This window comes from Pholcus phalangioides, unplaced genomic scaffold (assembly GCF_987345545.1).
Source record: "Pholcus phalangioides strain wild (caught in Gottingen) unplaced genomic scaffold, Ppha-v1.0 ptg000013l_1, whole genome shotgun sequence".
Classification (NCBI taxonomy): Eukaryota; Metazoa; Arthropoda; class Arachnida; order Araneae; family Pholcidae; genus Pholcus; species Pholcus phalangioides.
The window spans coordinates 20,078,795-20,203,636 of NW_028301606.1; the positions used below are offsets into that span (position 1 = coordinate 20,078,795).

Here is a 124,842-nt window from a genome sequence, read left to right on the forward strand (position 1 = left end):
TTCCCGAAGTAGTCTAATGGCTGTTGAGGTTAAAGATTCAACGATATTTCCGATGTTCCAGTGATTCTACGACCTATCCTTGCTGGTGAAAATATGATGATGACTGATGTTGTGATGATTTAGTGCGCGATATTAGTATATGCAGTGCGAGATATCAGTGCGTGTATGATGTATATTATTCTGCGATGTTTCTGATGTGTCGAGGTGTTGTGATGGTGAGAGTGCGCGAGTGTGATGTTTAAAATTTTGCGCAAACTTTGATTGATCCACAGTGAATTTATTTCACACATTATTATATGGTTCCACGTTTGACGATGCGAGGGTTATATTAGCGCGCAAGTGCGATGTACAAGATTTTGCGCGAGTTTCGATTAATTTTCAGTGAATTCATTTTTTTTTATTCATTTCTTTTCGTGTATATGCAGTGAAGTGATTTATTTTTTTATTGTTGCCATGTAGTGGTGAGTTGAACTATTTTCGTTTCATGATCAGAGTCAATTTAATGCTATATTCCGTATCATTATTTAGCGATAATACCATAGCACTGGTCATTTTCTTTTCTTTTATTATTATTATTTTCTTTTAATATTGCAAGATGTCATTCTTAGCGAAAGCGAGAAAAGGTGACTTGAAAATTCTCGCCGAGGAGCTTGGGGAAACAGTTGATCCCGATTTTAAAGTTGCTGATTTAAAACTATTAATTCTAAACTCGAAGAATTATGAGGAAGAATTTGTTAGGGTCCTTGTCGATACCGTTATAGAAACTAGAATACAACGAGAGATTGATGAGCGCGAGGAAAGGAAGCGTCAAAATGACATGGAGATGAGGAAGCGTCAGGATGAAATGGAGATGAGAAAGCGTCAGGATGAAATGGAAATGAAAAGGATGGAATTGGAATTGGAAAAGAAACGGTTAGAACTGTCTCTAAGTTCAATTGGTGGGGGTCTAGCGAGGGAAAATGATAGTTCATTTAAAGTAGATCTTCATAAATTGATCCCAAAATTTGATATGAAGAATGATATTAGCTTATTTATGACCTCTTTTGAGCGTCAGGCTAAGATCATGTCCATCCCGAAAGAACATTGGGTTACGCATCTCATTAGTGTATTACCATCAGAAATTGTTGCTCTCATTGCCAGAGAACCTGAGCAGGAAGCTGCTGAATATGACTATGTTAAGAAACTTCTGTTGAGACGATTCAAATTGTGCCCTGAACAATTCCGTCAGCTTTTCAATAACCACAAGAAAAGTTCGGAAATTACGTGGAAGGACTTTGGTTTCGAATTGAGAAATTATTTCGAGGAATGGATAAGCGGATTGGGAATAAAAGATTTCGAGGGGCTAAAAGAACTTTTCGTGACCGATCAACTAAAACGTAGTGTGAATACAGATGTTCGTAATCATTTCATTGATGAATGGTCAAAAATCACAACCGTGGTAAAGTTGACAGAAATGCTTGATGAATATGAAAGTGTGGTCATGAGCACTTGTAAAAAAGTGTATAATAATGAATATTCAAAAGGCTCTAGACCGCCAACTCAAAACTTGACTCGAGAAAAATTTAACAAAAACAAACCACAGAAAGAAGATTATCATTGGCGAAAGGACATTGATACTGGTAAACCTGCAGACCATAACGCGTGTTATAACTGTTACCAAAAGGGGCATTTTTCCAGAGATTGTCCTAAACCAAAAAGGGTGAAGTTCTGTACATCTTGTAAAAAAGAGGGTCATGGTACCAAAGATTGTTCAACAAAACCAAAAAATCTTCTGGTGAACACAGCTATGTTCATGCCGAAAGTAAACATTCCTTCTCACAACAAAACTGTTCGAATCAATGAGGTAGAAACTGAAGCTGTTGTAGATACAGGTGCTGACATATCTATGATGAAACAAAATTTTGCTCAAAGGGTAAACGCCGACGTTCGTAATGAGGTTATTTCTCCTATTAGAGGTATTGGTGGTCTTAGTAAACCTCTAGGAATTACAGAAGTGAATGTCGCCATAGATAATGTAGTAATGAGAAGTATTACATTCTATATAGTAAAAGACGATACTTTTGAGGGACCAAATGTACTCATTGGTAATAATGTTATCGATTCACCGGAATTAATCTTGATACGGAAAGAAGGAAAGTCACAGTTCCTTAATATCGATGAGTTTGATAGATTGTGTAAAATTCAGGTCGAGGAGGTATGCCAAATACCAATAGAGAAAAATAGAGGTATTTTGCGTGGATTCTGGCATGATGAGAATAGCGAGCCTGATTCCAGTGTTGATGTTTCTGATGTTATGGTTGCAAAAGCAATCACAAGCAATAGGCAACCTATTATTTGTGAAGAAATTAAAGTCGGCGATGTCATAAAGGAACAAGAAAAAAATAGGCTGTGCGAATTACTTAATGATTATCGTTCATGTTTTGCGAAAGAACCTGACGAAATCGGATGCATCAATACAGCTGTGATGCACATAAATGAAATTCCAGGAAGCAAACCGGTAGCACGATCTCCATACCGTGCTTCACATTATGAAAGACAAATACTGCGAAAAATTACAACTGAAATGAAAGATCAAGGAATTATACGAGATAGTATATCGGAGTACAGTAGTCCAGTACTACTTGTTCCCAAAAAGACTGGTGAATACAGAATGGTGATTGATTACAGGCAGTTAAATGCTCAAACCGTGAAAGATAAATTTCCCCTTCCATGTCTTGATGATTTGCTTGACCGTCTTTCAGGATTTAGCATGTTTTGCATTCTCGATGCATGTCAAGGATTCAACCAGATCCCAATGGATGATGAATCATCACGTAAAGCTGCGTTTACAACACCTGATGGGCATTTCGAGCCAACTCGTTTATTTTTTGGATTAGCAAATGGGCCTCCAGTTTTTCAGCGTGCGATGTCTGTTGCTTTGGGTGATCTATTGTGGAACACTGTAACATGTTTTGTTGATGATATATTTTTTGGCGCATATGATTTCGATGACATGATGGTAAAATTGAAAAAGGTTCTGGAAAAACTGCAAACAGCTGGGGTGACATTGAAACTATCCAAATGTGAATTTTGTATGCCTGAAGTGGAATATCTTGGTTTCGTGGTAAGCAGAGAGGGATTGAAGCCTGGGCCAAGGAAATTAATTGCTATAGCTGAGTATCCAGTTCCCAAGACTAAAGAAGAACTACGACGATTTTTGGGTTTGACTGGTTTCTTTCGGCGCTTCATAGAACGTTATGCTATCATAGCATTTCCTCTTAACCGTTTACTTAGGAACAATCAGTTATTTGAATGGAACGATGAACAACAAAATGCTTTTGCGATCTTGCGAGAAAAACTAGTGTCACAACCGGTGTTAAAGTTATTCGATCCTCGTGATAAAACAGAATTGCACACTGATGCAAGTGCGGTCGGATTAGCAGGTATGCTACTTCAACGTGACAAAAGCAACAATCTAAGGCTGGTGTACTGTGTGAGTCGTAGAACTCATCCTAATGAAGAAAAGTACCACTCCAGTCGTCTTGAACTCATTGCTGTTGTATGGTCAATGACGCGACTTCGACCGTTACTACTTGGCTTGAAATTTACGCTTGTTACCGACTGTTCTGCTATCATATACTTGAACACTCAACGAAATATTAAGCCTCAAATTGCGAGATGGGCTGAACAACTTAGCGAATTTGATTATGAGGTGAAACATTGTCCTGGAAAGAATATGACGCACGTCGATGCTCTCAGTCGTTCACCTGTGGAAGAATGCGAAAATACATCGTATGACGGGATTCGTTCTAACGGTCCAAGCGAATTTAATGTAAATCCCAAGGCATTTTACATTTCCAACGAAAGAGATAGAGTTTCTCTTATTCAGTCTCAGGACAAAGAATTGCAGAAAATTATTTCCGTTCTCAAGAAGCCAGTATCTAAACGTACTCATCATGATAAATCTACTATTGATAACTATGAGTTGAATGAAGGTATACTTTATCGCATCGAAGAAATTAATTGCAAGCAACGAAAGTTGTTTGTGATGCCACGAACCATGAGAAAATACCTTGCTGTGAAATATCATGATTTTTCAGGTCATTATGGTGCAGAAAAAGTAGTACAGATGATCAGAGAACATTTTTGGTTTCCAAAAATGGTGAGCTACGTCAAACAACATGTGAGACAGTGTGTGGTCTGTGCATTTACAAAAGCACCGTCAGGAAAGAAACAAGGGAAATTGAACCCTATACTCCCAGGTAAAAGACCGTTTGAAATTATTCACATGGATTTCCTAGGACTATTGATATCCAGTTCTCATCGCAACAAAGAACTTTTGGTCATTATTGATAACTTCACGAAATTTGTTCGTTTACGACCGTGTCCTAATTGCTCCACGAAGAGTGTACTCAAGTACTTTGATGAATTCATCAGTGATTATGGAACTCCCCATCGTGTTATAACTGATCGAGGAACCTGCTTCACGTCAAAAGCATTTGAAGATTACTGTAAATTGCATGGAATCAGACATACACTTATCTGTAGTCAAAGGCCACAAGCAAATGGTCAAGTCGAGCGTATAAACAGAGTTCTTATACCTATGATAACCTCGTCTGTTAAAACTGAGTCGCATAGGGATTGGGATCGAGTATTGCCTGAAGTGCAAAGATCAATAAATTGGGCACCCAGTAAGTCCACAGGCAAGTCCCCTTTTGAACTTCTACATGGATACAAACCCGAAAGACCTGGTTACTTCCCACCGGAATTATTACCAACTTCTTCCGAATATGAGTCACCAAACAAATTGCGTGATCAAGCTCGAGAAAATATTCTGGACTCAAAAGAGAAAATGAAAGAGATGTACGATGCTCATCACAGCGTTGCTTTTAAATATTCTATTGGTGATGTGATAGTGGTACGACGGTTACCAGAGCAGACCGGAGTAAGCACCAAAACACAAGCAAAGTACCGAGGTCCAATGGTGGTTGCTGGAATACTGCCATCAGACACATATAAGATCACTGATTTTCGTCAAAGTGGTCAAGGGCGAGGAAGACGACAAAATTATACAACAACAGCCCATGCATCTCAGATGAAACTATTCCATCTTGTTGACGATGAAGATCAAGTTATTGACTCAGAGCTCAATGACGATGATGGTGAAGTGAAACAAATCAACGATAATCATGTATCAAATGCATGTACACCGAGAGAGGAATATTGCGATCCTGACAATGATTCAAACAGAGTGAACCGTACTAAAAGGGCGAGAAAATTGCCGTCGTATTTGAAAGACTATGAACTATGAGAGAACTGTCATTATTTTCTGACTTCAATTCATATTATGTGTGTTTACTAATTTTTGTACTTTGTTATATTTTGACATTTATATTGTGTATCGTATTTTATAGTTTCCATAATTTATTTTTCCAATTAGTGTATTTGTTGATATACTCCAGAAAAATTGTGCTGTGCAAAATAATGTATCATGTGAACGAGGACGTTCTTGTAGCAGGGTGGCCGAATGTTAGCGAATACCACCTGCTCTTTAGATGTAGGTGCGTAGCAGAAAGACACCTGCCATGTAGCGGTACTATCATTTTAGTATCATTCGATGTTGAAGTGTGAGACCGGACGCATGCAAGAAAATGCGCTCCCGATGGGTCTCTGATGTATCATATAATTTAATCATTTAATTAAATCTCTCATATTAACGATTCTGTCTCTCCATCAAGAAACGTCTCATTCGTTTAGTCTATACTTAGACGTTCTTCTGGTGCGAGTTGCCTGGCTTGCCATGTTATATTCCGCGACATCCGTAAACATCAATGGGAAATTTCATCAAATCAATCAAGGGCAATGCGTAGCACACGGATATAGACGCACCTTAACCTTTGAAAGAAAGCAGGATAGGGAACAGCGATCGGTTATAATACTGACGTTAAGCTTTCGCTCAAAGATTCTGGACGAGTCAGCTTGAGGTTTCAAGGAAGCTTCAATTATATCCAATCTTCAACACAAAATCACCATCAATTATAATATTTTTCCGCGTAAAATCTAGAACTTTTTCACAAATCCCACGTCCGATTCAGAATGGTCAACCTCGTCGCCACCTACAATAAAACGCCTTTCCTTGCAGCCTCATCGCAACGGCATCCATCTTGACGCGAAAGATCCACTCAATCTACAAGAGATATAAAAAATAAGAAAAATAGTTGAGGAAAAAGAGAAAATGAATAAACTAAGCGCGGGCTTTTTGACATATTTACGATGTCACGGACGTCTCAAACGAGGCAAAGAGATCTTACACATACACAATACAAGGCAAAGCGAAATAATGCTTCCCATAATTCCCCATTTTTTTTTCCGTTTTCCCCCTCGAAGTTATTTCGTTCCTTTCCCCCGCGCTCTGGTAAAAATCTTTTGAAAAAGAGTCCAATGGAGGGTATAAGAAAAGCAAATAAAGCTACTGCAGTGTACAAGTACACACTAATGTGGAAGAACAGCGAGAGAGATGATGATAGAGTCTTCTTCTTGTCCAAACTATAAAAATGTGAACCTTTCCCTTCTTCTTACGTGAATTCTTCTTCGAAGGGAGAAGAAAAGTCTTTGTTATGACTGAAGTTTGTTATGGGGGACTTTTTTCGGTTGGGCATCCATTTTTATTTTCGTCTTTGAAAAACGGAACAGCTTGAAACCTGACTGACATTAAACCTAAAAGATTTTCCGAGGATTACAGACAAACAAAATCAGTTATGGCGATCGTGGTTAGCACCTCACGTCGACTGGAACGCCAATACGTACAAGTCCCCCCGCCGATTTCCGTAGAGAACAATTCAAATGATGACTTGGATTGACTACAATCCACTGGCCAATCTGGTCTATTCGAGATCTTTATCCGGCCCGTGAATTAAATTGATTTCGTCAGTGTTTTTCATTTCTGTTTAGGTCCTCGGAGGAGTTATTGATCTTTTGTGTGGTTGGTCGCGTCGAAGAAGTTATCTAGTTTCTGTACATCACCTGAAGATATTATTTTATTCTTCTGTGGGTCCTCGACAAAATTTGACTTCTGAGTTTGCTCGGCCTTAGGCCGGGATTACACTATAAACGCTTGATAAAATAACTTTTATAAAATTTGAAAAATTCCATAAATAAGATCACCGGTTGCATTTGCTCGAATGTAACCGATGCGCTTATTGGTTGGATTTTTCGAGTTTGATAAAAGAACTTTTATCAAAATTTTAGTGTAATGCCAGCCTTAGAGAAGTTACAGTAAAAGTAACACTTCGAAGTTATTTGAATAATTTTCGTTCCCCCGAAGTTATTATTCAGCTTTCGCTGAATCAATTCAATGTTGTTGTCCTGTCCGTTTTGATACCAACCGAAAAAGGTCCACGTTTCTAAGTGCAAAATCCTCTGAGATATTTGAATTCGAAAATTGGGGGGAAACTGGCAAAGAACGGCAAAAAACTGATGGACAAGGCTTCTTTCTCTTATTTAATCCTGTTCTTTCCCCAACTTTCCTCCGATTTTTCATTCAAAAATATCTCTGTATTGCACTTACAAATATGCAATTTTTTAATTGTGTTTTTACGGACGGATTGTAACATAATTGACATATATAGGTGTGTGTGTGTACAATAACACAGATATTACGAATTTTTACATATGGCGAAATTTTTCAGTGTCCCGTAAATTTTGCATTGCTTATCCATATTTCAATTGCTTATAAAGAACACTGATCTGAGCAAAGTACGCCTATAACAAATTTTCGACCAGTTTTCAAACGTGGTATTTCCAGGAATTTCTTTGTAATCTTATCTAAATTTGCTTATCAGTGAATATATTTACCTTTCGGCAACTTCTTTACCTTTCTCCTCTCTTGGAAGACATTCTAGTAGGGCTGTTTTGGGTACTGTAATATCCTATATTTTGTTGTTGTTCTCTACTTTCCTTTGTTAAATCTTATTTTTGTTTGCGGAAAGCCTCATTGGGAAGAAAGTGGGGAGGGGGATCTGAGGTTGTTTATTCCCAAAAACATCTAACCTCCACATCACCCTTAGTGCGCATTTGCCATACTCAAGCTACATTCTGCCGTTGGCTGTAGTGGTGGCTTCATAGTGTCCAAATTAATTTTGAGAATGTCCAAGTGCCAAACGGCAGTCATTGCTTTAATAATTGCAGCTATAGAATTGGTTGGCCTCTACATTTGGCTTATTTGACAGAAAATGATTTGGACGCAAAATGTTCAAGTCCACAAAAATATCAAGTAAAAAAATCATCGATTGACAAAAAACATATTTTTGTTGATTTATTCAATTACCTGAGATTTTAATTAAGTTTTTAATCTCTGTTAAAAATATATTATTTTAATCTATTCATTTTAACAATGCTCAGATTACTGAAAAATGCGTGCAACTAAAATGTTTTACTTTGCTCAAACAAATCATTTTTCAAGTCAGATATAACGGATGTTCGCGTATAACGTATAGTTTTTCTGTTTTTTCCGACTCCGTTATAAGCTGGCCCGACTGTATATCTGAGTTCTACAAATTATTTGATTAATTTTTCTAATTGGAAGTATGTCTCATCGGTTCGTCAGTAAAATGCGGCAAGGGGAATTAAGTAATCACCCCGTACGTATATTTCTTACTTCCAAAGCCCGAAGTGCAACCATTTCGCGAAGTGGCTGGCGTCTTTGCGAAATGGACGAGAGTTTTGGCCAGATCCGATTTTCATAAATGATTCGAGTTTGGCCGGCCAATTCACGAAGTGGCCTGAGATCCCTGGCCAAAGTTCAATGTGCTAATGTAAGACGGCCCGGTATAGGCTTCAAATCCATTTTCTTTCCATCGCCAATGTGTGGCACATGGCTATATATAGTAGCTATGTTGCTTTAGCTCCATGTGACGAGAGAGAGATAAAGAGAAATTTGAGAGAAAAAATATATATAACCGCATCGTAACCGCGATATGATAGGTTACCATAGCTCGTGGCCATAATTATCATTAAAAGTTACGCAACCTTGGCGATAATGAGCAAGTAGTTACATACATGACCTGCCCCGAAACTTGGCGATACAGGGAATCATTCCTTTTGTTATCGTACTTGCCTACCGATCGCCGGCCACTTCTGGCTGGCAGAAGCCTGAAATTCGGAAATTTACAATGAAATCTGTCAATCCGTGATCTGTCCGGCCGTTTCACGAATTGGTCAATTTCTGATTTCGGCAGTAACATGTTCATAATATCGGTCTTAACGCCAAATCTTCATGTCCCTTTGAATGTCGTTATAACCGAGTTTAGTCTCATTCTATAAAAAAAAAAAATATTTCTGATAAAGATCTCTCGATAACTGAATATGAGAATCATTTCTTTACAGCGTGAATCCATTTGTAACAGTGATTACGATGTGATACGGCATGCTTCCTAGTTAATTACGGATTCTGTCTGAGTTTGTTGATAAAAATCCAACCGAGTGAAGAATTTTAAAACTCTCGATGAAGAGACGTCTCTCTCTATATATATATATTACTGGTTTTTATTTATTTATTTTCTTCTTAATTGTGCGTATGAGTGTTTCCTTGTTTTACAAAAACCGGTTAACACAGTGGAGAAAAATATAAATCTCCAGTCAACTCGTTGGCTCCAATTGATAATAATATTTAACTAGAGATAAGACGTTATCATTTATCGTTCTCGACCTTTTTTGCGTTGTCGACACGCTGGATACGCCATTTTGTACATACGTGTGATGACATTATTAGTTTTTATTGTATGTCTAGAAATTTTTATTTAAATTTCTTGAGTGAGGGAACTTCATGTGTTCTAGGATATTTTATTTCGGTTGTTATGATTATTCCGATGTGAAATATGATTTTGTATTTGATTGAGTACATTATTTATGTATATAGAAATGCCCTTTCTCCACTTGTTAATACAAGATTCATTGAAAGACTGGTTATTTTGTGGAGATGAAGATTACAAGGAAGAAAATTCATCTCTGCCCCCATGGGGACTCGAGCCCCGGTCTCTCGCTTGCCGGACGGGGGCTCTACCATCTATGGAAGCAGATAGAATATATCAACCTTAGAGCGTATATATGTTGAAAGACTACACACATGGACGGCGCAGCATTCAACTAATAGCTCGTGAATGACATAGGTCACCAGTTGGCCACGCTATTAGTTGATTGCTGCCGCCGTCCATGTACGGAGCCTTTCAACATATATATATATATATTCTCCTCTAAAAATGAACCCCGACCCCCGGTCTATATATATATATATATATATACACACACACACGCTCGCAAGGTTGAAATATTCTATCTGCTTCCATAGCTTCGATGATAGAGCCCTCGTCCGGCAAGCGAGCGACCGGGGTTCGAATCCCCGTTGTGGGAGAGATGCATTTTCTTCCTTGTAATCTTCATCTCTACAAAATAACCAGTCTTTCGATGAATCTTGTATTATTTATGTGTCCGATGAGAACTTATACGGCCCGATTGTAGGGGCCGTCTTAATGAGTTTCGGAAGCCCGAACATCTTTAGGGTTGCTTTTTTCCGTCTTAGCAGTAAGACCCTGCATTAAATTGGCAAAAAATTGAAAATGAAACATTGAATTGAAAATTATAAGAAATAATTCGAAATAAATAGCAAAAATATTCAACAATATATTACTGCTCGTGGATTTCATTTTAAGAGGAGAAATAAATAAATGATATCTCCTCTAAAAAAAGTTTCATTGGCTCATATTGCAAGACGTCTGAACGTAATGCATTTTTGGATAGGGTATTGTTCAAAACTCATTGTTGATTAATAGGTACTAATAAACACACATTACTGACTAGGACATTTTTTAAAATTATTGTTAACTTGGGGGGGGGGGCATTGTTTAAAATCCACTGTTGACTATGACGGTATTTAAAACCCAATGTTGACAAACACGAAACCAGTTTTTTCCTAGGACATAATTAAAGTTAAAACTAGTAATTGTGTAGCTGAAACTATTCCTTGATGGGCAACGATTTTAAACAAATATCATTTAATAATTTTCGTTGAAAACTGAACATTTGGGTTACCTGAAATTTCACGCACAAACTTTTCATTCATTTTTTAATTTTAATCCTCTTTTTGAAGCATTTCTCACCTTGTGCTTTATCTGAGGCCGCCTCTCAAGTCAATGTAGGGCCCTATATATCTCAGGATCCTACATTGACTTGAGGTCAACATTTTCTTGATTGATTTTTGTAGGTCTCTTGTCCATATTGACTTAAAATTGCATCATTATCCGACAAGAAGCGAATTTTTCAGATTCAAATTCATACACCTCAAAACCAGTTTCAATTATAAAAAAGACTTACAATTACAAAAAGTAGAAATAACGCTTAGAACTGAGATGCGTTATTCATGTTGCAAGGGGTTGTATAGTTATTAAAATAAAGAAATGCACAAACGGACTTTAAAATTTAAAACGGACACAATGTCTTCGAAAACTCAATTGGAAAATTGTTTCCGAGTCTCTCCTGAACCCAACGGAAAAATTCCACGCCTCAAAAAAAATTCACAAAAAAATTCAAATGTCTGAGAAAAGTTTCGAAAGAACAACACAAACGAGGGAAAGAAGCGTTGTCCGTTGGTTTATACTGTCCTTTCCCAACTTTTCTCCGATTTTCGAATTCGAATATCTCAGCGAATGTCGCACTTATAAACTTGGAATTTATTTTTCTGGCGTCAAGAAAAACAGGGCAACAACTTTTTAATTGGGTTTTCGAGCGCAGGATGTCCGTATGAAAGTTAATTTTTTTTATTTTAACAACTATACCACTCCTTGCAACATCAATGATGCATTTAAGTCCCACACGTCATTTAGGCCGGCATTACACTATAAAAGTTTTGTAAACGTACTTTTTTATAAAACTTGAAAAATATAACCAATAAACAGATCGGTTGCATTTACTCGAATGTAATCGATCAGCTTATTGGTTGTATTTTTTAAGTTTTATAAAAGCTCTTTTACAATACTTTTACAGTGTAATCCCGGCCTTAGATAACTTTTACAATTGGAAGTATTCCTCTAGGACAGCGATTCTCAACCGGTGCCCCAAGGGCTGCTTGTGATTCTCCCAGGGGCTCTGCGGTGACTCAAGGGAAATAAAATGAATCAGTAAATTTGACAGATAAATAAATAAGAGAAGCCTACAAGGTTCTGCCATAAAAATTATGTACAAAAAAGGGTTCCTCGAGTAAAACAGGGCTCCGCCATAGAAATTATATACTGAAAAGAGCTCCGCCATAGAAATTATATACTAAAAGGGGCTCCGCCATAGAAATTATATACTAAAAAGGGCTCCGCGAGTCAAAAAGGTTGAGGACCGCTGCTCTAGGATATCAACGGTTCGCCAATAAGATGCGGTGCGTGTTGGTAGCTATGCGCAGAGATAGCACTGTATAATAGAGTAATATATTTCTTCATTTTTAATGAGATTCAAATATTCATCCCTTCAAAATATTACAGAGCCTAATTCCTCACTCGATTAAAGCCGGCATTACACTATAAAAGTTTTAGAAATGTTATTTTATAAAATTGGAAAAATGCAACCAATAAGCGCATCGGTTACTTTCCAGCAAATGCAACCGGTAGGATTATTGGTTGTCTCTCTCTCTCACAAGTTTTGTAAAATATATTTTATTAAACTTTTATAGTGCAATCCCAGCCTTGGATAATTTTTATAATTGGAAGCACTCCTCTAGGATCAACGGTTCTTCAGTAAAATGCGGTGCGTGTTGGTAGCTATACGCAGAGATAGCACCGTATAATACAGTAATATATTTCTTCATTTTTAATGAGATTCAAATATTCATCCCTTCAAAAAATTTCCGAGCCTACACTCGATTAAGCACACACCACACAATATAACCTTAAACTTCCGATGAAGAGAAGGATGAATGAATACACACACACACACAATTTGAAGACATTTCCGAGCGTCTTATAGTAAGTAACACAAGAGTCTTTCGGACATCCTTGATGGGCATACGTAAAGACAAACGGATATTACGGCCGTGCTTCATGCTCAATAAACTCCGCGAGAGAAAGGAGAACGGAGCAAAGAAATGATAATAATAATAATAAAGAATTGAAAATAACGCACGACCCGAAACTTTCTCGTTTCTTTTTTCTTCTGCTGGTTTCGCAAGACTTTATTAAAGAAAAGAAGAGAATCGAAGAAGCTTATGCGTGTCCGATTCTTCTTTGGACTCGAGATCGGAGACAATCCATCCTTTGACATGGAATCCCGTTAAGAGAAAAGGAAGTTGATATTATATTATTGTTATTACATAGCGACGACGACCTACTCTTTTCTTTCCTATTGCCACACACACAGGTTTTTTACACACAAACCACTGGTTTCAAAGACATCTCAACGTGTTTCGTCGCGATGAAGGGCAACTTTAAAACCACTAACCAGTTGCTGGTTTTTTTTTTATGTTTTTACGCCATTCTTGACCGATATATTGCCACGCCTATTTTTGTTTTTCCTCTTATATAACCAGTAAAATACATCATTAATTTAAAATTTTTATTTCATTTCGTTTGTGAACGGTATTTCACTGTTCGGATAATAAAAAAGGGCGTGTTCGGTTTTCACTTTTTTTTGGGGGAAAAAAATTATTATTGCATTTTTGGTTTGGATTTAAAAATCAGGATGATTTTTGTTTGTGTTTGGCAAGGCCGTCTTAACCCTTTACGGCGCACTAATATTTAAAGTTGGAATTTCAACAAAAAAATTATTTGTAGGCTGTCTACTTAGGCCTAAAGGAGTACGCAGGTACAATTTTGTAATCACAAAAAAATATACAAAATTCCTTGTAAATACGAGGATTTTTAAATAACGCGTCACAGCTGAAGATCATGGATTGCTTTGTTTGGCGGTGTCTTCTATGATTGAAAAGGAAAGTTCAAAGTAAATGGTAAACCTATTTTTATCCATTTATAATTGAATTTAATGGCTTGAGAAGCTAGTCAAGTTTGGTGTTATGGAACACTGAGCTACAAAGGGTTAACGAGTTTTGTGTGCCAGTAGCCCGGAATTTTTGCTGCCTATGCCAGTGCCGTAACTAAGCCGGTGCAACAGGTGCACCCGCACAGGGCCCATTTTGAAAGGGGGACCCAGAATAGTCCTAAATGGGGATTATGGGTCCAAGAATGCTCCAGAAGGGAGCCCAGATGCAAATTCTTGCACAGGGCACAGGAATGGCTAGTTACGGCACTGGTCTATGATGCAATCCAAATTTTAAAAAAATGAGGGAAGAAATGGGGAACTCTAAAAACGCGTTTATAACTTTATTTTAATTTGGAATTGATGAGAAAAATAATTTTAAATTTTATTGATTTAATTTTAGTTTTATTGAGAGAAGTGCCTGTGGTTGCCTCATATCAAATTTTTTGCAGTAAATGCTACTGCCATGCAATATGTATATTGATATAATTGTAAAAAGTTTCATGCAAAGTTATCTTATTTTTCCTTTTTTTGTTACTTTTGTGTATTAACTTTCATCTTTTCGTCTTTCTTTTTAATTGGTCGTTCAGTACAGGCTTTGGCCAAATATTGAAATTTGACTGTTTTTGATTATTTTGATCACTAATTTTGAGAAAAAAAAAATTGAATTTAAAAAAATAATAGTAATTTCAGAATTTTTCAAAGAACAAAATTATTGAAAATTTTGAATTATAGAAAAGTCTTGAATAATTTGGACGCAGAGGCCCAGTGACGCGCATTTCGTTGGCTCCACCCGTAGGGACCCCGATGCGTTTAAGAAATTTTTAAATAGCCTGTTACACACACACAAAAACGTCTTCGTTTTCAGTCTTGATAGAATCTGGACAAACATGTTATTGTTGGCTAGCAAAACATGAATGAGGGTATTGTTTGAAACCTGTTATTGGTAACAGAATTGTTGGCTAGGTGTATTTTTTAATACCTTTTTTGCTATGACATTGTCCAAAATAAACTGTTAATCAAAATGCTTTTCGAAATCAGATTAGAAAGGTTATTGTTAAGAAATATTGTTGGCCAGGTTATAATTGAAAATTCATTGTTGTCCGGGTATTGTTGAAATTCATTGTTGTCCGGGTATTGTTGAAATTCATTGCTTTCCAAGGTATTTTTGAAACTCATTGTTTTCTAAAGTATAATTAAAATTCATTATTTTTAAAATATTATTAGAACAGTATCGTTAAAACTGATTGTTTTTCAAATCATTGTTAAATCTGATTGTTCTTTAAAGCATTGTTAAACTGATTGCTTTTCAAATCATTGTTAAATCTGATTGTTCTTCAAAGCATTGTTAAACTGATTGTTTTCAAATCATTGTTAAATCTGATTGTTCTTCAAAGCATTGTTAAACTAATTGTTTTTCAAAGCATTGTCAAAAAGATTGTTTTTTGAAATATTTTTAGAACTGTTTTCAAAATATTACCTTATCATTGAGTATGGTATTTTTCAAAACACTCTGCTGGTTAAAATATTTTCTAAAAACCCTTTGTTAGTTTAATTTTTTTCTCCATCAGCTAATAAACTAATTTCTAATTATTTCTCGAACTTGTTGTTCTTGTCATTTCATAACTGGTAATTGCCAGACAGGGATGTTGTTCAACACAATTTTCAGATTAGGGTATGTAAATACGTAGTATCACAGACCCACTATTGGCAGCCGGGTATCCAGAGAAGGCGATTGTTCGTATCGATTGTTAGCCAGTGCTCAAAACACCTTTTGGACTAGAGCAGGGGGGATTTTAAAAATATCCTATTGTAGCTCCTACTACGACAGAACTACCCGAATCCGGCACCCCGTGAACTATCTCGATAAGGTAACACTGGAAAAGAAAGTCATTTTTACGTTACATTCGTCCCAAAGACGTCAAAGTGCGAATACCAATAGCTGATTTTAAAAGAAAGCTATTTCCCCCCTTTGTAAGAGCATTAGCATTATCTCTACCAGAGATTATTTATCCTCTCTCACCCCATAGTGAAGATGCACAACAAAAGAGACCATACTTAATCTCGAGATTGCTACTAATGAGTGACTCCGGACGTTATCGGAGAAAAAAGGGCCAAGTTTTCAATCAGATCTTCACACGCAGTATATTCGTCAAGATTTTGAAATGTTACCAAATAGTATTTCCACTTTGTCTCGGGGATGTATTTTCCCCCCTCCTTCTTTCTCCTCGATTACACAGTGGAAAAAAAAATAAGAAAAGTGTCTTATCTACGAGAGTGGTCGCCGCGGCCGGCCAGTCTTTTGGCTTCCCTCAGCAAAAATCTGAGCGAAGCAATCAGGGATCACGGCAGCGTGACGCTCAAGAAAAAGCTCAGATAAGAACTGATCCAGTTCTCTCGTGGTCTTTTTTTTATTTTTTTCCATTTTCCATGTGTATTATGTGTTACTTCTTCCTCTTATTTTATTCTTCTTTGCTCCACGACAAATGCCAATGGCCCTGTGTTTGTGATGAATTTCCTTCAGTGAAAATTTATATATATTTTTTTTTTTACATCCAACCCTCAATAGCCTCTTTGCTCTGATTTCTTCTCTACGCCATTTCCTACTTATATATGTATACTCCCTCCTACTTTTTTTTTTTATCTACCTACCTTCCTTCCTCTAGAAGGTACGCTGAGAATAAGATAAACTCCCGTCGTGTGCGGAAACAGGTTCTTTTTTTTAAAGAAACAGTCAATTTCTAATGTGCTTGTTGATCTTCTTATAGTAGACACTAATATACATATGTATGTAATAATAACCGAAGGACGGCCGCGAAGAATTTGCAGTGTTGTTTCTTGAATAGAAAAAAAGCGGGGTTTTTTTTCTGATCCGATTTCTTGTTTCGCGGAAAGACGGGAACATATTAAATGGCCACACCTGTTATTGTTTGAGAGAAAGTGAAAAAACTACTGACGTTCTAGTTGTTATTTCCGATTCCTTTGAAGTTATTGACTGATTGCTGTTGTTATTTACGGTGAGAAAATGTTGATTCGAAATGTTATCTGATAGAATCGCCGTTAACGTTTATTATTACGTAGTAGTAGTAGTAATGTTTATTACTGCATAATCAATGCCTAATAATTGGTGTTTGCTTCTTTTTTTTTTTTGGTTGCTTCCGAAGAGCGTCTGACATATTTAGGTCAAGCCTTTGGCGCAACCTGATGGCATTTTGGTGCTTACTGTTTGGATCACGGGAGATGGCCGTGAGAATGAACGTCGTAGGTAAAATTACAAAAAGGGAACAGTACAAAGAGCATTTTATATGATGTAATTTGTGAATAAATGATGTAATACAGAGTTTTTCAGAAACATTTCGGAGACTGCGTAAACAAACCAATTACATGTAGTGAAACGTCAATATAACGATACTATGCTGACCAAGAAAAAATATCGTTGCAGAGGGATTATCGTTGGATCGAGCGGCAGCAGTTTAACTTATAATATCGACATTTCTAAATACAACGACACGACAGACAAAATTCCCAACTAGGTGGTTGAGAAAAAAGTTGCCCGAACAAGACTTGGAAAAAAAATCGTTGTAGAGGGATTTATCGTTATATAAAATATTGTTGTAGCGGGGTTTCACTGTAAACAAATATTTTTCAATAATCTAAAATACAGGTAAATATTAATGAACTGATACCGATTTGAGAAAAAGAAACCCTGCGACAGGATTTTTTTGGACATCATATTGATTTTGTGATCAATTTATTTCGTGAAAATTCGAAAACCATTATTTCTATCCCGCCAATGAGAAATTGTTGGAAACAATTATTGAAATGATAAATACTGTCATATCTCAACAATCCGAACGGGCAGTGGCCGACAAAAATGTCAAGTTATCGTCAGTTCAACTAATCTGAAATTCCGATTTCAGAGCGGGAAAAATAAATATTTATTGAAATAACAACGCAATAGTCTCAATTGTAACAGGCCTGAGCGAGCTGTTACTAATGTGAACGAATATAAACCAGTTTAGGAATAAATTGAAATATAATTGCAATAGTTGTAAATAACTTATTTTATAGTAATAATTAACAGTTAAAAAATTTGCGTGTCTGCTTCTGTAAGGTCATCACCGGTCTCTAGTGACCAGCAGAAGTCTCGTGGGTGGAAAATGTAGACATATTTTATTGTATAAACTATTGGAGAGTAATTGAATTGAATTGACAAATTAGCGGCTTAATTTATTTGTATTTTTGTCAATTCCGTGAGATTATTGCTAAGTGCTTTGCCACGAAAAGGTGCTAAAATCCTAAAACCCAGTATGGATTGATGTATCATTCCTGTGTCTCTGCACTTGTCAGTACTTTATAAGAAAAATATGATTAGTGCAGAGTAAACGTTTTTCAGGTTGCTATTCCGGGGGGGGGGGGTTCACCTAGTTCTAACAATAACATGAAATACGGTAATAAATGCATGACAGCATGTTGTGACCTGAATTTCTGTCGAAAATCGATCTCAATCTTCGACTAAAACACTAAAAAATATGAAACAAGAGAGAAGGACCCATATGTTTAATACTGTAGGAGATCGTGTATCAGTATTTGCACAAAATGCGTTATCAGTTAAGGCACAACTTCCTCTAAAACGTCAGGCAGGATGTTGGGGTTCGTACGAACGTAAATACTGCATGCATATGCATGCATAATGTTATTGGGTCCAAGTGAATGATGAGTCATGGACGAGAGATTTTTCCACGGAGGGAAGTCTGCCCAGGCCTGGAATCGCGTGTCACGTGGAAATTCCTACAGCCTAAAAATTCCCACAATTAATTTTTTTATAATATATTTCAGTTCCTGTAAAGCAATTGCATTTTTTGGGTTTTTGATTGCTATGCTGCATTTAGTACATTACACAGTAATTTTTGAAGGTGGTTATAATGTCAGTGATGATTTATTTTTTCCCCTCAGCCTTCTCTATTAATATTTCACATTGATATTATACGCGTCAGCTGAGGTATTTAACACAGTAATGACCGTATTCACCGACAGAGTTTAAACTATAATCGCAGGTTAAAGGATTAACAATCGACAAAGGATTGGTTTAAAATCCTCAACTTCACCTATCCGTTTCGATCTTCAATCCTTTCACCTGCGATTGCAGTTTAAACTGTGTTGGTGAATATTGCCCCGTAATTGTGAAAATTAAATAATGACCGACTGCGATAGATGCATTTTCCCAGGTCGTACCGAGAGAGAGAAAAGTCTATAGACTCCCATAAGCTTTGTTTTTTATTGATGCTGCTCCACGGAAAAATGGCCGACCGACCGAATTAAACTTTTCTCGTCGCTGCTTAGCCCAAGGGAACCGCCTGGCGACTTGCAGGTTGCCTTTGATTGCTTTAAGCCACAGAAATAGATAGAAATTTTTTGTTTAAATAATATAATAAAACTAAAGAGTGATTATATATAATATTAGAAAAATATAAAAACTAAATAAATTTCTATCTGGAAATCTGTCCAACATGAAATTCGGTACGCTGATTAAAGGACCACACATGGGGACCCATGAATGAATTTCATGATGATTTTTTTTTTAACAGCTCAATGTGTGTGTGTTTTCCATCGGGCTGTAAAAATATTGGTCATCCGGGGATCCCATGTCCACAGGGGGCCTACATGATGAGGGCTGGTATTATTATTTTTTCGAGTGCAAGTATGTAAATACATAAACTGCTACTTTCAGCGAAGCTGTTACTTCTAGGACCTTAAAAAAATCATTTTTCTCGGGGGGGGCATGATGCTCTTTGACCCTAAAACACGAGTTTTCATGATGTTGAGATGGCTTTGCATACACAAGGACAAGAGGGAAGCACACTGAACTCTAGCACAGGAGATCCGGAGACTGACATTATAAATTTTTTGTTCACTAAATTTACTAAAAGAAAATCGATCCAATAATTAGGAAAGGGTTTCAATTCAAGATGAGGGCCCCAGATAAGACGGGGGGGGGGGCACGAAAACAAAATACATGATCCAAAGGGGCTTAAGAACCCTTGCTTTAGACAGCTGTGAAAGGGTAACTTAAAAAACAACTGTAGTCAAAGTCGGTTGTAACGTCATCGACGATTTCTTAATATTCTGTCATTGTAACCGAGGTTGACATTTTAAGTATGAAAAATGTACTCAGATGCAATTAAATGAGAAAATGAAGTTTTTAAACTATGATTAGGATGATAATATATTTAATCGAGAAAAATACGAAAACAGTTAACATGGGACTTCCCCGATTCTCGCCAAAAATGTTTCCAATTTTAGGCAAAATTAACAATTGTTGCCTTTAATAATTACTCTTGACTTGAAATAAAGTGCTGCAAGGCATTCAAAATTATATTACAGTAAAAAAAAAGTTCAAAATGACAATTATGTGAGAATTTTTGTATTTCTAATCATATTATGATAATCTAATCATATCTAATCTTATAACGTATAAATTATGCAAATTATCTTCATCCCTGATTTTGAATTAAAGCAAGCTCCGTAAAAAAAAAACGGGACACTTCTTCGAGAATTTTCCAATAAATTTCTTGGGAAAGGGAATCAAAGTGACGAAAAATTCGTCTTTATATTCGAGCTCGTTACATTTTCATCGACGTTACGAGTAAGGTTCATTAACATTATCCTGCATACTAATCAGCCGGGGTCACTGAATAAATACGATATAGCCGATGTGTCGGTATAACAGAGTTTGACAGTATACATCTTTATAAATTGCGTTTCAATCATTATTTTTTAAATAAAATCCTAAAAAAAGTAAATTTCTTGAATTAAAAGATCAACTCGAGCGTAAAAATTCAAATGAGCGTATTAGAGAGAGAGAGAGCGTAATTATAAATGGCAACCTACTCGTGGTAGCATTTGAAATTGACTAGACATTGATCTTGGAATCGATTCCCTTGAATTCATAAAGTGCCGCGGGTTCGGTAAAAGAGCGCATCGGTTGCTCGGACGAAAATAATTAGTATCGGAAGATTTCTCCCATCGGGAGCGTCTGCTAAAGACGTATATATCCGGCCATATCTACCTACCTCTCTACGATGAAAGATCAATTACACCGTCGCTGAAAAATGCTTTCTTTCCTCCGTATTCATCAATTTTTAAATGATGATCTCCGCATTGTTAAAAAAAAATATATTATTACTTTTTAGAGCCGTTATTTTATTTATATGCATATATGAAATCTGGAAATGAGATATGATTCAAATTTATGACGTGTACGTAATCACTTTGTAGGTATGTAACGATAATCATGTTTTATCCATTAAGTGGGCTATAGCCGGAAAAATAAGATCGTGCGGTGCGTCATGATCTATTAAAGCGTCTAGACTCATGGGATAATGCAATTTAATTTTTCAACGTTCGTCTATGTATTAGGCGAAACTCCCTTTTTCACTCACACTCTATTACCTCTTTTACGGACGAGATTAGGTGCCGGCAAAAGAGCGGTTTTACTGTGTGTTAGAAGCCGTGTTTTGATTGCAACTGCTTAACGAAGCTCTACCTCAAATTTCTATCAATTATAACCTGTGCCGCATGAAAAAATTTTCGTCTTAAATTTTTAGGGCAGATTTATAGGCATCTTGCGGCATTCTATTATATGACTGTAAGCTTGAACTCCCCTCACCTTCCCCCAAAAAATGACTCAGGAGCTTAGGAGGAAAGCCTTGTGTGTATGTGTTTAATAATGCCTATAAGACATCCTCTGGGCATTTTTTTAACGCATTTATGACCACTTTTACAATTCATGGCCAAATTACACAATTATTTTATATATGATGACTGGCTATTTATATAACATATTTTTGGAAGTTTCAAATAATTAGCATGATTTTCTTTTAAACAATGTAAATTTCCAATTAATTAACTTTCTGAGCAATGTAAAATAAATGTAAATTAATTGTCTTAGTTTGATCAAAATAATTAATAATTATAATTTTGGATAACCTCATGTGACAGAAAAAAAATTTGGGGAAAGTTTTTTTTTGTTTTTGAAAAAATTATTTCTGTTCATGGTCAGGGGAAAAAAAATTCGGATAGAAAATCTGAATAAAATTTCTGAAAATTTAATTTTTGAAAAATCATAAAAAAAATCAAATTTTATTGTACATAAATTAAAAAAAAAATACTATCACACTCTTTAGACTTTTTATGTCGTTCCCAAAAAGAGTTCATTTCATACAAAAATTTGAATGAAAAGTATTTGAAATTTTTTTAAACAAAGCATTGCGCATGTGCAACGTCAGTCAAAAATGAGAAAAAATTAAAAAATAATTCATCCCCGAAAGAATCGCCCGCAATTATTTTCTTTAAAATATAAATAACCACTATGAAACGCATTGCAACGAGAATCAGAAATTTTATTACACGTTATATTATACAAATACAAATACAACACCACAACAGGCAAAATGTGCCACACAGGCCACACAGCGAGGTGGCTGAGAAAAAGATGCCCATAACAATGTCATATATTTCAAAAATAAAGCAACCCAATTAAAAATGTAATTAGAAACATTATAAACAATATATACACATGATAAAATATTATACAATGCCCATAAAGAATACTTATGGTTATCTTATTCTAAGAATGGATAGCTTCTCGATTTACCCCAACATGTTTATCATACTTCTTTTTAAATGTGTCAATTGTGTTACAATTTACTACCTCCGGGGGTAAGCTGTTCCATTTATTGACAACCCTATTAGAGAAAATTCCCTGCCACACCATAACCTCGCATTCTCCCTCACCAATCGATACTGGTGTCCCCTTGTAAAAGCAGTCGATTGGCGGTGTTCATGGTCCATCCTATCCATCCCATTGAAAATTTTGAACACTTCGATCATATCTCCTCGACACCTGCGTTCATCCAATGTAAACATATTCAAAAAATGAAGTCGCTCTTCATAACTCAAGCCTCGTGTTCCAATAAGGACACGCGTAGCTCTTCTCTGCACCCCTTCAACCAAGTCTATGTCCCTCTGTAGGTATGGTCTCCAAAACTTTACAGCATACTCCAGTCCAGGACGAACTAAACCTCATTGGCTCGCGAAGGCAGAAAAGAAACATCGCATTAACCGATATTTCCCCGTGTCCGCGATTATTTTATAAGTGGGCACAACTTATCAGAATAATCCATTATATTAGAAATTTATTTTTAGAAAACACTAAAAATAGAGAGGAAAATGTGACAAATTTATACGTGTAAAATTAGAAAGTAATATTTGAAGCAGAGATAGATGACGCTCATAAACGAAACCAATTTATTTTGACATGCAAAATATAACCGAAACCGAAAATTTTGTTCACCGCAACTAAATACAACAAAAAATTATGTTAACTGGTATTTGACTGCACCAAATTTCTCTATACTCGAACCTAATTGTAATAAATTCCATCAATATATAATAACTTAGTTAATTAATAATTAAGTTATTCCTTTGGTCATTGAAATTCTTGCACAAATTTTTGGTCACTCACTGACCTGGTCCCTTCTGAAAGTTATTAAAGCCTAAAGCCTTTTGATCATACCCATGCTCACTCGTACTATAAGCCATTCTTTTGGTCCCTGACTCATTATGTCACTCTCCTGGTTGGTCACTAACATGGTCCCTTGTTCTCTGGGTCGCTCACATGCTTGCAAACTCTGTAGATCCCTCACCCCTCACTGACTTAGCCATGGGCGGAGATACGGGGGGGGGGGACCGTGGGGAGGCATTGCCCCCCCCCCACCCCCCAGCGTGAAAGGTGGAGTCGACTGATCTAATGTATATATGTATATATGAATTGACATCATCATTATCGTGCTCCCCCCAGCAAAAATGAATGTGCCCTCCCCCAGACTTCCAAGTCTATCTCTGCCTATGGACCTAGCTCTTCACTATCTGTGCAGAGGCGATCATTGGCGTACGCAAAGAGAAACCCCTCCTCCAAGCCGAGATTGTAGTGTTATTTTGCAGGAAAAAACGTAACCCCCCCCCGAGAAGGTAAAAAACATTGAAACCCCCCCCCCCGAAAAAATTCTGCGTACGCCTATGGAGGCGATTTATGAGCTGTACCACCTGTGGGCTATACAAATTTTGTTACCCTTCTCCCATTCTACTAATTGACCACCTAATCCTCATTTATGCCGCCTCCACAAAATTATCACTATGAAAATATAGCCCGCTAAGCCGCTCTGTAAATACGCCACTGTCCCTGGGTCATTCTTGATGGGCACCTCTGCGAGGACTTCCACTGAGTCACCTACATTGATCAATTTCACAATTGAATTAGTATCACAGTGGAAGTTCTGGTGCCCGTCAGCCTTCTTGGCGACGGGAGGACACGTTTTTATAGATATCGCAAAAGGGCCCGCAAAATATTCTTTTCACACCGTACCGCAAAACGCATAATCCTTGACCTGTCTGTGGTCATAAAGACATGTCGATTTCACGACCATCTTTCTCGCGTGACTCGCGGTGTCTATTTATGATGAACATGTTACTTCAGACGCCAGTCAGTCACCTAGTAACTTTTTTTTTAGTAGGAAAAGCGTCGTCCCCACTTCCATTTCCTCTTGCTGATAGTACCAAAAATAGCACAGACACACACACGAGTGAAAGAGATTCCACAAAAACTGTCTGCTAGTACCTACCAGTAGCATAGAGCAAAGCAAGGTTATCAGTACATATAACAAATACTTGCCACCAATCTAAACCAACCTCCTGGTGGGACGACGACGACGATGATGATAGAGGTTTCAGGGTCGACTCACGGGGGTAGAATACATACATATAGTATAATAATAATAGGAAGTTGTGGGGGGCCCCCAATAGGGGCCCTCTCCCCACAAGTAGAACGAATAACACAGAAGCGAGCTTTGAAAGAAAATCCGTGTTTTATTGTATGGACTTCCTTCCCCTTGTACTTGCTACTGAACTTGTTTTTTTAAAACGTTGATTTTTTGAGGACAGCGGGCCCTGGTAAAATTTTTTTTATGGGGGGTCCCCCTGCCCCCACGGATTTCTTCAACCTGATTTCTTGAGGTTTATATCCGAAGAAATAAACGGAATACGCGGTGGTTATATGCTTTTTTTATACGCTTACACGTGTTTCTAGGAATTTTCTTTTTTCTTCTAAAGCTAGCGGTTTTTTGAATGGTTTCCGAGGAATCCCGGGGGTCCTGGAAGAGGTTCTATTGTATTAAGTGGTGGTTGTCAAAATTTTGGCAACCGTGGAATTTCTTGATCTGTGATCATGTATTTGCGGCCACCCTCATAAAAAAAATGTTGCCTAATTATTTTCGTAGTTAATATGAGGGAGTCATTAGGCTCTTATACGGCCCTTAGAATTAACCCTGAGCGAAATATGGCCTAGAAGACAGAAGTGTTGCGTACTTGTTTGCGTTGTTTTCCGGGAAGAATTTTAGAGCTAAGTGAAAATTGGAATAAAAATATAGCGAGCAAAAATATGACATAACGCCGACTTAGCGGTCCTGGGATATTCCGGGTTGGGGAGCGCGGGTCGAAAGTGGAAAAGAAGCCGTGAAAAATGCTCAAGAGGTCACAGACAGCTGTAAAAAAATTCTAATGTGAAGAAATAAAGCGTTGAAGTGAAACGTTATATGGTGAAATTGGACTAATTTCCGATTCCACCATAACTGCCCATAGATCTAAGGCCATCCTAACGCATCGGCTCATCTGTGCAGGGGGGGAGGGGGGGCGGCTGAAACTCACATTCATAAAGAATAGACTTCATGATGAGATTTGGTATTATGATTTCCAAGAGAGAGACGAGAGAGACAGCATGTATGTAAATACACAAGCGCTGTTCCTACCAGCGGAGTACGCGGCCCCGAACCAGGGCCTGTTTTGCACATGCGCAAAAAAGGCACGTCCCCCAGAGTCCCGGAATTTTCCAGGTATAGCATTGTAGGTATAGCTCCCTCCTCTTCCCCTCCTCTGCCTCTGCGAACCCCAAAAATTCATATTCGCCCATGGCCAGAACTTATAAAAAGCCGGCCCTACCCAGAACATCACTTCTTTGGGGCATGTTTTTACCCATAGACATGAGATTAACTTAAAAATTGGTTATATTATATCTATGTTTTTACCCAAGGACGAGCTCAACCTCTTGGCAGAGCTCAACCTCGGTGCCTCGGATCATTGTTGCCATTTTTTGATTTTTCATACTATAATATTCACTATAGAGGGGGGGTCCTTAAAAAATCCGGCCTGGGGTCCAAAGAAGACCCTTGCCTAAGCACCCCACTGCAGGATGTAGAGGGGATCGGCCCATGATGGTGAGACGGCAATCCATCATGAACTAGAAGCCCACTATAGTCTATGGGTCAGAAGATCAAACTGATTTATGTAATAAATGCAACTATTTATGTTTGTGACGATTGGTGAGGTGTATACGAAGCGGCGAACATAGAGCATTCCTTTATTCTGCAGTAACATGCAAAACACACAACCCTTCGCCATGAGGTTAAAATCGAACTCCTCGAGAATGTCTTCGTCTCTCGATACAACTTAAATCTCAGGTATCTCGTGAATAAAAGTATTGCTGTACATCCTTGTTAACAGCTTGCCTGTTACATGCTATGTCTATTGAACTGATATTTATTGAATTTTTCCCGCTAGAAATTTACTTAAAAAATCAATATAATACAGTAAATAGAAAATGCCTTTCTTCTGAATGGGATGGGGGGGGGCTCGATAAGCCCCCCCCCCCCCCCGACTTGGGGGACACAAGAAAAAATGAAAATGTTCCAAAGGGATTGATATGAACTAAAGTGATTATATAACTATGTGTTACTCAACCTTTTTCAGCCCATCCCGGACCATATTTTCTTCGTGTGCCCACCCCCTCCCCCCCCCCGTTTTATCCAGTGGTCGTACCTTCATCTCTCCAAGAGCAAGATACTTTCATACTTATTGAACTACGTTTAATCAAAATTAAATTTATAAAGAACAAAAAAAATTTATAAATAAGATCGATCTCTGGAACCCTGGGCCACCTACGGTTCCAGAAGGCGGGTGAAAATATTTCTGTGTAAAATGCTGCGCAATCCAACGAACCTACATACTTAGATGTAAGTAACAGCTTCCATGCTCTTGCATTTTTTGAAATCATAGTACCAGATCTCATCGTGTCGTCCCCGGGTAACGCAAAAGTGTTAACACGGTCCTTGTTTTATGGACAGCTCTACTTTATCCTGAAAGTAGCCAAAATTTTCCCCACAATATTTCTCTTCAAAGCTTTATTTCTTCGCAGCTCTCTGTGGCTCCCTTCACACCTTCGTGACTCCCCTTTCCCTCTGATTTTCACTCGTGGCTCCCGCCCTAAGAATATTCCAGGACCGTGAAGGGGGGGCATATGTCACCAGGCTAAGAACTTTTGCACTTTAGCTGACAGAAACTTTACATATTAAAATGTGTCAATGGAAATTACAGTAAAAAAAATCCCTCCTAACGGACACCCCCCCCCCAGATACGGTAACCCCTCTTTTACGGACAAACAATAATTTCCCGTTGTATAAATTTTAAACCTCTGACTTACGGTCACTCCCCCCCCCCCACACACACACAGATGCGGTCACCCCTCTTTTACAACAGTCATTTCCCGTTGTATAAATTTTAAACCTCTGACTTACGGTCATTCCTCTTCTGCGGACGAATTTTTTCGTTCCACCGGTGTCCGTAAAAGAGAGTTTCTACTGTATTTATCACATTAATCAAGGACGTTCGATACACTTCTATAAAGATAAGGTGGATGTTGTTTTTTCTCTTATAAGGTAAAAAAACGCATGGAAACGCACGTGCGAACACGGCTCCAAAGAAAAAATCGTAAAATTACGCGATCGGGGGAAAAAGGAAGGAATCGGAAGTTTCAGGTGGTCTTTTCCACAAAATCTGTTCTAACAGCTGTCACTAGAGTACTACTACTACTACTATTCTCTTCGAATGGTGTATGTATGAAGAGACATCCTCTCTTTCTATGTAATACACAGAGAGATTCTGCAGCAGCCAAGGCAATCCATCCACAGGTTCCTTTGGGATTTCACTCCATTGCCTTTTCCACTGACTCCCTTGTCAATGGATGGCTCCTGACTTGGGGGGGGGGGAGGGAGAAAACTCACACACAAACGTGGCATATATTTTATTCATGTATTTTGTGCATAGTAGTTAGGCAATGGAATTCTTCTTGGCCTTTCGTCAGATTCCAGGCATTCCGTTGATTCTATCTTCGACACGCTATTAGTCACATTAGTCAAACTCGGTTTTAAAGGCATCGAAGATTCCAAGAAAGTTTGTCGTTATAACCGAGGTGTCGTTTCGAAAGGTTGACGTTTTTAAGAATTTTTACGTATGAAAAAATATAAGAAGGTGCAATCAAAATAGTGTTTACTTAAAGTTGTTATTTAATTGTAATTAAAGTGGCCATATTTGATCAAGGAAAGTACGGGAAATCGGTCGTAAACAAGGGATATCGTCAATTCTTGCTGAAAATATTGCCAATTGTCGGTGAAATTCCCAATTATTTGATTAATTAATTTCAATTATTCCTTACTCATTATTAAGACAAAAATCTCAAATATGTGAGTTCAATATTTACACAGTCATAATTACCATAATATAGTTTATGAATTATGCAAATAATCTTCATCTTAGTAAGGATTACAAATTAAAAATTAGGATTATAAATGCATTATAAATTAAAGTAAGCTTCTGAAAAAAAAAGGAACATTTTTATGAAAAAATGTCGGAAAATATTACGAAAATTGTGAAATGTTTTATATTTTGGTCATATTATTACTGTAATTGCGATAAATAGCATGGAACGAAGACAAAAAAAATCTGTCGTTACATTCGAGGACATTGCGTCTAATTGACGTTCGTTAACATTATTATTCATGATAATCTGCCGGAGCAACAAATTATTGTCGTTATAACGAAGTATAGTTAAAACCGAGTTCAAATGTATTTGAAATGAATTATAGTGCTTATATCTAGTGGCAAACCATTTTTCAATCTATGAATGTGTAGTTATTAAATGATCTGGAAGCATGGATTCTTCAATAAAAATGCATTCAGTCATTCATCAAATGTCTTCTGTGCCGGCTTATTTCATGAACTGGGTGTAGGTCGATTACCCTCACGATGAATCGTTTAGGTGAAAATTGAATCGATTGTGTGCTCTGTCGCCAATGCCACCGCCCTAGTGGCAAGATGCTCGTCTACTACCCCGTAAAAGTTTCCGTCATGGTACAAGGTTCAAAGCCAAAAAAATTTAACTTTAAAATTCCACATATGCGAGACTCCTTCAAGCGCGTACCCTGTGTGGCCGCATCTGTCGCACACCCCTGAGGGTGACTCTAGTCAATTTAATGGAATACCAAATATACATGGTTTTTGCAGTGCATTTATGGTGTAAAAAAAAAAAATCAAAACAACATGGGCCCCAGAGCCCTGTGTGAGCCATGACGTCAACCGATGACCTCTTGAGACAGTCATCGGTCAGCTATACGTATACAATGCAGTCCAATGCCCGAGTGGGACATGTTATGTGAAGCATGTGAAGAAACAAATTTTAAATTTTCCTCTTCTTTTCTAACATGGGTGCGTTCATCTGAAACAAAATCATTCACGTCTAACATCATCCGGTCAAAGCAAAGTTAATGCATGGCAGCACCAAAAAATTTTCCCATCTCTCAGATCACTTGCTCGCGTATAAATGAGGCTGGAAGGGGGGGGGGGGGGGCTTCACGATAATAATAAAGTGAAAGTCGGAAAATTTTAAAGAGAGCGATTCTTTTGTTTTCAATGCAGAAAATATCCAAGTTTCGCAGGTTATAGCTTCTGAAATTCACTAATAAACTTGAAAATATGTTAGAATATAGGCATTTATGGCAGGAAAAGTTCAAAAAGGTATTTTTAAAATAGACAAAAAAAAAAGTATTTATGGCATTTAGCCTGAACTCTTCCGGGCTCTTCAATTAATATACGATGACGCTGAAAGAAAAGTGGGAGAAAGTCTTTTCAAAAAATTCATGAAAGTGGAAATTAGGACTTCTTGTCATTCCGGAAATTTTCCGGATATAAAAAAATTAAAACAATATAAAAAAAACGTACGCCCGTTCGAAAACTTTACATGCCTCGGGCAATAGATTTGGTCCAGCCCTGATTTGGGTTGCAGATAGCCCTTGATGAAGTCCAGTAAAAAGGGTATACCCAGGTCTTTCCTGATATCAGCTCCACGTATGAACTTTTATTGTTTGCTTGCGATAATGGTTCACAATCAAACTTCAGTACTTAACACTACGCCGAACCAGAAACTGTGCATATCGTTTTAATAGTTAAAGTTCATGAAGGCAGAAGAAACAAGATCGTGTTAACCGATATTTCACTGCATCCAACTTTTTTCTATAAAAGAGCACAACGTATCAAAATAATGAATTATTTTGTAAATTATTACGAAATTGATTTCTCGCATAAAAAGTATAAACAAGATTCGCAATTTTGTAAAATTTTGAAAGTAACATTTAAAATCAAAGATAGATGACGCTAAAATGCGAAACTAATTCATTTCGGGACGCAAAATTATCGAAACCCAAACTACTTCAAAACGGAGCAAAACTTATAAACCACAACAACAAAATAAAATAAAACTATTAACCGATATTATTGAGTGAATTAAATTTCTTCATAATTGAACTTACTTAGAACAAATTTCCTCAAAATAATAACTTACAATAAAAATTTATCCCAAAGAACAGATAAAAATGTTACTAAAATATGCGTCAAGTCAGAAATTAGTTTGTTTAGTCAGCAGCAGATGACGCTAATAAGAATATTTTTTTTGCATGCGCATTAATCGAAATTGAAATGAAGGCAATTGACCTGTTGCGGGAAAACGTTAACAACTCAAACCTTCTATTTTGAGGGCAATTGACTGAGCCCCATGGGTCTACCTAGATACGGTGGGGGACTCAAGTGAGGGGCCTTATGATTATGAAATCTGGTTACGTTTTTCCATAGTAAGTACGTAAATTGGTAAATGGATATTTCTAACCGGGAGGGGTTGGGGCTCAGAAAATCACTTTGCCCGACGGCCTATGATGCTTTTAGGACGACCCTGAGTGTCATCAGAATTAATAAACAGAGAATTACCAGGCACATAGGTTACCAGCTTTTTATATTCGGTTCATAGCGATGCTTTTCAAATTATTTTTGCTCTTGCAAAAGGTGGATTTATAATTTTACCACCCACTCAAGGCTTGGCTATGTCAGGGGCACGGTAAATGGCCGGCGGTGGAGAAACGCTGCTCTAGATCAGTGGTTCTTAAACTGAAATCCGTGGACCCCGGATAGGGCAGTGCCATCTTAACGTGTTCTCGGGGAGGAGGTGGGGCACTCACGTCTTCTGTAACTTTCGCGCGTTACTCAAGCGATAATATGTAGTGTAAATGTGTAAATATATGTCGCGGGCCACTCGAAGTGATCTGGAACTGTGTCGCTGGTCAATCAAAGGTGAATGCGCCGCTGGTTCCTTAAATGACATAGGAAACATGCCGCGGGCCACTTGAGTGGTGTGGAACTGCATCGCAGGTCATCACTTGGTAATCTGTAATTTTACCGCCAGTTCATTTTCACTCAATTAGTTTTGAGGTCACGGGCCACATAAGATGAATCCAAAGGCCACTTTAATCCGCAGGCCATGAGTTGATCGTGTAAGCAATGAATAAATCGAAAACATCTCACACACACACACAAAGAACCATCCACATAATTTACATTTTCCCCCACCACACGATAATCGATATTTCACACGTTCAGAAACACAATCGAAAAACAACGAATTTAATTTTCTACTTTTTTCACGCAACGAGTCAGTAAAATGATTATACATCCGAGTCGCCCATTCTCCCCACATACTTACTTAACAATTTTTTGGAAGCTCCCCACACTCTACCACAATTTTTTTCTCTCTCTCTCCATTACGAGCAATATACAGCTGGGCCGCAAAAAAAAGGGACTCTTCTCTACGATAAAGAGCAAAAAAAAAAAAGGGCCTTGCCTTTCTCTCCCTCACAAAATCTGTATATGTCTCGCCTTTCAAAGGATCTTGAACCCACCTTTTTCTGGTGCGGATGATGCCGGCGACCCAACTCCAAACCAGACCGGTCTCTCTCTCTCTCTCTCTCTGTGTGTTCAAATTGAAAGCATTGCCACCTGCACGCGAACGGGTACTTATTGGATGGGGTGTATGCAGCAGCAGCAGTCATGGAAAAATGGAAGGCAAGCAGCTAGTAGAGAAAAGGACGGACCTATTGCCGATTCCCGTGGTCGCGACGATGGGAGGAAAAGAGTGGTTCAGTCAAGTATCAAATAGAAAAAAAAAATGGAGGGTGTTTTCTACTGTGTGTGTGTGATGGTGAGCAAAGAGCAAGCAAGAGAAGCAGTCCTACTACAACAGAATCCTCTCTCTCCATAACCCAACTTTTTACCTCTCTTTCTATCTCGATATACGTGTGGCTTGGTTATTATTATTATTACTGTAGTTGTTGATGGGCCGGGATGGGGTTTTGGGTCTGGGATTCTGACGTAGTACCCCTGTGAGCTTCGTCATTGGTGTTGTTGGAACAAGGTGGAAAATACACTGTCTTCTTTTACTGGTTTTTTTTTTTCCTTCAAGGACAAACACACACGTATCTGGTATTCTTTTATCTTGATGTATCCAATGTCCGAAGAAAAGGAATTCCCCCTATAATGGAGCTATGTAGTGGTAATCGACGATTTTTGCGTAGTTCAATAAGGCCGGTATTACACTATAAATGTTTTCTAAAAGTCCTTTTATAAAACTCGAAAAATTCAACCAATAAGATTATCGGTTGCATTTGCTCGAATGTAACCTAGGAGCTTCATTGGTTGGATTTTTTAAGTTTTGTAAAAGAGATTTCATCCAACTTTTATTGTGTAATACCGGCCTAGTTTGATGAAAACTTTTGTTTTCCGATTGTCTTTTTCGAAACTTGATTGGATAACCAATGCGTTTATTGGTTGCGCTTTTCAAGTTTTATAAAATAAATTTTCTAAAACTTTTATAGTGTAATCCTGGCTTAACGCTAAATGGGTTTGAGAAAAAAAAAACCCATTGTTATAATTTCTATTGTTGATTTTAAGTGAATGATGATTTTGACAGGGCCGTCTTAAGAGCGTTGTGGGCCCCCTGGCAAATTGATTTTTCTGAGGTCTCTCTAGCTGACTAAAAATGTCTGCTTAACGGTTGCTCAATCTCGAAAATCTTAATCAGATCTCATTTTCATCACACCCCGCTCAAGCATTCGAGGCCACCGGGACAGACCGGGTAGACCCACGCATTAAGATTTAAGATTTCACAGATCTCACGTTTGTGAATCCCCTCTTCTCTTGAGGCCCCCGGGCCGTGCCCGGGTGGACCCATGCGTTGTGGACGGCACTGCCTGTGGGTGACGGAGTGAGCAGATTACTACTGCCACTACTACTACAATACTCCACGGTATGGAGCTAGAGTCTGGCCAGTAGTGAAGAGGTGTTTGTTGTCCTTTTAGGGTAGTTTATTGGATGTGGATTGTGATTGTTGTTGGGGACAGGGGTTCACAAGCTCCTTGTGGTTTGTTCCACCAACGCTTGGAGTTTTTTTTTTTGGAGACGTTTCATGGAGGTCTGCGAGCTTGAACGAGGCTTGAACGAACATTGCAATAAGAGATGGCATTTTTTCGGCCCGAAATCTATTGAGAAATTTAATTTTCTGGATGTTATACCGAAACTAATATTTGGAAAGAAAAGTGATTTGTCTCCTCCGGGAATCCAACCCGCGTCTTTCCAAAAACATTAGTTTCGGCATAACATCCAGAAAATTCAATTTCTCAATAGATTTCGGGCCGGAAAAAAATACCAATACCATCTCTTAATAATAAAACTCCAACTGGGGCGAAAATTGCTGTAGTTAATAAGAATGTATATATATTTATAATTATTATTCATATTGATTGATGCTAAATGTATTTTCTGAATACTGAAAGTGCTGAATGTGTTTTCTTTAACACATTTGGCACTGTTCTTTTATTTACAGTTTGATCATAGAAAATTGTCTACGGTCGACTATACAGGCCACGGCCTCTTGTCGACTGATAATATGTTATATATTGTAATCTGGTGACATATCTTAAACTCAAATAAATAAATAAATAAATATAAGGGAGGCTGTCGTCCCTACTCAGAGTTTCACGCTACTGACGACTGATCGGGGGGGGGGGCGGGGGCTGGCCGTACTGTATTTTCTTATTTTATTAAAGAGTATATACTCATGCAGGGACGTACGTAGGATTGATCCCAGGAGGGGGTACACCGGGTTTGGGAGGGGCACAAGGAATTTCTTCTAGGGTTCTCAGTTATCAAACTTTATAAGGCATTTTGAGTTAACAGAAATTTATTAAGATAGCATATAAATGTGTTTTATTTCGATTCGTTTTTCAACCATTTTACAAAGATATTTAAAAATATTTTCAATTTTTGATCGTCTTGGGCACAGGGCCCGTGCCCCTGTGCCCCTTACTGCACACTCCTCTGAATTTAATTCGGGTAAGAATATTCTCTCCCTGAATTTGATGTAATCGTAAGAGACGACAGCCCACTATATAATTCTATATATCCAATTCGATTTGAAATTCAGGGAAAGAGGGTGAAAGAATTTCGCCTCAGTATAATTATTTATTTACTCTTTCTCGGAGTTATTTCGGTTAAACACGTGCTCATTCGCGCTAAAGAGCCGCTATAATAAGTTTCAAGGGAAAGGGGGGGGGGAAAGGAGAATTCTCAGCCATTACGTATTCCGTGTTTTGGTTATTATACAGAAACATACACACACGTGTGCGCGCATGTTCTTCCCACACCCCGTCTGAATACCTTCATTTTTATTCATAGAACGCGATCTTTCATGCTCTTTAAATAACCTACTGGTTCATTAGAAGTCTATTTTTTCACTATAATTTGCTTCTGGAGTCGAAACAAGAACCACCAACAACAAGATGGAGCTGTAAGTGACAGTTTATTTGCCTCTCTTCGTTGACTTTTACTCCACTGATGAATAATCTTGACTCACACACACCGTGAGTCTCTTCTTACTCCTTTTAACCTATATCGTTTAAGAGTGGGTGCCACAGAAAAAGACCTCTTTATGACTGAGCCAAGAGAATCCTCTTCTTCATTGTATAGGCGGATAATTGGCCATAATTTGATTCGTATTCCCTCTTTTTTCAGAAAGGAATCAGTATTTAGGTGATGTAATACTATTTGGATGAAAAAGCGCGGCATCCAGAGAATTTATACTGTATTTCCTTTGAATGTACGGCCTCTTTTTTTTACTTGACGAGAATGTTCTTCACGTGCGTGCTCTCTTGAACTTGGCCTCCGGGGTCCCTTTTTCCTTCACTATGTCATTAGACAGCATATGTGTGTAATTCCTACAACGGGGAGGATGGAGAAAATCAAGTCAATTGAATTCAGATGAAAATACAGTCACAAAATCACTTACAACGATATCGAAGATTTTGGGAAATTTTGTTGTTATAGCAGAGGATGAAGTTTTCAAGTTCTTTTTTTTTTTTTTTTGACGGAAAATATAATAAGAGGCAATCAAATATTTTGTACATAAGCTATTTTATTCTGATTTGGTTGACCATATCTTTGATCAAGAAAGGCACGGGAATCTGGAATCATAAACGTGAGACATCACGCATTCTTGCCAAAAGCCGTTGCATGGTTACGTGCTCTGTGCGATCAAGGAAAAAAACGTGTTCCGTGCTACCAAGATAAATATCGTCTTTTTCTGAACGACCAATTCCTTTTCTATTCTTTACTACGACAGTAGAAGGCCGGCCCTTGTGAGACGATATCGTAATTGGCAGCGATTATACACTTCAGTTCGTGTGTTAAAGTGTAAATTCATCTATGGCCAAGTATTTTCTTTTCATCTTTATCAACAGCAGACAAAAAAGTAACTCAATGTGATGTGCTCTAATTCGAGAAATTTCTTTCGCCATAAAAACTGAAGGAAAAGCTACGAAAAATATGTCATTATGAGTGAGGTCGTAGCGATTTCATCGACATTATAAGCAAGGCTTCTTAACATTACTTCCCCCGACCTAAAGAGCAATCCACTAATCATTGACGTTATAGCCGGTTTGTAGATCGAAGTCATTTTAACCAAATGAAATATGGTGCAAGTATATCACTTACAGTGCTACTGATAACCCATGCAGAGACTAAGGATTATCTCTTATCCTACAGCAGTAGATGATAATCGTTTCGGTTTACCTATCGATAAAAATATCCGAAGTCATTATCCCCACGCGTACACAAAAAAAGCTGATTTGTTTAGCTAAGCTCAGTAAATTACCGGTATTATGGAAGCTCTTTTTTTCCGGTAAAGGAGCCGATTTATTTGGTTTCATACACATTGGGGGCTTTTAGCTGTTTTCTGTACATATTCAGTATTTGTTCTTTTATTGGGTAGGCTAGGCAGAGGTTTGGCTGGTCTTTGTGATCGCGTTGGGGGTGAATAGATTATACCCGACCCACGCGATCCAGAGACGCCTACGAGGGGAAAAGTCCATTTCTTCACTCACGTCTAATCCATCTAATCACAGACTGGGAGTAGAAATAGGGATTTTTATTGTTGTTTTTCCCTGTTTCCTTTGCTATTGTGTAAGTTGTTTGTGCGGCAGACAATGTTGAATTAACTTTTATCGGCTTTTTCTGTCTGATAAGTCCGTGTTTAGCCTTTAACACATTATGTGAATATTCTCTTTTTAACGATGACAATCGATCGACATGTGAAGTGACTTCATTTCCGTTTCTATTCACGTGGTATTTAGGATGACTCTGTTCATCCTAAAATACAGTCTGCCAAATGTAAGAGGAAGTTGAAAATTTGTCTTTTTAAAAATTCAGAGGAGAACCTCTCTCCTCTGAAAGCCTTATCTGTAAAAGGGTGGGGACAGTGGCGTCGGAGCCGGGAGTGCTGTGGGTGCTCAAGCATCCACGGTAATTTGTGGCATGGATCTGAGCACCTCCAGAATTGATTCAGAAATTAAAATTTCCGATATAAAACTAAAGACGAGCACCCATAGTTTCGAAACATTTCCGACGCCCCTGGGTGGGAAAGGTAGAAAATGTAAGTACTATTTTAACAAATTTTATTTGAAATTAAAATTCACAATTCTTTTTAAAGAATTCCGTGAAAACCCTATTGAAGGAGTCCTCTATAAACTCTTCTCAAGGCTGAAGTGCTGAAGATTTTTATCTTTTCCGGAGAATTTATTATTATTTCACCTCTTTTTTTCAAAGTGGCCTGTTTTCTGAGAAATGGAGGGTAACATTCCAAAAGAAATTCTACTGATATCTATGAATGGGGGGAGTTTTACGCCAAAGAATTTCCAGAATTTTATTTTTTATTTTTCTTACCTCTGATAACTCAGGGCCGTAACTAGAGGGGGCGGGGGCAACTGCCCCGGGCTGCTTAATTTAGGGGGGGCAGCAGTTTTAGGTGGGAGCAAAGAACACCATTACAAAATTATCGATTTTTAAAGTTGTGGGGGTGGCAAGAATCCTAGTTGCGGCCCTGGATAACCTCTTCTGCTTTTAATCTTACTGGTCTTTTTGAGGTATTAATTGATTTCTTTTTCATTTTTGATTGATTTCCAAATCTGATATTTTCGATGAGAATCAAATTTTGCCTAAATTTCACCATATTAGTGGTAACTAAATGTTGTTTCTGTTTGTAGGAACTGTTAAAAGTAATTGATCCAGTAATCAGATTGGATTGATTGGTTATCAGCTGGTTTTTGTACTTATTTTCACATTGGTGATTTGATTGTTGAAATTTATGCTGATCTCAATGTCGATGGTTCTAATGGAATTCTTTCAATCAAAAAATCCAGCTGAGTTGCATTCAACAATCCATTGCACCTCATTGTAGGAGTTCCACCTCCTTATTCAAGGAAAAACTTGGCAATTCAGATGGTACAAGTGGCCATTGAGAATATGCGATTGATATATTTTTCACTGAAATTTGGAAATAAAAAAAAAGCTTACTTTTTTATATAAAATAATTAATTATATTCAATCCTTAGAACCCTTGTGATGGATAAGATATCCTCAGAAAAGTTTTGTTGGAAGAAAATGTTTGATCCAATAACGTCTTCAAGTGTGGGCCGACACATAGCCCAACAAGCAATCAATTCATGTAGGGACGTCGGAAGTGTTTCAGACCTGTGGTTGCTCAACCCGAGCTTTGATTTATGAATTAATTCTGAGAATGCTCTGACGCATGATACAAAATACAGCCTTTCGCTTGCACCGACGCTACTGAACAGATATCTATGGATGCCGTGCTGAACAGGCAATTATAATAACATAATAACCTCCCCCCCTTCCCTTGCGAGCAAAGTTATTTTTCTGGGTCCTTTCAACTGACTAGAAGTAATTGCCTACCAATTTACATGCTTACTCTCAAAAACTAAGGGTTCCATTTTCAAGTTCCAGAAAATTTCATGCAATATACTTTCACCTGGCAAAGTGTAAAACAGATATACCCTACCAGTAATAAAAATACTTAAAAGGAGCTCGTAATAATTCTTTCGTCACGGACTTTTCGTTTCCCCCTTTTCTTTCATCGGCCTCATATAGACCTACACCCCTCCATTTTGGTATTAGAATTTATTAAGTAGATCAAAATATTTAGTATTTTCTCTCAGGCTAAATAATAGATATAGTAATATATAATTAGAATAATACTATATTCTCGGAATAGTCTCCAGAAATACTCCCGTGTACGCTTTGGGAGCTGAACTTGGCCGCCCAACCCTCGGTGTTTCGTTTGAAAAATATATTTCAAAATTCTGGATACGTTTACTTGAAATGAACCAATCAATTTTGACCAATGGCGGATTAAAGTCGGTTGAGGCCCCGGGCGCAAAAGAAAATATTGGGCCCCTTAAATTAGAAAAAAGTGTGAAGTTTGGGTCTTTTGGGGGGCCCTTTAGAAGGCGGGGCCCTGGGCGTTAAATCCGCCTCTGCTTTTGACAGGAATAAATTATGACCAACTATCTCGCACTCGCCCTTGCGATTCGACCACCAATAATCAAAAAATAATTGGGCGTCACAAGTAAAAAATATTCTTGACAACGCTGGCTTTAGCTTTATTTGGATTCAGCAAAATCTCCCTTGTAACAGCTAATCTTCCTCGGATTTTTATCGAGAGTATAAAAAACCTGAGTATTGAAACCGATTTCTCCCTTATTTAAATATTAAACATTTTCCTCACTATAAAGGTATAAAAACAACTTTCCTGTGTGATGGAAGATTACTTCTTCCTCGCTTTCCATATCTCAGTAAAAAGGGTTTTTGCCCAACTCAGATTTCAATTGATGTCTATAATAAAAAAATATTTCTGTAGATCCCATTAGCAATTGTACGTATTGTAACCTTTCGATTTTTGAAGATTGGAATCACTGGTATTGTTTCACTTGGTATTTTTTCACTGCCCTTTTTTCACTCTAATCCCAGATCCAAATATTTAAATTTCTCTTCAGGCTCCCCTCACCGCCCGTTAATTTAGTTCAATTACTTTCGATCACTGACAACGAATATACTCAATATGCCTATCTCGACGTGTATTCACTTACGCTCGCTATGTTTGGACTTGGTTCCATATTTTTATTATTATTAACTTTTTTCTTTTATTATTATTATTAATTTTTTTCCGTTTAACGTGTATGTTACAAATTATTTGTCGGCATATTATGCTAATGTTTATGCTATGTTTTCATTCATTTTTTCCGGGTGGGTCCATGCATTAAGACGTCATTGCGAACACAAGACTCCGAAATCATTAAAGATTTCTATCCATTTTTTTTTTCCTTTTTCGAATTTCCCACTGTATAATTCGTCACTTTAAATTCAATTCAGCGTATTACAGCTAGAAGATTTTCTTCAAAGATTTGCTTTTGCCACCGCTCCTTAAGCTCTCGTCCTTAAGACGGCCTGACCTTCGCAGGCAGTTTTGGAATTCTCCAGCAAATTCTCGGATTCCCAACGCAATCGAATACACAACAATCGGAAATTGAAACACAAACCGTGTAAAATAAAATAAAGCGAGCGTAAACCAACGCACTCAATGGGCATAAAAGCCACTCGAACTGGAAAAAAAAACAAAACTACACAAGGTTCTGACAAGTCCGTGTAAAGTAAGTTAGAGAAAAAAAAAAAAAATAATAAATAGAAAATAAAATAGGTTTACCAACAACACACACTGTGTGGAAGGAGGCAAAAAGAAGAGCGTGCGGAAAAGAATAAGAAACATTCACATACACACACACACACACTCGCTGTGTATTGTGTGTGTGTGTTTCGCTGGTAAAGAAAAGAGAGGGACTTCCCTGTAATCATAAAAGAGAAGAGAAGCAAAAGAAAAAGCTAGAGAGAGAGAGAGAGAGACAGGGCAGGTTTATGGCAGCGACCTGAAGGTGGCGTCGCGATCAGCTTACATCAAGTTCCCTTTTTTACGCACGCGCCCACGCACGTCACTGTGGCCCACAGCTGATGCGTCAGTTGGGAGCCTGACGTTCAGACTCGCAGGACGTACGCGTGCTTCGTTCCCGTTCCGTGTGAGTGTGTGTGAGAGAGAGATCATCATCAGCATCATCGGTGTGCGTGTAGTGAAGTGTGTGTGCGCGTTCTAGGGGGGAAGAGAGAGAGAAAAAAAAAACAAATTAGCGGAAAAAATTATTAATTATATAATTATTATTTTCCGGATTTTTCGAACAAAAAACTCGAATTTCTCCGGATCGTCATCAAGTTTTTCGCGCATTGACAGTGGATTTATTTCGCAAACAAAAAAAAAAGTTTATGTAACTATTGTTTCTCCCTGAATATTGACAATTTTGTTTCGTTGCGGAAAACTTTTTTTTGTTTATAGTGGATTTTTGTTTGTTTTCGGGAACGTTTTTGATTTTTTTTGTTTGTTTGTTTCCTTTGTAGGACGCATTCGGTTGTTTGTTTTCTGTTTTTTTTTTTTTTATTTCAATGATCGTGGTGTCGAAACATGACCCTAGTTCTCCCGTACTGCAATAATCAGGTTAAGAATCTTTCGTTCGAACCACTGGAGTCGAAAATGCCTTGCGTTTTCGACGGTGAGCCGCTGGACTTTGAGTCGGCCTTGATGGGCAGCGAGTGGCCCACGCTCAAGGATATCGCCGCCGAGGACGACTACGGGCCCTCCGCTGCGAACGATGACACTACGTCGCCTAAGACGACCTCTGGTGAGTAATATATAAATTATTATCGATTTTTTTTTTTTTTCGCTTATTGGGATACCTTCCCCTCATTGTTTTTATTGTCTTTTAAACTATATCATGTATTCCAGTGAAAAGTGGTCCGCAAAAAGCATTTAAGGAGAGATAGCACAAAACTTGAAGAAAACCACAATAGAGTCCTAAAGATTTTCCCCATATTAAAACGGGGACATGTTGATGCATACAAGCCCCTTCCCCCACCCTAAACCACAGGGCTATTCCGAAGTCCAGGGGGGCCTTGGATCCCTCTCAAAAAGTTACTCAACTCCAAAAATACCTGGTCTATAGGTTCATCCAAAATTTTTTCCCTCAAACTATTTCATCTTTCATCTAAGAAATAATTTTTTTTCCCCAAAAACAATTCCCTCTTGAATATGGGGAGGAAAAAATCCAAAAACAAAAACCATGAAATTTTTATCAATCGTTTTGGAAATGGATATTTTTCTCTCCAGAACATGCCAAAATTACCAAGGTATCTTGAACGGAGATGATAACAGAGCTCTTATCAGTATTATCGCTGATCACGTGATTCTATGATGCGATTTTTTTTTTCCTGATCGCATAAACTAAAACTAATAATTCTTGATGACTAGGCAATCTTCACGGGCCCCGAAACCAGACCTTTTCAAAGGCCCCCCCCCCTTTTTTTGTAAATTTATAACTTATAGGGAAAAAAATTTGACGAGAATCATTTCTGGCCACTCGACTAAGGCCTCATTCAGATGAATCTTTGGGGAAGGCCCATGATCATCTCAACAGCATCGTGAGCCCCCCCCCGCCACTTCTCCAGCAGAGTGATTTTTCCAGGGTCTCCCCACTACCAAGCTGAAAAACCTGCTCAGTCCACCGACTCTCATAAGCCATTATTCCTATAAAGCTGAAAAATTTGTACCAGTTTGTCACCTTTATACTCTATAATTATTAGAGCTCTATGGAATAAGGGGCACAGAGTCCATACAAGCATAGGAGCCGGAACCTACAGGCTGCCATTCGAACTCCAAAATTTTTTAAAGGGCTGTGCCTTCCCCCCATAATTTCTTTAAAAAAATGCTATGCACCTTCCCTCTCCTGCGAACGCGCTGCAGTCCCGTATATACGGGACGACCGGCGACTTTCAGCGCCCCCCCCCAATCCAATATTTTCTTTATGTTGGCACCTCTGTATACGGGAATCAATGATCATTATGAAAAAATCCCTTATTATTATTATTATATTGGATAATCTCTCATACTGAACGCAAGTAATTGTTTTCGGGTTATTACCCTTTCAAGGATGTCGGAAACTTTACACACGTATTAGTCAGACACGTTCCTCGAACTCGCGTTTTTTGGTTGAAAAGCGTTGAAATTCATCGGTAATAACCGAAAAACGCGTTTAAATAAATAAGTTTTAAAAAAAGCAATGCATTGTTGAAACCTGAACAATTGCGTGGCGCTCGCTCCTCACTCAACTCATCATCATCGCTTTACTTATTATCGTTCCCGTAGTGAATTTCGAAACGCTCCAACTATGGACGGCGAGAGAGAGAGAGGAAAAACACACACAGCACACAAGAGGGGATCGCACATAAATAGCGATCCGCATTCGTTACAAATCCCTATCGATCCGTAGAGATCATGGACAAACCGATACTGTTACTTTACTCCTCCCTGTGTGTTTTCAGTTACTTAACCTTTTTTTCCTCCACGGCTAGACGCTGTTTCAAAACTGTTTTTGTCACGGAACTCTTGGATCGGGTTTCTAGACGTCGGGTTTAGTTTTCGCCTTGAGAAATTATTACGGAATGGTCCCCCCACCCCCCCTCGATTTTACGTAAATTCCATATTTTTTGTTGTTTTCTCGCTCTCACTCGATTTATTTTTAGTTTCTTGGGATTTTCTGGGGGATTTTCTCGTGAAAGAGGAGCTTTGTTTTCTTCGCGTGCCGATGTTGTTATGCGTCTAGGTGAAATTTAAACGGCTTTTTAAACTGAATTGGAGATGATGTAATCATTGTTAAACTAATTTTTCTGAATGGAGAGAGAGAGAGAGAGAGTAATGAGAGTAGGAGGGCTTTTGTGATGGGGTTTTTGGATATAATAGCTAGCTCTGTTTCCGCACCTTTTAAATTTTTGTGCGGGAAGTGTTTAAATGGCGGAGGTTCTCTTGCCTCGATTCTTCACTCATTTTTCATTACTGTTTGAAATGTTATGTCAGGATTGGCATTCATGTGAAGTTTTATGTGGAGCGAATTGGCGGCTGTTCCGTATCGGTGTGTCCGCAAGCTTATTGCAATGGAAAAAAGTCTATGGATGACCATATATACGTCCCGTATTTTACAGGATAGAGCATTTTCGTATTTCTATTGTGTTCCGTCATTTCGGTATTTTTTTTTTTCAAGGAAGCCAATTCCAGTATTAAGTCTCACATTGAGTGTGGGGGTGAATAGAGGCTAAAGCAAGAGGTTCTCAACCCATTTTCCACTGCGACCCAAAATAAGCATCGTGACCTATGGCCAAAGGTTTTTTATTTTGAATTTTACAATATTTATTAAATCAAGAATTGACGAATTCCAGGATCCAGGTCACCATGGTGACTATAAAATCGGTATTGGCGACTAAAATTTTCTGTGTGATAGCTAAATTGGAGTCTTTGAGAATTTTTTTTTTGATTTCAGGACAATGTATCCTCATCCTTTGTTAAAATATACAAAGTCCCTTAGTAGTCCGGAAAACATTATTTGTACGACTGTTTTTCTTGAGATTAAAATCATTCTTGGAGCTCCTAAGAAATTTGGCTGGCACCTGAAAATTCCGAACTAAAGTTTGGTTTTAGAAATTTATGAAATATATCGATACATTTGTGTAAATATAGATATGTACCACTCATCTCAGAAGCCCCTGTGACCCATAGGTTAGGAGTGTTTAGTGTTCACAATACGCAAAATTCAATTTTACTTTTCCATACTTCGTTGAAGAGTGAAATTTGGGTAAACTCTTGAATTTTAGGTTAATGTTTTAAGGGTTACCGTATTTTTTAACATGTATAAAAAACCCTTTTTGCCAAAAATTGGGCCCCAAAAATAGAGGGCGGTGTTTCTTATACTGTACATGTTAATTAAATACGGCATTTCTCTGTTTATTATAAAAAAAATACCCCTTGAAATTTGGGGAGGATTTCAAATACTCTTCGCAATTATATTTTTCGGAAACACTGGTTATGAGACTCTCTGGTTATGTCGGTGCTTCGGTGCTCTTTAACTATCGATATTTTTACTGCAATGATATGATTTCTTTACAGCTCTTAACGCCATGAAACCCCAGAAAAGCTCATTTCTACAACCCAGGTGTTCCTCGGAATACCTGTCAGAAACCAGTGTTTTCTACCCGGTTGATTCAGTGACCTTTCCGTGTCGATCCGATCTTCGGAAAAATTGAATTCGACCAAATACTCCGATTGATATCGAAGTAGGAAAGAAACAATAGAAGTTTAAAGTTCAGCTGACCTTCATCAAGCTCCGAGCCCGTTTGCTCTTTAGGCTGCCCACGCGTACTGAGGAAAATACGAGGGCGTAAGCACGCGCGTTTGAATGGTGGTGGGTGGACGAGTCGGCCTGACGGGCTCTCGTGAATAGGCCACATATACAGCTAGGGCCGCTCGCCAGAGGCGTATTAATAATTTTGGGGCTCTTTTGCCCCGATTTTTTATATATTCTGTGGGAGAAAGGGAAGCGGCATCCGAAAAAATTCATATTTTTATTAAATATACAAGAATATTGAAAAATAATCACTATTATAAGATAAACGAAAATTTCGAACTAAAGAAACATTTCGGTTGATGAAAGAAATATTTCCAAAACCAATACAAAATTACGACCTAATGATAGAAATTATGTGAGGATTAATGAAACTTCAGAATCCATGGATTGAAAATAATTGGCAGATAATTCCGTCATCTTTGAAAAATCGGAAAAAATGAACAAAATAATTCCAGAATTGATGGAAATTCCACAATTTATTCAACAAATAAATCCAGAATCGATTAAAAAATCAGTACAAACGAAAGTCCAGAATTGTAAAAAAAAAAAAATCAATAAATGGAAAATAATTTTAGAATTGATGAAAGAAGCAGAATATAAACGAAAGAAATAATTCAGGAATAGATGAAAATTCAGAATTCATTGAAGAAATTAATTATTATCGTAAATGCGTGGACCAGTACGACCATATCAGTCACACCCCCACCTCCCAAGTGTAATTCTGTACACAACAACAGGGGGGAAAAAACCACACAAAATCAGTGGCGTCAGAGCTGTGGGTGCTCGGACCCGTTCTACAAAATTCCCGTCGGTACTCGAGCACCAATTCAATTGAATTCAGAAATTAAAAAAAAAAATATTCCCACACGAAACTGAACACGACCAACCACAGACTCGAAACACTTCCACCGAATTTGTCCGGATCCAATTCACGAATCGATATCGCATACGAAATTTAACATGGTTTTAAAAATCCACACCCGTCACAACGAGATCCGTAAAAATACATAGATAGCCCTTTATTATTCCCATCTCTCCCCTATTTCTATTCTATACAAGGTCTGTGCCACAGAGAGAGTGAGTGAGTGAGTATTGTCATGAAGTACGTGTGAGCCATCGTATTCGAGAGAGTCACGCTCAGGTTTTTTTTTTTATTATTACGTAGTATTTGGAGTCGCGTTTTTTACCCGTGAGAGAGGGGGGGGGGGCCCCCAGAAAATATATTGTCTGGATGTAGCTCCCGGACATCCCCCTCCATCCACTGCCGTACTTGGAACGGAAGTCGAGGGGGGCAATGGAATAAATTGTCTGTGTATGAAACCCAGAAGGAAGCAGCAGCAGCAGAGCGCGTGGGTCTTGCCGTCTCCTCCTTAGCGCTTGTGGGGAATCCGCGGATCCATCTACGAGGTAAGGGTGGATGGATCGTTGGAAATGGAAGAAGAAAGAGCGATGGCTTTTAATCGAGGGTTTTCTCCAGAAACCGATTCTATATTCTATCAGGTGGCGGCGGTGTGTGTGTGTTGCGCTAATACTGTATCAGCTGCGTGTTTTTTTGCTGTTGCCCTTTTTCTTTTTGCGCAGGAAAAGAGAGGACCTTTACTTTATGGACGGGGAGAACTCGCTTCTGGGCATCAATTTTTCATTTTGTTTTTTATTCGTCTGAGGGTCAACGGAAATGACGTGTTGTATTTTCCATAATGATGCTCGGCGGTGTTCTTCTTGGACTAGTTTCGCAAACTGACCCTTTTTTTTTTTTTTGAACGTGTACGAGAATGTACTGGTTTTTGCACGTTTTTTTCGATGTTTCGTCGACTGAAATGATTTCGAGTTTCATGAGAGATTTTCTATTCTTTTTTTTAACGTTTGCGGCACCCTTTGGAGTTTTGCTCGAATTTTAAATATCTTGTTGCACCCTTGACTGGGTGCAGGGCCGTCATTTCAACTTTTTCCGGGGGGGGAGCACATGTACTCAATGTATGTATGTGGACCAACTCTTCTATATATATATATATATACACCATTTTTAGTGTATTTTCAAAAGCCTGCCCTCCCCCCCTTCCTAAATGACGGGCCTGACTGGGTGGTGACACCTTCGTTTTACCCTAAAAATTGAAAATAGTCTGATGCTTCTGCAGATTTTTATATAGAATGCAGGGTTGGTATGAATCAATTTCAAAGAAATTATTGCATATGAGTATAATATCTTCTATTTAAATGGGCTTAAACATGAGACTTTTAGCTAATTTAAGGCTGGGCAGGTTTAGAAATTTGCTGTGTTTTGTCAATGAAATTTTTTTACTGACTGTCGTCGCCTGCATCTACTGCGCATGCATGCAAAAATTATTTTGGTAGTTCCGGATATGTATTTACAAAATGTTTAGTAGCATCCCCTACTGATCTTACGGCCCCCTACGTGGCAATCAACATCACAAGTGCTGGGATTACACTAAAAAAATGAAAGATCTTTTACAAAACCAGCCAATAAGCCTTTTGGTTATATTCGCTTATTGGTTGAATTTTCAAAGTTTCATAAAAGAACCTCTATTAAACTTTGTAGTGCAATCCTGAAATTAAAAAAAAGGACAAGTATAAGATCAGGTTGAGATTTCGACTTGAGACACCATGAGCAATGCAGACATTTCAGACTTCCAGCGACCAGGATCAAATATGTTTGATTAGTTTAAATATTCAGACACTCATAGTTCCTTTGTAATTCCTGGGTAAGACTCGTGATTGCACCTTCCGACCCAGCCCTAAAGCCATACAGAATAAATTACTGAATGCTGCAATCTTGACAGTACAGATTTGACAGACGAGTGCAAGACTCCCGAGTGGATAGTCAGCAGAGGGCTGATTCGAGATATAAGAAGTCTCTTAGCCTTGGTGTTCTGAGTCTCAGCACCTAGAAACCCCCACATTCCTTCTCCTGAACTTTCCGAGGCCAAGTGTATGGTGGTCCTGGGTAAATGCCTCATGGAAAAAGCGAATCGCAGTTTAAGATATCTGAACGGTGATAGATGCATTGAGAACAACGCAAAAAAAAGTTTCAACATCTGTGTTGGCAGTTATCAATGCAATCCAGGGGAATGAATATCGCAACGTTTGGCTTTTACTAATGTCGCATCCGGTGTTTATCTGAACGGAAATCTCTTCGGGAATATCGCAACACCAGTTCATTCGACTGCTACAGTGGTGTATATAGCTCATCATGGGGAGAATATTGCGAAATAATATCAATATGCTGAAATCGGGTATAAGGTAGGAAGCCCAGAGTAAAATTTCATATGCTATGTAAACTTAGAAAAGAGCATTTTTTTAGCATTTGACGAACCGTTAAGGGGAAAAAAACCAATATCCAGTAAAAACATGAAATTTTAATGGTTAAAAAAAATGGTTATCACACAAAATAGAAAATTTGTTAGTTTTATTGTAGCAGTATTTGGGGCGTACAGATTGAGTAAATAATTGCTTGTGTGGAAACGGTTTCTTGTTAATATACAATAGTATGCTTTCTAACGAGTCATTTCGAGCGACTTTTAAAAAGAAATTCCGGTTATAAATTTGTTTTGCTTGAAAATTCGAAATTCATTAAAGGAAAAAAAAAATATAGAATAAATAAGTAAGAGAAAAAAGAGCAATCGAAAGCACCAATCTGATGTAGAGCGGAAAAAAAGCCACCATAATAAAAATAAGGGAGAAGAAAAACAAAATAAAATCTTAGGCGGAACGAGATTAATGGCGGACACACGTTCCGTCGGAAAAGAAATTCGGTCGTAATAATGCAAAAAAATACATAAAATAAAAATATATTATTAACTGGGTCAGAAAACTCGCGTGTAGTTTTATCTTTAAAAAGAAACGGATTATAATATTATTTCTACTTATTATTATTTTTTCCTTCTACCGAAATTGCGTTGTGAGAGTCGAGTTTTCATCTCCTTTGCTTTGTTATCCGTTGACACGCCAATAACAATGAGATTAGACGCCGTGATAATTAACGGAATTTTTTTGAGTACAAAATTTGCAATTATCTGATACTTGTAAGATAATGTCGAGAGGACTGACGAATTGGGTAATGTACAACTGTGCAAATAAAATTAGTTGTTTCACTGTGGGACTGGGACTGGTAAAGTAGAGGCTGAATATTTTACCCTTCAATACATGACTTTTTGAAAAAAAACAATGTTTCACCATTTGTTTTTTTTCACATAAATTCAAAATTTATCGTAGTTTTTCAAAGTACGTGAATTTTGTTTAATAACTAAATTTAAAATTTGTTTCTAGAATATCTGGGAAAAATGACTGAAAATTTCTCCTGATGATTATTAAATTGTCTAAATTGGTTATCGATTAATTGTAGCTTATATCAGTTGAACGATGCATTGAACGGCTAAATAATGTACGTACAAGAAAAAATACTTAACGTTGTATGAGGTAGATCTTTGTCATCATAGGAATATACAAGGTGCGCATAATTAAAGTCAGCCTATTAATAGCTGGCCATAGCCGTAACAAGTCATCGGAAAATTATGAAATTTTTGAAACGCTTTAACCCTATAAGTGGCAATGACGGGATATCTCGCCTCTATAAAAGCCTCTTATTTCAGCATTGCCAAGCCCAGATATTTTGTAAAAAATGATTTCCCTGTACCTCTTAGTTTACATCTGCTAAAAACCGAAAGGAAGCCTGCTTTAAAATTTAAAAAAAGATATGACATTATGAAGGTGGATTTAGTGATTTCAAACCGCCGCTTAAAGGGTTAATGAGAGGATGAGAGAAAAAAAAATTGGCAGAAAAAATAAATCGATTCCGACATTCATCGCTAGAAGGTGTTTGGATGTTTTTCTTCAGGAGATGGAAATGTTGGATTTTTTTTTTCTATTCAAATTGATCATGATTGCACATGATATAATGTGCATTTCAATATTTCCAAGCAGAACCATTTCCATTCTCATTTCTTCACTGAAGAGCATGACGTTCAGTTTACAAGGACGTGCTTTGCTGACGAAACTCTTTTACAATCAAAACACAATGATTTCACATCAAAAAATACGCAGACATTTTTTCGGTTTTTGGACTGGGAAAATTCTACCCATCCTTTCATTAAGACGTTCATGTGGCTTTATAATTTTCTGCTGGGTAAATCAAGGCTGTAGATAGCTCAGAACACGCTGACTTTAAATACACACACCCTGTATATTACAAACTATGAATTCGGTAACGTATACAGCCGTATTTGGTCGTGCTGATGGAAACTGTCATGTAGGTAAAATTTCTTCGAGCTCGTAAATGACGTCTTTATATTATACTCGTAATCTCAGCAGATTTTACTATCGATATTTATCATTTTTTTCCCCGGCTAATGACGTCTTATCAATCATGACGTTGCTTCGATTTCACGCTCTTGATTTATCTTCGCCGCAGACTTGATGAGAGTCGACGTTCTGGGGTGATATTGATTGAGAACAAACGCGTGAACAATCGCGCGTGTTATTATGATTAGAATCATTTCATTCGAATTTCGCGAAGTTCAAATTTCACGAATGGGTTGGTTGATCAACGACGGCAATAATTCCTCATCACTTTTTTTCTTTCATTGCGTTCATTATTATATAAATGTACGAATATATATAAATAACCATAATCTCCTCCACCTGCTCGTTTGTATGTTACATCTTTGCTCAGCTGAATAACGGAGGCGTCGTTTTGTTGATTCAGTTGCTGCAGGGAAGCGGATAAATCCGGAGGAATCGCTCGTTGCGAGAGTTTGGAATTTAAGGTTTTGAATTGCCTCGTGAATGTTTTTTTATATGTGTAATATTGACAAATATATCAGGTTTTGTTACCAAATTAAAAACATGAATACCGTCGGCCCCACTTGATCGGGTAACGGATAAACTGACATCTCGCTTATTCGGATAGAATCCTTTGGAACAAAAATTTCTTCCATAAAGACGATGTTAAAGTTCTCCGCTTAATCGAATATGACGATTCACCCAACAAATGTAAATACATATTAACCACTATAAACATAGTATTTTTATTAGATCAAAACAATAAAAAACAACATATTAAAAGTTGGAGTTGATTAAAAAAAACTCGCTTCAGTACATTTATTTGTATTTTATTTTTTTTCTGTTTGGCCCATAGAGGGCGCTAACTTTTTTCGATGAAAGTGGAAAATTTTCACAATGCCATAGCTCTATGGGTTTTAGTTATTTCATGCAACGCCTTTAAATGAAATATAAAAAAAATCATTTCATTTTTTGATTTATTCCAGAAGCTTTACTGATACCCTACTGATCTTTCATCACTTTCCAAACAAATGAACTACAATACACTAACGGTGCGAAAAGACAATTTCATTGTTCTCCGCTTAATCGGATATTGTGTGCTGGAACTATTGATATCCCTTTAAGTGAGGCCGACTGTACTATGATTATAATTTTTACTGTGTAATTAAATGAAGGGTTAGGAACTATATAGCCGAAAAATTGATTTGAATTTTAATGAGAATTAAATCCTTACCTCATCGCTATGAATGTGTTGAGGATAAACATGCAACTTTACAACCCCTTCTGTGGGACCCGATGTGGCCCATACCCGACTGGTTCTAGGGCGAAAGGACAAATAAGTAATAGTAAATGTCATATGGCGACCATACGTCACGTATTTTATAATTATTTCCCATATTATTTTCGGTTCTTTTGAGGAGCGATCATCCTTATGTGGATCCGCACATGGCATTATTACATTTCCTCGGATAAACCCTGGTGTCGCACGAAGATGACCAAGTGAAGAAAAGGCCAATCTGTGCAATCCCAGAGCTGTAAATTAATGGTTCAACTGCTGCTCTCCTTAATTGTTTGTGGTAGATATTTTCACACTTATAAAAGAACCACTTCGGAGCATAAATTGGCAGGCATACAAATGAAGATCTCGACCTTGCCACGACGCCCCCTGACAAAGGTTGGCGACGCCCACTTTGAGAAACACTGCCTGAAAGGAATTAATATTCACATTTAATAATGAAGAAAAAAGTGCTTTTTCTTTTCCAAACTCACTGACCCTCTATAATATCTCGAAAGACCCCTGGGTAAATATCCCCCCTGCTTCAGGCACTGGGAAACCCCCAGAAGAGCCGCTATTTGGAAAACCTATGTAACGCCCCCGAATAAAACAACAGCGCCATGTCAAGCCAGAGACGTAATCGAGGGAGTAATTGATGTTTCACGGATGAGGCGCCCAAGAGGCCAAGGGTATCACGAGATTTAATGGCACGGTGTCGACCGCGATGAGCGTTTTTTTTTTTTTTTTTTTTCATTTATTCCTGGATTTCCGTGGTTTTCCACCATGACATTTACGACTTGTTGCTTATTCCAAGAATAATAACGACACGTTCGTAATTCGCGGCGTAGCATTGGGAGATTAGTTTTCACACCTCCCTCGCTTACGATGATGCGATATTATATTATTGCATCTCGACGACAAGAACACGCAGGAAAAAGTCGACTTCAAGAGATTTTCTTTCGCGAAACTAGTTCTGTCTCCACCTCCGATTGACTTTTTCCCATTAAAATGTGGGTCACCCGAAGGTCGGTGCACCCGCGAGCACTTTCTAGTTCAGCACTGCCTCAAGCGAGTTAAAAACGCACGCACCAACTTTTTTTTCGAGTGCGAGAATAAACCGGTAAGTGTGGCGCTCGCTAGCTCGCACCATACACCACCACACAACACAAGCTAAAAGCCAACAAGTACCATACCAGATTTTGAAGAGAAAAAAAAACTAGCGACTAGCTAAAGCTTCCTGGTGTTATTTACCGTCCCTGTTTCTTTTTGTTATATTGTTGTTATATTATTTTGGCCACTCCTACCTTCACCTAGGTATGAAATGGTTGAGCAGTTGCTGTGCTTCCAGCGTGTCTGTCTTTTTTCCTGCTCTCTGTATGCTTCTTTTTCCTACGATTCCATTTTACTTAGTTTTCTGTATCCTTTTTTTCTCATTCCTGTTCGGGTCCATTCGTTTTTTTGGTGAAAAAATTCTTGAGAGAGAGAGAGAGGAAAAATGTTTTATATTATTTATTATTACTATATGAGGAAAAAGAGAAACGCGATCACCGATTTTTGTGTGTGTGTGTCTCGTGGTGGAACACGAGATTCCCGTTCGAATGTGAAGCGTGGTTATGACAACGCTTCTTTTTTTTTATAGGAAGCGATGTGCGATGCCCTTTTCCACGGTGTTTTTCACGTTGGGTAGAACGTGTGCATTTATTAATAATGACTCGCGGATAGATTATACTTTAATGATGCGTTCAATGTTTTATTGTGGTTTTTCCGTTTCTTTTTTTTGAACGTTTTACTTTCTTTTTTTTTTTAATTTTTCCGTGTTGGTGTTATGATTCCCTGCCTTCGCGTTGTTTCTTTACTGGGAAATAGCACGTTTCGCTTGTTAAATGCATTGCCACTGTTGGAGAAATGATTGTCGCTTGGAGAATTGTGTGAGAACACGTTGTTGTGATTGGTGTTGTGGAAAGCTATTGTTGTCTGTAAGCGGTGGAATTTCATCGTCATACTGAGCTAATGTCATTTATCCACCTTATTCGGCAATTTGTCTGTTTGGTAGGACTTTGTGTTAGTTTTGGTTTTTTTTTAATTCTTGTCTGTAGCCTTAGAAATACGTTGAGGGGATTAAAAAAATATTGCGTGCGGAGCTTTAAAACTGATTGGATAACAAAGGCTTTTTCGAGAAACCATTGTTGCCCGACGATTTTTCGACCATTTCGGACATTTGCCCAGCTCTGACGAACTTTTAAAGCAGCCTATGGCTCAATCCCGGTCCAGTTTGGTATACATGCGAAATTTGTGGAGAAGACCGATCTAAAATTGTGTAGATTTGCATAAAGAACAAATGTACATTCATGCTTTCACATTTATATATGATTTATGAATTAAAGAGGCCGATTAAATAATCAGTTTGATTTAGATAATCAGAGTCCGGCAATTAATGGCGTAAAAATAAATTTCAACAAAAAGGTGCAGATGCCTCGGTACCGAAATGCATTCAGTATTTAAGATCATTAACACACAATGTCCATCTATAAAGATGGATATAAAATAATGGAACATATATATAAATATAATTAATAAAAATAAATAAGAGAGAAAAGTATAAATTAAGATAAATAAGGGTACAAATAATTTGTGTCAATATTCTTACCACCAATTGGTATTATATTTCACGTAATAAAATAGAATAAACACACACTTCCTAGGGAGAAAAAAAATTCAAACTACATATAAAATAATTTGTATTAAAAATGCAGATTCCTCGCCACTTTTAAAAGTCACAGAACATTTGAATATTTTTGTAGTTAAATTTTAAAATTCACAAAAAAAGAGGCTTTTCTCTTTTATGCGACCTTGTGTGTGTGTTTAACGCTAAAAATAACGATAAACAAAAAAAAAATTACGTTTTTAAAGCCGAGATCACACTAAAAGTTAAAAAAATTCTTTGATAGAACTTGGAAAAATGAAACCAATAAGCGTATTATCGGTCGAATTCGAGCGAATGTAACCGATAAGCTCATTAGTTTTTCCTTACAAGTTTTGTAAAAGACCCTTTCATCAAACTTTTATAGTGTAATCCCGGCTCTAACACTATTTTACAGCAATTTCAAGATGTTTTCATTACCACTGCATTATTTTTTAATGGTATTTTAAATGCGTGAAATTCTAACACTGTTTTTATTGCTTCAAATGTCATTATTTTTGAAGCGTGTAACGCATTCGGGAGAGAGAGATGGCGTTGTTTCTTATTGCCCTATTAAACGGAAAGCGCATTTATTTATTTGTCTCGTCGTTGGTGTAACAACGAAAACGCACCACTTTTTTTATTTATTTGCTTTTTATTCTCTACCTCTCTTTAGCGTTTTATTTGAGGACGTAGTAGCAGAACACGGCGACCTCCCACTTAGCTCATTATGATAGGAGCGAGATAATCTCGTAAACAGGTACCCCGAAACCGACCGACCTCCAGCACGAACTTGGGGAAGTGAGTATCAGCTGTTATAAGTAGTTGTTAGCTGCTGATCCTCGACGTCGACTGGCTAAACTTTATGCTCAAGGTTCACGCGAAGGCTGACAGATCAATGGATGGTTGGCTTTGGGCCTGGCCTCAATTTGCATGCTATGGTATTATGATGATCCTTTCCGCTGTTATAACGCCGCTCGGTATTTGTTTTGGCGCATTTTGGCGGAATGATCTCTTGCTGGTGCTGGATTTTGGACTCGCTGAAAGGGAGAAATCCTCAGTACATATTGTACATGGTGGGCACGTCAAATCGGGCCCACTCTTGTCAATTTAGGCCCTTTACCCTCTCCGGTTATTGAGATTTCCTGATCCGTGGTATTTCGTCGGGACTTGACTATCTGTGATATTGTAATGCGCCAGGAGGGTTCGGTATTTCTCCTTGTTAATTCTAGCCACTGTCGGGTTCGGTGGAGTTGGATAATAATAATGTTGGGTCACAGAGAATACGTATATATCGGTTTTACACTTGTGTACCCGCGAGAGATATTTCGTCGGATTGATTTTGCGGTGTTCGCAGTGTCTGATGATGGTGTGTAATTTGGATTCGCGTGCGGTAATAATAATGTGTGTTATATTACTTCACTGAAGTGAGTTAGAAAGGCGCAACCGGTAAAACGGGATTGAAATACATACAACTGAAATTTTATTGTCGTTGCAACTGATTTGCAAAGCTTTAACCTAAAATTGAATTATCGATATGCTGCGTTACCTAATAAATGACTTTTACTAAGCTCTTCCGGGACAGGACTTAGCAGTGCTCTCAGCTAGGACGCAATCCCCTATGGTCCTAAAAGTGTGGGGATGGCAGGGCTCTAGCACAAGACGCTTATTTTTTTCCCGCAATATAAATACACTATTAAGAGGGCCCGTGAAAAATCTGGCCTGAGGGCTCGCCAAAGATCCCAGGCAAGGGGCTCAGCTGCACGATTGATTTTCTAGAAAGTTTTTTAGAATATAAAGCCAAATATGCACTTCCGATTTCCTTCTAAGATACAATCATTAATTAATTTCTTTGGATGGGGTCTTTGGTGGGGGCCCCAAGTCAATATTTTGCATGCTCCGCCAATAGTAAATTCATTGTGTAAATAACGGGGGAATGATGGGATTCGTCTCGAGTCTTAGGGTTGATTTGGAGCCGTATAAGTGTCCACTATGGCGTGTGTGTGGGGGGTGTTATTAAAGGATCCAACGTCAGCCTTTTTCTAGGCACATGCATACAGACGTTGTAGAGGTCAAGCACCGTTTTTACATGTTGCTGCCCTCCATAGTAAATGAATGAGTGTGTTTGTTAACAGAGACTGTTTCTCGCATGGGGAAAACGTGGCACGTGCCCAGGGCCGTAAAATTAGCTGCCTTTTTGTAGTTTAGGCGCAGCTCATTTCTCTCTGCATAATGCTTCTGCTTCAACACTATATGCAAAGAGCTCCAAAAAAATTATATTTGCCCAGGACCCGAACTTATGAGGAACCGGTCCTGTTTGTTAATAAGCATTACTGTTATACGACGATATTTTTTGTTGTTTGACATACGGATATGGTTTAGTTTATGGATATAGGATTTAGTTTACGGATATGGATATAGTTTGACATACTATAAACTGATGGAATTTCGAACAGGACCGTACCAGTTGTGACCGTTATTTCAAGCTAGGCAGGTGTTTGCCAAGCAGTTAGTCAAAATGCATTGTGTTCTCGATTTTACAAATACAAATACAAATACAACGCCACAACAGGCAAACCGCCCAACGAGGTGGCTGACTTAAGAACATCATGGATCCCCGAGCCCCTACCTACCTACTACTGCTACACCACCACCACCAACCCCCCGCGGAACCCCCCCCAACGAATCGGTAAATGCGGGAATGTGCGTGTACGTGTAGTGCAACCTGACGTATAGTTTGTTTCTGTGTAATGCTTGTTATGTGTAGTGCTGCCATCTGCCCCCAGTTTTACTAACTATGAGTGAAGTGTTATGGTTGAATGATTTACCGTTGTAGGACTGTTGCTCTCTGTGGCGAGACTTTTTAACGGGGAGATCGGCTCGCATTTGCGCCTTGAAGTTGGGAACCACAGAAAACCAACTTCAGCCGACCACCACTGTGGGGTTCGAACCCGGATCCTCGCATCACGAGTCCGGCACTATAACCACTCGACCACCACAGCGGCCCCGTTGTGGCTTCTTCATCCTCTGTTTCTGCCTCTCTCTCCAGCAATGCGTTGAGGAGCGCGAAATTCCCAAGCCCGGCCTTGGTTACGTTCTGAATTATTTATTGCGGATTGTCATGAATCAGTATCTTAGAATCGGGAATTCCGTATCGTATCCGCCGATCAAATCAAATAAAAAAAAAAGCATAGCAAACGATGTATTTATTACGTTTTATGGGCTAGTAGTTACCTAAGAATTCTATGGAATGGTTCCGGCTGTCGCCATTCTTGAAGAGACGCGCACACAAATTTGATTTGTCAGTCGTATATCACCGCCGCAGATAAAACACATATCAAGTTCATAAATGCCTCTCGCAGCTTCGAGATAATAAATCCTACGTTTTGCTCTTTCTTTTCCTCTCTCTCTCTTTTACGTATCTATTCTTCGAGATGTCATTGCACTTGAATGAGGATTGTCCCTGTTTTCTCGGTGGCCATCTCTTTCCTCATAGCTCGTTATCAAATTAATGACGTTTTAGCGAAGCTTTTCTTTTTTTTTAACCCTTTGAAGTGAGAAAGGCAAAGATTAGATTCTGTCGGCAAGTGTCACATTGTCGAGTGTCATTTTCGTGAAGGGTTTCTCGCATTAAGTTTTTCCACATGAGCGAATTTCTCATGAATAATATATACGTACTTGTATTTCCCCCCCCCCCCTTATGTTTCGATATGACGGTGGAAAAATCTCGTTGCTTATTAATGATGATAATTTGTATACTTCTTTGATTGGATCTAGTGGTGCCTGAAAGAGTGGGGATCACACGGGGTTCCCAGTACTCGAGTCAAACAGCCGCTTCCCCTAATTATTGTAGCTTTTCATTCATTCATTCTCAATTTTCATTGATTTTTCTTTCGTGTATGCATATTTTTGTGTAGATATTTCTCAGCATTTTATGGATTCCGATTTTTACTCTTGAAAATGCTACCGCTAAATCATGGCAAAAAAGGGACCCTCAAAAAGTTTTCAGCCTTAGGCTTACTTGAGATGGTTCTGATTTGATCTTTATAATTCCATGTCTACATCATAATTGATGCCTTTTTCATATACACTCCGATTTTCAATGTCAGTTACTGTACTATAGTCAGGGCTAGACTCGTGCAGTTGAAAAGTGTGCAGCCGTAAAATGCGATTAAAATACTTCAACTCTACGTATGTCAATTTTACCTCAAAAACGGTCGATCGTGTCTTTAGTCCAGGGCTTTGTCTTCCCTCTTTTCTTGCAAACAAAAAAATATACAGGGTGTCAAATAAATTCGTAAATAGTTTGATATTCATAAAAATGGAAGGAATTGGTATATTTGAATGCAGTTAGCGAGAAAGTTGTCACGAAGTTTTATACAGATAGATTTGGTTCAAATTTTTGTCAATAGAGGAGCTGCATGTCAGTCAGTCGGACAGAATTGATTGGACCAGAATTTTTCTTTAATTCTTCCTGTGTCCGAAACGTTCGTTAAGCTTCAGCCGGCTATTCGTTTGTTGAAGTAGAACAACTTCACGAATAGTGCTTTGTCCACCGATCTCAACATCGCGATTGAAACCTCATGCAAGCGCCAGTTGCAGAAAAATTCAGAAATGAGCTGCTAATAGTATTAGGTCTCCGCTATGCATTGTATAGGACTTCGACTTCCTGTGATTTGCTTTGTTAAGGCGTCTTCTAGCGGCGAAATTTTGAACTAACTTTTTCTGTACCCCCAAAAAAGTCCCCCCTTCGTGAGGATAACTTTTTTGCAAACCGCATTCCATCCAGTTTCTTCAATTTTTATGAATTTTCAAACTATTTATGAATTTACGGGACACCCTGTATGAGGCTTTGAAACTAATAAAAATCTGATGATATGTTATTTTAAACACTTGACAAAATTAGCTCATAAGGTATATTCACTTTTTTTCTTAAAAGATTAACGTCGCGTGTCCATTGCGCCCTTGTGTAGACCACAAAATGCGTAAATGCCACCCTACGTAGTGTCCCTGACAGCAACCTTATAGGACTTGAATTTATTGAAAATAATCTAAAAAGTATACAACACTCCCGGAGAGTGTGATAACGTACTACAGTCGAATACAGTTATACCGAAAATCTCGTTTTAATGAACACTTTTTCTAATTCCCCCAAATAAGTTTATATAGGAACAATGCTAGGTAACCTGAAATTCCTTTATAACGAAAATTTCGTTTTAACGAAGTGATTCCTCTGGTCTCTTGGCGTTCGTTATAACGGGATTCGACTGCATAACAATAACAAAAAAGAGAAAATCCCCATTTTTAATCCGAGAGATACTTTGTACGAAGGCATCGAGGCCTGAAAAATATCTCCTCGGAAACCGGGCAGCGAAATTCCTATCCCTGATCGCAAGTCGGAAATATTCAATCACCACCATCCCCCATTATTTTTTGAAGGAGGAAAAACAAAATCCACCTTCTCTCCTATACGCGTTGCCGTGTTATCACAGTAAATCACGTTAATGTTAAGTAAAAGCGAGGCTATTTATAACGGGGCAATAGCTATTTCCGGCTACGAACTCAAAATAAAATTCCGATATTGACTTTCTTAAAACGTGCACGAAATTCCGCGAGAGGAGAGAGAGAAAAGGAGAGAAGAATTCCAGTTAATCTTTGCATGAACTGTGCTCTCGCGAAGCTTTCCTATTACGAAAGCCTCATCATCACGATAACGGGGGCCCTTTTTTGTTGTTATTTTTTTTCGGGGCCCCCCTGTTCTTTTTTTTTTTTCACCCAGTCTCTCGTTTTCTCAACACTTTCGAGTTTCCTCTCTTTCTTCTTATGAGGAGAGGAAAAAAAAAATAAAGAACAAGGCCTTGTTTTCTTATTCTTGTTTCAGGGAAATAACGCTAGTGGTGGTGGTTTGGCATCTTACCAGAATGGGCCTAATGCTTGTGTGTGCGCGAGAGCTGCTTATTATGCCCTTTTTTTTTTATTTCTCTTGAAGCCAGCTAGCTTGCTGTCCTTTTGGGCATTGGAGCGAGCGTTTTAGGGCATGATTGTCGTCGCCATGAGGATAAATAAGCAAAAGATTGGTTTTTTTTATATATATTTGAAAAAAAAAAAATTGTTTATTTGTTGTTTATTTTTCTGGGAAAAAAGCTTGCGGCGCACGGTTTCTCGTGTTTGTTTGTTCGCTTGCTGTGTCAGAAGCGACACTTTCCAATGTTATATTCCCCACACCCGCTCGGATCGTGTTAATTCTATCGCTGCCCCGCCCCGTTATGCGTTCAGTGGCGTATTGGAACGGATTGTGCGTCGGGATTATTTGTCAGATGTAACGTACGGTTTATGTAATGGTTAAAATGTACATATGCCTGTGCCACTCACACGAATCAGTTTTCGCGGATGTGTTTCCGACTTTTGAAACTCTGCCAAGATTTTATTCAAGTGGAAAAAGGACACGCGATGTGTTAGGGAGATGGCACGTATGATAGTTAGGAATTATTTGCTTTGAAATGGATGGAGAAATAGAAGGAATATCGATTTTGGTGCAGTTCTTTAATGGGGGGTGGGGGGATTTCTGAACGGTGCGCCGTGGTGTTCTAGGATTACGTAAGGTCTATGTCTATAAGGTGGAGTGAGATATTTTTAAATAACATTCTTTTCAACATGAGTTCTCGTACCACCCTGATTGTGGGATCAAAGATGGTTTTAAAACCAATTTTTACTTGATCTTGATTTGCTTGTTCGACATTACGTGTACAAATAATGAATTACGATAGATGTTCTCACTGGCTGGCCGAAACATTTTTGTACGTAGTTACTTTTCTGCTCATGCCTTTTCTCTCGAGCCTCTTGATATCAATGTCCGCGACCTCAGTGTCATGTCATTGCCCCACATAATGGAGGCTGACTCCACGGGCCTTATTATTTTATACTTTTTATACCATAAATTTACTAGAAGGAAGCCCATGAAATATGATCTGGAGAATAGATCCCAGCCTAGTTTATGTGGACCATGGTCTCCGAAGCTTCTCAAGTTTGGTCACAAGTGCCACGTGAAATATTTAAAATTATAATTTTCCGAGGGTATTGCGAATGTGATAAAAAAAAAGTGTTGGAATCTCTGATGAAATGTTTTTGAATATTATCCGCATATTTTCTAGTTTATATTGTATACTCGACCTTATTTCCGTACGTGCAAATTGTAGGTGGTGTGCTTAAGGTGGTTTTGAAACTTGCGCCATCCCATCCACAGTTCCCCCGTCCTAGTCATCCTTTATCCGCGACTCCCCAGAATAATCTAGAAGAGAACCAACCACTATATAAATAAACAAATTTCAATATCGACAGTTTACCCACGACACTCCCGAAAGAGATTGGCGGCACCCTCAGGCCCAGTGACGCACACTTTGTGAACCATTGGTCAGAGGCCACATAGTCCAGGAGACAAAATTGAATTAACTGTGACAAATATTCATGACTGATCGAGTATCTTTGACATTATCCTGGGGGGGGGGGGGCACAAATACTTGCTCTTCCAATGGGATCCATTAAATCAGAGTAACCCGATTCATTAAATCAACCATCTTCAACCCGTTGCTCGCGAGCACCCATGGTGCTCCCCGAACCGCCAAGAGTGCTCATGCTCCTGATCAATGCTTCGATTAAACACTCTGTAAAAAAGTTGCATTCCAGAATTAAGATTATTTCAGGCATACGCATGTCAACGTCGCCGAAAGGGGGGGGGGGTACTCTTCATTTGGTAATGAGCATTGGCAGTGCTCATGACTTGAGAGAAGTTGAAGATACCCTGCATTATATGCTCAGTGAAAAAACAAATCGTGAGAAAATTTCTGTTAAAAACTATGCTCAGAACACGGAAATAACTCACGGGTATATTATGTGAATTTTCAAAAGATGTAATAATAATATAAATAAAGGACATTGAACGAACCTATAATAATTCATTGTTGCTTTTTTTCTGTACGGATGAAGAATCGCATCCGCGAAAAGGGAATTTCGGGTAGAATGGGATGGACGGATGAAGTAAAGAGAATATTCGCAAATATAAAAAGAGTAATAAGGCATTTCCGCTTGAAGCTTCCTTTGCGGCGCAAATGACAGCGCCATCTGGCGTCCGATATGTGTAGTTGCACGTGGATTTCTTTCGCCTCCTCCCTTACGTATGTGAAGCAGCAAAGAAAACTTCTTGGGAAAGCACAGCAGCAGCACATTATATACAGTGAAGCCTCTCTCTCTCTCGGCCTCCGTCACCTGAGGGGAAACCGGCCGTTGGGAGATGCGTGGCCACTTAATGGAGATGGATAAAACAAAAGATGAAAAATTCCGGACAAGAAGACATTGGCCATACGAAGTGGTCTGATTTTGCAAAGGCGTTTTCCGTATTTTGATTTTGCGTAGATCCATCTCATAATCATTGTTTCAGTATCTGCTTTGTATGTTTGAAAATTAAAATTTGTTTTTGCGAGGCTGGTCATTGATATGGAGGTCAGTTGCGCTGCTCGCAGAACCTGTCAATCAAATCCGAGGGTCAATTGCACTGGACTCCCCCTCTTATCAGATGGGTTAGTTGCACGGGAGTGTGGATCGATAATTAGATTCACCGAACCTTATCTTACGTCGTTATCTTATCTGTAGTAGATCAAAGCTGGTTAAAGAGCGTTCGAAAATTAGAAACTTTATAAAAAGTATGAAACTCAAGACTAAAGATGGCTGAAAGTAGAGATGCGTTAAACGCAGTCGCAATGCAAAGACGCATTTTGATGATAATTCGACTAATTTTTAAATATCTGACGGTATTCGGTCTCCAGAATACCGTCTGTTCTGACGGTATACCAGAACAGAGAGCCCAAAAGATTCCAATATTTGAAAGCTATTTCATATTGTGGGTGCAATAGCAACCCAAAGAATTGAGGTTTAGCGATAAGAAAATAGAATATCAACTATATAAGACGAGGAATATCATCTCGACGTAAGACAAGGGAGTTTTAACCCGCAAAATTTTTAAACGTGGCAGTGACTATAGACCACTGCCAGTTCTATGCCTGGATAAAGTGTGAAGGAGAAATAATGAAAAGGAAGGGGGGGGGAGAAATTTCTCTCTATATTAACAATCGGTAACAGGTGCAAAGGCGGGGAGGAGGGGCGTCCAGTGCAATTTGGTAGCCAAGCCTCCCTTCCAGTGCAACTGACGCGTCTCCGTTTACACAATTGTGCGATGAAGCGCCGAACTGCATCAGAGGGTGAAACGAGATAATTTTAAATTTATTGACTGAGAAAAATCCCTAATTTCAAACATTATACATAAATAGTTTTTAGATGGGTCATAGGAAAGATAACAATTCCTAATTAACCGATTTTTGACTGAATTGCACACATTTTTTTAATTTTTTTTTTATTGATGACTGATTTCGTCATTTACGATATTGTCCTATTTAAGAAGTTTTAAGAAAAAATTGACATTGATTTAGCATATAATTAAAGTAATTTTTTTTTTAATTAACTGAATTAAAATACTTGGTAATCATATGATTTTGGAAATTTTTGATTTACCACGTGATAAAAAAAAAAATTAAGAAAATTTTTTTTTCTGTTCATTGTTATGAAAATATAGGATTTAAAATTTCTGATAATTTCACTTTTCAAAAGTCATAAATCAAATTTCTCTGTAAAAAAATTTTTTTTAAATATTACGACACTTTTTCCTCTTACTACACTTTTCAATTTCCATAAATGTTCGTTTCATGGAAATTTGTTACGAAAATAACTTGGGGAATACTTTTAAGTGTTTCACAAACGACACAGTTGGATGCCCCTTTTAGGCCAGGGTTTTTTCTATGTCCAATCAGGATATTTCATGAACTCTGAAACACTGATTTTTTCTGATAAAAATTTATATTGTTAAATCAATTGCTTCAATATAAAATTTATATTGTTAATTTAAATTTGTATATAATTTTTTTAATTAGAAATAATTTCGATCGCGGGAGATGGAGCTGTGTCAGCATTTCCGGAAGTCCTTTTTGGCCTGGGCCTGGCTAAAATATTTTCGCCGTCCTCTGCAGTATTTGTGTATATTTCCCAAAATAAGGCGATAGTAAAACAAATTTTTTACTTATTCATAAATTGATAGAATTTTAAGCCAGAGCTTTGTTAGGCCGTTAATCGAATTTAATTCATTAATACGGAGTCAGTGTATAAATTTTTTTTTTTTAATTTTGCGGCCTGACGTGGCTGAACTTTTTGTGTTATTCAAAATGAAATGTCGATGCATTGTTTCACGCCACCCCCTCCCCCTCCTTCTAATGTTTTGTGGCTGTGACTTTTGCGCTAGAAACAGTGCCGTCTTAAGGCATGGGCCCACCCGGGCCTCAAGAGAAAAGGGGGCCTCACAAAATGGGATCTGGTTGAGATTTTTGAAAATTTGTCTGGTAGGGCCTCAGAAAAATCATTTGGCCCGGGAGCCCACGATGATCTTAAGACGGCCCTGCCTAGAAATTCGGTTTCATTGATGCAGACATTTTAAAGGGCAGCAAAATTCTGAAGTTTGTCCCGTGTGCGATCACGTGATTAGAGTTCGTTCAGTCAACGTGGTATTTGTCGATGACGAGGTCGATGTCACGTTATATTCTCGCGAGAAAGACCGGTCGGTACGTCTTTTTTTTTTTCCGTTTTTTATAAAGTAGGTTGGTTGCTTATGCAAGAAGCCACCACACTGTTTCTTTTTAGGTGAAAGGAGGTCTGAGTAATAATGCACGAGCATATTGCTTCGGTGGCCCGTTCGTTCCTCAGTATGTGGGTCAAGTCCGATCTGTGATCCCTTTCTCCACCATTTCGTTATTATTCTCTCCTTTTTTTTTGTTTTGGTGAGCGAGTTTGTTCTCGTTTTTTGCTGCTGTAAATCCTTCATGTAAATTTTTTTTTTTTTTTGTTTCTTTTACTGTCAGCGGAGGGAATTCCGAATTCAAGGCAGCTGGGTAATCCAAATTCTTGTTTGTACGTCTTTTCTGCAGCTGGCGGTGGTCATAGAAGACGAACGCTGCGCTGTGTAAATGCCTGAATAAATTATTTTGAGGGATTAGAAAGAATCAAAAGTTTTAGTAAAGACTCTGTTGGACTTAATACGAAATTTGCATAAAATAACTAGTTTTTTTATAAATTTTATTTAGCGTTATTCTGGTGTTAACCAGCCTAGTTTGAAAGTATAAGTGAATGTTTGAAAAAATTACAAATTTAAACGATCGAGGCCTTAATTTAAAGATTGCACATGGCCATAAAATACCATCAAAATGCATGTAATACGTATTTCATACTCACTTTAACTGTTTCGTAAAACATTTGTTCAATTTTTTTTTTTCAAAAATGCTGTATGAGTTTCATTGAACAAATACGCATACGGACAAGGCCTTTCTGGATTAAAGTTTTTCGCCCGGTCCCCAGCAAGAACGTGAGAAATAGATTTTTACCGATAAGTTTTCAGTGCAAAAAAATTCAAAAATATATGCAAACTCTGATCCTCGAGTCTATACCCGTGTTTTTTTACCCTTTTGCGCACGGCTTCTCAACCACATTTTTTTTAGTTCCAACGTCTTGACTGGGACACCCATATTGGGGAGGAAGCCCCTCTCTACTTATAAATGTACTCGGAAATTAATTCCAGATGTAGCTATATAAAAAAATAGAAAAGGTCAGTCTCTGACCCCCAGGGCTAGATTCCTATTGGCTTCCTTCTTGTGGGAAATCCTACTAGTTATTTTGAATAGTCTAAAGTAGGGTCTTGCATGTTGATTAGTTCCATCGCCTCTCTTATCTGAAGAAAAATATATATTGTCAGTGCTGTCCTTGCTAAGGTAAGCCTTCTACCACCTTCTGGTCCGTTTCAGTGCACCCCGAAGGGTGTGATATCGTCATCTTCATAAAATACCTAAAGGTAGATGCACTTTTCCAAACCATATTTTCACTTATCTGCTTTATTTGTTCGCATATGTCTTGTTTACAGCTTTGCCGCCGTGATTTTCACCCATGTCATCCATCCCCTAGGATTATTGCAGGGCCCTGAGTTTTAGAAACACTGCTCTATGCCACAGCCTTGTCAGTCTTTCACTTGCAAAATCAATCAAGACCAAGGGTCTGTCCAGGCGTTCTTTTAAATTGGGACCTGTTTTGTAAAAAGGGGTCATTAATTTTGTGGAAAGCGAAATTTAGTCCATCGTCTATCAAATTATTGTCCGGGGAAGAGAAGTGTTCCACTGCAAGTGATCAGTAAAAATGTAATTGCCAATCGAATGAAAATTGTTTCTCATTGTATATAACTAATATAAATGGTATTCATAATGGGTTAGAATAATGCATTAATCCCATGTAATGTTAATTAGTGATCCGTTGAACTTGTTTCAGAAGTTTTACTGGCCCTTCGCTTTATCAGGGCCGGCACGGAGTGGTGGGGGAAGAACCCGTTATAAAATTATAGAATTTTAAAGTTGTACGGGTGGCAAAAATCCTAGTTACGGTCCTGGCTTCAGAAGGATTGAGGAAACACTCGTCTGGACCAGTGATGGGCAAACATTTTTAGGAGCGGGTCGCAAAACGAGAGGAAAAACATTGTTGGACCGGACATATTTAGACATTTATTGATTCGTAATTGGAATTTTACGCTCAGAAGCAGTTTAATCCGAAAATTTTTTTTATGACGAGTAATTTCTCTTCACTCCCAAATTTTGAGGGGTATTTTTAGAAAATAAGGGGCAATTTTTTTATGATGAAAAATAATTGTAAATTGGAACTGAAACACCATGAAAACCATATGAAACACCACGACATTTGTAGCCTATATAAAATTCATGAGACATAAATGAAAACATACGTCAAAACTCTCAAACTTTGAAAATATTTAATCAAAACACACATATATTAAATATCGATTTGATACAAATGGCGAACGCTGCTCAGAAGTGAAGCGCCGCTAATTCGTCGGCGGGCCGAATAGAACCTTTATCTGGCCGTAGTTTGCCCATCACTGGTCTAGACAATTTCGCACAATGGAAACAATAAATTTATTGCTCCATAATCATCAAAAAATTATGGGACCTGAAATGTTGTGATGGGGTTTGTTTTTTAGATCCAGAATTTTGTGGAGTCCCAATGATCCTAAATTTCTGCTGGATAGCTTCGATGAGTACGCAAAATTTTTTTCTTACCGGGTCGCATTAGTAACGAACCTTACATTGATACGAGTAGGAGAGAGCTTAAGCGTCCCTTGATTGGTTGTAATGAGTGAAGAAGAAAAATCAAACGTCATTTTTTTGGTTGGAAGAGTTCTTGGCGAAGTTTGAGACGGAGGTAGAATGTCCATATATTTTTTCCCCTGTTATTTTGCCCATCGCCCTCTTTATTTTCACGCAAGGTCACAGGCACTTCCTTTTACTTTTTTTTTATGTTAGTTAAAATTTTGTCATTTCATTTATTAATTAATTAAAAAAAAAAGCTCCTGTTGACCAAATTAAAAGACCGTCTCAAACTTTTGTATTGCTGTATTCATCATTCATTACGACCAATCACGAGAAACTAAATTTCTTCCTTACTCGTACGAATGTAAAGTTTGTCAATATGCTGATGGGTCACAAAAGAGCAGTAAGATGCTGAAGTTCATATCCCCGTGATAAGTCTCATTTGTGGGTTTCAGTTCGCGTTCCCAGATATTCTCGCACAGTGTTGACCGTGTATTTATCACCTCGAGGAGATGGTACATGTGCACTTGAGAAAGAGTATTTCCTCACACAACATTATCTTCATTTCTTTTCCGACTGAGTCGACCTGATTTTCCTTTGCTCAGCTGACACACTTTTTTTTTTCTACTTGTTCCGGACGCTTTGGCCTTTTTGGTTGCAGCGCGGAAGAAAGAAAGATGATTACGACGACGACCATTTTTTCTTTTCTCTGGACGGGACTTGAAGACTTATTCGCAATGTTGTTGGTCGGTATATGATACAATGCTAACTCTCTCCTCACAAGTCGACCCTTTTCAATAATGCGTTGGCTTCCTTTCTCTCCAATTGACATTGTCCTAAATACCTCGACATAGGTCTAATTTTCAATCTTTTTTTTTTTTTCATCCCTCTCTGGCTGCCTTGATGCCCATCTTTTTTCTTTTATAACGTGCTTCCTCTCTTTTATAAGAGAGAGAGAGAGAGAGAGTCGGTTCCTGTTTCTCTTCAAGATCATCGACTTGTCTTTTAATGAAGTAAGGACTTTTCAGAACGTCGTTCTCATGACCAGATCCGGTTCTCATTTTACAGCAGATTTCTCGCCAACACTCCTCCGATCGTATCTGTTGATCTCTGTGTATGTGACTGTTTTGTCAAAAGGATCGTCCGTGTTGCTATTGTACAATTGAATTGAAACCCTGTGGTGACCGATATTTTTTAATTATCCAATTCGACGAAGATTATTTTGTGACAGTTTTTTTTGTTTTTCTTTTCGTATCTGAACAACAAAGGACTTTAAAATAGAATTTTTTGTAATTGTCGATATTTTTTGCAAGGTCTAATGCGGTTATAATGACCGTGAAATTGTGTCGTGGTTGAGGAATAATTAAAAGTATTTTCGGATTTTATGTTGAAGTGTATCTACCTCGCGATAATTCACACAATATCATCTACCAGTAATACCGAAATCAACGCAGATTATACCAGCAGATTATACTGCAGTGGGGGGGGGGGCCTGGTTCGAGCCTCTGGGCAAACATTTCATGGGTTCCTCTATAGGCAATTTATATTATTAAAAAAACAAATAAGAATTGTTTAGGGCACTTGTGGCTGGAGCCCTGGTGGTCCACCCCTTGTTGGGGAGGGGGCACGTTTAGGGCAGAGGTTCCTAAACTTTTGTGTTTCATGGTGCCAATAAAATTAAAGTCACGGTCAAAAATATTCAGTACCTAGCAATGTAAAAAAAATGGTTTAACCATTTTTTCATCCAAAATAACCGAGGTTTGAAGTCTTTCTAAGGGTCGCCAAAGGGTCCGTGAGCCCCTGCTTTAGGAGAATGTACTTCGCATTCGGCAGGCAAAATTGATCGCTCGTGAACACTCCAGTGCTCACTGAAATAAATACCTAAGAGCTCTTGATGATTAGGTCTTATTTCGTTTAAATGATGATTGTCTTATTCTCCTTTGCCAATTGTTGTCAAATATTTATTAACTATATTTAAAGTGCCCAAAATTTTTCCTTCAACAACTCAATATTTATCCAGGACATGTCCTTCAAACCGGGATGTCTGGTCACGGGATCCAGAGCTTTGAAGAATTCTGCCGGTGTTCCTCAGTCAATCCCGTTTCACGGGCAAATAATTGAGTTTTATTTTTAGGGCTTGAATAAAAAACTATCTTTTCTAAGGTCATCCACCCCCTCCCCCCTCCCTTACGGCCGAATTTTGTTTTTTGTCCCGCTGGTGTGCGCTAAAGAGGGGTTTCATTCAACTATGGATGAAATCTGTGCTATGATCCATCGACAGTCTTACGCAAAAGTGTTGAGAATGTGTCGCTATTTAATAGAAGTCAAATTTCGTTGACGTTAAAGGCAAAAATTAGTGGAACCGAAATTCATCGGAGGTGTCGTTATAACCGAGTTTGGCTATGCACTTGGATAATATGTTTTCCTGCGATTATATTTCGTACTTTTCTTTAGTAACGAGGGTAAAAAAAGGGAGAATGCATTTTTTTCCCCCTCAAGAATTCCCCCCCCCCCATAACTTCCGATTCCGGTTAGCTTTATTATTATTATCAACTCCGCATAGTACGTTCGCACGTGTAGCATTATAATAATGCACGCAAAGAACCATTTTTCTCGTTTCGAGAGGGCGGTTTTTACACGAGCTCGTCGACACCGTATAGCAGGAAAAGGTTACGACGATGGGAGAATGTGTACCTTACTTATATTATTATACCTTCTATATACAATCTCTTTCCCCTTTTACTTTTGTTATTCTCATATTTACGTATGTATAGGAAGGTAGGGATTTCTCTCTCCTTTTCTTCCGATGCCAATGACACTGAGTCCCCGGATGAAGAATGCAAGGAAAAGAAGCTAAGGTCGGGATTATTACACTGTAAAAATTTGATAGGAGTTATTTCTGAACAGAACTAGGGGGGGGGGGGGACCATTGCATTTACATTCGCTCGAATGTAATTCATACACTTATTGGTTTCATTGTTCATTTTCGAGTTCTTTTATAAAACTTTTATAGCGTAATCCCGGCCCAAGAAAGATGAAAATATTTTCTACGTTTCAAAATTTTTTTGGTGAAATCGATGGAAATTGAGTATTTATGGAGAAAAGTTTTTAATGCAGTGGAATGTGTGCTAGGTGCGTGTATGTGGATGGAATAGTTTTGGATACAAAACAGTTGTGAATAGTGAGTAAATTGAGCAGTAAGTAGTGAACCAGTGAGTACAGGTCTCCAGAAGTCAACGTTATATATTTTACCATAAATTTACTAGAAAATAAATTTATAAATGCTGCTGCTCAAAGTCCTGGGGCTGTGAAGCCTGGACAGAGGAAAGGGCCCTGTATGAGTGCTTCTCTATAGATTAATAAAAATTGTAACTATTGTGGTTTGTAAAATGCCAAATGGAAGCATAAAATAAAATTTTAGACTAGGTCTATGGCCCTGGTACAGTATTTTGCGACCTGTTGCAGTTGCGACCCCGCACCTGTTCTAGTCTGTCTCAATGTATAGTTATTACCTCGTTTGTAGTAAATTGTGGATTTTCTTTTTTCTCCGGCACTGATAACTCAATCATTTCGGGGCCTGTAAATTCACATTTTATGCCGAGAAACATTTCACTGCAGGCGTGTAACTAGGCTGGGGCAACTGCGGCCCCTACCAAATGGGAGACCCACGAAAAATGTACTTATTTTTGCATGATAACGCTTTCAAGTAGTGCCCCCCCCCCCCCCCCCCCCACTACTTGAAAAGTACCTTGTACCAGGGCAAGAAAGTCTGCCCTGGTACTTCGAGTAGGCGCGCCACGGCCCTGTTTCGCTGGTCACTTTTCCAGCTTTCAGTGCTGAATACTACAGCTATCACATGCAGCATTGAATGATGGAGATAATTAATTTCAGTTTAAGGCACTTTTTGCGGTGTATTAAAAGGGTCGGTTTCCAGATGAATGGGAGGTGTGGGGGGTTGGCGGTTTTGGTGAGGTTTCACTGAATTTTGTTTTTCACTCCCCACATGTTTGAAGGGAAAACGTGCTCTCGTCTCTCACGAGTACGTGTAAATAGATTCGAACGAAGACGGGGAGAGGAAATTCAAAGGCGCATCTAAAAATAATGTGGACATTGAGAATTCTTCTCCTTTATGTCTTGTTCACGTGCCACGATTTCAACAATAGGGTTTTAGAACCACCGGTCGGTCGAGGAACGATGATGATGACAACGGCGACAAAGGAATGCTTTTCTTCGATGGCGAATTGCCAATCTCGAGCTGTGAAAATGAAGAGGGGGGGAAAAAGGCTTAACTCATTTTAAAAGCCGTGATTTCCATCTAATTGCTGTTACAGCGATTATGATGAATTACACACGATGGTTTTTCCCCCCCCCCCCTTATTTTTGTAAAAGGAATACCGATGACGATTATTATTATTGTTGTTGTTACGAGCAAAATCCACTTAAAATGCTGCTCCAGTCGAAAATCAGCAGAGATATGTCATCATTCATCTGGGCATGGTTTTGTTTGTGGCCTTCCAAAGTATTCTCATGGTTGATGTATTAGCTATTTCTGTTCTCAAAAAAAAAAAAAAGCCCAATGTCAACATTTGATGACTGAAAATTTCACTTTCGACCGTAGATGGACGTCCTTCAGTGTTTTGCTGGGAATGCGCTGTAAGTTTGCGTATCTCCCATCCTAGACCGGGATCTTCGGCGGGTTTCCAGATTTTTTTTCTTCGTGGGCCTACTATAGTGAATTTACAGAGGGAGAAAAATTTAGATGAATCGCTTCGGCCCTAGGGCTAAAGCCCTGTCAGCTCACTTTTTTTGAGAGAGGCCATGATGTATCCTCCTAAAACGTGAAATTTCACCCTAGAAATAACTAAATGGTTTGAGTTCCACTGACAAAATGCTCAAGACGCTTGCTATCGCTAGAGGAATGTCCAGGCAGCTTTCTTACCGCTTAGCAAGTATAAGTTTGCCTACCTCTATAAATATACAAGAGCCTACTCTAGAAATTAACAAGAGGCTTGCATACGCCTAGAACTACTTAGGAGGCTTGCGTTTTGCTGTATATTGTCATAATTTGGTTGACCACATGACATGATCCGTATTTGACGGGGCATTCGAGTTTTTTCCAGTTAAGCTTACTTGAATTTGTTATCTTCACAAAGTTATAGATAAGGATCATATTTGCCATGTTTTTCATGAAATCGGATTTGCTGTGGGTCTTTCTCCGCCAAGGCCAATTTTTTTTTTAGCAATTATGGGCGATTTTGCTAACAGTCAGTTTTTCTTGGCTGTATTTTTCCAGTATTTTTGAATCACAATTTCTACCTTTTTTCATGAAGTATGGCCTACCCCTACCATAATCGTAACTAATATTTCATACCACTTAAATCTTTTAATAATATTTTGCCCACCCCTGCATAACCACGTACACCGTTTCGGATGCGCGTAACACAGGTTGGGTACCACTTGGTTTTAACACATTCTCCCTAATTTGGAAAAACAACTCGACTCTATATTTCGGATGCAAAAGGCGAAAAGCATCGCATGTTATCATTCAAAGTTCAAGGGAGTGATTAGGTTGTTTGTGGTCGGTTGAAAAATAAAACCTCACGAAGCAGGTGCAAATTTCAATAAACACTTAATTTGATGATCGGTCCGTCTCGTGTCTGAATCCCCCCCCCCCCCCCCCATTCTGTAGTACTATTCAGATACGCTTTTCTTATTATCGACGACTTTTTTAGACGAACCGCTTCTTTTTTAGACCGTCTGGTAGACTCTCATTGCACGATAAGCATTTCCGAAGGGTGGGGGGAGAAAAAGTGGCCCGAGAGACTAGATAGGGATTCCGTGTGTAATAATAATGTTAGTGGGGAAAAAAAAGAGTGAATTGCTGGTGCCACATCTCTCTCTCTATCAGTAAAAGAAGCTATAATATGTACGTAAAAGAAGAGAAAGGGCATACGCAGAATGTCACTGTGTTGTTGAGGTGACGTCTGGCGAAATGAAACGGGCAGCTGCAGTGGAAAAAGATCAAGAAAGCAGCTGCTCGTGCCTCCTTGTTATATACTCGACATTTTTCTTTTTTCTGTCGTGCGCGTGTTCTGGTTATGCGGTATGTAAATATAGTGAGCGGGTGTTTGTTCTTGTCGAGAGATATAGGGAGATATTTATGCCTTTTTGCGAAATTCGGTGGCTACTAGAGAGAGAAATGTTTCGCAATACGTAATTTTCCATGTGCCCTTTTCTGCGATGACTTTCGCCACGATTTTGTTTCGACCTTATTTGGAGAGTTAGTGACTATTTTCAGTTACGATTTCAAAATGGTCTGAAAATATTTACATTGGGGCCCCATTTATAGCGGATAGACAATATTAAAGTTCCCGATTAATATGATAATTTCAACGACTTTTCCCCGCTTAATAGAATATTGCGCTTCACGCGTCGACTGATAATACTTCTACTATGCGCATAATGTTTTTATTGAATGAGACATTTGGAATTAATGGGAAATATGTTTCTCAAAGTTACGCTGAGCTCCAAGTATTTTTTCAAATTGTCTTCAATACTTACACTTGATTGTTTCATTTTTGTTCTCTGTCGAGCCAATAGAGGGCGCTAACTTTCCTAATGAAAAGTAAAAATCTTACTGTGATCATTGTACAGTAAATACCTATAATTTTCATTTCATTTTTTATATCTGATTTATTCGACAAGCTTTTTTAATATTGATTCTTCATCGGTTTTTGATATACAAACTATATTAAGGTAGCAAAATGGCAATTGAATTGTTCCCCGCTTGATCGGATATTCTGTGCTGGAATCGTTGACATCCGATTAAGCTGGGTCAACTGTATAATGTGCGATCCGAAAATATAATTTTTAATAGTAATTTCATTCCTTTCGGAAATTTTGTAAAAAAAAAAAAGAGGGGAGTATTTTTAAGAAAAACAGAAAAATAACTATTAAAAAAACCCCCAAAAATTAAAGTAGTATTTTCACTCAACAAAATACGGAGATGTAAAATTGGATTTTGATGTGCGTATTGGCGAACGCTGCTATTCTGTATGCTGTCCTTTGTATTTTGATACGTGCTGGGAACTGGAACTACAGTGAGGATCCCTATTTTGTTGACACCGGAGGGACAAAAAAAAAATTCGTCCATGAAAATGAGTTGACCGAAAAAAGAGGATTTCTAATTGAAGTCTTTGAAATAATTATTATTCGGTCATCAAAGAGGGGTGACCATTAAGAGTGGTTCCTACTGTATTAGTATATTCAATAACAGATCTGAGGGTTTCTGTACAAATGGTTTTCGATATGATGCTTGTTCAAATCCCTGCCATTCGTAGGTCGTAGGATGCTTGTGTTAACAGAAAATGTGTGGCAGGTGTGCATACTCATGGAAATGTGCTCGAAGATAGTGTACCCCTAGTAATGCGTAGGAAGCTCGCATCTCTTGAAATGCCTAGTAAGCTTTAATATCCGTTGAAATACTCAAGATGCTTGTAGTCGTTGAAATACTCAAGATGCTTGTAGTCGTTGAAATACTCAAGATGCTTGTAGTCGTTGAAATACTCAAGATGCTTGTAGTCGTTGAAATGTCAGAGGCGTGCGTATCCCTAAAAACGTGAGGAATACTGCTTGCATTCTTGTGCATTGTACCATTGTTTCAAGGGTGTAGCCAGGGGGGGGGGGGGAACTTGGGGGTGTGGTCCCCCCCCCCGAAATGTGAGAAAATGACCGAAAAAAGGGAAAAAGATGGCCAAATCCATTGTTCTGTCACTTTGGTCCCCCCCCCCCCGAAATGAAAGTGGTCCCCCCCCCCGAACGAAATTTCTGGCTACGCCCCTGCATTGTTTTATGGTTTTATTACTTTACTCGTTTTTTTTCCTCATTGCTGATCATTTTACATGCATCTCTGTATGGCTTGTTACTTATTATCAGGGAATACGCGTACCACAAATAGGGAAAATCACTGCTTCAGATGACCCCAAAGCTAAACATCACGTGAATGCAGGCTTGGAGAATGAACAGGGAAAATGATGGCTAATTATTCTGTGATTTACAAAATGACTGCGAAGTATCTGCTTCACTGTTGCTGTAAATGCTGCTGTCGTAGCTGTCACTGTGTCAGTGGCTTCTGGCGAATTCTTGAAATCCTAATCAAGCGTCAATTGTCTCCTCCCCCCCCCCCCCCATCGGCAAAAAGTTGTGAAATATTTTTTCCCCCTTTCTTCCTTTGAATAAACATTGTGGTATTTTACGTGAAATTTCAAAACATTCTGACCAGATGTTCTTGTTTCAGTGAAATTGGAATTTTGATTATCACATTGTGCATTATTTTGGATGTTATTGGGAGTGTATATTATTCAGTGAAGTGGTGAGAAGTTATTCGATTTTCTTTGTATGTGTTTATGCCATTTACGTAATTGAAATTGATCGTTTTTATCTTCTCTTTCTCAGATCAAAATGAGAGAATCTGCTGCAAGAGGAAATCGGGTACCAAATCCGAGACAGACGACGAGGATGGTGACGACGACGACGATGGTCCGACTCAGCCGAAGAGGTCTTGCGTGGAATCTGAAACCGAGTCCGAATGCACTTTCCATCAAGAGGAGTCCGACAGTTGCGACCTTCCGTCTCCTCCCCAATCGACGACGACGACGACCATCTGCGACCATCACCAGCAGCAAACACCACATCAGCAACAGAACAACATGCAGGACGAGTCCGTGGGCACCGCCGACGAAGACGACGAGCTGTACCTGCTGCCTCGGCGACGGGTGCCGCAGATGTGGAACTCGCGCCAGAAATGGAAGGACGAGCGCAAGAAGGTGTTGAAGATGTCGGTCGGCAAACTGACCGAGATCGAAGACCCCGAGCTGTGGCTTCTGAGATCGGTCCTCATCAACAACACCATCAAGAGGCTGCACCATGACATCCGCAACGAGAGGCAGGCCAAGATCAAGCATCGGCAACAGAAGATCGACTTCTACAACAGCGAGAAATACGAACCCCTCTCGTCCTCGTCGCTCCAGCACCACCGTCTCCATGGGCACCCGTCACCCTTCGACGAGTCCTCGGGTCACTCGGAAGATCGGCTGCATGGTGATGATGACATGCAGCAGCAGCAGACACCCACCAAGCTGCCTTCCGATCCCTACGACGATACCTCCTGCGACGAGATATTCGGTATCAGCGAAGACTTCCTCAGGGTCACCATACCGGACAGGAGGGTGTCCAGCCCGATCCCGATGAACTCGAACGTTCAGGAGCCGTCGGACATCTCCGACGTAGTCAAACAAGAGGAATACATCAAAAACACTTCAACGACCGATCTACCCATGGACGTGGACGCTTCTCCCGAGACCTCATCGGCGTCTGTGTCCTCCTGCTCTCGCGAGCGCAGGTCCCCGTCGACGGACTATTCAGTTTCCTCCCCTGCTGACCATCGTCACCACGACACGGTCATAAATGACCAGAGGACAGTGGTGACGACGACGGCGGCCGTCACCCCTCACCTAAACAGCCATCAACATCAAATCCCCGAAACGGGTGACGCTCTCAACAGTACGAGCGGCACCACCGTGCCGGCGTCATCGTCCTTACAACACAACGGCATCGGACATCAACGGCACGTCAGTGGTGGTGGCGGCGGCGGCGGCGGTAGTCAGTGCGCCACGCAGTACAGAACTAATTCGCCAGTGGTGGACAGTGACGTCAGCAGCAGCAACGTGGCGACGGATAGCAGTGGCGTCAGCAGCAGCGCATTCCCGCCTCGCGTCCCAATCTTGGACTCAGTTGTTTATCACAGCCTTCTGGCGTCCCTAGAATCATCCTGAGCATCAATCACCCAAACCTAAGTTTTTGTTTTAGTTTTTTTCCCTCCCCTATTTCAAATTTATTTTTTTTTCCCTTTTTCATAAAAAAAAATGGGGAATTTTTCTCATGTTATCATCATTCCCATCAGCAATTTGAAAAATAAAATCCCATATCGAAGGGCGTACAAAATGGCGCCTCTGATCTCATTCATAATCACCACTCATTTAACTGGAATCAACAAAATACGTATAATTCCCCAAAAAGAAAATCCAGACTTTTCAATTAATTTATTGAATTTATTTATTTTAAATTAACAATTATTTGCCATCAATGAAAAAATCATATCAATATGATATTTATACGTATTTTTTTTTTATACGCATCATATAGATCAGGCGCCATTTTGGAACGCCATTTTAATTGGAATATCAATTAATTATAATGGACTTGTTTTTGTTTTTTTTGATAATCTCATGCATAATTAAAAATTGTAAAAAAAAAAAATAATAATTGTAAATACATTGAAAAAAATACTGTTTATATTTGCCTTCCTTTAGATTTAGTATCGGAGATAATTGAAAAAAATTATAATAATTATTATTATTATTGCTCTATGATGGTTAATTAGCGGAATATCAAGTAGATGATTGCGTTTTTTTTTCTGTATATATGGAAAAAACCATGGGTTTTTTTTTAATGATTATCTTTTTTTCATGAAAAAAATTAGAAAAAAAAAATTGGCGTGAATGGTTTATTATAATTATTATGTATTATAATCTATTATTATATATATTTGTGTCTTATATATATATATTTTTCAAATGTTAGTGAATGCTAAAGGATTCGGGTGCAAATTGTTTTTTTTTTTTTTTTTTGCAATTATTTACTTGATTATTTGATTTTTCGGTCTTTCCTATGCTTTTGTTGTTTTTTTGTTGTTGGGTGGTTTTTAGGGGGTTCCTTGGATGTCTTCGGAGTTTTTGTTTGTTTGTTTGCCCGTTTCGGATCAGTCACGTGACTTCGAATATCATTATTGCATCATCCGGGATACTACTAGCAGATCATAGAGATAGAAGGCCTCCGCACGCTGCTCGTGACGTCAGCAAGTAGTCCATTTTCCCTCAGAATATTCGGAGGGGGGGGGGGGAAATTCCGCTGCTCGTGCGAGTATCGTCGTTGTGCGGAAAAGAAATGATTGGGTTTAGAATTGGCGATTTCTATGCCCCACATCCAATCACCATGGGGTATATGTGAGCCAACCAGGAAGATTCTACGCCAAAATAAGAAATTAAATAGGATGCTGCCTTTCAAAATGTGGCAAACTTGCTAGGGCAGTCTTAATGACGTTACTGATGAACTTGGCAACCCGTGCGCAGGTCTTCTATCTCTAGGAGGTTCTAATCCTACCCGTTCACCAATCAGTCGTTATCTGTGTGCGTGTTCAAGAATGCTTAAAGGCCCGTAAATTCGTCCTACAGTAATCAACATAGCAACATTAACCAGGGCTTGGCGAATCGGAGAAAAATTTCAGCCTCCAACCAATTATCTTAGGAGTCAAGAATGAGTTTAATTTCAAGAAAAACTATCCTGAAAAAACGTGTTTTCGACTTTTCCGATACTATATCCTTTTCCTATGTCGAAAGGCACTGTCGGGAAATTTTGTTTTATTTCATAGACTCCAATTTAGCAATCACATACAGGAAATTTTAGGCACCAATACTGATGTTATAGTCCCCATGGTGATCTGGCGCTTGGAATTTGTCAAGCCCTGCCATTGACTGCTCTAGAGGAGAGGATCATGGCACCCGCACAGACATCTAGCAACAAGGCCTCCAGGTGGGAATCTTTGGCGGGCTCCCATGCCATATTTTCACGGGCCCTTCTATAGTGAATTTAGTGTGTGAAAACAATGGTAAGAATTGGGAGAGGCATGGAGAGGAATGTAACACTTCTTAGTTTGGTCTGAAACTAAGACCCATGGCGAGCCAGTAAGAATTCCTTTCCTGTCCATAGTCAAGGACTAAAGCAGGGCTCATGTACTGCAGAGGAAATGAAGGATGAGTAGATGATACACCTCCGCAACTCATTACATAGGATCCGTTTGAACTATCCTTGCTTAGGTGCAATTTCTAGGTAACTTGGATTCCATTATGAGGCGACGGAGACATTGGTTGACCTCGGATGGCGGGAAGTCCTTTCTACGACTTCGATCAAGATCCATTGGGATCCTTGGGGAGATTTCAGGGGTCCGTAAACATTTATGAGAAAACAACTCATTGTTTCTACATTCCTATTTACAAAAATGTTATGTGAAGGGGCCCGTAGCCTTCGTGTTATTTGGTAAGGGGGCACGTGGACTTAATCTTATTGGTACAGAGAAACATTGGAACACAAAAGGTTAAGAACCCCTGATCTAGACGGTGCCCAGTATCCGAACAATTCTGACCATGCCCGCACATCTGCCAACAAGGCCCCTAGGCCGGGATCTTTGGCGGGCCCGCAGATAGCCCCCACCTTTGTGGGAGCCATGACTCGGACCCTAGTCGCCCGCTTCTAACGCTCGCTCCGCCCGGGGCCTCCAAGCCAAAGTCGGGCTATGCATGATGTCTAACAAACAATCCAAGGACTTATCTAAAAAAGTAGGCTTCTAAAAGGGATTGTTGATCGGGTATAATCCGGATGATGTAATATTATATAATACTTAAGTTATTTTGCAATTATTTTCCAAAAAATCAATAGGAAAAAATGAATTTTTTTTTTTACACATCTAGGGCAAAATATACAAAACAATGATGACCAAATACGAATGTAATTATTATCTTCGTAACAATATTGGATATATGGCATTATATCATAAAAACGAGTATAGAAGAAAGTGGCATTATAGTTATGTGTAATTCAGTATGCAATGTTATGATGATTGAACAAAAAAAAAAAAAATTATATAATTGATAGGAAAGTAATATTTAAAAAAAAAAAATTATATATATGAGAACTTACGTATTTTTCCTCTCTCATTCGTATTATACCTCTCTAGTCCATTAATGAGTATAAGATATTGAGAAAAAAAAAAAATGTACGAGAGTGAATTTTTATTTTATGCCAAAGGGTGCCCCAAAAAATATCGGGATTTTTGTCATTTTTTTTTGGAAAAAATATGGAACGTATAGGAAAACAAAAATGCGGCATTTTTTAGCATCGTGCCAGTATTCACAAGAACAACATGTCGGGTAATTAATACACAGCGAAAAAGAAACCTCTCAATAGGGCCAATTTCCCCCCCCCCCCCCACCTCTTTCAAGGGGCCACCTCTCCGAACTTTTCCACGGGGTTGAGGTTGACCCTCTTAGGGAGGTTTACTCTACTCGTACAACGTTATTGTAGATTGATTGTTCTATCATACAAAACATTGCACTGGTGTGGAATAATAAATACATATATGAAATTATTTTTGTACTTTCAATGTAATTAATATTATATTGAAATAACCTCGATTGTACTTGGAAATATTTAAAAAAAAAATGGCAGCGGTTTTCCATGATTATGCCGTTGCTTTTTTTTTTTTTTTCTGTGGATAAGCTGGAATATGCACAAAATATTACCTACAATGTATATACTAAATGAATTAATATTATCAAGAGCCCCGTCGTATTATTCATTTAATATTGATTAATAGTGTCTTAATTTATTATGAATCAAATTTTGGGATATATTGAAGTAGATCAAAATATATTAATAAAAATCGAAGGCTTTTCGATTTCTCCGAAAAAATTCTCTATAATGGTAGAATAAATTATAGTATGAATGATTTTAAATCTAATATAAATGAGATATGCGCATGTGCTTCGCATAATTTGTGGGGTTTTTTTCCAGTATTTATGTTATCGATGAAAAAATTTTAATCAATTATTTGAATATTGTTATGTAATATTATAAAAAGTCTGTGTTATTAATATATCAGCAAAGGAATTCTAAAGGATTATATGGGCAACAAAAAAATTTATCAATTATAAATTGAAAATTCAAATTTATTAATTTGGTTAAATTTCTTAATTTATCGATTTATTTAAAAAATTTAAATTTATTAAAAACAATTTTTTTTTCAAAAAATTTAATTTAATAATTTAGTCAATTTTTTCAATTTATAAATGTAATAATTCAGTTAAATTGATTTCTAATTTATAAATCGAGTTAATTTTTAATTTATGAATCGAAATAATTTTTAATTTATGAATCGAAATAATTTATAAATTTAATTAATTAATTTACAAACTAATTTATTCTTAATTTATAAATTTAATTTTTTAATTTATATATTGAATTAATTTTTAAATTATAAAAAAAAAATCTTTTAAATATTAAAAATCATCTTAATTTTAGAGAATTTTCTCATTATTCAAACTTAACGGGAATTAAACATGATCTAAAAAAATTTATCAATTTTGAAATAACCATACGAATTATTAATTATTATTCCTTATCAATCGACACCCATCTATAACATACATAAAAATTCACGAATACCCATAAATATTATCCGCACAATAACGACAATCTCAATCGATCCCATCAATTATCAAACGATAATTCTCAACTACCTTCATTTGAATACATTAATTTGCATAAATGTCATTACATTTAATCATCTCCGTTGAAATTATCAAGACTTTATTTTAGAAGAAAATTGCAAAAATCATACGCGGATGAGACCCATATGCAATTATTATATAAATAAATTACCATATACCTCGAAATTACAATAGCCATAGATAATTTTTAAATAATTTGAATGTTCAAAGTAATAACTGAATAATAAATATTAGCTAAATGAAATTTCACACATTGATATTGTAGTCATATTGGAAAACTATCTAATATAGAGTGAATTTTTCACGCAATATATCAAATTTTTTAAATTAAAAATAATCACACGGGGTAATAAACGCTGTGATAGCTGTTGATGGAAACGCACTTGTTTTTATCACAACGTTATATACATATTAATTTTCGTGTGTATTAATTTTTTTTAAATTACAATTTAAAATTTATGGGTGAAAAGAAATCAAGTGCTAGGACCAATTTATTATCGATTATAAAAACAAAGAAATACGATTACGTTAATGTGAATTTTTACAAAACAATGTACAAGAATAATTTTTTTTTTTGTCAAAAAATGATAATTATTGATATTATGTACGTATTATGTATTACACATCGAAGTTTTTCTGATTGAAACGAGTTTGTAAAACAACCTGAAGAAAATCGTATCGAACGACGAGAAGCCTTTGTTGCCAAACGAAGTATTGCCACCATTTATTATATGTATACAAATATGTATATCCTTATGTTGTATGTTAGGCTGTAATAATATATATATAAAATATATATATTAAAAACAATTTGATTGCAAATTTTGAGTGATTTTTTTCCCTTTTTTTTGTCTGTTTTAAGGATAATGCTACGTTTTATGGTTTCAATATTTAGGGGCAACTATTTATGATAATTACGAGTATAGTATGACTGTTTTTCAACGTGGATGGTCCCCTTGCATACTCTGGAGGACATGACAGGTGTCTGAGGGGCCCATAGAGAGCCACGAAAAAAATTCAGATATGAAGAAATAAAGTTTCAAAATCAGGGGTCTTTTCAACCTTTCAGGCACGGCGGGCCAACCTCGCATGAAGCCCGCTGGGATACCAACTCATATAATTTAATGACATCCTAATTGAAGACAATTACCGAGACACACCGAGTTAAATAGGAAAAAAAAAATAATTAAAGACTTATTCTGAAATTTTTTCTAATTCTGAAAACTTTGTGATTGATTACTGGTTAAACTTATTATTTCTGAGATTAATTTTAATCACTATATAAATGATTCTGTAATTGTTTCAGTAATTCTGAAATAGTTTTACTTAATATATCTTGAAATAATTTCTTTCAATGATTATGTAACTATTATTTTATTGATTGTGAAATAATTTCTACCAGAAATTACGAAATTATTTCATTGATTTATATAATTTTTTTTTCACTGATTCTGAAATTATTTTTTCAAAAATTATTTCTATCAGTAATTCTGAATTTTCATCAGTTTTGGAATTATTTCTTTCAATAAGGCCAGGATTATAAAAATTTGATAAAAGATCTTTTAAAAACCCCCAATAAGCCTAATGGTTACATTCGCTTGAATGTAACAAATGCACTTATTGGTTGTATTTCACAAGTTTGATAAAAGATCTTTTATAAAACTCGAAAATTCAACCAATAAGCGCATCGGTTGCATTCGAGCAAATGCAACCGGTGATCTTATTGATTGAATTTTTAAAGTTTTATCAGAGCTTCTACAAAACTTTTATAGCGTAATCCTGGCCTCTTTCAATAGTTCTAGAATTAATGGGTTTCTTTAATGTTTTCGGCCATTTTTTTTAAACGATCGGTGGACCGCGAGAAAAAAAATCTCTAAGAAGAGATTAAAATCACATTTATATAACTCTTAATTTCTATTAAGAGTTAAATGTGACACACGGGCGTTCCACTAAGAGTAAAATAGGTGAAAAATGTGACTTCTTTTTAGTCAGAATTCAGGAGAATTGCCTATAATACCAATGCCCATCCTAATACATGGGCTCATCTGGGGAGGGGGTTCCACAGGGCCGTCTTGATTAGATCTGGTATAGTTCACGCGAGTAAGCATGTTAATATATTAGCTGTTACTTCCAGGTTAGTACGTGGGCTCTTGACCATCACTTTGTGGGATTGTAAGGGTGCCACAATGTTGAAATGGCCCAGCTAGAGGGAAATTACTAACACTCAGAGGTCTAATGATCGACCCATAGACTAAAGATATAAATTATATAGGATATTATTCTTACTCTGTGGATCGACCTTACATTTCTTTCGTTCACTATAGATTTACTCAGAAAATCAATAAGTAGAAAGGGTCTTGCTCATGAATGAAAGGAATAAAAAGGGTTCGGGGGCCAAAAAAGCAGGTTAAAACACTGAATTATGGGACTAATGATAGTAATAATTTTCTGTGCATGGTCGAATAGCAATAATTACAGAAATGAAACAAGTTTTATTAAATGAAGGACTTTCCGTGAGATTGAGTATGGCTTATTAGGTATTAAATGGTCTTAACGAGCATTAACTAAATGCAAATGCATGAAATGCCGTCGTGTGAAATACCTTGTCTAATCTCATTTCCGTCATTAAACATAATTTTCTGAAAAACCATCTACTAGTGTTGGAACTTTAAGGTCCAACGCAATTTTGAATGGTTATAAACTGCTCAAAACAATTACGGGAAATGTAGTTTTAATTTAATTGTGGATTTTTAAACATTTTAATTGATAAAATATTGACAAAGAACATCGTTAGATATTCGCAAAGCGTTGTCACAAGAGTTACTCATCAACTAAATTTTAATAATACATATCCGCTATCTGCTTTGAGCGGTATAACAGAGAATCGTCAGAAAGTTTCATGTGGTTTGCGTAGTTGCGGAAGTTCTTATAATAGCTTAGCTATATACAAACTCTACTTGTATATGTTACGGTAAGACTAGTAACACATTGGTTCTACCAAGGAGAGTTGGTAAAAGCCCGAAATACGCTTGCTAACGTTTTCATTTCGGACTTTTACCCAGTCAAAGCCAGTTTTTAATGGTTAACCATTATGAACTTATTAGTTGCTGCCACTTAATAATTGATCAATTATTATAATTATCAACAATTATAACTAATTAAAAAAATTAACAAATGGATTAATTAACCGCCATGAAAAAGCATTAGTTCCCGACATTACTTAAGCAAGAATTTATTACCGTTAATTAATTAATAAATTTATATTTACTCCAACAATGAAACCTGTTTTTAATGAATCAATTAACCATCATGAACTTATTAGTTCCCGATTAATTAATTATTTTAATTGTTTAATAGACCATTAAAAAAAAGAGTGTTTTGCTGTACTTTCTCTCTCGTAGTAAATTTATTTACTTTCAACGGTATTAACTTTAATTCAATTAGTTAACTTTTATGAATTGATAGCGTCAGCAACCAATAAGTTCATAATGGTTAATTAATTCATTAAAAACGAGAAATGAAAACGTTTACAAGAGTATATCGGACTTTTTCTTTACCAACTCCACTTTGGTAAAGCCTAGATTTTACCAGTCTGGGCTTTTACCATGGTATATACTCGTATAGTATATATATAACCAGGATTGCCTTAAAAATGCTCAAATTTTTTTTCTTTTCGAGCGGATACTTTTTTTCATAGTTGATGACACGTACTGAAAGCCGAAAAAATAATTTTAAAAACTCTATTTTTTGAATTGTACTGCTAACACCGGGCTCTTTAAAGAGGACATACATAGCCTCAAAAATATCACACATAGAATAAAGTATTAAAGTAATACTACTTTACAAATATATACAGGTATCCTGTAAGTGCTAATGCGGCATTTATCTCACCAACTATCCGTTGTAGAGGTATAGCTTCAATTTAAAAATATGCTCGATGGATGTTCAAAAATTACCCTCTACCAGTTTTGAGAGTGAAAATACAATGTGTAACAAAATAAAAAAAAAAATCTAAATCTTTATACGGTCCCCCTGTCTTCTAACTTCCAATCAGAAAGTTGTTGCCTTGTCTCTCCTGAGGCTAACAAAAAAAAAATCCGTTTCCAAGTGCCATATTCGCTCAGATATTCGAATTCAAAAATCGAAGGAAAAGATGGGAAAAGACAGCATAAATGAGGGAAATGAGCGTTGGCCATTAGTTTCTGCTGTTCTTTCATAACTTTTCTCCGATTTTTAAGTTTAAAAAATGCTGAAGCGATTTTTTCTATTGGCATCAGGAGATTCTGTGTAGAACAGAGGAGAAGATACAGAGCAAAACAACTTTCTAACTGGAAGTTAGAGGACAAGGGGACCGTATAAAAATTTATATTTTTTATTTTGTGACACTATTTTCACTCTCAAAACTGGTGCAGGGTAAGTTGAACGCCTTTTGAGACCCTCCCCCCCCCCCCCACTCAAGTATAATACCATTATTTTATACCATTAGGGTGCAATTTCTAGGGAAACAAGTAACAATATGAAGATCGAAAAACTTCGGTGACAAAACTAAATGACTGATTGTCTACAAAACGGCAAAGATCCAAGTGAAAAAAATTCAAGAATTTGACAAATATTTTCAGCACATTAAATTGCTTCAACAGCCATAATACTTCTATATACTTCTTAATACTTCTATTCCTATATTTGTTTACATCTAGCAAACAGGAGCGTGAAACAAATAAAAATATTTTTTCTAACATCAATTAATATTATTGCAGTTATAAGTACCATGATAGCATTTGAACATTTTCGATTAAAATCGATTAAACTTTTTCGATTAACCAGTTAAAAATTCCAATCGATATTCCCAGCCCTAAAAAAATCTCAGAATTGAGATGAAAACTCAGTATTAATGAGAGAAAAAACATCCCAGACTTGAGAGAGAGATGAAAATTTAGAATATATTAATAGAGGAATTTTGAAGAAAATTGATGAAAATATGGAATTAATGAGAGAAAAATCCTAGAATTGAACACATTTGATATATATGTGTAATTTCTTTTTTAAGTTCTATGACCGTGAATGCGACCCGGTGCGACCACACCTGTCACCCACCCCCTAAGGGCAGCTCTAGGGGACAGACTGAATAAGACAAAAGGCCACGAAAAAAAACATGATCCAAAAGAGGCCACGGCAAAGAAAAGGCCAAGAAACACTACTACCTACTTTGAGCACAATTCAAACGTCTCTTGATGAAAAATATTGCCCAATTTAATATTATATATTAGTTCCCTGCCGGCTAGATATATTTGCATTTAAAAAAAAACCGTAATTACGATGAAAAAAACTCAAAACGAATGTAAATGGTTTTTCCGACCAACGTCTTCGGTCCATCAGACACGAAAGAGGTTAGATGATAATAACCAGGGATATATAATGTCAAACGTGGCAGTTATTGACCACACTGCACTGGTACCAAAACGAGAGAATAAGCAAAATAAAAACGGGACAAAATAATGAGAAAAAGTTAATTTGGGCACGCGGAAGTAAGTATCACCCGTGTCTGTTGTGCATCTGCAAGGCTTTCATTTCTTGCTATTAACCTAATCACGAATCTGCCGAAAAGAAGTCGTCAGAGACTCACTCCTGAGAGCAATCAGAGCGCACAGCCGACGACTCACGCACATTACCACACACACATACATAATAATAATACATAGACGAAGAAATGATAATGAAAAAAAAAATCTAATCTTAATAAAGGTGGCAGATAATAGCTACGTTCTTCCACCAAAGAAGAATACATACTCCTTGAACTTTCCAGCCTCCAGGCTGTTCCTTTTGTCGATATCCCTTCTTTAGACAAGTCCATCATACCATTCGGTCTTTTTCTTTTACCTATTGTATCTTCGGAATTTTATTCTTATTAGCTTTATTTAGTCAAATTTTCTTGTCAATGACCAATAGGGAAAAACCTTGCTTTTTCGAACTAAATATCGAATTTAATTCATTTGCAAGAAGTCGGACGCTATCAGTAATTATAGACGGTATCGATAATTGCTGTGAATAGTTAGTTGTTCTTGTACCTCTCTTACTGACCGGTGGAAGTAGTTGGAGAATTTCGCGTACCGATGGGAAATAGCAGGAATTACTTGCGGGCCGGCGAAAAATGAATGAGAAAAATAATTTCGGGTCTGGCAGAAAGAGAGAACAAATGCATGGGCGAAATGATTTGTGGATCGGCAAAAAATAAACAAGTAGATGAGAGAAGTAGTTTTTGAGTATCTGCAAGAATAAATAGGATAAATAATTTGTTGACCGGCAAAAAATAAAAATGAATGGGAGAAATATTTTGCAGACCGTCAAAAAATAAACGAATGGGGGGGGGGGAATATTTTGCGGAGAGGCAAAAAATCAGTGGGAGAGATATTTTGCGGACTGCCAAAAAAACAAATGAATGGGAGAAAAATTTTGCAGACCGGCAAACAATAAATGAATGGGAGAAATATTTTGTGGACCGGTAAAAAATAAAAACGAATGGGAGAAATATTTTGCGGACTGGCAAAAAGTAAATGAATGGGAGAAACATTTTGCGGACTGGCAAAAAGTAAATGAATGGGAGAAACATTTTTCGGACAGGCAAAACAAAAAATAAAAGCGTGGTAAATAATTTGAGGGCCGGCAGAAAATGAATCGAATAGGGGCACTAATTTGAGGCTCGGGAAAAAATAAATAAATAACAGGAGAAATAATTTGAGGATCGACAAGAAATAAATGAGAGAAATGACTTGCGGACTGGGAAAAAACAAATAAATTGGAGAAATCATAAAGCAGGCCGGAAAAAATGAATAAATGAAAGAAATATCTAGCGGATCGGTGAAAAATAAATGAGAGAAATACTTTGTGGACCGGCACAAAAATTAATAAGTGAAATAAATAATATGTGGATCAACAAAAAAGTAAGTAAATGGGAAAAACAATTTGCAGCCCAGTAAAAAATAAATAGAAGAAATAATTTGCAGATTGGCAAAAAATAGGTAAATCGGTGGAACAATTTGCGGACTGGCAAAAAACAAATGAGAGAAATAATTTGCTTACCAGTCAAAAATAAATAGATGGGAAAAATGGTTCTCAGATATCTATCTACTCATGGCTAAGACAAATGAAAACCAATATAAAAAGACGGTATAATAATTTTATTAAATTTATAATTACGTAGTGGCTACATGTTTCGTCGACCGGCAGAAAACTCCCATAACCGGCGCCGGTCCGCTGACCAGCGCCAGCAGTTGAAGAACACCGGTGTAGACAACCTGAAATGAGATAGATATGACATGCATTTTAAACGATAAAATTTAAAACAATTTCGCAGTTTCATAGAAAATAATGGTTTTTATTTTTATAGCGAACGACCTGCGCCAAAGAAGTGTATAAAAGACAAAAGTTTTTCAACAAGAGAAGGTCACAGGAATGCAATGATTCCGATTAATCAGTCGATATAATCGAAAATAATTTATTCATTCTTTCTTCAAATTTGATCGATCAACGAAAGGTCGATCAATCATATAAAAAGTTGATTTGAAAGCTCGTCAAGTTCTCTCCCCATAGATCACGTCGTGACACAACAATAGGCAGAAAATATTCACGTGGAAAAATATGTCGAAAAAAATAACTCATGTTCACATGAGCTAGGATTTATGCATTGGCAAATGCGACAATTGTCCAGCCCCCTCCCTTAATTTAGGGGCCAGAAAACTGTATTTATATACTATACCTGTGCAGATCAAGCCACTTTTCGTCAAGCAGAGATAGAGAAATTTACTATCACATTTTGTTTCAAAGTAAATTTTGGATTAAAACCTATTAATGAAGGCAGCCTATAATTTTCTGACAACAGAATGACCAAATAAAAAGCTGATTGCTTTATATTTTAATAACTATCTATACAACCCTTTTTGTAATAAGAATATGTCTGAGGTCTACCCGTTATTTGGATATTTTTTCCCGATTGGAAGTACGCTTCTAGGATCAACGGTTCACGAGTTATTTCTAAGATAAAGCAATTTTCCTAAGCACCCTGTGTACAGTAGTACTATATGCCAATCCGACGGACCACTTGTGCCCCGTATTGCAGAACATTTCCCTTATTTTTAGTTGTTTTGAACTTTTTTTTACGCATTCGTCCCGTTTTTTTAAGGTTCAGTCTTTTCCCCCTCAATTTTTCAGTGATTTTTACTACAATTGCGGATTTTGCTGACGCTTATGGCAACGTTTTTGATGACGGTTGGTGACGTCCAGTATTTCTCCGTAGTTAAAAGATACTTGTACCCTTTATTTTTCTCAATGAAATGTGATCATCCCTGCCATTTGAATATTTTTTTTTTTCAGTCGAAAACATTTTTCTTCACTGCGATTAGTATCAGCCGTTCATTCATCCCCACATCACCCATTTTAGCAGTAATTATCAATTTTGTCGTAAACTGAATTTTTTGGCTGATTAGAGATATCCCGTATATTTAGGATCACAATTTCTCCTGCATTTTCCTTGATGAGGTATGGTGAATCTAAGTATGAACATAGAAGTTTTATTTGAACCCATACGGATATATTACCAATATCAATTAAACTAGATGAATATTTTTTCATTCAATTAGAAGTGAATTATCAAGTCTGCCAATGGAGCACCTCTGGTCCGCTGACCATAAGTTCAGAAGCACTTTTATACCACATCTTAGATTCCTTCTTTTCGTATATTAAATGTTTCAAAACTTAGAAACATGACACTTTCTCCGTTTAACATATTTAATGATGGGCTAAAAGCATAATTATATAACTACACGTTTTTTTTTATTGCATAAACAGACCTTCAAAAAATAAAGGGCACATCTAAAATCGGTACCCATTACATGAAAACTTTTCATAGAAAGTATCAGCTATTTAAATGTGTTGAAGGGTGTATAAAGACTTGACTTTGCACCCTGGTGTAGGTGTATGCAGTATAATGACATGCAGATTATCTATCTATGCATTCGAACCTGTTGTCCGACCTTTTATATTTTTCTTTTATCCCGTCTACCTTTTTTCGACCTCTCTATCCATCGCGGTTGCTCGCTCGACCTCATTGCTCAATTGTCTCACTGAAAATGCACTTGAGCACGAACACTGTGCCACGACAAAAAAACATAAAAAAACACACTTTTTCCCCCTATATTTTTCTTCGAAAAAATCAAAGGAAAATAGAGAGAAAAGAAGTCATTGAAACCCCCGCTATAGAAGAATATCTCTCCGCGTTTCTCCTAATTTTCAAACATCTTACCGTTTCTTTTTCCCCCGCTCCTCTTCTAATTAAGAATAATAATACCACACCGCATGTATGAATTTCAAATAGCTTCAATATTATTGGTAATAAGTACGTGAGAATCATATAATGAGAAGCAGGAAAAAAAAAATAATAATGATAAATTGATTAATGAGACCATGGAAAGAAATGATATTCGTCACGAATGGGTTTCTTAATGCTTTTCTGTTTTGTTTTTAAAGGGACTAATACGTTATCACCAGGAATATTTTTACTTTGTTCTTGCCTTATGAAGATTAAAAAGGTATTTTATCATTATTTTTGTGTAATAATGTTCAGTCTCTTGCATGTCTTTAAGATTATATTTGAATAAGATAAGGCTTTTCATCAAAAAAAAATGTATTCCAAAGGTCAAGTTAAGTACGGCTATAGAAGTTATCAATATTTTATTTTGAAGGAATCAAAGCTGTGTTCTCTTTTATGCGTTTTTCAACAAGCGATTCTCGGGGGCATGAGCCCTTCTTACTAATAGGAGGCTGGTCGGGATATATACGTATGTACGTATGTATGTATATTGTATATATGCATATATATATATATATATAGCTTTTACAAGAAAATTATACTTTTTTTCAATTTTTACACTTGAGAAAATCCCACATTTTTGATGTTGTAAATTTGATGGAAAAACAAACATGTTTGAAGTTGTAAATTTCTGTAGGAAACGGATTTTTGATATAAATTACTAGAAAATACATTTTTTATGCAAATGTACTAGAAAAACATGAACTTTTGACGTAGTAAATTTATTAGAAAACACATTTTTAATACAAATTTTACAAGAAATCATACATTTTCACAAAAAATTTTATATATGAATTTATTAAAAAATGTTCATAAAAAGGGTAGGGGTTTACTAGGTAATCGATATAAGGACCCTCTCCCAAGGATGTGGGGTATGTATCCAGAGAACCGAGATCACTGGCTAATCACCGAAAGAACCAAGAACCCTCTACTACCTTTTTCTGTCCACGGACACCATTCCGAAATGAGATTCAGTACACGTAAAATTAAAGAGTTAATCGTCCTTTCAATAAAGCTCACGGACCCCTCGAAATAGTTCTAAGGACTGGATTAAGAACCCCCCAGTTGCTCTGTTCCATATATACTAAACCTATGACCCGATGGTCAAATATGGCTCTCGTAATCATCTCATGTGGCCGGTGACCTCAAACTCAATTTCGTTAAAATGAACTGAGTGGAACATTTCCATATAACTCGAGTGACCCGCGGCATATTAACAAATCACTTGAGTGACCTGCGGCACAGTTCCAGAGCTCATGAATGACCCGCGACACAGATCCAGAGCTCATGAATGACCCGCGACACAGATCCAGAGCTCATGAATGACCCGCGACACAGATCCATAGCACTTAACTGACCCGCGGCACATTTTCAAATCACTCAAGTGGCCCGCAGTACATTTTCAAATCACTTGAGTGTGACCCATGACACGTTACCAACTAATTCAAGTGCCCCGCGTCCCGTGGCACATTTTCAAATCATGTTCGACGGCACAGTTCCAGATCACTCAAGCGGCTCACACAATGCATTTTTCAAATCACTTAAGTGACCCGTAAATTTCAGATCACTTGATTGAACCGCGGCATATTTACAGATCATTTGAATGACCCGTGACACAAATCCAAATCACTCGAGTGGCTCGCAGCACATTTTCAAATCACTTAAGTGACCCACGGTGCATTCCCAAATTACTTGAGTGACCCGCAGCACTGTTCTTGGACTTCGAAAACCGAAACCACCCCATCGTGTCACTAAAGAGTGATATCTGCTGTAAAGTGGTACGCGACACGTCTTCAAATAAATGAAAAGTGATCCGCACTATTCTAAACACCCTTACTCTACTGTGTATCATAGCGGGTCACTATGTTTTCATACCCGCTATGATACACACTAGTTCATTCTAATTTTTACTGTATACTAAATCTCACCCCGCGGACCCCTGTAAACCTCCTAAAAACCCCCGCGGGGGGGGGGGGGTCCTCGAACGACTTTTGTGAACGGTTCATAAGTTACGTACGTTTCTTAAGAACAAAATTCATTCGCAATATCAAAATTCACTGATTCGTATCGCATCTAAAAGAGATGTAGATTCGCTAATGAAATATTCATGTCACCACGTACGCTTAGCACGTACGTGCGTTTGTGTCTTGCTCTTGTTAATTTAGTCGTTTATGATGAGGTCACTAAATTTAATTAATATTTTGCAAAATTAGATAAACGTGAAAAATTTTGATTTCAATTGCTCAATATTTTTTTCCCCATTTTTGCCGCCAACTCGCTTATTACGTATACACATATGCGTACATATTCCATGTAGTCCACAAATTAATTAAAATTTAATTTAAATTGTAGAGATTTTCGAGTTCAAGGCCTTCGCTCATAATTTTTTTTTTGGAGCCAATTGGGCTAAATTGTTTTAAAATAAAAATTTTAACAATTTTTATAGCCTTGTTTGGCTCGTGTACCTAAGCCAAGGGTTCTCTCGTATAGAGATGCCATTAGGGGGGTGTGAGACGGGTGCCTGGCCTAGTAATCAGTAATAGAAGTGAATATATATGTATCGTTAAAAAAAATCGCAAAATTAACTTATTTTTCCATCGAGGGTTAAAAAAAATTGATGTTCTTGTGCCCCCAGATGACTAAATGCATTTTTTGTTACTAGTTGTGGGTCGAAGGAACCCAGAACCCCCCAAATCATTAAAGGCTTTCACTACTTCTGGAATTTTTTTTTTCATTAATTCTGAACTTTCATCACAATATTGGAATGTGCAAATATATTTCATTTATTTTGTAACTTTTTTTTCGTGAATTCTGAATTTAATCAATTCAGAACCTATTTCTTTCATTAATTCTGAACTTTTATCGTATCTGAAATTATTTCTTTTACAAATTCTTGATTTTCCCTATTCTGTTGAACTATTACTTTCATTAATTCTGGAACTGCGTTTTTTTTCATTAATTCTGAATTTTCCTCAATTCAGGAACCGTTTCTTCCATCAGGTTTTAATTTCCATCAGTTTTTGTAATAATTTATTTCATTAATTCAGAATTTTCTTAATTTCTGAATTTTCATCAATTCGAAATTTTCATACAAAGTCATGCTTCAATTCACATTTAATTGCATGTACATATTTTTTGTATCACTATTTTACAGCATTCCTGTATATTCAGTAATAATGCATCAATTTTTGGAAGACGACCCCCCCCCTCCACAAAATATATACAGTAATACCGGGACTAAGGGGGCCACTTCAAACATTTTTTTGGACCTTGAAATCGTCAAGACGCCTTTAGTTTGCTATTATTTTCGTACCTTCATTTGTTAAGGGCCGCCCTATGCATAATATATCTACAATTTCATCAACAGCAATGCGTTTTAATTACAACTGCTAACTTTGTGTGTGATTTATTGGACAGTGAAGTCTAATGATATCTCCGGTGTCATACACATCTTCATTTGATTTCTGTAAGTTACTGTGTATATTTTCTATATAGTACATATTTTTATTATATACAATGCACGTTCTCAATGAGCGGTGATGTTGAAGGTTTCTGCTATATTGTTGGTAGTCTAAGCCGTGAATGAAGATACATAATAATTTCTATAATTTATAATTCCTATTACCGATTACTTCTACAGTGTTATATTCCCAATGTAGACTTTATTTTTCTATTCATTCCATATTGCATATTTGATACGAATAGTGAAGTTCATAAAATTTTCCACCGCAATGTTACGTTTCAATTCTACAATGGACAGTGACGTTCTTCCCAGCATTGTCTGTCTAACTGCTTAAGTCCTCCTGGGAAACACAGCGTTCGCCATAGCCACGGCCCACACATCCTATAGCGGGACCCTAGGCTATGATCTTTTGCGGGCCCCTTCTGTAGCTAATTTACAGCGTGAAAAAGCAAAAAACTGATGATAATCGTCCCGGGCCCCAGGGCTAGAGCCCTGTCAGCTTCCCCTATGAAGGGCCATGGCCATAGAATGTTCTAGTCTGGTGTTAAGGGCGGCCCTGCTCTTGTACCAACTCATTAATACGTCATAAAATTGCTGTCATTCGATATTCGTATCGAAAGCAAAAAAAAGTTATCTTCATTTTCCCGGATATGACACTTAACGTACTCGTACCTACTATACCTCAAAGTCTCATTTTAATCCGTTCGCAGAAACGATCACTGCCGTGTAAAATAAAATAAAATAAAAAAATAAATAAACAATTTTATATACAAAAATAATATATAAATCTCTTCCAGCATTTATCGTTGCTCTCAACCGCGAAGTCGACCTTGCAATTTTTTTTTTGTCTTTACATATACAGTACGTACTTTATAGACACACACACACACATTAGAAATTCTAGTCCGAAGACCTTCACTTCGAATCACTGGCTCTCGAAAACTACGAACGGAATATACGTTTGTAGCGATTATTATTGTTCGAACAATCTTGGTGTTGTTCCGTATAGCAGTTCATTTTCTTTTCTTTTTATTTTTTAAAACATATATATGTAATAAAAAAAAAATAAGTAAAATACTCAGCAAGAGAATCAGCCTTGCATGGCTACTTGTATGAGTATAATGTTGATGGTCCAGAGTCTCAGAAACGAGGAAACAACCTTTTTTACCTTCTATAGTCCTCTTTTTCTACTTGTATTTTGAGCTTGTACGTGTATTTTTATTCTATTTTTTTTAATATACATATTGTAGGACGACTACATCGCGCCCAAAACCAGTTTGCTTCTTTTCTTAACTCAACTAGCCCTTGTTTCTACATAAGAAAGTGATTTCGTCAACATTACGGACGTGCGCCTGCGTATGAAAAAAAGTTGTCTATTCCTCTTTCTTCTTTTATTATTGTTATTACCTGGATACTGCTTTTTTTTTTGTATTTTTTTTATAGTGCAGGGCAGGTGCTCTCCTCTCACCTTTGGTATTTTAGTTCATCTTTTAAGAGAAGCTAACTTGGCTGTTTTGTTGTTTCCAGACCTAATTTTGTTTCCTCTCGATTACTGCACGAATTTTATGAAATCTGATTTCGGTCGGTTGTAGATGTACATATTTGAAATTGTTACTATGGATTTATTTGAGGTTCGAAGGGTTTGTTCGTTGCCACACTTGATTGAGTGACAGAATGTGGTTGTTGAATGTACCGTGGTGGATAACCGCGATTAACAACTGATCAATCATTAGGATCAGCCCAAAGAAAGAAAGACGCCATTCAAACCATACAATTTATTAATGGACTTATTTATTAATTTTTATGGCAAGAACCTTGAAAATTTTCGGTGCTGTTTATGGCCATCATTCAGAAGAGCACCCATGTTTCAACTCTGGCAGATGGTCAAATTCTAAATCAGCGTTTCTCAACCTTTCTAACCGCGATAGGGATCGACCCAAGGGATCAATAAAATGTCTGAAACAATTCGACGGACCAATTATGTCCCATATTACGAGACACATTTCTGCATTTTCGCCTGTTCCAATTTTTTTTATTCATTTGACCATTTTTATCCACGATGCTTATTTTAATTCGCAATATTTACTAAAATGGTGAACTAAAAGACAATCGTCATAACTTATTCATTATACAATGAAAATTATTGCTACAAATGTCCATCTCACATATTTGTTAGGTAATGAGAGAAAAAAGGTTCAACGTTTTTTGCCGACTAATGGCATCGTTTTTGATGACAATAGGTAGTGCCCCGTATTTTACAATATTTGAGGTAACAGTTTCCCGTATTTCTCTCAATGAGATATAGTCACCTAGTCAGTTGAAAGTGTGTTTCTTCTTTGTATAATTACTTTTTTCCCCCGTGAAATACATTTTGGTTCACTGTGATTCGTAATAAGCCCATCTTTCAGCAATTTTATCAGTAATTTGAAAATTTGTCGTAAATTGCATGTTTTTTTCTACAATCATTGATACACCGTATTTAGGATGGTGATTTCCTCGATGCGGTTATATGAACACGAATATTAATGTGCAATCTTTATTTTAACGCTTATGGATGTCACTACTATCAATATAACAACAATTGAATAATTTTTCATTTAGAATTAAGCTTTTAAGTCTGCCTGCTAAGATCACTTAGCCAGCTATAGTTTCCCAACCTTTTTTGTCCCACCGTCTCTTCTTCAGAAATTTTTTTCTGCCATCGCCGCCAACGCAATCTAACCCATAGGATCCTATGTTATACCTCGTAGCTTCTACCGCCCCCCTGGAACTTTCTATCGCCCCCAAGGGGGCATTAACGCCCACGTTAGGAATCACTGACTTATGCTATCGTTTCGGACTACCTCTGGTCAGCGGACCATAAGTTGAGAAACGCTGCTCTAAATAATCAGAGCAATACTGATTTTTAAATACAAGTTAAATTAGATAATTATTCAGGGAAGAGGGTTATAAACCAAATAAATCACTGATAAAAAAAAAAAAAAAATCAGGCTCAAACATCGATGCTCTCGAGCAAACGGTTAAAGATCTCTTAATGTCGTTAAAGAAAATCCCCCTCCAAAAACAAATTCACGGTGTTTCTACCAGGCATCGGCACGGAATAAACATCTTAAATCCGAAATTACCTCATAAAAACATTTTTATAGGACCATGACCTCTTTATATTTCAATAGCTATTCGTGCTATTCAATGGTTGCATCGAAGAAGCTTTTAAGGAACAAACAAAAAAGAAGAAAAAATATCTCAACAGCTTATTTTTCGTGCACAAACAGTTTATCTATATCTCTCAGTTATATCGCAATACCAAAACGCTAATCAAGAATCACAACATGTTGACACTATCCCGAAAAATAGAAGGAATCGTCATTATTATTATTGTTGTTGTTACTACTAAGAGTAAACGGCAACACACGTCATAACACATATATACACTGGTAGCAAATCTATTTCTCTTTCGCCCTTGGATTTGTGAAGGCGTGTACGTAAATATAAGGAACGTAATAATCTTATGAAAGAAGAGGAGAAAAAAATGCCACATATTCACGAAGTATTTTGTTTTCTTCGAGGGGAGACAGTTCCGATCTTTACTTCATTTTGAGGCGAGGGAAAAAAATTACTATTTTGTTCAATATTTTTTTGGCCTACGTGCTTCTAGAGCAAGGACGCTCACCGTTTAGGAAAGTGTGGGGGCTACTTCGTTGGTTTGAAAACGGGTCGCGGGCCACTTGAGTGATTTGTGAATGTGCCGCGAGGCACTTGAGTGATCTGAATGGTCTGCAAATGTGCAGCGGGCTACTTAAATAATCTGTAAATTTGCCGCGGGCCGCTTGGGTAATCTGCAAATGTGGTACAAATCACTCGAGGGATCTATAAATAATCCGCGCGTCACTTGAGAGATGTGGGACTGAACCACGAGCCACTTGACTAATCTGCTTCACCAAACACCAACTCTGCCCATATATCGCTATATTGCAATTTACTGCCATTAATGAGATGGGGTTGGAAATGAAGGCGCTGTCTATCGGTGGTCGCTTCAAGCTCGTTAGGGAAAATATCTCAACTTTATCCTCCCTCGGTTTCGAACCCGGGACCGTGACAGCAACCTTCACGGTGGTACACGAGCATCTTACCACCACGCCACTCGGGCGTTACTCGGACTAATCTGGAACTGTGCCTCAGGTCACTCAAGTGATCTTTAAATATGCGATGGGTCACTCAAGTGATCTTCAAATATGCGATGGGTCACTTGAGCGATCTTTAAATATGCGATGGGTCACTTGAGTGATCTTTAAATATGCGATGGGTCACTTGAGTGACCTACAAATGCACCGCAAATTACTTAAATGGTCTGGAAATGTTGCATGGGCCGCTTGAGTGATCCGTTAACATGTCACGGGTCACAAAAGTAATCCATAAATATGCCACTTCATTTTTTTCAAAATCAGGTATTCGGTCGCGGGCCACATCAGATGACTCCGAGGGCCGCATTTCGCCCCTGGGTCGAGCATGTAGTCTTATTGAGAGAGAAGGGAAATATAAGCCGTACCTCTCTTCTAAGATTCTAGTGTCTTCTCGCCAAAAGAGTATAAGAATTCCGCCATATATATTTTATTTTATTTTTCTTATTTTGTTCATCGAATGGTGGCAGCACATCTTTTCTCCTCCTCCTCCTCCTTGAACTAAACGATGTCTTCTCGTGTGTGTGTGTGTGCGTAGAGTCTTCAAGAAAAATAAGAAGAGGGAGAAATAAGAAAAGCCTTGGTGGAGGCCTTTGAGTTGCTGCTGCTGCTGCCTGCTTCTAGCACCGAAGAAGACCTTGTTAGCGTTTGCTGCTGGAGATTTTCTTATTCTTTTTCTGAAGATATTTCTTTATTATTATTTCTCATTTTTTCCCCCCAGCTCGCAGTATCTTCGGAACACTTCGGTGATGTCATTTTTTTCTTTCCTGTAGCCTTTCGTTGCTATCTATGTACTTTTATTATTTTGTTATTATTATTATTACTTATTTTTTCTTGTTAAGACGTGAAGGCGCCGAAGTGGTGGTGGTGGTGGCGGTGGCGTCGAAAATATCTTATTTTAAAAGAAAAAGCTAAGAAAAAACTACGAAATGTTTACTCACACATTGTCTTGTTTATGTATCATCATCAGGGACTGACTGACTATCCCAGTGATTCCTATAGCCTTTCGAGATTCGAATACCAGCTGGAAATATTGTACGTAAGGGGAGACTTTCGCACCTACGTACGCGTGAGAAGCATGCGTTCCGTATACCTTGGAAATGCGCACGAGGCGTACCTATTAGCTTGAAAATGCGTGGGAGGGTTTTTACCCTCGAAAAATGAGCACAATTGAGTCATTCAAGTATTACGTCAGCAGATTTTTAGCCAGTTTTGAGTATATCCTCCTTGTCAGCAAAATTTAGTCAGCTCTGCCTTCTACCTAGGCTGGTCAGATGTCCCGGTTTTTCGCTATTAAATTCACTGTACCGAAAAAGTCTTTCGGGACGCACATTTGTCCTGGTTTTTTTTTTTTTTTTGCGCAATCAGAGCTAGAATGAAATAGAATCATTTTCAAATATAGTCCGTCCCGCTTAATTGGATAATGGATATAAAATCCTCTGCAACTCTTTTAATTTTTTATTTTTGTTCTCTGCAGAGCCAATAGTGGGGCGCTAACACTTTCAATGAAAGTAAAAATAAAAAAAATCTGCATAAAATGGTTTGCAATTTTATACTGTGTAATGTATCCCAAAAAAGGATTTCTAAAATATCCCGATTTTGTCTCGGTTATTATCAAGGCATTTTGTGTTTTTTCCCGTTTTTTATTAGGATTTCCGGGATTTGCCACAGTTTCTCAGGTACCTCATTCGGCTACTCTTCCTTACCACATCTGAGACGGTCATGGGGGTGGGGGGGGCAGGGGCGTAGCCTGAAATTTCGTTCGGGGGGGGGACCAAAGTGACAGAACAATGGATTTGGCCATCTTTTTCCCCTTTTTTTTGGGTGTCATTTTCTCACATTTCGGGGGGGGGGGGGAGGAAGGCACACTAGTACCAGGGGTACGCGTACCACAGATTGGGAGCCACTGTTGTATCCAAATAATTTCCAGTCTATTTCCTAGTTATAAATTCGACCTTATTTGTTTCCTCTCACGCCATTATAGCTGTATTTTCTTTTAAAGGAAGATGATGTAGGAACATGATTGAAGATGATGGATTGATTCCCGTTTGTCGCCATGTGGCTACTGCCAACATGGAGCTTTCGTTCTTCTGTATTCGATAAACTTCTATTTCATCATGCCTGAAGCCTCCCACTTCACCCTCATGAAGTGAAATTACTGTGTGTTTTCATTTCTCCTTGGGGTATTATAAAAATCCAGTTTTTTCTCTTTTTTTTAAGAAAGGAAAAATTATGATTTCTTTGCTGTAGGTTAAAATGTTTTCACTGCCGTTTCCCTTGCTGGTAATTGTGCGTTAGTTTATGATCGCAGACGCCGTCTTTGGTCGGGATCAATAGGAATTTACCAGATTTTCTTGAGTTGTATTTATTTTACTATGGTAAAAACACCGGAGGATACGTCGGTATACAGTGTATGTTTGTTTATATTACACTTCATATATATTATACATCTCTGAGCTTTCAATGGAGGCTATAAGGCATCAATTATGGATGTTTATTTGCTTGATTTTGACTTGCTTTCTTCAATGGAGACCCGTACAAATGAGTTTGGAATTTGTTTTTGATCTGCGGCATCATTTGAACTTATTCACGATCTGTTCTTTTTTTTTTAGTCTTTTACGCCTTCGTGGAATTTTTGTGAATTTTTCCGATGATATCCTTGATTTTGTGGAATTTGTTTCTTGGGGACGTTTTTGCACATTTTTCATAGAATTTCCATGATTTTTTGATGGATGTTCTCAGTGGATTTGCTCGAGAATTTTTTCATCAATGGTTCATGGATTTTCTCGGGGGTTTTTCCTCATGAATTTTCATGAATCTTAGCCGATGTTCCGTTAATTTTTAATGCACCTTTAACATGTTAATTTTTAATGTATTTTTCGTGGATTTTTTTGCGATTTCATGTGGATCTTATTTTAGATTTTTTGCATGTCTTCCGTGAATTTTATTTATTTATTTTTCTTTTATAAGTCTCCTGAGAGATTTATTTTGGGATTTTTTCATGACTTTTTTTGTGGATTTTTTCTTGATTTTATTGTAAATTTTTGTTGAATTTATTCTGGATGACTTTTTTAAATTTTATTCTGGATTTTTCCTTGAACTCATTCAAGCATTTTTTTTTTATTTCTGGATTTGTTTGATGATTTTACTGTATAGTTTTTTGTGGATTTTATAGCAGTTATATTCGGATTTCCTCACAGAAGATTATCAGATTGTTTTTTTCTGCAGTTTTGAATAATTATCTCAACCGCGATGTGATCGCATAAGTATTAGTTTCAAGTCACAATGACCGAGACTCTGTATCTAATCTTAATGCTGATAACAACGGAAAAGTCTGGCACGTGTTATCATCCTTTTTTCTCCCTCTGGTAGCTGAAACCTTCCGAGATTTTCAGACGGAATTGAAAGTCATGTCCGATAAATTAGTGATAACTCAAGCAACCACTAACGTTTTCTGATGCTTAAATCCAGGGCCCAACTTTAACCTAAGAGCTAAGCATTTTCGGAGATATAGACTTGGAAGTCTGGAAGGGGGGGGGGGGGGAGGCACGGTCATTATTTCTGGGGGCACGATGATGATGATGTCAATTCATATATGCATATATACATTAGATCAGTCAACTTCATCTTTGACGCTGGGGGGGGGGGGCACCGTATCTGAGCCCATGGAGCTTAGCTGGCATAAGGGAGGGGGAGCGCTCTGATCAGACTTTGCCAATACGCATCTAGATGCGTGATGATTAACGCAATTTAATTAAAATTCAATTTTACTCTAAATTTCATTGAGTGAAAATATTCAAATTTTTCAAATTTCAGTTAATTTTTTTATAGTTATTTTTTACTGATGAAAAAAATATCCCTCTTTTAACAAAAATATCTCTCAAAATTTTTGACTGGAGTGAAATTATTCTTCAAGATTTTATTCGACTTCGGTGACCATACATCCCGTATTTTCCGGGACAGATCCATTTTTTTTCCCGGCTGTCCCGACTTTTTTGCGAAAATGTTCCGGTTTTTCACGTATTTTCAACGAGGCCAACTTGAATTTTTATTCTTCAAATCAACGATTAAAATTATCTTCCACACACAGAAATTACATTATGGCTACAGATAAGAATATTCTCACATATTTTTTGTCATGCATTTTTTAATTTTTTTTTTCACTGCAATTTGCCATAGCGCCTCATTTACCGCGATTGGCGACTTTTATGTAATTTCAGCACGACTTGACAACTTTACTTACTTTTGAGATCATTTTTGACGAAAATTGACAATGTCCCGCATTTCTAAGCCCAATATCTCGTAGTTATCTCGAGCAAATATGGTCAGCATACTTTGACTGATAGCAAAGGTCAGCAAATGAACTTAGATTTGGTACAAATTTACACCCAGAATTATTGCGGGCAAATGAGCGAGAAACCAATTCACACCCAGAATCATTTCGTTTTCCAGTCCTCTGATCTATTTATCTTATCGACGATTCAAAATAAAAAAGGTAATAAAACTACTAGCCTCTCTCTTTTTAAATCCTGTGCAATAAAAAGTTCAAGATTTTAAACCTGTTCGTTCAGGGCAGAAAGTGAAGAGAAATGATGATAAATCTGGAAATACGACAATTCTCTATACAGGGAAAAAAAATGAATTCGGTGAAAGAGATAAGCAATTTAATGGTCAAGAAAAGAAGAATTAAGGGCAAGTTATGGAGATAAGAATGTAGCCTCAGCAATTGACTCGAACGATGACTTCTTTCTGGCTTTGTTAGATAACTCTTACCGACAGCGCCATCTGTCAGCACGTAGCGGAAACTAAAACCTGTTGTTTGTTTGCTACTAGTGGGTTTCGGCGTTCATCGTTGATACATACGGATGACTTCTTGCATTTGGCACCGGAAGACGCCTGTAGTTCTGCTGTGGAATAAATATCGACATAGGTCACGTCCCATTCCAACTCGTTTTTCTGCTTTTGTTGCTTTTGTTATGGAAAAAACCTCAACAAGATGCGAGTGTGTAAAAATGTCTGCACATCCTTTAACAATAGTAAACGGACACGTATATACCGGGTGAGTCAAAAAGAAAGAAAGACCGGATACGATAGTAATTTTCTCTATATAGCTCAATTAAACGTGAGAAAATATGGAACATACGGTATTTTTAGAGAATTTATGGTCTCACACATGTAAAAATTAAGAATGCGGGGGGCTCTTCACATTCTGGAGCTGGACACAATTTATGTTTTTTTCACGGGACCTTCTGTAGAAAATTTAGGGAACGGTATATTAAGGTGAAAATTTATTTTAGACTAACACTTTCAGATCCTGTTGCCACAAACGTGTGGGTTGCTTTTTATCAGTGTAGAATTTTTTCTCTTGGCATCAGGGAGTTAAGCCCTGACTTGAAGGATTGTGTAAGTTTTGAGTCAGATATATGGTGAATATAAACTTTAGGGGAAGGGAGAGGGGGATGCTTTAATCAGAAGGCAGCACTTAAAGTTGAGCTTTCGGGGGGTGGGGTTAAGATGACTTCTAGTAGAAAAAATCTCTCTGGAAAGTGTGATTTATTGCATTAAATTTAGCAATAAAATTCTGGAAGAAACTGTATGTAAAGATGAATATACCTTGCATCATCTTGACTGAAATAATAAAATTAAACGAAATAAATTATTTCTTCACAAAAAATAAATAAATAAACAAATGACAAATTGAACTTTTGAAGAGAAAAATAGAAAAAATAAAGATTTGTTGACATTTATGTCTTTAATGCATTTTTTTTTTTTTTTTTTTTGGGTATCAAAAATGCAAAAACATTTTAAAAATACCAAAAAAAAAAAAAAAAAAAATGAATGATCGAATCTGAAAGGGTTATAATAAGAGACTTGGGCTTTGGGAATCCCGATTTAGAGGAAAGCCCCCTAATTGTCAAATATACCCATCCATTCTGAAATTTTTATCAATTTCTTTAATGTTTTATTTACATTGTAAAAAGTACCCCGATTCAATGTTCTGCCTGTAAACATTTTTTTTTATAAGTGAGAAGCTGAAAAGCCCCCTCCCCGCCTAAAAATGGTTAGGGTTTCTCCCTAGTGAACTTCTATACCAGGAGTTCTTAACATAGAGACTCCCGAGATAGGTCATACTAATCCACTTAAAATCCGGTTATACAGTAAATTCATTTGTTGCTCCACTGCTTTCAGGGCGTATCTTAACGATTTTGGTGGTCCAAGCTTGATCATTAAAAAGAAGAATTAGGTGACCCTGGGCTGGTACTCAGACATTTTTAGGGCCCTCGTGAGCCATAATTTCTTCTGCAATATTTTTGGGGAAGTAGTAGTCATTCAAATTACCATGACATTATTACAAAATGCACAGGAGTGCTGAAAGTTATCCATATTAAGTATGTGAGGTCTTATACACGTATAAAACAAACATTAATGAAATTTCAGGCATGATGATGATTTGAAATTAATGAGATATCAACATGAAATTCTGAAATTAATTAGATATCAACATAATTCTAGAATTAATGAGATATCAACAAAGTTTCAGGATTTATGAAAAATAAATCCAGACTTAAGTAATGAAAATTTACTCTTAAAAAAACGAAAAATTGTAAACTAATTAAATAATTACAGAATTGATAAAAATTCATAATTCATGTAGGAAGTTCATGTAATTCCAGAACTCGTAAAACCTTTCAATAATTTCAGGCCCACTGTTGCATTCGGGGCCCTGGGCTCAGACCCAGTTGGCTGGCCTGGTACGATGCCACAAACTGGTTGTATTAATTATAAAAAAAATAAACATTTTGTTAATTATAAATATTTAATAAGAATTTTAAAATTAAAACTAGGCCAATGGGTCGCTAAATTGATCATATTGCTGATTTTGGGTTACGGCTGAAAAAAGATTAAGAACCCCCGTCCTATTCAAAGTTTGATTCCTTTAAAAAACTCCAAAAAAGAGGGAATATTTTCAACAATGCCCACCTAGTAACAGATATTTCAATAAATCCATTGAATTTGTATAAGTACGAAATTCTTCACTCTTCTTGGAGGAATCAATCAGGGCACTCAATACTAACACGTCTTAGCAGAGTAATTAAAAAAATGCAATATTTAATCTCGAGCGTCCAGGGTAAAGTCCTATTAGATTACCCTTTGTTTAAGGGAGCCATGCATGCTCTTAATTCCTTGTCATCTATTCATGCGAGCAGAACGATCATATTTATCGAATTCGTAGTTTTTGTTTTGGAAATCAGGTCTTTTGGGCAGGGGTTATATATATGTATCATATCATACTCCGTAGGGATATTATATTATCTCTTTTCTCTAGGTGGGAGCTAAATCAAGTCGTAGACTATTATGAGTTTGCAGAGGAGGAGTTTTTTGGTGAGGAAAAAGAAGAGAAAGAGGTAAAAAAGGGTTGATTGTGAGTGTTATCAGCACCAAGAAAAGAACTGGAACACGAAAAATGGCGGTTTTGGTTGACAACTAGTCGATGTTCCCATTCATTTTATATTTTTTATTAATAGCTGAAGAGAGAGAGAGAGAGAAAGAGACGGTCAATGTCCTTCGAAGATATTGACACCACATATGAATAGGTATGACTTTTCTATGAAAATCCCGGCTGAAATTTTCTCATAGAAATAAATATTCGATTGTGTTCTGGTTGTTCGATTGTATACGATTGCATTTTATACACCATTTACCATCAAGAGTATTACGATAATGAGCAGGGCCAACTTGACTTGAATGAGCTCGAAACATTTTTTTGCATACTGTTGAATCTAATTTAACTGTAACGTCGCCCAGCGCCTTGCAAGCACTTTTTAATTAGTATACAACTTAAGTTTCTTCATCTTTTCCTTCCGATTTTGAGTAGGTACAAACGGCACATTGAAACCATAAAAAAATATATTTAAAAAATTCCATTGAAAAATCGTCATTACGAAATCTTTAGGATCGTTAATTTCGAAATAAGATTTTAAGAAGTCGAGATATCTTGCTAATGCCACTGAGATGGATGATAAGAATTGTGGCAACATGCGTGAACTCACGAAAATATGTAGTGCTGACGTGATGCCTCCTCGTCCTCCTAACCAGAACATGGCCCGCCGCTCTGTCTTAATGAAGCGATACAAGTACGTGATCGAAGACCAGGACGTAATACAGACATCATGCAGCTTGGTGCGGAAATTGTGATTATTTTCATTGCTGGGAAAGTCACCTTAGAATTTACGAATTAGTTTTATTTACAAATTTACGGATTGAGGATGCATGCCTGATCTGTAGTAAGCTTTCAAACTGTTATGGCCCTTATATCTATAATCAGGACCTATTCCTCATAAGTTCGGGCCCTGGGCAAAATTAAAGTTTTGGGGCCTCTTATGTGCGTAGACTCCTTTTTTGAGGAAAGTCTTCTTTTACATAACATGAAAATTCAAGCATTTATCATCTTTACTTCATAATATAGAAGACAGCACTAACAAGGACATTAAAAAAAGCGCAATTCTGAAACATAAATTAGTTAGAGCCACACATGCACCTAGAACACGCATTCCGGGATGCACCAGTTCGTTAGAGGAAAAATTCCGTAGGGGAATGTGTACGAGGTACATATACGGTTATGTAGTTATTGTAGTAATCTTCTTTGGGGTAGAGAGGCGTATGCGGGGGGGAAGGGGGACATACGAATCAAAGCCATACAGAAATCGGGCCCAGCTCGAACGGTCCCTTAAAGTTTCTAGAACTTTTTTTTTTTTTTAGTCGGCAAATGAACTTCCTCAGCGTAACTTTCGTTACTAGAGCTTCTCCGTTTTCGAACGTAAGGTTTATGGTCATTTTTGAATATCTGGTAAAAAAATATATGCTGTTATCAAGTTCTTTCTCTAAAGGGAGCCATAGAAATACTGTAATATATTCCCCTCCCTCGAACTTTTCCAGTGACGAGTAAAAGAGGGTTTAATAGCATTATTGTCTATGAAAGCTAACCAGGGTTGACGAAAAACGACGACTTAACCGGAGTGATGAGTTAAATGCGGTTTTATCATAGGCGGAGATAGACTTGTCTGGGGGGGGGGGTCATGATGCTGATGATGATGATAATTCATATATACGTAAATACATTAAATCACCTTTGACGCTGGGGTGTCCCCCCCCCCCCCGTATCTCCGCCCATGGGTTTTATTGTATTCAATTTTACTTAAAGTAAAAACCAAAATTCATCTCCAGAATCTAAAGCTCTTTTAAGTTCACCCACGGGGGTCAGGGTTCGTGCACTTGAAGCAATTAATTGAACATCTAATAAATTGTGTCATTTATTAGATGTTCAATTAATTGCTTTTTTTTTTGTCCTCGTCAAAAAAAACCCCGCTATTATTATTATTATTCTCATTACCGAGCTGTGACAAGATATTTGAAAATGAAAGTGAAAAGAAGAGGTGAATAAATAACAAAAAACTACCTTCAAGGAAATAAGGAAGAGGCATTTGCAAAAAACGAGGCCAAGTAACAACTCAAGCCGCGGATGATTTAGGAAACCGTGGTTAGTTTTTTTTTTTTTTTTCAGTCTTTTATTTGCCATATTACGAGTGGCCATAAGTTGGTCTATATCAGAAAGAAAAAGCCGTGAAAGTAGTGAGTGACAATGACGATGACGGGGTACGATGGCTGCTCGAAGTCAAACAGCTCTTGATCCGTGTGAAGATATAAAATAGAGAGAGAAAAAAAAGGCAAATTTTCTCTCTTTCTGTGGCTGCCCACGCGATTAACCTAAATCCTCTATTTTCGGTACAATCGTTACCTAAAAGACGCTTTGCTTCGTGCGAAGGAGAAAAGTTTTCGGTAAAAATAGAGGATATACGAAAGAGCTTATTACATACACGGGGCTGACTGGCTGGATGTCCGCAAGCGTCAAGGGAACGTGTCCACATTTAGAGACACGTAATTGCTTGGTGGTGGTGGTGGTGGCCGAGGGCATCGTGGATTGATGGTGATATTTCATAATCACTGTATGCATATGAAATGAACTTTCTTAATGCTAAAATATCAGCGCGAAGAATTGATTTTCCCATACAAATTACAATTACCAGTTGGAGATATATTTCATTGTGGAAAAAAAATGGCATCCCGTAATCACCAATTCACACCCGTAGGTAAAACTATCAAATATTACCACGGAACTGTAATAATGTCGATGCAACAATGTAGTAGCTCCTCTTCATTATTATGGTTATTACTATCAAAACAAAATTCGCGGATCTCCGTGGACCCAATAGTCCTTTTCAAGAGCGGTGGTGAAAAGAAAATGTAAAATAACGGTTATGCTTCGTAAAATACTGGGCATACGGGTGACCATAATACCTTCAGTTTCAGTTTGTGTTTTGTAATTTACGGTAGTTATCGGTTACACCCGGTCACATTCTCTGGCTTCCATTGATGGAAGGCATTGATATGTTCATAGATCAATAAATGGTTTGGGTTTTTTCCCCCAGAGGCACCCGCGTCACCCTGTGACAATGTGCTTACATCACCTAGTCACTAGGGGTACACATATGTTCCTATCACTATCACATTCTCTTGCCGACGAAGAATTCGAGAAAGAACAGCTGATGTTTATTAACAATAAATCGTGTACTGTTATATGTATATAAGTTAGCCCCTTCTCCTTCATCACCAAGGCCGGGATCACACTATAAAATTTGGACAATAGATCTTTTATAAAACTTTTAGAAAACAACCAATAAGCCTATTCACTAGGCGAATGTAACCGATACGCTTATTGGTTGCATTTTGGATGTTTATAAAAGAACTTTTGCAAAACTTTTATAGTGTAATCCTAGGCTTACCCTTCGTAAAACGCCGAAATCTTTTTCCCCCCTTGAAGTAGGTCTTTGGATTTTGAGTCAGTAGAAATGAAAAAATAAAAAACCTGATAAGAAAAAAAAATTTTCCACCGAGAAATTAGCTTTATAAAACCTTTGGGCTCGTCCATGCTCAAATAAGAGGCTTTTAAGGAGACGAGGTATCTCGTCAATGTCGGTGAGAAATTAACGAGAATTTGCAAACGTACTGAATTTGCAAATTTATGGGTTAAGGATGATCGACCTAATGTTACTTCAGGAATTCGGCTTTACTTCACTAGGCTTACTAGAATATTTGGGACTGTTAATGCCGAAATAAGATTGTTGACGAGATATTTCGTCAATGCCACTGAGATGGTTAATAACAACATATAAGTTTGGATTTTTTTTCGAAATTGAAATTTATTAGCAAAAATTCACACACGAATACAAACAAAAACACAGAAATTAATAACACGACATGTAACGAACGTAGACATACACGGCCCACTTCTGTTGTGCCCGAGGATACCAAGTACGATCAAGATGACCAAGGCAAGCTATTATTAAAACAAAACTTGATTGAATTAACGGATTTATACTGGTTGAGGATTTGTGTGATCAGACCTGCACGTCCATAATACAGAAACATGCCGACAACAACCAGTCTCAGCTACTCCGGTGGTCAAAACACTGGCGTCAACATCCTTTTTTGTTTAAATTAAATACATCCATCCTTAAATTTTAACTTTTTTTTTCACAGGTGTTTATTGGGCACAAACGCTTAGGTATGCAAATCCCATAAATGATCGCTTCTTAATTTTCATAAACTCCCATAATGTCTGTCGTACAACGAACTTACGGGTTAATAGAAATCCACCAAGCAGCCATTGAATCGTTCACACTGTTGTTGTTTTTTCCTGTGGGCGACGCGTTGAAATACAGTGACGTTGTGTGTGTGTGACTCGGAAATAAATCAGTCTCTCATAAACGAGTAAATAAATATGTAAATTATCTCAGTAATATACTTCCTCGAGGAGAAGTTGTAGAGAGAGAGAGAGAGAAAAAATCGACTTCACGCTTTTGCGCAAGGCAAGCAAGTACGTAGGGTAATAAGAAGATATCTCTCTGTGCGCAAATTCACAATTGCGTGTCCTCTCCTCGTATAATAACTTTTCCCGTGCACAACTACTTGTAGTCGTCGCGTGGAAAAGCTATAGCTGAGTGTTCCAACTCCGTGGGCGTGTTTTATCCAGCCATGTTATGTAGCGGAAAGTTCGGCGGTCGGCGAAACCGAATCGATTAAGATCATTGAAAATGACACGTCGCGGATACGTACGCATGTGTGCGTGTAAATGCGTTGCAATATCGATTGTTTTTTTTTCTTGCTCTTTCGATCGGGTTATCTTTGACTGGAAAAAAAAAAGAACTAAAGCCAAACGACCGACATGTTCTAAACGCATGTATTAATTAATACATGGAAGAAAAAAATGAAAGAGAGAGAACCACATTATATCGGAGAATAAATAATTAAGTAGATAATTATATCGATATGAGGAGATAAATGCATATCTTTCTGACGGAGATTTATTTTTTTCTGCCTCCTTCTTACCTCAGATTTCATTGATATCAACCAGAATCATGTTTATAATGGTCTATTTTTTTCTCAATTGTAATAAGAAGAAAACAAATGCAGTTTGATTCGTTTTCTTATCTTGGATCACCCTAGAGTGCCGTGAAATCGGTTAGGGCGGTGTATCTGAACCTTTCTGAAAACAAGGACTAGTAAAATGTCTGAAACAGTTTGTGACGTACCACTTGTGTCCCGTATTGCGGGACATTCCTGTAATTTTCGTTGTTAAGATTTTTCGTGTATATTTGTCCCGTTTTTTCTGCGATAATTATTTGAATATGTAATATTTACTAAATTCGTGAATACTAAATTATGTTGTACCGCAAAAATTATAATTATTCATCTTACATATTTGCCAGGTTTAACAAATGTGAGAACGTATGTTTGACGTTTTGTGTATAATTTTTTTTTTCGGAATTTTAATTACCATTAGTGATTTTGTCTACTTCTGAAAATATTTTTAATGACAATTGGTGATGTCCCGTATTTTACGGATAATTATTCAAGATCCCAGTTTGCCGTATTTTTCTCAATGAAATATGGTCATCAGATCATTGGAATATTTCTTTCGCGAAATAAATTTTTGTTTACTGCAATTTATAGTAGCCCTTTATTTCCGCACACTTCAGCAATTTTAGCAGATTGCATTTAAAGCAGTAAATTGCAATTTCTGGCAAAATTTAGTGCTATCCCATGCTCAGGATCACAACTTTCTGCATTCTTGTGATGATGTATTATGAAACTAAGTATGATGGCATAATTTTTTCCTTGAATCCATATGGGTATTACTAATATCGATTACAACGGTTGAACAATATTATCAAGTCTGCCTGTGGGCCAACCACTTTTCCCATGGTCGCGGACCACCTCTTATCCGCTCAGAAGTATAAGCAGCGGGGTGCAACAAAAAACAATATTTCGTTGCCGTTGAAAAAAAAAATTGAAATATCGCAATAAAATGTCATTTACTAGCCAATTTCCGTTAATTTAAACGCTTTTTGAAGGTGGTAACACAAAATTTCTTGGGAAGAAAAATTTTTGCGCCTCTTCCAAAGGTAGACCCCGCGTACGACCCTGGGCAGCAGACCTCGGGTTGAGAAACCTCTGGCTTGAGGTTTGATCAGTATTTCGGGCAGAAGTTCTCAACCAAAAGGTCCTTCAGACCTCGCCCCCTCTCTCCTTGGGGGTCCTTTGGGAAGCTTTCAGGAGGTGGTCCGTGATCAAGTGAGAAAGAGCAATACGAGAACAACTAACTTGAAGGAGAAAACAACTCATTATTTTAAATTATATGTTGAATATTATTCAGGATAAAGGTCAGTGGGTATGCAAAAGGTCAAGAACCCCTGATTTAGAGGCCTCTTGGTGTCCTTTTGTCCACCCTTGGGTCTTTTTCGCTCCTATGCAGTCAACAAGTATTTCTTTCATATGCTGAGGTGTCTGAGGACGAGCGGCTCTGGAGTGAATGATGCTTCAATTTAGGAATTAGTCGTTGCAGCGCTGTCTCATCCCTTGTCAAATTTACTTCCCTATCGATGAAAAATTCTATTTCTATGCGCGCGCGCGTGTGTGTGTGTGTGTTTTGTATTTTTGTATTATTTTTATATTTTTTTGCACCGTTTTGTTTTCGCATTTCTTTGCTGTTTTTGTGTATTTGAATGTTTTCGTGCTATTTTTGTATTCATTCATTTTTTTTTGTTTTGTTTTTAATTTTTTGAGCTGTAATATATTGTGTGTGTGTGTGTGAGATTCTGTGTATGTATATATGATTGTGTATAATGAAGTTTTCTCTGACATGGTCCCGCCACTTCACACGAACAATGGCTAAAATTGGCTAAAGCCGATAGAGCCTGGCCCGTGTTCGGTTTGAAAGAAAGAAAGTCAAGTATTTCACGCTCAATGCCCAGTCTAACTTTGTGCGAAGTTCACGTCATTGCAGACTAATTAATTGTTTTTCAGTGTTATAGCAGACTAACTTGCCGGCAGCTGCAAACGTTGCACAAACAATACTTAGATACTGCCACGGTCAAGGTCAAGGCTGCGATTAAGAATTTTCTGGCCCTTATAATATCTGTGTGCAAGACCAACAAGGCTTTAGTCTGGAGATTCGGAAATCTGTGTTATATATTTTTAATTTTTTTTACAAATTAACTAGAAAATAAGTGTAATGAGCCCTGCTAGAATTCCTAGAGATGTCTCCGACTGTATTTGTGTTTATTAATGATGTTTGTTATGACGTTGTGTTGGTAAAAGACTTTTTTCCCCCATATGAAGATATCCATAAATTGATGAAAATTTAACGAATGGTTCTTTCTTTTGTTAATCACTTACAAACAATATAAAATACGTGATCAATGCATTATTTAAGTATCGTTTTAAGGTCCCCGTATTTTGGTCATGCGCCTGTATCCATCGTACCTAATAAAGTTCGGGACTTGAAAATATACCGAGAAATTATAGAAGTAAAATTACATTAAAATTCACTGATCCGTGATTTCTTCTTCTCCTCTTTAGTTTACACAAGGCTTTATGCAACTATAAGGCCATCCCTTGTATATTTGACTAATAATTCTAAACAATACTAGATAAATAATTATAGATAAATTCCTAAAATATAGGACAAAAACATGGTAATAGCAAAATAGTTCAAAACTGGGTAGAAAAAATAAAATTTAATTTAGATTTAGTGTTAACCCGTTATTTCTAATCAGTATGTTGACTCTAATTCAGAGGGAATGATTCGAGATCAAACAATATGACTATATATATTCAATATTTTAATTTCGAGGACGCTGCGAATGTAAGAAGTTTTGGAATTCTTAATGTGTAATCAAAATCACAGTTAATTTCTAATACAATCGACGCAATGTTTAGAATAGAATGGTGTTAATGTATGAGATAAATCCGATGATTATGAGTGATCACCGGCCATTTCGGTAAGTTTGATAGATATTACGACGGTTATTCGATTATGTGGGGAACAATTAAATTTCCGTTTCTACCGTTACGACAGTTCCTATATAGGAAACTGATGAAGGAGCAACTTCAATAAAGCTTCTAGAATGAATCAAACATCAATATGGAACAAATTTCTTTTCATTGCATTCGAATAAGACATCACACGAAGCCATAGCGTTGTGCAGATTTTTACTTTGAACGACAAAGTTATATCGCCATCTGTCAGTCAAAAAAAGGGGAAAATAAAAATGAATAATTAAAATAGCCTACTGAAGACAGATTGGTCACTGTGAGAAGTCTCATATATCTAAGTGTTTAATAAACTTTCACTTATTACATTAATTTTCAAATGTTTATCCAATAAAAGGATTATACCTATGTTCATAGTGTATTATTAATATGTATCGTGTGAATTTTTCTTCATATTCGATTAAGCGGTAAATTTTTTTAAGACTATTGCATTAAAAGACTGAAAAACTTTGGCTCCAGAGGACTTTCTCCAAATAAGTGGAGTATCCGTTTATCCGTCACGCAATTAAGCGGAGCAACTATATGTACAGTATATGTACCCATATATCATACATATATATACATATATATGTACCCATATATCATACATATATATACATATATATGTACCCATATATCATACATATATATACATATATATGTACCCATATATCATACATATATATACATATATATGTACCCATATATATGTATATCATACCCATATATATGTATATCATACCCATATATCATACATATATATGTACCCATATATATATCAAATTTAGCGTAACATTTTATGTTTCCATGTCTAATTCACTCTCTTGCTAGGATTTTAATTTTTTTTTTCAAATTAAATTTCAATACATGTGTGAATATTTTCTTAAATCAATGACATAATTTTGAATATATGGGGAAAAAAATTAATCAATATGTCAAAAAAAGAGTTAATTTTTTTTAGCCATCCAAATTATTCATTGGGTAAACCGATTTCGATCCGACGTTGATAATGAATAGGGAAATACACACGAAATGGCGAAGAGATGGTGCATAAATTTAGGGTGAAAAGGAATGAATAGAGAATAGAATCGGGATCGTGAGGATCGAATAGTTGGAGAGAGAGAGACGAATCCCACTCCCTCTCTCTGGGTTCCACCATATATTGATCGCCAGAGCCAAAAGCAATCTTTGAAATTGCTTTGAGGTAGATTCACGTGACTAGAGCAAATCAGCCGATTAAAAATTCATCTATTGAAATACATCGGCGAAAAGTGAAATATCGGAGAAAAACGCAATTTTTTTTCCCATTTTTTAAATTTTTTAAACAAATTTATTCCCATTTTTTTGGATTTAATAAAAGAAATCTTCCCAGACGAGAATATATTTTTTTTGTTTTACTAAAAAAAATTTGTTTTTCATTTTATTAAATTTGTTCATTTTTACTCTATTCTGAAAAAAAAGATCGATCGAATCCCCGGATTCGTGGGTAACTTCCATTTTCGAGGCACGGTCTGGCATTGACACCGATTCAGGTGTAATCATTTCCACTGGATAATATATGTTTCCCGTACGTGTCTGGAAGAAAGAAAGAGCTGTAACGTAGCGTATGGAAATTTCCATTAAATTCCTACGCTATGTACCAGGGCTGGACAAATCTATTGCCCGACAGCTCGGGACATGTAATAATTTCGACCGGGCATGTATTATTTCCAACCACATGCTCGACACGGGCATATATATAAAAGAATTTAAATTTCCATTTTCTATAATTTTTCATCGTCGATGATGTTGCATGCATTCTATACACTTGCGTGAAATTCCGCAGAAATGCTTTCTCCAGCAGCCATGATGCGAATGTGTAGTCAACGTATTTTGATCTATATTTTCACGGTCCTAATATTCAGCAGAACGGTGCGGTCATGGGCCCTCATGTACTGAAATTAGGCTGTTTTGGAAAAAACGGAAAACCTCACTTCCAGCGAAATAGTATATCCTAGTGGTTCTCAAACTTCCGTCACCTGTGACTCCCTTGGCTACTTCATGGTACATCTGTGGCCCCCCAGAATAGTTTAGTACATATTTTCACGGAAAAAAGAACCACTTCAAATCATAAATAAGTACCTATCAGAATCTCCAGTTCTCCGCTCCCCCCTAGGAGCCGCGACGCCCACTTTGAGAAACAATGATATATCCTGATGGAATTCATTGAAGCAAAGAAAATTCTTTTTAGTTTACATAAAACGTGAAAGTATTTTTTCCAAAAAAATTCTATATCATAATACCCTATCTATTGTACAGTGTATGAAATGTCTGAAAGGAGTAAAAGATTCTGCGATTGATATCGTAAAAATTTACCATAACAAAAATATGATTATCCAACGGCCACCTATTGAATAAAAACCAAACTATCAGTTATAATTTTGTAAATGAAGTTAGTTGTTAGTTTCAAACGGTATGCAGCAGGAAAACTAACAAAATGTGTTATATTACTACATATTATTTTGTAAGCTGCATATTGACGTAAATTTTATGTGCCAAAATACCGGTTAATATGTTTTTATATTTTCCATTAAATTAATTTTTTGAACATAATAATTTATAGTTTAGCACCTAAAATTTACACCAGTATGCATCATGAAAATAAAAATAAATTATGAATTTATATCGCATGTTGTTCATCGCAGATTCTTTTGTATTCAAGGTGACCTTAATGCGGTTTCTCGTATCTATAAAAGCAAAGTATAAATATGAAATACAATAAGTCAGAAGATTATCGGAAATTTTGAAGTATCTAACATATTGATTCAAACATCTACGATTTCAAGTTACATGCCTGAATGGACATGTAAAGTTTTCAAGATTTGTTCAGCCCTGCTACTTACGTATGTATCAAGAGTGTCCATCTAATTTCAAAATCAAAAAATTCAATTTCTCAGCATAATCGAAAATTTTAACGTTTTGGAAAATGAGGACAAATATCCATAAACTGACGAATTTAGTCACACTGTTGGGAATAGTGTTTGAGAATCTGTGAATAATATTCAATAACTATCGCTAATTTTTGTCCAATACGATAAAGATTCACATGGCCTATAATAGAAATTGGATTGGACATCCATAGAGCATTAAAAAATTGACTCCCAGAGACTATTAATTTCATGTTATAGAAAGATATATGGCGTCCATCTCAGGCATGCTGGTGTCAACGTTGCCGTAAGGGTGCTCTTCATTTGATGATAAGCATAGGCACACACACATACACACACAGTGCTCCCTCAAGAAAGTTGAAGACCTCTGCTATAGAACTTCACAACTTGAGAAAAATTTCAGACACGATTAACGCTTACATAGACATACGCAGGGTATACTAAATTTCTCAAGGAAGGGACAGGGATTTCATAATCCCCCCCCCCCCCATGTTCTTTGCTGCAGAAAAACTCAAAGAAATAGAAATCGTGCAACCGTGGCTAAAGTAGAGAGGGAGGAGGGGTTCCACCTTGCGTACGCCAGTGGCCACTTATACCCATCACCTTGAAGACCAATTCCTAAAGAACCATATCGATTTCTTAAAATTTTAAAATCCACTTCGAATCCCGACGCATAGCAGCAAGTCCATAAAATACGTGTGAGCGAAATAATAATTTAGGAAAATTCAGTTTTGAAGTTTCATTTTCTCAAGTTCAATCAAATATGATTCGTCGCGAAATTCATTCACAGCCATCACGTAATGTATAAGAAACACCGCATTAGGCCAGAAAATATGAAATACATCACGTGAATAAATACTTGGGGAAAAAAAGGGTCTTGGGTAATGTTTCTTTGAAAGTTAAGCAAGCAAATCGCATCAGTCCAAGAAGATGATGATGACGATGGCGATTACCATCTTTTCTGCTGGCAAATGACCTTTGCGGAAGTCATTGTTACGCCGCCCTGATAATTCTTCCGGTATGCGCGATGCTTCAGTGCGCATCAGCGCGTGCATATGCATTCCCACCAAAAAAAAAAAAAAGCCATTGGTGAAATACTACAGTACGACGTCCTTATGTGCGATGCTAACTTTTAGATGAAAAGACAAGCGAAGGATGAAAAAGACACTCGACAGTAATAATAAAAAATGGAATCAAGCATAAAAACTGAAGGTTTTAATTTTTTAAATTTAAAAATGGCTGCTTACATTTTCGTTTCATTACTTTTTGTTCCATGCAAATATTCCGGAATTTCTTTGTTTTTCATCTTTTATATTTTGCTCATTATCTAAAGGAATTTTGCCTCAAGAAATAGAAGATAATTAAAATTATTAACTGTTTTCATTCTAGAAGATGGAAGCTTTTTGTTTAAAGTTCATATTATAGAACTGCCCTTAGGTGCGGTCGAGCCGTTCCCCCTCGTTTACGCTAACAATTTTCTTCATAAATTTTGAATTTACATCAATTCTGGAACTTTGTATTTTCATCTAGTTTCACAAATTCTACCAACATATTTGGAATTGTTTTTTTAATAAATTCTGAATTTCGTCAATTCTGGAATTTGGAATTTCCACCAATTCATTCATTCTGGAATTTGGAATTTCCACCAATTCATTCATTCTGAATTCATTCAGTTCTAAAAGTATTTCTTTCATTTATTCTGAATTTTCATCAATTCTGGAATTATATTTTTCATTTGTTCTAAATTTTCATTTGTTATAGAATTTTTCTATCTTTTATTATGAATTTTCACCAATTTTGAAACTTTTTCTTGCATGTATTCCGAATTTTCATGATTTTCATTTTCTGAGTTTTCGATCGGGGCTGAGAAGCCCTTCTATTGTTTTCGTACCCGGCTCCGCGTCTAGTAAAATTGGCCCAGAATATTTATAATTATCATGTTCTAATTCTATTATATTGTTAGGTTTTTATCGTTAGACATTTCAGCAATTCATGCAAAAGGAAAGTTACACAGATTTTCTTTATTTGAAGGTTACGTATTGTGATAGAGTGAATTTTTTGTTGATTGATATCTGGTATTTGCGTTTGACTGTTTATTTTTATTGAACTGTATATTTAAGCATAAATAAATACATGAATATAACTTGAATACATAGTGAAATGAGTTCTAATCAGAGAAATACAATAAAAAAATGAATACAAATGAAATGATTAAAAAGAATCAATGAATAAAAAAGTAATTGAAAATTAATAAAGGGTAAAATCTTAATTATTGATAAAAATGCTAAAGAAATAAAAAAATGTAAAAAAAATTAGAAGGAAAAAATTGAAAAAATGAAATAAAATTGAAAAATAATATAAAAACTTAAATTGAAAAAAAAAAATGAGAGAAATTAATATTTGAATGAAAAAAAACAAATAGAAATTCAAATGAAAAAATTAGTAAAAATAAAAAAACGAAAAATTCACGTAAAAAAATGTAAAAAAAGGAAAAAAGTAGGAATAGAAAAATTAAAAAAATAAATAAAAATAAAAAAATAAATAAAAATAAAAAAATAAATAAAAATAGAGAAATGAAAAATCAATGAGAGAAATGAAAAATCAATGAGAGAAAATAGAGAAATGAAAAATCAATGGAAATATACAGAAATGAAAAATCAATGACAGGAAATAGAAAAATGAAAAATCGATGAAAACATATGAAAATTTGAAGCAAACTAAAAGAAAGGAAAAAAAAAACAGATCCGAATTTAAAAAAAAAACGAATTGAATAAATTCAAAAAACGAACAAAAAAAATTTAAAAAAAATTCAAATTGAATGAAATTTAAAGAAATGAAGGAAAAAAAAATAAGAAATAGAAAATTAACAAAAGTAAAAAAAAAAAAATTAACTAAAAATATTGAAAATAAAACGTAATGCAACAGATAAAACAAATAAAAAGAAAGAAATCACGAATATGAGGAAAAATAGCAAATTGCTGATATAAACAACAAATAAATGAATAAACGAAAGTAATATATTGGGAAAAATTCAAAACATGAACGATGATAAAAATAAGCAACAATAAAACAAAATATCTATTCATCAAAAACACGAGATTTTTTTTCCCCTTTAAATTCACAAATAAATTTCTTCCGATTCAAGAATAATCAATTCCAAATTTTTTTCCTACCTCCCAAATAAAGGGGCAAAAAAAAAAAAGAAATCAATCGAAATGAAAATACCAAAAAAAAACACATTTTCTCGTATCCAATTTGAGTAATTAAAACTAGTTTTTACGAAATGATAAGTGGATGGTTAGTTGAATAATAATTACACAGCTACTAATTGATATTATTTCGTTGCTTTTTTAATGGTTTGGCGCTATTCGAGAAGGAATGTTGCAATCACTTCCCAAAAAAAAAAAAAACATGGAAATTTTCTTTCTGGGAAAGAACCTCTGGGATTAATAACTTTTTTATCGCTTCAACAACTACTCTCGTTTAATTTGCTTTCATTCATTTGTGTAATCTCGATAGGAATAAATTCATATGTTTTTTTCCTTTCTTGTACCGGTGATAATCCTTATGTTTACGGAATAAGAAGAAAAAACACGAAAAAGAAATGAATTTGGATAATTTGATTTCCAGTATTTTCAGGATGCGAGTTTATCATCTCATGATTCGGTTGCAGATTATATCGTGGAATATTAATGCGAATTGAGTTATCACTGCCCAATTTGTATCTCTAAGATCAAGGGAATAAATTTCCGGTGAATTTCCCTTAATTATTAATTCATGAATGCGGTGTGAAATGAGAAAATGATTCTTAATCTCATATTATTCTTCCTCGTATTCGGTATCCAAAGCATTAATGCCCTTCAAGTAACTGTATATGCAGATGCAGAATATAAACGAGTTTAATTTGATTTTTCATTAAGATTGGGCTCTGAAATTGCTACAGATTTAAAATATTTACATTTTAATTCATTTGAATGACTCTGAAATGCCCTTTGACACGTCAATAAATGTTCAAAAAACAAATTACTGACTTTATTTTATTGTTCGTTCTTATAATATAAATTAAATATGTAGCGTTGTGTATTGGGGAAGAATGAACCTTTTTAAACGGAGGGTGGCTCAACCTTTAGGAGAATGCTGGCCACTTCATTGGTTTGAGAAAGTGTCGCGGGTTACTTGAGCGATCTGCAAATATGCAGCGGGTCTCTTAGGCCCAGATCCCATTGCGTCTGCCGCGACGCAGTGGGATCTGGGCCTAAGTCACGTGGAAATGGGTCGAGATCCCCTTGAATGATTTGGAACTGTGCCACGGGTAATCTGAGTGATCTGGAACTTGCCGCATATCACTTAAGTGATATGTAAATATGTCGCGGATCGCTTGAGTGATTCGTAAAGATGTCACGGGTCACTTAAGTACTATGGAGCTGTGTACTTGCAGGCTTAGTGTCTCTGGCCACTTAAGTACTCAGGGATCGCTCAAGTGATCTGCGAATATGCCGTGGGTCACTTGAGTGATCAGCAAATAAGCCACGGGACACTTAATTCATGTATAAATACGACGTAGACAGCTTCAGTAATCTGAAATTGTGCCGCGATTCTCTGAAGTGATCTGGAAATGTGCCGTGGATCATTTCAGCGATCTATAAATATGCCATGGATCCCTCACGTGATCTGTAAACGTGTCGCTCAATTTATTTTTACAAAATTAGGTTTGAGGTCACGGGTCAAACCAGATGACTCTGAGGGCCATGGTTGTACCATGCAGAATTCATGAATTCTGACTCATACGGCCATCATTCTATCATTTAGTCGCTCACACAGTCAGTTATTTACTTGGTGACTGATTCGGTCACTCATACGGTCAGGTCAAGATAAATGTCAGTAATGAAACTTCCGGGGGCGAAACGTGCCGGGTACGAAATGTCGGAGGCGATATTTCCGGATCGTGTTGCTAACGGGTTAAATTTACGTTACCAGATGCAAGTGTTGACGCATACGGAGCACGGAAATGGAATGCCGTACTGTAAACCTGTATTTCTCAGGTGAAAATGAATGATTTTAAAAGAAAGGGTGGGAAAAAAAGGAAAGATATTGCGGTGGATTGTCCGACGAGAAAGGTGAGTTTATATTCACTCTGCCACAGTAACGAGAGATAAATCTTCAGTGACCATGAGCAAAAACCCCATTTTGAACTGATTAATGGTGGACATCTTGTTAGTAAGATATACATGTAATATATATGTTATATTGTGCGGTGAGGAAGAAAGAGGAAAAAAGAAAAGCCATTGTTTTAGCAGGAAGTGACATTGGCGCAAGTATGAAGAGCGAATCCAAAGAAATGTTGATGCGATACATTTGGAAATTACGTAAAAAAGACCTCGACTCTCGCGTCTTGCTTTTCCTATTTCAGTTTTTTCTTCTAAAGAAGCAGCTGCTTATTGTTTTCAGTTTCCTTGTAAAAAAAGCTTTTGTTTTTCTATTTTTCATTCATTTTTTTTAACATTTTGACATGGATCAATTGTTTTAACATATACAAAGTGTTATGAAACTTTTGATAGATGCAAAAATGCAAACAATGACCACGTTAATAAATAATAAGAGAAGTTTGATAGCATATTGTTTAAATCGAGTGTTTCAAAATTATACGGCTATTTAACATTAATTCAAAGCTGGTGTTCTTTTTCATTTTAAAATTATAATGCAATTTATTAAACACCTTGTTTTATTTTCCCACTGATAAAGTATTATGTATTGAAGAGAGAGACAGGTTTTCCTGCTGTAGAAAAGTTACTGTAGTTTTGAGTCATTTCGTTTATTTCTTTCGATTTTAATTGAAAACTTTTCTACTATCCAACTTAAACATTAAAGAACAGACACAACCCGCTTCCTGTCTCAGAGAGATATCGGAGATTTCCCGAAGGATGGGTGTATCCGTAAATTTATTAATTTATTTGAAAGTGACGAACACCGATATTTCGTATACACATACCAACAATAAAGAATCTGGAATAAAAAATTGTAATCATAACATCGTCCACTGTTAATCAGTCCATAAACGTACCATTGTCATTATGTAAATATATATTCTCACAATAATCTTGCCTTGTATATGATAGAACCTGGGACTGAATTTATCCAATCTGGAACATACCAATCTCATTGATTTTCAGTGTAAGCAATCACGCCGGAATAAGTTATAAATTGTCGTCTATATGGGTTTCGCCTCGTCTCCATTGCATTCACACTCGCCAGTAGTGGATGAAACAGCTGACGCTTACATCCAACTTGAACAATATATTAAGGGGTTCCTCACACATACCTTCTAACATAGTCAAAGAGGCTCAAAAATTATGCTCTGGTTGAAATATCATTAAAAATATTATTTAATCATTGATTTATTTTAAATTGGGTATACATATTTTCGATTGCATGTGCTATACATGCCAACAAATTGTTTTAAATATCTCTAATAGCCCGCTATTATTATTTCTTTTTTTGCAAATTTTCAAACGTTAAAAAAATTTGCATTGTGAACACCTCATGAGCATGATATAATAACATGACACCAATATAATTGAATAAAAATTGATTCAAAATTAAGAAAAATAATCATAAAATGAGGTGAAGAAATTAGCATTCATTGACTCAATCAATAATTAAATTTAAACTCACAAAAATTAAAGAAATTAAATATTTTTTAACAAAAGGTCAACTAAATAAGTAACTTTTGACCTGAACCGCCTTCTCATTTTTGATTAATTTAATTACATTTATGTTACGCTGTTAGGCTATTTCATCATACACTCAAGATGTTAATAATACTTTTTTTTTCATAATGTTTGAAAACTTTAAAAAAAACAAGCATTACAAATATGTATGAAATATTATTTTAGCATAGCATATACAATCGAATGAATATATGTGTATCAAATTTGAAATAAATCAATGTTCAATTTGCATTTTTAATCGTATTTACTAATATTCTAGTATTCCAATAACTAGTGGAGTTCTAATAATTACTAGAGCAGGGCTAGACAAATCGAAAAAAAATTTAGGTGGCAGTCACATTTTTTTTTTAGGAGCTAAACATGTTTTTCCCCAATAGAGAAAGAGTCCTAAATATATATTTTTTTTACTTTTCTGGGACATTATGACCCCTTCCTATGTTGGAAGACACATTATTACGAAATAATAAAAAAGCAATGATGCATTCAAAAATTTAGGCACCAATACCGATTTGCTAGTCACCATGGCTCATGGCCCCACATCCTGGAGTAGGGCCTTAGGCTGGGATCTCTTGCGGGTCCCCCGACCAGACTTTCACGGGTCCCTTTATGGTGGATTTATAGCGTGAAAAACAAAAAAAATAATGAAAATCATCCCGGGCCCAGGGCTACAGCCTTGCCAGCCCACCCCTTGGGGGGGCCATGCCATGGCTACCTGGCACCCGGGATGTATTCCGCTCTGTACTAGAGCATAGTTTTTAAGCCTTTTCGACCATGTTGAAAGACATGTGACACCCCCTTAAAATTTATTTTATTTTTTATCAAACCAGTCCAATACATGAATCAAGAATACCATACAAATGTATTTCGACCGAAAATTTCAGTTGTTGACAGTTTTGTGATACAACGATAGATTTGCTATCGTCCTCCTTCACAAT

At 37.1% G+C, this 124,842-nt stretch overlaps 1 protein-coding gene across 1 annotated transcript; it reads left to right on the plus strand.

Moving 5' to 3' along the window:
• The first annotated feature begins 40,641 nt into the window (after window positions 1-40,641).
• LOC149078743 (uncharacterized) lies at window positions 40,642-77,945 on the plus strand. Its single transcript, XM_089240845.1, has 2 exons — window positions 40,642-41,381; window positions 75,871-77,945. Exons 1-2 carry the CDS (start codon window positions 41,165-41,167, stop codon window positions 77,247-77,249), a joined length of 1,596 nt encoding a protein of 531 aa, XP_089096971.1. The 5' UTR covers window positions 40,642-41,164; the 3' UTR covers window positions 77,250-77,945.
• The last annotated feature ends 46,897 nt before the right edge of the window (window positions 77,946-124,842 follow it).

Bases quoted from the DNA above. Each gene is read 5' to 3' on its own strand.
- LOC149078743 (XM_089240845.1), top strand. From the start codon at position 41,165: ATGACCCTAGTTCTCCCGTACTGCAATAATCAGGTTAAGAATCTTTCG. The intron at 41,382-75,870 runs GTGAGTAATATA...TCTCTTTCTCAG, and splicing joins GTCGCCTAAGACGACCTCTG to ATCAAAATGAGAGAATCTGC.